The sequence below is a fragment of the Accipiter gentilis genome, chromosome 5 (assembly GCF_929443795.1).
Source record: "Accipiter gentilis chromosome 5, bAccGen1.1, whole genome shotgun sequence".
NCBI lineage: Eukaryota > Metazoa > Chordata > Aves > Accipitriformes > Accipitridae > Astur > Astur gentilis.
In genome coordinates this window covers 18,471,194-18,615,372 of record NC_064884.1, presented here as the reverse complement: position 1 = coordinate 18,615,372, position 144,179 = coordinate 18,471,194, and the positions used below count along the sequence as shown (strand labels likewise).

At 40.1% G+C, this 144,179-nt stretch overlaps 1 protein-coding gene across 6 annotated transcripts; it reads left to right on the top strand.

Annotated features, from left to right (window-relative positions):
* The first annotated feature begins 24,880 nt into the window (after positions 1–24,880).
* Positions 24,881–117,396, top strand: ETAA1 (ETAA1 activator of ATR kinase). 6 transcript variants are annotated; one of them, XR_007506016.1, is made up of 14 exons: positions 24,881–25,167; positions 26,146–26,283; positions 26,552–26,628; positions 28,191–28,309; positions 28,643–30,780; positions 32,690–32,830; positions 33,237–33,351; positions 35,225–35,312; positions 37,287–37,398; positions 57,370–57,436; positions 58,049–58,215; positions 69,524–69,654; positions 74,452–74,588; positions 79,111–79,891. XR_007506016.1 is itself a non-coding variant. In XM_049800293.1 (6 exons), the coding sequence occupies exons 1-6, from the start codon at positions 24,921–24,923 to the stop codon at positions 32,803–32,805; spliced, it is 2,835 nt and encodes a 944-aa protein (XP_049656250.1). In that variant the 5' UTR covers positions 24,881–24,920; the 3' UTR covers positions 32,806–33,898. The 6 variants fall into 6 exon arrangements, 1 of the variants encoding a protein (XP_049656250.1); XR_007506015.1 differs by lacking the exon at positions 79,111–79,891 and adding an exon at positions 88,783–88,831 and having other exon boundaries at positions 32,690–33,351; XR_007506014.1 differs by having other exon boundaries at positions 32,690–33,351.
* Positions 117,397–144,179: the final 26,783 nt, after the last annotated feature.

The following is a 144,179-nucleotide window of genomic DNA, read 5'->3' as shown; positions in this document are numbered from 1 at the left end:
GTGCTCAGCACATATACCTACAGGTATAACTCAGTTCCAGAGACTTTACTTACACATTATACAGCTTCCTTTCTAAGGTTAGCTCATCATATTTATTTCTGTTATTTTCTTTTTAGTCATTCTTTCTAACTGACCCATTTATGATAAAAATCCTGCATCATAACAGACTTAGGAATACTTTTAAGACTTCAAAGGAAAACACGTCTTTTATCTGATAGCCTTTCAGTACTATACTATTTTGGTATAATGACAATCTTTATCACGAAAATTTTATTGACAGTGATCATAGAAAAGTGAAGTTCTTCAAACAGGCCATTTTTCAAGGTATTGTAAGGTAATTTATGCATAGTTTTAGGCTAAAACTTGAATAGCTATCCACAAATCAGTATCACAATGATGTTTATTAACTGCTGCATCAAAAGCAAATCTTCTGAATTTGTGAACTTAAAAAGAACATGAATGAGAGAAAAACACTAGCACAGATGAAACAGTCTCAATTCCGTAATAGAGCTTTTCACTTCAGTTTCAATTTTGAGTGTTTTAACTTAAAGAAAGATCAGCACATCTCAAATGTTTATGTTTATGCACCTGCAGCTTAGAAAAGTTATGAATACAACAGGGATTCTCCTGTTACCATTTTACTTTCATCATTCACACATTTGCAGACACAGTCCTTTCAAAACTCCAATGGCAATGACAGTGCTTCCAGCTGCACAGGATCTACTGGTTTTCTGAAGGCCATCGGGACAGACAAAAAAGCGGCCAGGGGGTCTCTTTTAACAGCCACAGAAGTCCCTGACCTTAGGGCTCAGCTCTGCTTACTCTTAAGCTGCTGACTTAGGGCTCACAGAGTCAAGCCCTTAAGTGCTGTATCAACTAAGAATAAGCAGAGGCACCAGAACAGAGAATAGCAATTTGAAAGGCCCCTATACACAAATCCCTTACTTCTGGAGGTACACAAACTCCATCGGTGCACATCAGACAGCCTTTAAGCATGTGGCACTCACTGCTTAGTCTGCTCCGACAACTGTCTGCAGGTTAATGTGTAGAAAAGGGACCAGTCTCCAGTACATCTCTTCCCCCTCTGGCTTTTGGAGTCAGTACTGTGCTGTCTGCTCATGAACTTTGACATCTAGCAGCACAACTGCCCTGGAAGAAGCAGAAAGCACCCATATCTTTTCTTCCTTTCCTCATTTTTCTGATGAAGGAGCAAATGGTGCGATGGCAGGGTATTCTCCTGTGAGCTGGGAGATGCAAGTTTAATTCCTTTGACGTTGAATTACTACCCAGGCATCCCAGCCCCAGCTGGAGCACCCAACAACATTTTAAAGCAGTACCCTTTGTGCAGTTCATTCACAATGGGGCTATCAAGATCTGTCTCAAGCTGATGGAATCAACTTCTGAGTAAAGTCTACAAATTCTGGAAAGCACGTAAGACTTCTGAATGTATCTTATCCTCTTGCTAGCTCCTTTAATAGCATAATGCTTCTGAGACACTCTTCAGCTACTGTATAGCTCTCCAGCACAGGGCCCTGTTTGAGGAGGCAGGTGTGGCAGCACATCCTTTCATTGGATCTGCCTCTACCCTGGTCCCTGTTTCCACTGCCCTGATGAACACAAAATTCAGTTCAAGAACAAGGATAGCATAATTTTTTCCCTCTTTCTTTCCTCTCATACACACCCCTCTTCTAACTGAAATACAAAGAGTCAAGGCTGCCTACCATACATAGCATCCATCTGGTGTTTTAGAATAGCAAAGTACAGGACTGGTGCTCTATAATGAAAAGATAGTTTTCCATGTCCCAAGACACCATGTCACAGGACACACAGTGCCACAGCACAGAAGGAGACTTCCTTCAGAGTATTTCAAAGGTTGATGTGAAAAGAGAGTAGCTAAAGTAGATTCCATATTAACTAATGTCAGGCCTTTAGCATTATTTGAACATGGGATTTTTAATGCGTGGTTTTATACATCTCTACTTTGTAAAATGAGCACTTTTCAAAGAGAGCTCCAGAATCCTACAGAGCTGTCTTTAGGGGGGCTTTGATCTTTCCAGAGCACCTATCTTGTGTGTCTGTAATTGGTCTAGTTTAACAAGGCTCCATAGCACTTCAAGAAAGAAAAAAAAAAATCCTTTTATTAAGGCTGTAAACCTAAGTGACCGCAGAGACGGAATGTGCTGCTGTGGGTACCCTGTAAATCTCCCAGAAAAAAACAAAAGAAGAATCTCCACGATGAAATGAAATGAAATATTTATTAAACATGTTGCTGATGTCCCAGGTGGTATGAAGAAGCCTTGTGGTATGCTGAAAGGCTTGATCTTTCTAAGTATTATGAATGCCGATTTAAATGATTGGGTGAAAGCTGAGGAAGTTATGGCTGAAATTTTGGCTAAAGATGACAGCTCTGAGTTTCAAGTTGCACAAAGTAGTCTGAGGGATTAAGCCAACAAAACCCACTCAAAGATATCCAGTTTCAAAAAGGGTAATCTTCGAATTGGTGATTCACACTCAGACAATGGTGAGGATTCCTCATTACTCTGACTTTGCCATATTAATCTTACTTTACAAATACATGCAGTGATTTATATCATGTTTAATTAACTGATTGAAGGCTCCTGTGGTAAAATGGCATCACATTAAGCTCTGTCCTTATGGCAAATGCGAATCACATCTTTAGCCTTGCAAGAACAAAATATCATGGGATTCACTGATGACAGGATGTAGGAATCGAAATAAGGTCCCTCCTGTTGTTTGAGAATCCAGTGAGGGTGGTTGCCATATGCTCATCATTTCCAAGGGAAAAAAATGACAGGATAGAAGAAAGAACTGCTCTAGTTCTTCCAATATGTTCAAATCTCAGATGAAAATGATTGTACAGCAGTTCTGTACTGAGGCCAAGTTTTACATGAAAGTGCATAGCAAACTTTCAGAAAGCTTATAATGAGAGATCTTTTTAACATGATTTTTTTGTATTTAAATAAACAACTGCTGTGTGAAATGACTCCTTTTTTAAGAAAAAAAAAAAAACAGAAAAAAGAGATGAACTAAAAAAAAAGAGGTTTCTTTGCCAGCAACATAAGACAACATAAAATTAACTTAGCTTTTGCTATGAAGAGTTATTCCCCTCTAGCACTCACAACCTGTTTTTGAAGATAAAAACTACAACTGTTATCGTCTGATAAAATTAGATGGTGTATATAATTTGCTGCTACCATTACCAAGATTAAAAGCCTTGTTTATATTATTACAAAGTTTCTTAAAATTCAGGAAGCGTTTTATTTTTAAAAGCTGTCTTATTAAGAGACCGCATTTTTTTATACTTACAAAGAACCTTACATCCAGTAAATTCTTTAGCAATTGACAAACTGTGTTACATGAGTCACAGTTTGCTCCCAGGAATTCAGTGGATTTTTGCAATTTGTTTCTACGGCAAAGAGGATAGCGGTAGGATGGGAGAAGCAGGTTTCAAATTTTGCAAAGCTTTTATGAGATTTCAGAAATGTTGCCATTCCTCCCTGGGACCCAGATTTTTGAATTTCAAACACAAGAATGAGAGACGGACAGACAGTCTTTAAAAGCTGGGCAGGCAAAGCACTCAGTACTGCCTGCTTTGCTGCTCTCTCCCATTTTACACGCCTTAGGCATCAGGTCTCAGACTAGTCCAACACATCAGGGACACATCAGGTCTCAAGATCTCCTGCTAGCACAGCTCCACTTTGCATAAACAGTTAAATGCACAGCAAGCAAACAACTCAAAAGCTTAGTGTTCAGGGCACTGGCTTTGTAAATCTTTGTAAATTGCACGTTCAAGTCCCTAGGCCCAAACCTTGATTTTCCACATTCCAGGTGAGTGCCCTGACCGAGGCGCTACCTGATACTCCACTCTTGCCATCTCCTCCTGGTCTCGACTAGAAATTCCATCCGACGGCTGACAAATCTCTTCTGATGAAAGTTTCTTTGAAATTGATACCTGCCTGCAAAAAATGTTTGTTTCCTCAAACCAGCCTTTTCAATCAAAAAAGAGAAAATTCCCAACCCCTTCTAACCATTTCACTGATGGGTAAAAGTAAGCCACTTGTACAGCTGGGCAACGGTCAACTCGGCTGGCACATTTGACAGCACAGCCGAAATCAAGAGACAACAGTTTTGCCCACAAACACCTGGGCAAGCCATCATTCCTACAAAATGTGCTGAAGAGATGGCTTTGTAACGCCGCGCTCCTGTGCCCCCTCTTCATCTTTTATCAGAAGTCAATATGCTTCACTACTGCTAGAAACATTAGTATGGTTTTGTGATTAGCAAGGTTATATATGCTTTCCAGTCAGTCACTTCATCCTGCCCCTGTTCAGATCCCTTAAAACTGAGTAGAAACAGGGTAATTATTTGCCCTTTGCAACGTACATAAACTCTGACTCTCATCATAGATCTTTTTAAAAATTTCATCATGAAGCAAACCCCTCCTCCCTTCTCACTGCCCCCATTACAACATTTGATGTTTTAAAAAGTTTCAAATTGTTTTCCAAACGTGAAGCACTAACAGGATATCAAAACCAGCTTGGTTTGTACTTACTTAGGAGGATAACTGCTATCACAATAACTGCAAATAAATGTGTACCATATCATACCTTCTGTTAATAATTTTGAAACTTGCAGTGATTTTAACGCCTGTGCCATTATTCCACAATAATTTGTGATAATTTCTGAAGTACTGAAATGCATTTTTAAATTTAAAATGTCATTTTTAAGATATTTTTAAATCAAGGAATTCAACACAATTCATAACAACTTCCTTTTAGAGAAAAATCATATGTCTAAATATTCTAATAATTCTAACACAACACTAGGAGCAATTCAAAATTGATTGCACGTAGAAGAGCATTTTGACTCTGAACAAACAGATTTTAAGACACAGATATATCCATTTTAATATTCTGAGATTACTTTCACATTCTATATAAAATTAGCTACTTGTAAAAACTATTTTTAATTTTGCTGTTTTAAAAGGCATTTTAAAAGTTTAAGAAATATATATATGTGTAACATAAAATATCCTGAGCAATGTATGATTAACTATTTTTGGCTGTTTTTTCCTTAAAATTTACTATTAACTAAGATTAACTATTTTGGGGGCTAGACTGCATTTCCCTCCAAAAATAGTTTGCATTTTAATTTTTTAATATTTAGAGTAGAGCTTTCAGCTGTGTAAAGTACCTTAAAATATGTGAAGGTCAAAGTAAACCTTCATTTTAAATATTTCAAATTGTTATAGTTACTGCTTTGAGATAATATGACATTTACAGTAATTGCTGAAATTCCAATTACTTTCAGTAAAAGCTGCTTCTTTTGCAAGTTGTTAAAAAATATAAAGATGCATTGGATATTGCATTGCTGGAGACAGATTCTTCAAGTAAAGGCAATTAAATGTGAATTTGATGATACACAATGTACTGGACCAACATTAAAAAGACTTTTCCGTGTTTGACTGTTTACCAGTTTTGTCTTTAAATAAGTCTTCTTTTGGCATGTAATGTATATCTGCTTGCACTAAACATAATTTATGAATATTTTAACACATGTGTACTCAGTGGGGTGTATTATCATACTGATATAAATAGAATTAATGAGCAGTCAACCTGCCACATGTCATGACATATGACAGGGCAGCCAGAGCATGGGAACAATTCTTTCTGTTTCATATTAAAGCTTCTTTTCCCAGTCGAATTTTTGTTCCCAGATGCCAACAGACCTAATTTTCTAAGGACTATTTACAAAAATAGTAAGAAATGACAAACCTGGACTAATTTATTTTGGGTCACTTCAAGGAATGTTTACTTCTATGCTATTTCAAATGTATAAGTAAACACATTAAAGGAAGTGGCTTTTTTCAGTTAAATTTTAGGGATTTCACATCGAGGGGTTTGATATCTGCCTCAACTTTCATTCCGAGCAAGCAGGCATTTTATTTGTTGTTGATTTTAAATTTGTTTCAGTGTCATGTTATCTGTTTCTTCTGTTACGGGACTAGAATATATCAACCGTCTAAATACAAAGATGACATGTACCAGGTAAACAGTTATTCCAATGCAGAAAGAAATACAGATGCAGATAGGTAATATCCTTTTAACCAATTATTCATTCCAGTTTCAAAGGCTAGGTAGCAATCTGTTAACCATGACTAATAAGATTTTTTTTTATAAAGATATAGTGTAAGCTGATAGAACACACGGAATACAAGGCTAGGCCATATTCCCTGTTTGGCACTTTATTTTAAAAGATAAATATTGAACAGTAATATCAATTCTGTTTACAAAAGGCTGCTCAGTCAGTTAAAGGCCAAGGGTCATAATAAAATTAATTAACAAATTAATATCAGTCATATTGCCCAGCTAACATCTAACTAATGAACTTTGACTTGAAATGTTTTCTTTTCAGCAAATACTGCAAATGTTCTTTGATGCTGCAGTGTTGGGCTACTGAAAACAGGAAGGGAGATACATAACCTGCTTTTTCTCCTTTCTGGTTTGAAATTGGAGGGAGGTTATTATTTTACTGCTCATGAATCTTTGAAGTCATGACTCATTCTCTGTCATTAACAAGAAAGTCTCCCAAAGATGGATCTAGTTCAGGTTTTAAGACTTGAAAGAAGTAAGAGACCTTGGGCTCTTATATTAAGGGACAAGGAGACCCTACAAGTTTTTGTGCCTGATGATCTTCACGGCAGGGCAGTAGCACCTCTCTTGGGAAATCCAGCTCTGTCACACTCAAAGAAAAGGGGCACCATCTAGTGCTTTTTTGGAGGAAAAGCTGCTAATACTTGTAAGGGCGTAGCGGGGGGAGGAACACACAAGGGGGAGGAAGAAGAAATGACACTCTATTTTTTTCAAAAGACAAAGAAAACCTGTTGGCTTGTTTCATCTTCCATTTTGAGGCACTGCAGTATTTAGCTCCAGGCTGCAAGTAAAAATTGTCAGCTTTCACAAGGTGGAAGGAAGAAGTCCCAATAGCTAAAATAATATATACAATTTAAAATGGACGGGTGGCTGGTATACAGACATTTTTCTGCTTAATAGTTATTTCTTCTGCCTATTCATACACTTCAACATTTCCCTATCATCCCTTTTCATTATACATTCTCTCTTTTATTCAACTAAAAGAAACCCTTTTTAAGTCATTTTCATTTCACTGGAGACTACACTGTGCTGTTAATGTTCCTGGAAATGTTCTTACAAATAATCTGTCCAGAGATCACCCAACATAACAAAGAGATTCTATGAAAAATGATTTGTAGCACAAAATACTTTACAGTGCAATAAGATCAAGTTAACCACTGATGCTGCTAGGAAAAAGCTTGGGAAGTTTTATCTGATTGGCAAAATAGGTTCATATCTGAGTCCAGGGGAAGAGTGCCCTTTGATAAAATTTCACAGCACTAAAGTCTGATTATCTGAATGATTTTTGAAACCTCTTTGAAAACAACTTGGGAGGGAGAATATTCTTTTTGGCTGTAACTTGGGGAATAGATGATTTTCCAGGATTTGTGAAATAGTAGCTCAATATTGTTTAACTTACTGATACTATGAATTGACAGAAATTGTATTAGTCAAACTAATTAAGTGCTCAGTCAAAATAACCACTGGCTCAATGGTACATCTGCTCCTTGGGAGCCCCAGGTTGGGGATGTTTGTTCTGAACGCCAGGGACTGCTGCCTTTCAGACACCCAGAACAACCACAGCTCTACACAGTGTCAGAGCTCAGGATGTGCTTATGAAGTTGATCATGCCTGTAACGAAACTTTTCACAAAAAAAAAAAGGCAGGTGTAGAGTTAAGGTAAATTGGGAGCAAAAATCAGTAAAAATGTCAGATTCCCAAATCCTAAACTGGGCTAGAAACAACATGCAGGTCCTGGCAATCATTCAGGAGTGCTCTGGTCTAGTGGTCTGACCATACTTGGGAACCATACTTGGGACACACTTGTTCTGCAGCCCTCAGATTTCAGCATGTCAATTCATGGTCTGCCCCACAGATATGCTGAGTGTCCTTGTTTTCTAGTGAAATCGAGAGTTCAGGACTTCTGCTATTTGGACCATGGGTCAAATTGCTTCATTTTAGGCACCCATATTTTCAAATGTCACTATTTAACCCCTCTGTGCCTCAGTTTCCACAATTGTAAAACTCGATAGCTATGCTTACCTTGCATGGGTGTCAGGAAGATTATTTCAAGTCTCTAAAGAACTTAGAAAAGCAGAAGCAAAACGAACTGAATTTACGTATTATTTGTCATTTTTTATCCCATAAAATGGAAGTCAGATGCAGCCTGGACTGTAAACTATAACAAAATGTTCACCTAAGCCTTCCCTATGGCTCTGATGCCAAAGCAGCCAGTGAATTCAGAATGGCTTTGCAGGAAGAAGGCAGCTTCCCCACCTGCTGACCTGGCAACATGCAGGGTAAGTGCTAAGTTAACATCTTAAATAACCACAACCTTTACTAACTGATTATCTTATACATTTCCATTACATTATTTACCTGAACTATCAACGCAGTTCACCGTGTATTTCTGATGATTAAAAAATCCCTCTTTGACAGAAGAATCCCTGAGAGGGAGCTTACTCTACTGGGAAGAAAAAAAAGTTCCCAATAAAAACCTCTCTTTGGGGTTTTCCTTGGTGCAGAATGAACTTCATTAGATTTCAGGCAGACACAATCTTGCCTTGACAGGTTTCACACCTTCTAGAATTGATTAGATGAGCCCATTAGAAAAGTTTACACCAGTCTGTTTCTAAACTTCAAGAATAATGGGACGCTTTACCTATCATATCCCTTTTTAACAAAGCAGCCACTTGCCTCCCATGCTGGGTACCTTCACAAACTCTTAACGTATCTCCAAGTTTTTTGTCTGAAGCTTTCCTTCCCTTGCTCTAAGTGTGCCATTTTTCTCTGGTCTTTGCAGTCTCAGTCTCCTGAATGCTATAGTTCAGTGAAACCCTCTGGTAATGACAGCACTGGAGTGATAATGTACTTTCCTGATTTCCCGTTAATAGTAGCACTTGATCCAGCAATGGGTGCCAGCTCAGTGGCAGAAGGATGCTTTAATATTTTCTTGAGGTAAAAGGACCAGTTCAATTTACAGCCGTGGCTAACTCAGCAGTTTTGCTCCATCTTGGCACAGAAATGAATGTTTTAGTTAAAACAAAGAAAAAAAAATCCCCCTTAGTTTGCTCAGTTTCATGCCAAAGAAACAAAGTACAATTGTTATTTTCTCCCTGAGGAAATGTGTGAAAACTGCATAATGTAATGAAGGGGTTAAAATAATTGAGGGAAAATAGGGAAAACAGAAGGGAGTGAACAGCAGCATTAAAAAGGAAAGCAGTTTGTTTTTCTATTTTAATAAGAGACACATAATCACAGACCATCCAAAAATACGTGTATCCTTGCCGAAGAGCTGCTGATATTCTACATTAACCTTTGATAGCGAGAAGTGTATTACCCCTACTGTGTTCCACAATAAATTATGTTATATCTGGCATCCAAAGTGCTAGGAAGTGTTCAGCCAGCTGGAAGCACCAGATTGGCCTAACATCCCTAACGTTCAGATTATAAATAAAGGGTACCTCATACTGCTAGTATAACAAAAACAAGCAGTGCAGAGGAAGGGCAACTTCCCCCCTGCCCACAGAAGCAAAGGCCGTCAGTTGTGGAATGGCAATACAGGAATTCAAGAGGGCAGAGTTTCTGCAGCGAGATGCAGTCCTCAGCATGCCAAACCTCAGGCAAATGCAGGACTTCAGGCAGAGAAATGAGACTTCTCTGGTTACATCTTTACCGAGGATCTGCATGTAAAAAATGCCAAGGGGAAGTATATCTGGCTCTGCTCTTCCCAGATGGTATAACCACACAAACACACGCTCACACATACACATATCTTCCTACTCTTTAGGCAGCACTGCCTGTTCTCTTTCAGCCGTGAAAATAATTAGCTCAGCCACAACCTCAGTTTCACAGGATGTGGTCAAATGTGCCATGGTGCATGCTTCTCCCACGCTCTCTAATCAAAGGACATTATGGCCATAAATACATAACGGCATTATGATAAAGGTTGAGGAAAACCCTGCCTGTTATGATCTGGAAGGTGAAGATATCAAATAGGAAGAGAACAAAAGATAGTCCCAAGACTCAAAACCCAATGACTGAAAATGGCTGTAAATGGGATTTTTGAAAAGTTTGCAGCGGGTCCAACTGTTCTCAAGGAAAACACTTCATTGGCTTCAGTGGGAGCACAACTGAACCAGTGCTGAGAGGTGCTAAACCAACTCTACTGCTGGAAAAATTAACCTCATCTATTTATTTTAAGGGCTAGACTATGGTGGTCCCTGGTGAGGATGTAATGGGAAGTAGGATACAAGGAGCTGTTCTCCTCACCACTCCTTTTCGGTGGGGGCTGGCCACAGCTGCAGTCCCCGTGCTCTCCTGAGGGCAAGAATTAGCCCCAAATTGGTATATTCCATCTTCATTACTCCAGCTATTATATAAACATGGCTATATGCTTGCTTACTTAAGCTGAAAAATGGAAAAGAGGAACTAAAATGAAGGTTAATAGAGCCGGACAGAGTATTCCCCATTTACCTTGCCGCTGCTTCCCCCTTCTGCCTTCAGTAGATGCCTTCTCTCACAACAGCACTGTTTCTCTCTTTTCCTCTCTTTTCCTCTCTTCTCCTTTCCCTCCTATTTTTCTTTCCCTGGTGCGCTCTTCCCTCGCATTGTTACTGCTGTTGTGGCTGTTTAACTTTGTCTATTCAACATGTAGTTTGAGATTTCTGAAAGAAGACACTAAGACAGGAGCTCTCCTTCTCTGGTCTGTAACACCGTGGGTAAGAGCCCTGATGAACTGTACTAGCAATAAAATCTTTGAAATTTTCAGCGTCTTGTGATGGATGTCATGAGTGAAAGGAGATTGAAATTGGGCAAAGAAATAATGCATGGCCATCAAGATGTCTTTCAACATCTACCCTTCTATCTGTCTACAGTTGGTCTGTGCCACATCCTGAAAATTTTCATTTAATTCCCCTTTAGGCAACTGAGGTGCTGCCTGGAAAGCCTCTAACCTCTTGGGTTTTTGCAGGCCTGGAAGGGTTGGTGAGGTGAAACATATGCCACAGAATAAATCAGATGCCCTGATTTATTTCAGGTACATGTAAGTATTTGTGCTCCCCAGGGGGCTGGAGGGGAAGCTAGTCTGAATGCAAGAATCACATGTTTGCTACTGCCTGTACATCCCAGGTTTAGACCTCTCTTTCTTGTTGTAGGAGCTGATGCTCCCCATTCAAAAGGTGGTTTGTTCAGATCCAGTTGTTGGCCCCAAAAAGATTGTTTGGGGTTTTTTAAAGAAATGGTGCTCCATCCCAAAGAAATAGCACCGATTTACTGTTTTTCTCCAAGACTCATTACATCAGTATGAGATTTTTGGCAGGAAAGAAAGTCCCAGAGAGAAAGGCTTCAAGAAAAAAGAGGCAGATCTGCAGCACTGCTTCCATGCTTTCTTTTCACTGTCAGGGACAACATACGCAACATACTGCACAGCTTGTTTAAGGATTCTGGATAGTGTAGTCCCAGCAGACATTTCCTGTACTAAGATGTATTCTCATTAGAGTTACCAAAAGGGAGTATTCAAAACATTACTTATCTGCACATAATCACTATATCACGCCATGTATCCTTTATTTTAATTCCTATTTGCTTGCTAATTATCCACCACACTGAAGGTCTCACAACTGCTCTCCTTTCAGCAGCTTTGTTTGCAAAGTGTCTGGCAATAATCTCCCAGCAGTGTATTATCATGCCCTTTTCATCACACTATTTAATCAATAGGGTAATGACCTCATATAAGCTAGTTCCAGGACCTAGCCATGCCATGCTAACTAAGTGAAACAAACAAAACTGAGGGCTACATGCCTTCTGTTTTACAAATCTGGATGTGAATAATTTCTGCATTAAAACCTATTACAATATATAGAAATCGCAAATTCTTTACATGTCTTGCCAGAAAAAAAGATTCTACAGTACTATGGGGAAATGACTGGTTTCTTTAAACAGACATAATTGCAAAACATGTGCATTCTTGGTCAAGTGTTCACAGAAAGATTTATCCTGATAACACTGGAAACAACCCTTTCCCCCAGTACATCACGTCATCACTTAGAAGACTGAATGGTGACCATCACAGCTAATAGGATGAAATCACATGCAGCACACTTCCAAAACAGAGGCTGGAATGAACCTTCTTTTCAAAAGGATTTCTGTTGTAGTGAGCAGAAGGAAAGCAGCTTCTCTCCATTTCCTGAGCTGTAAACTTACAAAGTGTGGTTCGCTTTGATTTTGCATCCCATGGCTGGATTATACTCTGCCTAATAAAGTGCATGTGAGATGTGTTTGGTAATGTGTGAACTCTGGAGCATATGTAGCATCACTCTAGTGCAGCAATTCTCTCATCCAGAGGAATGGGGGTGATAAATTGGGTCTGTCTGCTCTTCTTAACCACCACTTTTCATAATACTAGTAGGAATTTAATTTCAGAAATACTTTTTTTCATCCAATTTTGTTGTAACTGGACAACAGAAAGAGAGGAACACAACTGACTAGCTGGCACACGGAGTGACTGTATATCCCTTGCATTCTTTGGGAAACCAGGGTAAAATATCCACAAGAGCACAAAAGTATTGCCCCACGCAACCTCTGACAATGGTTAGGACAGAAAATAAGCTGTGACACCAGCATGACACCAGCACAACACAGCTGGGAAAGGGTAGTTCAGGGACATCTGAAAAGAGGACGAGTATGCACTAGAAGGAGCGTAAACCACACAATTTTGTGTTACCATGGCAGTATCGCCATGCACTGCTTTCACATTAACAGAGATCCCCCCCAGAAACAATGTGAAAGAAAAAGAATAGATTTTAATCCTGTTTTATCCCAGATATTAACTGAAGCCAACCTATTTCTACTGATACACCTTGAGACAATTTTTTTCTGAAAATTTTTCACTGCATCAGTGCCACTTAGGTTCTTTTGGCACTTTCCTTTTAGGTGTGTTATGAAAATGACAATGTGCCAGTCATCCAAGCTGTCGGCACCAGCTAAAATCTGTTCTGAGGCAGAGTAATTTACACTTGGATGAACACCTCCCAAGAAGTAATCACATAAATACCTTCACATTGAGATGCAACTCATTGCTGGTTAGGTAACTCCTATAATGAGCATAAGTGTGATCTGTCCCAAAGATCTGAAATGGCTTCAGTGCAAATATTCTGTTAAGCTGATGTAGGAGATGTTGGAGTGGTAACTATGCACTGTGCCTGTGAATCACTTGCAGTGTTACAAGATACTAGTTCTGGACTATAAAACTGCATTTTGGAAAATACTCTCTCAAAATAACCCATATGACACTAGTCTAGCAAAGTAACTTAAAAAAAACCAACATTCCCAGTCCCTTAATTAACTGAAACTCCCCAGTTGGCCCATCTGGTGGTCTGGCCACTGCAAAACTATTGCCTTTACTTCTGATGCAGAGGCAGAAATAGCAAAGTATAGCAAAAAAATGAAGTGATAATACTAAGAAGAGAGAAGAAAGAAAATTCCAGACATCTCCAACTGAGGCAAACTAACCTCCAACAGTGGGTGGTCATACTAGACCTTAACTGCTGCCCTGATATTTATTAGCACACTCAGAATTAGTCAGTGTAAAATATCATTGTCAGGTAATACCATCTTGCCTTCCCAGCAAAATCTGTCCTTGGATTACCCAGGAAGAAGGACTTGTCATTGAATTATTTGTCTAATCTGTCTTTACAGAAAATAAATTATTCCTATAATTGGTGACATTGCAGTCCACCACTGGTTGGTGGTACAAGAAATCCTTATGCATCCTGTTAAAGGATCCACTCCTACAATGGCAACGCATCCCTCCAACACATGAACAGGGGCTGAGATATAGGGTTGAACAGGGAATGAGATATGAGACCTTCTGTCCTTTGGGGTGCTAGTCAAAATCTAGCAGAAGGGTCAAGCTGGACAGGACAGCAATGACTTGCCTCTACAGTTCACCACTTTGGTACCAGGTAGCTTAGTGTATTGGTACTTAAAATCCCACCCGTAGTTTTCAAGTTTAATGTTGACTTGAATGAACTCTCTTTCAAGAATATCTCATCTGTCAGGTAGAGAGTTTCAAGCTTTTGGGGAGTCTCCTTGTTCAGGAAAACACCATTGTGTATATTTTCTTCTATCGCTTTTATTCTGCAAGCATCCTTGTAAGTTGGAGGCAGAAATCCTTATTCCAGAGCGTTCTCCTCATGCAATAATATTACATGCAAAAAAAAAAAAAAAAAAAAAAAAAAGCTGGTTTTCATCTCTTACCACATAGGCAGTACAAGGTCATAGCTTTCCTTCAGCTCTGTATGCCTCTGCAGTCAGAGGGCAATGGGACACTATGGTCTCTCTGGTTACTTCTGGACATCTCTCTTTTACAGAGGAAAAGGAATGAGGAAGAACAACAACCAAAAATGCGGTAACTTCTCCTCAGATATTAAAAAAATCTTTTAGAACATGCAAGTTTGGAAAGCAAAACACACAATCTAATACATTTATGAAACTTTTCACTTTAAGTCCTAAAAAAAACCCCCCAAAACAACCCCACTACCTCACCCTCCACTGTGAAGATTGCAGGACTCAACCATATGCAAGGACAAGCTGCGCGGTAAAGACTTCTGAAGATCTTCTTATAAGAGATGGCTCTAAGTCATCCTGAGACCTACCACTGACTGATCAAGGAGTTCAAAGGTACCTCAGAGAAAAGTCTACCCGATATAGATGGGGTGGAAACAAACAAAAAAATCTCAGACATCAGAGTCTCAGATTTTTCACAATTTGGATGTGTGTCAATATTAAAGTGGAAAAAGTAGGAATTTGATAAAAAGATTCGATAGAAAAGCAAAAGAGGCATATAAGTGATAACTAACTTGATAAAGAACTAAAAGGGATAATCTAATTAAAGCTGATCCATATGTGTTTCTGGAAAACTGATCTTGTCAAGCTAACTTGATATCATTTTCTGATGTGATTACAAATGGGACTGCTAAAGGCAACCATCTTGATGGATGCCTGCAAGAGAACTGGCTTTGTACCACACCATAGTTTGATCAAAAAGCTAAAAAGCATAAGAGATGGGATTCATCCACAGTAATTATAGCTGTCTAAAAGTTTGGCATCTTGTCTTAATTTTTCTATGTTCCCATTATAGTCAATGAAAAGAAAAAAGGTACTGTCAAAATTTGATTTATGACTTTTCAGATAAGTCCACTACCTCCTTCTGTGAAGGTCTCCATCTCTCTTCATTGTCTAGTAAGAGCTTAGAAAACTACCAACCATTAGAAGCTAATTTTTGGATGGCTAGAATTAGATGTGATGAATTAGAATGGCATCTTAAACTACTTAAAAACCACATTGCAGATACATCTAAGCCTTCATTACATGAGTGAGGAACAAGGCACTGGTACTGGAATTGGTTATTGCCTCCTAGACTATCTTTCATTTTTGTTAAAAAAATACCATTTTCACAATATTGGAAGATGACTAGAAAATGGAAAATAATGAAGAAGACAGTTGGGTTACATGAGTGTAAGTAGACATTGTGTACTTCAGTACAGTCAACAGGAAGGCCATGGATTAAGGAGTATAATGAGACAGACTTAATGAGGGAGGACTCTACTCTGGGAAAAAAGAGATCCTAATGAGGAGGCAAGGATTTGGGAACTGAGGCCATGACAAGTAACCAGATTACTATGAATTTCTAGAGTAGTGCAGTAACAAAAAGCTACTATGCTCACCAGATGTACAAACAATAACAAATAGGAGTAGGGAGGTTATGTTATCTTATTTGGCATCAGTGAAACAACTATTAGTTTCAGTGGGTTCATGGTGTCGTTTTAAGAAAGACCATGAAAAATTCCATGGATTCTGAGGAAGCCAGGGGAACAATTACAGTATCAGGAAACATGTCTTACTGTAAGAGACTCATGGCACTCAATCAATTAACTTATCAAAGAGAAAGTTAAAGAATGATTTGATCACAGTCTACAAGTGCTTACCATAGGGAACAAAAATTTGCTAATAGAGGGCTCTTCAATCTAGCAGGCAAAGGCAGAACAAGATCCAAGGGCTAGAAGTTACAGCAAGACTAATTGAGTCTAAAAACAAGGTGCAAATTTTAAACACTCAGGGAATAACTTGAAATAACTTGCCAAGAACTGTGATTTATTTTCCACCACCAAAAAATAAGTTTTAATCAACACTTGTCCTTGCTAGAACTTTATAGTTCTATTTCTAAGCTTATTAATACATTCATTCTGAGCATCTCAGAACATTATTCTGGATAAAAAGAATAAATATTGTAAATTGGGAAGTGTTCATTGCAGTATTCACACACAGCCAGGAGATTTCGTTTCCATTTGATCAAGTCACAGACCCTCTACTGTGACACTTGCCTATCTGAAACACCTTCTTACTACTCCACACTATGCAAACCTTTTTGATTAATGAGCACTAACTCAAAGTAGATTGCACTAAAATTAGGAAGCAGGAAGAAATCATAATTTGCAATTATCCCTCGCAGAAATACCTCAATACAATACTTCAGAGTCATTTTAGGCATACCATTGTTTTCCAAATGTAAAGGTAAAACAAAAATTACAATATGGTAAAAATCTCTCAGTAGGCAATTAAAAATTAATCAGCTAATTAGATCAAATGAACAAGAAAATAAGGCTCAGGAAGACATCCATTCTAATTAACATAATATTAACTTATAAAAGACTTGTTCAGAAAAAAAAAAGATAATCTTTATTTCAAGTATCAAACCAATCAATAAAAGGAAACAAACAAAATTATTTCTTACCTTGTTATCCCCATGAGCAAAGCCAAAAGGAAATGACAGTAATAGTGACTCAACCACCTGTGCAACTGTATTCATTTCTTATTATTTCTAATCTTGTTAACTATTTGAATCTACAATTTAAATTAACTTGTACTGAATTTATGGGGATTCTACCTATATTGTGCCTACTCTATACTTGCTGTGTCTCTTAAGAATCTTCTAGTACTTAAAAATAAAACTAATGAGACCCAAAGTGTCACCTAGGTTTCTCCTCAGCTAGGTGATTCCTAACTAAAGCACAGGGCTTTACTGTGGAGACAGAGGATGTTAAAAAAAAGAAAAAAATGGAGGGATTCTTAAGTCTGTGTCAAGGATGATAACATATACTCTCAAGGAAGGAAATAACATTATAGGACACCTTATTGAATAAACCTGACTGGTTAAGCGGAAAGGCTCAGGCAATCAGACAAGGAACTGGGCATGGTTGAACCTAATTAGATAGATTGCATAGATTAGAAATATCTGTAATTGTAGGACAGTTCCTAAAATATTTTTTCAAATGTCAGATTACTCCAGTGATCACCAACCACCCCAACCTTCCGGTTGGAGTCACAGGACATTTGCCACAGACTTCCAAGTGCTCCAAGCAATTCAGCAGCTGGGAGATGACCGTGACTCCAAGCACTCCAGTGCAGCAACTATGTGGACAACCCACAAGTACTGCATTTTGCCGCCCCTCGCAGATCTCCTATGTGTTATCCAGACTCATATTATCCAGCGACCCCTTTGACAGGCCAACAGAGCTCTCTGCCTATCTCGTGACACAGGCCTGGCTTGGGAGCAATTCTTGAACTTCCTGAGAGCTGCATGGAACTCAGTACTACAGGCCAGGTTGGACACAACTGCATTATTTACTGTTGCAGGGAAAAAAAAGAAATCCAGAAAGAGTGTGTAATGCTTTAGAAGCAGGGTTTGCAAACCAATTCCACAATAAATGTATTTCACTTTGATCACCCCTTCTAGCCCGTAACAGAATTGAGGCAGTATTTTGTTTTGCAGAAATTAGTACCTTCAAGACCTGCAGTGGATTTATTATTTCTGCTAGGGCTTGCACTTCCTTTCTGATCCACTGCTGTAAAATCCAGAGGGACAGAACAGTGCAGAAAATTACTGCGAAGATGTAGTGTGACATAGGAAGAGTCAGACGCATTATGTGTGAACAACACGACAAAAGGAAAAGCCATCTGAAAATAAATGAAAAAATTAATAATCAAAAGGGTGTCTAATTCTTATCCGGGCACTTGTTTGCTCACTCTATGATAAATTAGGACCATCAGGCCATGGTGTATAAAGCTGGAAGCGACCCTGGGCCCAGAACTCAGTCCTGCTTGAGGAAGGTGCCAGAACCAACCATTCTGAGGAAAGAAACAGTGCCACCGGAAAACAAGTGAGGTGTTGGAAACGTAATTTTTCTCTCACTTCATTCCTGAAACTAGGGCTCCACAACCTGTTGCCAAACCTCCATATCTACTCTGAGCTTGGTCTTGTCACTGAAACAACCAATAATGGCAGTTAGGTTGCACAGAGCAGCAGTCCTGTAATGCGGTCATCAGGTACTGGTCAGAGGCTTCAAATCATTTTGCAGAGATGACAAAACTGCTGTTAGGAGAGAGTAACTTCCAATCACCCCAACATCAAAACTAGCAGCAGTATGTGCTGCATAATGAGTCACACACGCACATGGAATGGAGGGACTTCATTGTTATGCACTTCCATGTAAACTGTGGCTTATAGTTAATGGGATACAGGCTCAAAGGGTAATGTATAGAATTTATAAAACAAAAGTCTCAAAAAAAAGCACGCCGGTAACAGAAATTGTTTTTTCAACTGCAAGCTATGAACACTTGACATAAAAATAGTCTATTCAGAAATCACTGAGTATGTTGGAGAAAACAGAGAATGACTGGACTTGGAGAATTTCATACTAGTTTGATCACTGATTCTTCAGTAAGCTATTTAGGACCACAGGCTAAACATTCTCCTGGACCAGATGTATCAATCAAAAGCTAAGCCTAAGCTAAGCCTACTTTAAATAAATAAGCAGTGCCTATTTTCTTCTCCAGAATGCTTGATCAAAAAGTTGTCTTCTCTGGCCATCCAATGCTTTGTGTTCGGTAGCTGACAAAATACTTCCCTGATTTACACCGTAGCATGTGAGAGTTTTAGGAAGTTGAGGTCTCAAATACAGGTCAGTTTTTGTCACTGATGAAAGAAATCATTTACAGGATATATAGTAGATTAATATTTGTCAGGCTTTCCAAACAAGATGGAAACCTATTCTTTCCTGTTCTTTAAAGAACCCTCTAACTTGTTTTCCTATAAGGGACAAAAAAAAATCCAGAAACTAAGAGAGCAGAACAGAAAACCTATTTCCCAGTCCTTGATAGCCTGGGGCTGTAATACAGCAGAAAAAAAGCAAAGAGAGAGGAGAGAGGAGAGGGGAGAGAGAGGAGAGAGGAGAGCCTTGCTGCTGTAATTTCTATGAACAGTTTTTTATCCTTCCCTTACTTATATCTTCTCTTCATGTATAAACAATAAGATAGCAGAAGGTGCATCTCAGCTGAGAGGATCACCCAAGACACATGTCCTCCTTGGTACAGCAAACAATGATAGCATGGACATGAGTGCAAAACAGTGAAAAGCTGTGAAAGCTTCTTGGCAGCAAGGCCAGATGCAGCAAATAAGTGAGTGGATGGGGGATGAGTGCCTCAAGACTCCTCCTGGTCATTCCTCCATGCAAGCCTTTCCAGTGTGAGCCAGCACAACACAGAGATGCCCAGATTATTGTACCTCTTCCAGAAGAAGCTGTTGAGTCGCCTCCAGGCAGCAGTGCACTGAAGCTAACTGGCCCAGTTAAGATTTAAGGCCTAAGTTCTACAAACAGCGGTCTCCACAGTCTTACACAGCCATGATTCATCTCTTCAATGCAGTTCAACCTGAGCGCTGGAGAACTGCTGTGGAATTAAGCCTACATTATAATAAATACTTAATAGAAGGCCCTCCCAGTAGCTATCTCCAGCTTTCTGCAAGGGGCCTGAACCTCCAGGGCTCCCTACAGACCTCTGTGCCTTGTAGGCTCTTCGTTGTCTGACCTAATTCTTCTAAATGGCTCACCCATTTTGGCTGAAAATTTCCTCTAAATGCCCAGACACCAAGCAATGGAAAATTTCCTTTAAATGCCAGTTAATGAGCAATGGAAAATGTCATCATGATGAAGTTATGCAGGTACTTAAGTGCTCTGCTGGATCAGGCCTTTATGAGCTACATTATAGTCTCACATTTGATGAGATTTTCTGAGTGTGATAAATAAAGATGAACACCTATAAGAAAAAAAAAAGATATATATGTGAAATGTTTTTAAAGCTTCTATGGTTCTCAGATGGCATGGTGGAGAGAAAGAGGGAAAGAGAATGCAAAAGCATAAACTAGGCTACACTTGTGTAAATTACCCTGACATTTAATAACTCTCTACTAAAAATTTTCAAGCAAGGCTACTTCAGATATTTTTAAGGTCATGTATCATTTACTGTCTAGGTCAATTTATGCATCAGCAAAAAATGCTGCAAACCCTTCTGGACAGCACTTTAAAAATAAAGGTATATGTAACTGTTTTGGCCATATTTTCCTCACCTGTTTCTGCTCTGCGAACATTTCACCTTGGAAAATTAAAGTAACTTTCTATAATAAGTGAAGTCAGTATGATATTTCAAGGCAAGCCAAGGACAAGCTTTATAACCGTGCTATCAAAATGCTATTAATAAAAGCAAAAAAACATGCACAATGCCTGTGTTCCCCTATGGATAGAAAAAAATGTTGTCCATTAAGTTAACATTTCAGGCACCCTCTCAGTTTTTCCTAAGGTCCCAAAGAAGGCAACAAAACACGTATCTCTTGCTGTTAACTTGCATAAACTATCTGCTATCATGTAGTGCTCTATTTTAGTAAACACTCCAAGGCTTCTTAAAAGAATATATGGATGAGTAGGATTTCTGGGTTAAAAAAGGTGGAAAACTGTGGCTAGAATAGTCTACTTTCATAGCTAAGTTTTATACTGGTGTCTTCGTTTATTTTTGTTTGGGCCCACAGGGTTGTATTTATAAATGCATCTAACATTAAGCATCTAAATTCACTTCTGTGTTCCCCTCATTGCCATATCCAACAGCCTCGTGGTTATCCCCAGGACAACGCATGCTGCAGTAAGTACTATTACCTCTTTTTGACAGATGTGAAGCCAGACATACCAGGGTATGCCTACACAGCACAAGGCAGCACTGCAGTGAAACATCCAAGCCAGCTCTGAATGGGCAAAGCTGGCTAGAAGATATCAGGCACCTAAGTTACCTCACTCAGTGCCCCTCTGCACATCCCTGAGCATTGCTGAGCCACACTCTGCAGAAATACGCAAGGCTGAGGGCAGCCTGCATCATGCAAGGAAGTGTGGCCAGAGACTGTTGTTCTCGGGACCACTGAAATTTCCTGAGGACTTCTGCAAAACTGTAGACTGAATGCAGTAGTGCTATAACCTTAGATATATTTTGCTTTTGTTAACTTTTGCTTTTCTGTTTTGCTTCTGTACACAAACAAAGAAACAGGTTCTCGCAGGTTTAGAAAGCCTACGGCTTTTCTTGATACTTGCCTTGCCAGACATCTAACTGCAGAAGCAGAGAGACTGTGACCTGTTTATCATATTTCCTTAGGTACACACTACAGGTAGCTACCCAGCTACATACACTATTTAACTGTTCCTTCCCTAGGAAAAAACATGTTTATGTTTAAAGTACCATATAATTGTACTGAGTTGTAGAGTTTGCACCCACACCATTTTCAAAAACAAATTATCTAAGGAACATATGGCTTGGAGAATTTGTCTTTTCACCTGATCTCAGGTGATCAAAATGCACACACACGTTTTCATTGGAGACAAATTATGAGCGCATGTGTGTGTTTTGTCTACTTCTTTTTCAGTGCTTAAGAAGAAATCAATTTTAAAACGAAAATGTAGTTTGGGAACAAAAAAAGCCCAAGATAGCTCACTTTGAAAATATCACAGAGCATTTAAAGACACTCTGGAAGAAGGCAGTATTTGTCAAATTGATTTCATTATTTATAATAACTTCGGTCCTCTCACAAATCTTGATATTTTCATTGAAATCATGATTATTGATTTTCCCTTTTTTCCAGCCCTAACAAGAATGAAAGATGAACTACAACATAAAGTAACTTCTCTCTGTTAGTTACAATGATACAAAACGCTAGATATTTTGAAAAACCTCACTCATGATACATACTTCTTCCAAGATAAAAATGCTCACTTTAAAGCTCTGTGCTCAAAGGACTTAAAATAGGAGCATTTTTTCACTCTTATTTTCAAAGTCTCATTACACTGATGGGAAATTCTTAGGAAACTTCTCAGATCTTCCACGTTTATTTAATTTCATTTTAGATCCTTGTCTCATAAAATACAGTGAAAAGTTTTCGAGCAGTTTATAGTACTATTAAAAACTAAACTAACTTTATTATTCATTCAATCTCCTCCATTATTTATCCCTCTTGATTTGAAAGTAGGACTCACAACTGCAGCACTAGGAGTTTGCTGCAAGTCCCTGGAACGCAGCCTCACCACAATTAGCCATTGATCCAGCTGCTCGTACAATGACAAGGGAATGCAAACTCCCTCCTCCTTGAGGCTACAGCTCCACAGAGAAACCCTTCAACATCACAGACTTCTACCACTACATTTCTTAAGTTAATAAACAGCATCAGCTCAGAGCTAAGTTCTTAAGTGGCAATGAGATACACATACTTTTACACATTAGGAAGGGGGGGGGGGGCTGTTCCGCCATGAACCTGTTCAGCGTTTCTGTACATGCACTTTTTTTTTTTTTTTGTTAACTTTTGGTAACGCAACTTTACATACACATAAACTGATGTAATAAGAACTCTCATGCAGAACTAGATACATGTTAAATATCCTTTTTTTTTCAAAATGCTTTTACTGTGTGAGTAAAACCTCACTAATCTGTGAAAGACCTGTGGCAAATATGCACATTTTATGAATGAGGTTAGTGAACAATGAGCTCGGAGAAAGGAAGAAATCAAAGGCGGCACTGCAAAATTCAAAGCACTCAGTGAACATAACAGATGTCACTTAATTTTAATTATTGATGACAGTATTTCAGACTATGCTTGTTAACATAGAGAAGTATGAAAGCAGACAACTTTAGTACCCATCTGGTAAGAGGTCACTAGGAAGTGGTAGGAGACATCAAGATTTTAGTAGCACTTTCTAGTAAGTGTGTTGATTTCAATGTTTTGTTATCCCTCAAGTTGTGTCTACTACTACTGCAAAAAGACAGAATTTCTTCTCTGTATCCATTTTTAAAAGGAAACAATGACCAAGTAATCTACATTGCGCCTATGGCATAAAGAACCCAGGTAAGCCATTTCTGTACCTGCATGATGCATTACAGCTTTTAATTACTATATTGCAAACCAGCAGTCAAAAAATGTCATGCATACCTTCATCACACTTTGTAGTGATGCACAGATCTACCCATGTTAGTATGATTACAAGGCAGTAGCCATGTTCAGATGTCTATGATGGGTTTTGGACCCTAATTCTTGACCCATTTTTTCAGTCTTGTCTCCGATTTATATTTGATAAGTCTGACATAAACAAGTTGATTATTCAAATGTTGGAACTTTCTGTGATTAACTGTGATACTTTAACCATGTATATAACACAGTTTCTCTGTTTAATACATAGTACTTAATTTTTTCCTCATTAAAACGTCTTCTATTGGCTTTAATTACACTCATGAGAATGGAAAAGTGAAAAAACATACTGTTTGCCTGAGGCCTTGGGTGGAAAGAAAAGGTTTCACAGCTCAGGGAATCACTCTTTGGTAACTTTAAAACTTCTCATACTCCTGATCCTAGACTGAAATCCACTGCTCATGTCTCATAAATGAAGTGTGATCCTGAAGTACTCCAAATCAATTAAATGAAAGCCAGGCAGGCAACCAATATACAAGTAGTTCACTCCTTGACCTTATATGCGTGGCAGATACGTTTACACATTTACATTTAGAGGCTCAGGGAGGAAATATCCACCTTATGATGTAATACATACATGTGTTTGCATTTATATTGTTTTAAATAATGATGTAATATCACAGTCCCTCAGGAACCTCATGTTAATTTCTTACCTACCAAATTTGGCTTCTGTAAGTCTCTCTTTGCCAGCCCCAATTCCCATGCTGGGCTGAAACGGTTTACACCTGCCTGGGTTTGTTTTCTCTTTACGGACACTCACTGCATACCCCCTCCCTCTTCTGATCCCGAGGACCTCAGCAGAGACCTGGACGGCCACAGGCCTGGCGGGACAGCGGCAGCCAGCGTGGGTAGCTGGGTAGGAGCCACAGGCAGCAGGGCTGGAGCCATGGGCGAATCGAGGGCGCGAGGCCGCCTCAGAGGCACACGAGGCGCCTCAGGGACACGAGGCCACCTCAGGGCAGGCCGATGGCGGGGCCCGCCGGAGGGCACACCCAGCCCCTCTGGCGGCGGCGGCGGACTTCGCTCTTCTTTCACTCAACTACTGGACTAAAGGTTTTGAACGCGTAACTCCGAGGGCAGCCCGCGGAGCGAGAACCGGCCGGCGCAGCGCCAGAGCGGCTAGGCAGGCGAGAGAGGGAGGGCGCCCCGCCGCAGGGGCGGGAGGGGGCGGGGCCGATGGCGCGCGGCGCGAGCGGCGCGAGCTCCCAGCCAGCTGCAGTTCCCTGCCGCGTCCGCAGCCCCACCCCGCCGCGCGGGGCCAATGGCCGCTCGAGGCGGCGCGGCGGCGGCCAATCAGCGGCGGCGCGGCGGGCTCCCCGGCAAAATGGCGGCGGCGGCGGCGGCGGCGGGGAGGCTGTGGCGTCGCCGTAGCGCGCGCCATGCCCGGTAGCCGGCGGAAGGGACCCTGCCTCAGGCCCGCCGCCCTGAGGAGGCGGAGCGGCGGCGGCGGCGAGGAGCAGCTCACCCGGCGGCGGCCGGCGGAGCTCCCCCTGGAGGAGAAGGACAAGGAGGAGGAGGAGGAGGCGGCGGCGGCCGGCGGCGCGGGCCAGGGCCTGCCCGCGGGGGAGGCGCCGCGCGCGCCCCGGCCGTCGCAGTCGCGGGAGGCGGCGGTACGCGGCGCTGCAGGTACGGCGGGAGCGGTCCCTGGGGACCCCGCGCCGGCGGGGGCCGGGCCCGGCCCGGCCCTTCCCTGCCCTGCCCTGCCCTGTTCGCCAGCCCTGGAGCCGCGGGGGAGGCGCGGCCTGCCTGTGAAGGGGGGGCCGGTGCGGTGTAACCCCCTGCTCTCCCCCGTCCGTGTGCCTGGGAAAGGGGCTCTTCTTGTGAAGGAGTGATGAAGAGCATCTTCCCGCGGCAGATACTTCGAACTGGCTGAGGACGCTGATCCACTCGCGGAGAGGATAAAGCCTGGATGTGCTAAGCGCTTAAGTGGAGAGCATCTCCTAAGATGCTTCTCACGTAGTAACTGCATCTTTTAAAATTATTTCTGTAGGATTCCACATCTGCAACGTCATTTCTAAAGGGCAGGGGTGACTAGCTGAGCTTCACGTAGCATGCTCAGTTCACTTACTGATCTGAGATGGCTGCAAGCTGGTTTTGAACCTGCCCTAAAACAGTCCTAGCTGAAAAGGCCCTGTGGAGGAAGTATAGATAAAGGTAGCTCATGACCCAGAACAGCTTGGGGGCCCATTAAAGTTGTGACCAAAATCAGAGTCTGGGTGAAAGACAGAGAGCAAGCCAGAATACAAAATACTCTCCCATATAGCTATACAAAGTTTTTCTCTTAATGTAAGCTGAAGTCAATATTTCCTCAAGTAGGAGGATTGACAGTTATCATCCTTGCCATCAGATCCTGAGCATACAGCTGCCGGTATCATGTAATGCTCTGTGGTGATCTAACTGAGAAAGAGTCATACTCTGCGTTAAATGCGTATTTGTGAACAGTATTCCTGTTGTAAGTAAAAGCATGTTGATGAGCATAAACTTGATTTTTATTCTTAAAGGTCCTAAAGCATCTTCTTTGTGCCTTGTCCTGTTGTACATCCTAAGTTATTTTGGCCTTTTATTTGTTGTTTTTTAATAAGGATCATCTTTCTGTTCACACAGAGTCATGTTTACATAAAACACCAAAGAGATCGTTGAGTAGGAAATCCCGAATTCCTACTTTCAGCTCTCCTGTTAATGACACCGATATCCAGCAAGAAATCTTCTGGGATCCTCATTCACCAGTTGCACAAAGACTAGGTAATACAAATGAAATCCAGACTTCAGGGCACCTATTTGAGGCAGGCAGTGGGAGTGTACTAAAAGTTATAAAATTTCTTGAAAAAAGGTCCCTTTCTGTTGTCATGGTTAGGTTGTTTGGTTTTGCTTTTATTAAAAACCCATAAATTTTTCAATATAGTGCCGAATCAAGTTCTGATTTTAGCACATGTATTTTAATTGAGCTATACTGCACTTTATAAATCAAATTGTTTTGCAGTTTTTAAGGTTTTTTTGTTTGTTTTCATAGGCAGTGGAAAAACCAAACAGTCTACCAGTCGATGTGCAGTAGAAATTTCAGAAATTGTTAATCGTATTGCTCCTCAGGTAATTGTTACTTTCTATGCTCTGTGTATGCAGTAATCAAACAGAATAGTGCTACAGTATTCAGTTTTAGCAAAGGCTTAATTTTAGTTACAGTAGTCTCTTTAACATGGTAACAGTTGGGTGCGCAGAGAACTAGCAACATGTTCATAAAACTGGACTGAATTAAAATCATAAGCATAGCGTTTGACTGGTTGTTCTTACGAGTTCTTATGAGCTCTTAGCAGTTCCATTTTAGAAAGTTTTACTTTTGGAATGTAAGTTATTGCCCCTGGTTTTAGGAATACTGCTGCGTTTGTTTATCCTTAATCACTCATCTGTGAAAAAGTAAAGAGTTTCTTCACATGCTGGATTTACTTGGCAGTTGTTTTTAAGGATTTTGAATGATCTTGAATGACTGCTGAAGTACAAGAACAAGACTCAGATGAGAGAGAGAGACTCCACAATGATATAAACTTAGTAACGTTGTTTCCTTATTCTGAATAATTTGCCTTTTTACCCCAAGATCCATGTTCTTGCTGTGTCTCTCTTGTTGTAAACCTGATGTCCACAGCCTGGGAAGTTAAAATAAGATAGTGTTGGCTTATTGTTTGCCTTTTATTAAGTGCAAGAAGAGAACCTGTTATTCCTAAAACAGTTCTGTAGCGTTTAGCTTGCAAAATATGCTTGCTTATTTGACAGGGCCATGTAAAATGTATTCACTATTTGGCATATTTTGGAAAAATTATACTTAAGAATTAGAAAATCATTGATAAGGGATAGTACTTTCTACCTTTTAAATGATTACAGCCCTGTCATAAATGTAAATAACATCAGACTGGATTTGTAACTATCTGTTGCTTGTGGGTTTTTTTCCTAAAAAAAAAATTGAAAAAACCCCTACCCAGAACTACCCCGTTAGTGGAGTTCAAATTATTTTTGCTGGCTTACATGCAGGACTTTCTCACATCCAGTGTTTGGCTCTGGCCCTCTACACATTTTACCATTACAGTAATTGTATCTCTTAGATTTCACAATTCAAATCCAAGCCTAAACTTTGAAGCTCTGAAACAAGTTCATTTAGTTTCTAAACTTCACTTATTTCTGTTTAAAGGCTCCTTGTATAAATGAGTTATAATGGAAGAAGTCAGAATTTTTTCCTGGAAGCATACAGAATATGATTTCTTTCAAATTCTCTGATCTGTTAATGCTGCTTTAAGTAGATAAAGACAGTGCATCTCAACTAGTTCCTTACTAGCATACTAAAGTAAACTAGATCACAGCTTGTAATATGAATATTGCAGATTATGTGTAAACCTGAAGTAAACAGTATTATATTTGAGCACCAAAGTAAAATTAAGTTTTAATTGGAGTTCCTGTTTTAAATTGATATAATTAAAATTATACAACTATTAGTAGACAGTGTAGCAGTAATCTCACTTAGCTTATATTGGTTTAGCTCCTATCTGTGCCTTTCAACAGATTTGATGCAGTTTAATTGGTTTAGCAACTTTAATGCAAGGTGTGTGTCTAGTCCAATCTTTATCTGAAATCAAATTGTAAGCATTATAAATCTAATCCTTCAGGATGAAAAAGCAGCCTGTAATGAAGGCTCCCTTTTAGGGACGTGGATTGGTGAGGATGCTATTCCTTGTACACCTGGAGTAGTAAAAGCGCGAACTAGGACGAAGTTAAGTTGTACAAGGTAAATTACAGTTTTGTTTTGCCCATCACAGCTGGGCTTTCATGAAAAAGGGTATGTGGTGTTCCTTTATGTATAGTGAACCATGGAATTGTAGATTAGCATATAGAATGCTTTTAACTTTGGGCTTGTTATCTCTTTTTAATGGGGTATTTCTTGGGAACTCTCAAAAAGATTGCATGCTGACATCGCATTGAAAGTGGTGGGATTCAGTCATATTCTCTGTAGTTGTTAAACTAGAGAATGAACAGCTCATACAGTCATGTTATTGAGCTTGGCTAAACTTTCTCAGTAGGTGTGACTTTCTTTTCTGAATTATTTTTTTTTTTAATCTAGAGATCTTAAAATAAAAAATCCTGAAGAGGAACTCATGAAATTGGCTAAGGAATTTGATAAAAATCTAGTAGAGCTAGATGCTGTTCAGGAACCAGAGAAGCTTGGTCATCACTTCATCCAGACCGCCTCAGAGTCTTTAATTAATTCTAAAGACGGAGTAAATATGAAGAACCTGAAATCACTCCTTGGTGAATTTTCTGAAACAGATACTGCTTTGTCCCTGAAACCAGTCGGACAGAGCACTGGCATCCCTGCTGCAGAGCCCTGTCAATCTAGCAGTCAAAAGTCCGTAGATCTTGAGGCTGAAATAGCCCTTCATGCTCTTTTTGACTGCTCTACCCAGAAGTGTAGTGGACAGTTGAGCCAAGGATTATCAGGTATTTCTTTAAATAATAGTTTCCATGAAAATAAAAGCACCTTGGATGAGGAACACCTTCATGAGCAAATTGAAGACATGCAGCATGGTAATTCGGAGGCATATCGAAAAGATAGTCTGTGTGCACTAGGAAGCGCGAACCAGACTTTTCCAAAACCTGATACGCATGTGTTGACAAAAAAAAATACTTCTTCTTTGAAGACACAATTGGTGGTCTCCAGTAAACTTGCTGGAGTAGTTAATGACGACTTTGATGACTGGGATACAGATTTTTTGGCAGATGACTCTTTTGTGATGCAAATTACCCAAAATCCTGAATTGTTAAGTACTGAAGAAGCACCACCAGTTCCTACAAATCCATCTGTGCGTGGTTTCAGTGATGCTAGCAGAACAAAGGAAAGAAGTTCCAATTCAGTAACTTGTTTGGGGAGTGTACACAAATCTAACGGTTTGCAGTTTTCACCTTTGAAACACTGTAGTAAAAACACACGAAATGTAAAATCTCTTTCTTTACAAAAGCCATATAAGACACAAAACTCAAAGACAGAGACCATAGCCTTTCATGGCAAATGTGACATTAAGCCAGATAAAATAAATTCTATTGGGAAAAGTGCCCAAACCAGTGGTTTGAACTATATTCCTGTTTCAATGCAATCTGAAGTAAAGAATGGAAATGAAACTATTCAGCGTAAAAGTGACCCCCTTCCTCTGTTTCCTTCAAGATCTAATCCTCATAGACAATGGACTGAAAAACCTGGGAATAACACATACAGTATTTTCTGTCAATCATCCAGTGTTTCTACCAATACAAAACCTAATGATCTAACTAAAACGGTTAACCAAGCTAATACAGATAACTTAAATCAAGTTGAAGTACCAAAGAAATGTCCTGTGTCATGTGATGACTGGAATGAACCGAAATTTTCTGATGAGGTATTAGATATGTTTTGTGAATCCGATAGTCTTTGGGATGCAAACCGTGAGGATGATGAATTGTTGTATCAGGTGTGTGATGATATAGAAAAGCAGACTCAGAGCCAGGATGTTAAACAAGGAAATGAAAGAGCTAAAACTATACAAGGAGCCAGTATTAATTCCAGATCAAATGCTGATAACAACTTCCTAGCATCTAAACAAGGACTACCTGATCTCCTCTTGGCACAAAAACCAAATGCAAAACAGGACGCTTTCTCACTAAACAATTCCTATAGGAATTCATCAAAGGTTACACATGGGCTGGCCAGAACAGGTCACGTAGTGAACTGTAAAAACGTCTCAAGTCCTTTAACTGTGATCTCGGGTACTTCTATGGAGTGTAAATATACACTGTCTAAAAACTGTCATCAAGCTGCTTCTGAAGATACTACAAAGACTGTTTCGGGAAAATGGTATAGGTCAAATTCTGTGCCGACAGGAGAGCCTGGTTCTGAAGCAAGTCTTGTTAATGCAGTAAACGTTTTCAGTAGCAAAATACTAGACAGCCCAGATATTTTGTATAATACAGGAAAGATGCCAAATAACAGTTCTGCTAACAGAATATCACTTATACCTTCAAAGTTTAAGTTCCAAAAGACTAACAATTCTCAGGGTGCTCTTCACGTAGGGTCTGAAAAGCCGGGGAGTCATTCTGGCATTGGAATTACTCTACAGAGTTTGGAAGGAAGCAAGAATCAGGTGAATGTGACTTTGCACAGCAAGCTTGACAATAAGAAACCACCTTTCAAGAGGCACCTTTCAGAGTCTTTTGCACTGCCTACATCAGGTATTTGTGTTTATTGTATCACTATTAGACTAGGTTGGTTTGTTTATTTTCTTACTGTAATCAGATGTCAGAGAAATTTGTACTGCAACTTACAATAGGCTTCAATATTCATCCATTCAGTGTAGGTGTTAGGAAATATTCTAACAAGAATTTGGAGATTATTTGCTCCAAAATGAAATTGTCCTGATGCATCTCTTGAATTCCTGTAGTTAAGGACTTTTGTTTCCCATTTTCATTCCACTTCTCTGAATACTTCACACTCTTTCCATAGACGTTCAGAATCACTAGAATCAAGTACAGGCCGATGGCAGCACTCAGCATACCATATTCTTAAATTGTTACTTAAAAATACTCCTATTTTGATACATAGTAAATGTTGTGTGAATCTGTGCTTTAATTTACAGTTCATTTTGAAAAACATTAAAAATTACTTATCTCGGCCATGATTTGTAAAAACCCAGTTAACAGTGGGGCAGGGAAAGAAGGCAGCAGGTGATGTGGAATGCCAATTTCTTTTTACTATTGTGCACCTGAAAACCGGAACTTCAAATCATTTGATACTTCTGAAACCTCAGCCTGTATTGCTGTTTGCTCTGTGGCTAAAATTGCCAGTGAAATATTCTTGTGTTACCAGTCTAAACACTCACATTTCCTTTCATCTAGAGAGGAGGTCAGTCACTTTTCCATCATCAAGCAACAGTCTGTAATATTCCATGCACTGGTGTTACTTGCTAGGGGAAAGTAGAACGAGTCAAGTGCCAGTCAGTCTTGTTTTTACTTGATCTCATGGCTTAGTGAAGTTTTAACCAATATTAATTTTGATGAAACATGCCTTTAGAGTGTACTGTACCAACCTCAGTTTTCAGGAAGCATTGTTACAAAAACAACAAAAAAATTAATTCCTGCAAACTCTCAGCCAGCAGTATTTGAAGAATCAGTATTTTACCTGTGTTTCTTCCCCAGCAAAGCAGCAGATAAATGGAAAGTAGCAATTTTGGATGTTAAAGGAGAAGGGAGGGGAGACATAATTAGTCATTCTGTGAAATGTTCTAGAGAATAAAGGAATGAAAAAGAATAGCATAGATTTTCTTTACAGATAAATGGCAACTGTCCTCATCTTAAATTTTTGGTGGAAGGACATTGGTGTAACAAAAAGATGGACATTAAGTGATCCTTTCAAAAACATACGTAATTTTTCATGGATGGTTTCTTTTTTTAAGAAACAAAGAGACAAAGAGTTTGAAAGACTACTAATTAAAAATTACATTAATTGGAAGTTGGTGTATAAAACCGGTAAAATTCTTAACATGTGCAGGGAGTGTTCTGTTGGTTCCAGCGAGGTCAGGATTTTATTGTATGGGAATTTAGAGTTCTGTAACACAACATATAAAATATTACACTTAGCTATCATGTTCTTGTCTCCTTTGCCAATTTTTATTGCTACTTTTGACCTTTTTTCAACCTTTCTGGTTTTATTTGTGTGACACCTGTACTGTATCTGACCCTGTGTCTATACCATCTCCATGCCCATATCTCTGCCTAACTCACTAAATTGTAGAGCCCTTTTCACTCTGATAGCTTTAATTTTCTTAACCTACCACCATCTCCTATGTTGACTCCTGATGTCACAAGGTTCACCTGAAGGGCAGCCAAGTAAAATTTCCTTGAAGCAAATGTCTGCATCCCAGTATTTTCCTTGGGAGGTAATAATCAGTAGCCCTACAAAGGTCATGCATCTTATTCCCCTTCCTGCCTTGGGGACAGAATAGATGAGCCATTTTTAACTTGGGTGCCTGGTATGTCAGAATAGTGCGCTCTTGCCATAGATCTTCAAACATTGAAAACAGATAAGTTAAAATACATACTGAACAAACTTGAAGGCTCCTAATACATGGTTTTTTATTTACAGTGTCTGTGACAGAACAGAAAAATAGAAAATGTTCTCAAGAAGAGATTGAAAGAAAAAAACAAGCAGCTCTTGCACGAAGAAAATCCAGAATGCAGGCATTCTTTAAAGATGCTTGAATTTGGAGTTTATTTTGTCTATGGAGTAAGTTTTTGGGAGGGAAATATTGTAATACTGGAAAACAGTTTTTAAACTCTGTTCACAGCTACTGATGGCAAACTTCTTCTATTTCTCAATTTAAAAAGATCTTGACCTGAACCATAACTAATACTCTGGTGATATTTAGTCTTAATTAAAAACTACCAGTTGTAAATGTGTAGTCCCAAACTACCTTCAGCCCAATGAGGATTGTATTGAGTTCACATACTGTTATGCGTTGAAATTGTATAGTCTGAAAATCGTCAGACCATGAATGTGTTTGTATATACACGAAAGTAGAAGATAACAAAAACAAACTGTATGTGTTTTGGCTGTATTATTGCAAATATTTTAATCTATAAGAAGACTCTCAAGTACGCACAGACTAAGAAATACTAATGTTTGCTCTCAGGTAGAAGAAAGTTTTGGTTTAAAGAAAGTACAATCTAGAAAACATCTAACATCGGAAAACTAACGGAAATGAACAGGATTTGGAAAGCGCGTTCAGTTTGTCTCCGTTACCTTAGGTAAGAATTGTACCTAGTGAAGGAAGAATTTAATATAAAAGTTTCATAAGGTGAAAAAGCATCCTGGAAAGGACTTTTTTTTTTAATTCCCTTCATGAAGAGTTGGAAATAACCCTAGCTAACAAAGTTGGACCACTTTTTTCTAAACGTGTGTTACTGAGCTAATTAAAAGAGGTAGCCTATGTTATTTTACTAAACCATGAGCAATACAAAACAAACCAGGTGAAATCTCAACAACTATGAATCAGTTTAGCCTTATGGGTTGTACATATTTTTCAAACTGAAGGCTGTTAAAACATAAAAATGCAATGTCATGTCAGCTTAACAGGGGCTGATAGAATTTTTGATGTGATGGATGGTTGCAGAGCTTAAACTGCAAAAACTGCCTGTGGGTAAGCTGCAAGATATTTTTCAACTGAGAAATGCTTATATGTAAACATGTGGCACTATGAAAAGTGACTGTAATTTTTCTTTGTAAATAAATAGCTTTGAAATGTACCAAAGGTTAGAGGAAGCTTTTGGTTTCTGTAGTATGTGCCATTTTTGTAACTCCTAAAAATGTAAGTATTGTATATTTGTAAATCATCATTAAACTTTTTTACATTTTTCTAGTCTGTTGGGGAAAATACTGTACTACAGAAACTGGTAAAAGGGAGCAAAGTGGGAATTCGATATGGACTTTGCCTGAATGTTTTCTCTTGGTAATTTACCCAATTATTCCATGCCTCAATTTTTTTACTTAGAGTGGTGACAAAGTGCTTCCTTTGATCCATTTAAACTAGAAATCCTTGGTGAAGGAACTGGTTGTACACACAACGATCTGCAGTGGAGTCCTGAAATACTTTACTGGTTTTCAAACTAGTGAATTTGCTTTTGTATTAACTAGCATTCTTGGTGCTAGTTAGTTGATTATGAAATCAAATCCCCAAGTCCACCAAAGACGTTGCCTGTGCCCAATAAGCATTACTTACAGTCTGTGGCTGCAGCTCCCTGTCCTTCAGCCATTGTGCGGTATATGACGAGTTGGATCATCTTACTGATCTGACTGAAAATTAACCCAGAAAAAATGTTTTTAGCCTTTCAAAGAACTTCATCATAATAATACCCTTAACAGATAATATAACTTGAAATAGCAAGACTCTTTGTTGTGTTGTCAAGCCTCTGCTGGCAATGTTCAAACAGTTTATAAGACAGAAGATTTGCATGTCCATATGACAAGTAAATGTAAACCCCAAATAGTGGCTGTTGCTAAAATTTTATCCTGAGAATGTAGTTTGATCTGTGTATCTGAGGGATGTGTTTGTCTTTGTGGTGTTCTAGGAAAATCTAAACTATCGGGTAACTTGGCAGATGCACTACTAGCCAAGAAAGTGGAAATGAAGAAAGGCTTCTACTATCAGTATTAAATATGAGAGTTATAAAACTGGCTTTTAAGGTACTGATACACAAAAATGACAAATCTTATTGAGAAAGATAAAAGGCTTTTGCTAGGACAGTGTTCAGCTTATCAACCCTTCCCTCCCCAGGATACTTCTCTAGAAATAATTCTGTAAAGGAACCAGGATCGGTTTGGTTTTCAAGGATAATATGGTTAATTATACTTCTGATTTGAGAAGGTGAGCAAATTGGAAAGGAAGGACCTGTTGTGGCTGCTGGAGGGTATTTTATTAGGAAGGTTTCATTCTCTGATGTGAAAAGACTAATTTTTAGTCAGTTTTGAAATTGGGATAAATAGTAGATACATAACAGGAAATACAGGCTAAGCACATTATGGCTACCCAAGCTCAGCATGCGGAATGATACATCCTGAATGCTTGCCACTGTGTGTCTTTGAGCATACTCAAAGTTTAAAACCAGCTTACTGCCCTTCCAGGTGATGCTAATTTTCTCGACACCCAGGATAGAAGGGCCCTGGAGCTGCCCACCTGAAGTGCCACCACTGGTCTCCCTCTCAGAGCAGGGTAAGAATATACTGGCTCATGCTTTAACATGAGCGTCTAACCAACCACCTGGTCTCCTGAGCTGTAAAATAGGAGCTCAATGTATGTCAAGGGGAATTCTGTTGCCACAAGGGGTGTGGAAATGACCCTTTGCAAACTTTGCAATTGGAGGAAGACACAAACTACTTTTTGACCAATTACTGTCACTTACATACTTCCTTACCCATGTACTTCCTCTGTGCTGCTTAACCGTATTTAAAGAATCTGTTTGCTCATCAGGATGACACACGTTAATTTTGACAGTTTACAGAAAATGCATCCGTTGCCCTCCCCTATTAAACTAATCATAACAGAGGGGCTTTGTTTTTTATTTTACTTTTCATAAATACCTATTTTTAGCATAGATAGTACACTGCAAGGCCTGTAATTTGTTTTTTCTTAAACATTACTTTCCAAATAGAAATCACAAGTTCTTGGGCTCATGGTTTCTTAACTGATGTTGAGATAAACTACTAAGATTTTTTTGGTCACACCCTGACTATCATTGACTATCCCCAAATGCCCTACCGTACCATCTCTCAGTTAACAAATTGCATAGTTACTTCTTTTTGTGACTTGACACTATTAGAAACAGAAATAATTTCTTGCGTTAAAAATTAAACCACTCTTATACCATTTTTATTAGGCAAATTTGATAAAAGTGAGAAGTTTAGAGAAATACTTTAACCCCAGATAGTTTCATTGATGGAGTCAATGCAGACAGAAGATTCATTAGGGCTTACAAAGAAAAACCTCTACAATATTAAAAATAAAATTCCACAAGGTAGGAATTTTTGTCTTTTAAAATATATATATATTCATATTGGTTGGTCAGAAACATCCAAAAGATTTAGAAGAAATCTAGCAGAAAATAAACTGTCTAGCTATATATATGTATCTTCAAAGAGTACACACCACAGAGCTTGTTTCTTGTGAGTGCCTGTGCCCCAAGTACCAGTCTTGCCCTTTGCCTCTTCCTACTATGCTGGCATCAGCAAGATGCTGGACATGGACCCAGCCCAGCAGACAGGGCAGCATACTGACATTGGCAGAGGTGCAGACACAAGGAGTTTAACCTTTGCCTAGTTCTTGAACACCTGGATATTGAAGCCAGCAACGCAGCAGGGGTGTAGCTAGAGATGGCTTGGTGCCTCCTAACCTGAGGGGCATAGGGTAGGCTTACAGCCATTTCAGGTGCTCTTACGGCAGTCTGTGATGCAGAGAGGGCAATTCAGACATTAGGTGCCTGAACTACACTTCAGATGTGCTTAGCTCTATGTCAACAAAAGCAGCCGTCTGCCTAATGTATTTTAGGGATGCAGTACTGGGCCTACACAGCTGCTCTGTTGTGCGTGGGCAGCCAACAGCTTTGAAGAGCAGGTAAGTGCAAAAGCTGCAGCCCTACTCCATGCTCTCATGCTATGTTCCCTTTCGTCACCACTGAGGAAGGAAGCTGACCGGCAGCCTCACGACCCCACAGATTTTACAGGTTATGCTCAGCATCCCTCATGTTTCCTGGTAAATTCTTGGTGTCCCACTGATACTGCATGTGCCTCAATCATGCAGTCTTTTGTCTGACTGCTTGCAGTAGACAACAGATCTTCATTAGGAAAGTATTTACATCATTTTAATTAATTAATACACATGTACACATAAGAAGTTTGGTATTTCAATAGCTGATATTTCAGTAGCTGACATTTCACTGAAGCCACATCTTCCTCCAGGCAAAAAAGACCTATATAAATAGTAGCAACAATCTTAAATACATTCTAAATTAAATTATGACTGTCATGTTTCATTATAAATTAATTTATGACTGTTTGCTTAAGCACTCATTTTTGTTTCATTCAGAGCACAGTAATTTTTTACATGAGCAGAGCAATCAGTAAGCTTAAGTTTAAATGTAAATGGAATTCCTGTATGTCCCCATACCTGAGTATAATTTTTATTCCACAGATACTGACACATTTCATGATGAGTGATGTTACTCGCTAAAATCCAAGGATTATCTTTTTCAAGTAAACTTGTGGTGGGGTTTTTTCCATGTAGGAAAGGCAGACATGATCAGGTCAAGGATCCGATCATCATTATTCTCCTTCTCTGTATCTAAAATTATGTGTTGTGGGAGATACATGCATTCACACCCTTCTAGTTCATGCTGGTGAGGGATCATGTTAAAAGCATTTGAGAAATTTAGTAATATTGGGGTTTTATTGTGTTAGTTGTATCAGATTTTCAGAGGCCAGCATCCAGCATCTCTTCAAATTTTGGCCTATAAGGCACAATTAATCTTGGGGCTGCAGTTCAGGAATAGCAATGTAATCTTACACTATGTGTACCACTTATTACATCTAGACCTTTATACCCAGAGGAATAACATAGATGAATTCATTGATTTTATCTTTTTAAGCCTAAAAAGAGTTACAATTTGTCAGGAAGGAATAGCTGGAAGCAACAGATAGTGACCTAAATAGTAGAATTCCAAAGATAAAATAGAAGAAAATGAACACAAATGCTTCATTGTTTTGAGACCTGTATTGTCTGCAACACACTCCAGTGAATCCAGTATTTGTGGAAGAGGCCAAGGCAGATATAATATGTGGAGCTAAAAATGACAGCCTGAGTAAGTAGCCATCAGAGATGAAGCTAGGAAGACTCTGGCAATTCTGCTGTAAATCATAACTGCAATATTTGTTCAAAGCTTCAGTTACTACACATACTGGTGTTTTGTCAGAATAGTCAGAGATGTCCTGCCTCATAAAACACTTAAGGATATCTAATGTACTGTTCTTGTGGAGCTAAATATAAATTTCTGTGCCTATTGTCTGGGTGTAATGTCAGTATGGTAGCTGGCAAACCATTAAGGGCCTGATTCTACTCTTGTAGCAATTTCCTTAAAGCATTGGAGGTAATGGAGTGACTCAGGTGAATAAAGAATCAAGCCCATGCATTTTATTACTGTAAGTAGTTCTTGTTTTCAGCACATAAATCTATTAAAACAGCATTGCATTTATCAGAAATTGTTATTGTTTACACACATTTTCAAAGTTTTTTGTGGGAAAAGGTTGCATTTATGCATACCTTTTAACAGCTGCAGTTAACAGTTTTCACCTCAAACAATGTAGTTAACAGGTGAGGAGAGGACTACAGATTTATAGATTTCCCTTTTAATGAGGTTGTCTGCTCTTTGCAGCTTGTCCTCACTAAAGGAAAAACTTGAATCAAGTTTTAACCCTGGAAAATTAGGACCCATGTAGACATGGGAATGAAGCTTTGCATGCGCTGCCACACTCTCTGTGAACAGGAGATGTCCAAATATTATATTCTAACTGAGCATAGCAATTTAGGTTTGGGGTTGGTTTTTGGGTTTTGGTTGTGGGGTTTTTTTGGCTGAGCAGGTTAGGATTTCTTACATGCCTAAACCTGAGCATATGTTGGACATGTTTTGCAAAATCATGGCTGTAGGGCCAAATGTCTAAGGCTATTTAAGCACCTGGGGAAGTTACTCATGGGGAGTCACATTGGTGATTCACAGTGGTGTGAAAAAGAGCTTGAGGAATAGTTGGTTTTGAATATCCCATTGGATACTAAGCTGCACCTTTGGGTGTTAGAGACCTGCAGAAAGCTGAACTTCAATGACAAAAAAAATGGACATAATGAGAGAAAGAAAAATGTGTTCTCCAAGGCTTGCATAACAGTTTGGAAACATTTTAGTAGATGAAGTGTTAACAGTTCCTTCGCCAATAATGACTTGCAAAGGAATTTTTTATTTTTTTTTAAATTAGCTCTCATGTTCTACAGCAAAAACCTGAAATATATGCTTAGAAATATCACAAATCCTGTCTTCCTGGTTGCTTCTTACAATACCCGAATAGGGCTGGATGTTTTTGTAAACTCTAATGCTGTAAATGAAGATGATATTAACCTTAATAACTATTTTGTTACTGAACTGAATAGGTGTTAGCAATTAATAAATGAAACTGAATTTTACAGAATGACTACGTTTTCCATGTCACTTACTCAATTTTTAGAATGCTGACTTGTGCGACTTCAATGTAAGCTACTCATCAGAAGTGGCAGTCCAACCAGCAAAGACCTCAGTTTCCAACATAAAACATCAGAAGATCCCAGAAGATTTTCTGTTTGGTTTTAATGCCAGATATCCAACCAATAGTAAGAAAGGAAAAGAAAGCTATGCTTGTTTATGTGCTGGGGGCAAAGTCTCACAGACTCATTTTCTCTATAGTTTTCTCCCAGGTTATAAAGGCTGACCTAGGCCCTTTACAGAAGACTGCTGTCCAAATCTCATACGGGCTTTTTTAAAACTCCTCAGGGCTTTTTTCCTCTCCATCCCTTGTTAACTGTAATCCCTCAATGTCTGATGTGGTCATTAAGCGTGCTCTGTAGATCTAACTAGGAATCATGTCCTATTAAGGCTTCCACAACCATCAGACTCCTGCTCCTTTATGGGAGACTGGAGCTATCTACTAAGTTTCAAATTTACATTTACTTTTAGTTAGATCTTTAACTCAGATATTTTTCTAAGGCATAAGTCAGCCACTCTTGACATTTCAGGATCCCAAGTTTGATGTGTGAAAGCTGTACAATCTGTAATCTGTGGATATAGGGGGGAATACTTGGACTGCTTCTAAAGGATGCATGCAGGGTGAGTGAGAACAGCAAGTTCATTTGTGCTATACAGCAATCTATGTGAAATTTCTGAAAGGCTCCACATCACTGATGAGAAATTTCTAGAGATCAAAAAAGTTTGAATACACTGCATTAGAGTGTCAAATCTTGACAATGTAACACATTAAAAAGAGTCTGACCAAGTGACAGTTTTCTAATAGATAACCATAAAGATATGAAGAAAAGTTGGAGGACAGCCTGTAGAAAGAGTTATGGAGGTGAATGGAGAGAAGTTTGAAGATGGTTTAAGATAATGTCAATCGGTGTAGACCAGATAAAGACAGACCCTTTTTCATTTTCTTGAGAAAGTTTGAGGCACCAATGAAACTACGTAAAACACCTGTTACTTATAAAAATGTCAAATAAGCATACATTTGGGAAATGGAGAGATTCAAACACTCATGAAAGGGCATGAGAGATTCTTGGAAGACATGTCAGATATATTTGTCATCTCAGCAATTTGCCTGTTTGTGTTCCAGAAAAAACACAAGTTGTTTTGTGAGCACCAAAAGTAATCAAGCCTGATTTCCTACAGACTAATTAGTGGAGTTTCTAAAAGATGCAGGTTCCAACTGAAGCTTTTTTGGTTGAGTCCCATAGCATGAGAATCCAGCATGGATTCTTTAGGGACTAATATGCACACCTGAGCTCTTCTGCAGATACAGGGATTTTTTTTTGAGACTTTCTCCTCCATCATCCCACCCTGTTTCATCAAACTTCTGAAAAATATCATTATTTTTTAGACTCTCTGAAGCACTGACCCTTCTCTCCCCAAGTCTACTCAGTGAAATTTCCCCATCCTTTTCATTTAATGGTAGTGTTTTACCCATGATGGCTTGAGCACATATGAGAAAAGATTACTTCCACCATCCAAACCTGCCTAATTTTTGTTACTCACAGGAACTCTTGTGGTTCTCTACTTAATAAGTAATTTGATGTTATTTCTGACCTAGGAATAAGAGAAGATGGGAGGGGGCCTGGGACTTCCATTCCTTGACAAGCCTTGTGTGGGACCCTGTTATTTTCTCCATGTTGTTTTCTGTCAGCTACGTTGCTGCTGATAGAAGCCACTGCTAGTCTGCTTGCTCATAACAGCTGCAACCACCAGTCCTCCCCTGTTATATATATGTAGGAATATTTTAATTATTTTTCTATACAAGAATATTTATCAGCTAAAATCAAGAAGTAAATCTATTTTAAAATGAAGCTACCTTAAATATTTACTGCAACTTAGTGACAACTTTAGACAAGAATTTAATTACACAGAGTCAGCATACCATATATATTGTAGGGATGTACCATGGGACTTATTTTAAAGTGTAATTTAGAGTGTAACTTTTAGACTGCTCCTCAATATGAACTTAAATCAAAATATTTCCACTGATGGAGCACATTCTTCAAAACTGATTACAAAAGTAGCCACAGTACTAATGGAGGCTTACTGTAATTTTATGTGTTATGGTATAAATGACTTGCAAGAACACTCTTGGGAAGTTGTACTGTAATTTAATATCTTTAAAGCTAAAAACTGCTAGGGAAATATTTTTTCACAGGGACCTACTTTTTCCCCTTAGTGTTACCTAGAAATACATCTTTCTGTAGGACAGTTTGTATCCCTTGCAATTCACATACTACATCCAGAAAATACATTGAAATGTCGTGCTGTGCTTTGCAGAACCAGCCTCCCCTGAGGAGTGGACAACAGAGGAGGACTCAGGAGACCGAGCTTTTTCTTCCTCCTGCTCACTGCTGGCTTTGTGCACGCTGATCTCAAGGAGGTTTACAAAGACCAGTAATGGTTTCCTTGTTCACCCTTACCCTATTTTTTGCTGGCACCACTCATAGTGTTGTGGGGAGAGGGAGGTGTTCTGAAATGTCTGTATTTCAGGGCCTGGCCATGAAAATGCCACACAACCTTTGCAGCACAGCTGCACCCCACCACAGGGAGATGTGAGTTCCCTCTGTGAATACGCAGAAACTAGCTGTGTTTAACAGTCTAGCCATACAACTAAATTCTTATTTACACTGACCTTATTGCAATGAGTTAAGAACTGTTGCTCTGTGACAGTACCTTAGGCCTTGCCTACATAAGGCTGCTGTTGAACTGTTTGACAAACTTAGTTCAATAAAAGAGTGGCCGACACCTTTCCCTGACTAAACAATTTCTACAAGAGAAAGTAGGTAAGTCAGCACAACACTCTTGGGTAGATGAGGACCTAGGTTTATTCCAGGATGTAACTGCTTAAAGACGCAGACACGAATGAAATAGGCTATGCCAAAACACAACGGGATTTTTTCACTACCTAATTATCCTATGTGGCAACTTTTTAGTGGGCTTTATTTGTAGATCTTCATTTAGGTAAAAATAGCTATATTGCAGATCGCTATGGCACCATTCTATTGTAAGGTTATGCCAGGCATATGCTCAAGGATGTTTCTACTTTATAGATAGGCATGCTATCTCCTAACTGCTCCAAAGGCATCTAAAGAAAGATTTATACCCACACAGTGCTGTAACAGCTCCACAGGAACTCTAACTATCCATGAGTAAATAAGGCCCATAACCAAAAACGCTGAGCAGCACCTCAGCTGGTGTAAATTGTCACAGCTTCTCTGTGGAGCTGGGGACACTTTACACAACCTGAGGATTTGTGCCTCTGAATGCACAGAAGGTCGACCTCCAATACATAAAATGTCCTTGCACAGCAGCAACGCACGAACTTTCTTTTGAGCTCAGTAGGAAACTTGTGATTTCTCACTCCAGCCCCACAGGTGTGCTTCACCTTTTATTGGTCAAGATGGGTATTTGCAATGGTCCACTGGGTAACAGAGAGATGCCTTTTTAAGTTCCTTTCTAGGGTATATCCTGAATGTGTCTGGAAAAATTTACTTGCAGCTGGAATTGCACTGGGTAAGCCACACAGATTTTCAGTGCTTTTAGATAAATACAGTACTGCATGGCCATCCACTGCTGTGCTGAAGGGGTCCTAAGGCTGGATTAGCCCTGATGGGCTCAGAGGCCAGGAATTTGCAGTAATTAACTTGCACTTAAACAGAATCATACAAATGTACCCAAATCAATTCTGTGATGAATAAGGCAGGACTAGGTCCTGGCTGCCAAGTGACAACGAGCTGGGCCTGTTGCTGACACACAGACAGCTGTGGGAAAGGAGAAGACCAGACTTTGTGCCACAGAGCCACAGTGGGGGATGGTGCTCACCTTCAGATTTTCTAGACTGCAGAGAAGCCTTGAACTGAGTCAGAGGTCAAAGCTGGCTCAGAACTGTAGAGTTTCCAAAGAAAAACATTTTCTATCACACTCTGAGAAAAATGGATCAGCACAATACATGGGTTACAGGACAAAAAAAGTGAGACAGGGAGATCATGCAGTGACCCCAAGCATTTAATTTAATCTGGTTTCCTCTAGTGGGGGAGTTTTGGTCACCATAAAGGTTGTGGCATGTGGATACATGAGGTCTAGATCTGGATCCTTCCATTAATTTTTCTGTAACTCTCACCACTGAAAGCCTTCAGCTCTAGATCTTGTCCAAACCATATCATGGTCCTGACACAAAAAGAGAGTCATTTGCAGAACAGAGGAAATATTGGTCTGACCTGAAGTTCATAAAATCAAGGGCAGCCCTGTATGAACTGGAAAATGACTCCCTTGTCTGCAGCACATCCAGACTCTTGAGTCAAGGCCTACACAGACTCTAGATCATGATACTAAAGAATGAAACATTTCATAGCACTGTGTGACATTATATACTCTCCCTTTGTCAGAGGGAATATTTCTAATACTCTCACTTAATGGTCCACACACAGAAGTATTTTATTTCTGTCCTAGGGAGTTTAGTTGTCACACGCCTCCAGCACTCCTTTTAGGTTGGCTGGGGGAACTTTGCAGAATGAAATAAAAACCTATGCAAACAATTCACCCTGTTCTGTAAAACTCACTGAGATAACCTCATTCTAACTCCTACATAGCCTTAGTCATAAAAACTCACTCAATAAAACTTGAAGTTCTGTGTAGCAGTGCTTTCTGAGTAACAAGTGATTGTGTGTACCAAGAACTCCCTACCTAACTTGTAGTGGAAATCTTTCAAAACAGTAGCCAGTGTGTTTCAATGCAAAATAATAGGAGTTGTGCAGTTTGCAATTCCTGCTTTCAGCTTTGCTCCAGGCTTCAAGGTATTCACCATTTTCTTCATGTTTTTCCCTAAATGCAATTATTTCATTTCTCAGTATAGCGATTATTCTACATTCTTAACAACAATGTACTGTAGCACACTGAGCACCTTTCATGCATTACAAACACAAGTACCAATCACTGCTGTCTACCATCTCCACAGGCTCCAGGTAACACGGTGGACATTAACTGACTTAACTAGGGCTGTGCCTGGGCATGAGAGAAGAGGTTGTATTAATGGCGCTATGGCCAGTACCACAGTTTTTGTCTTCTAGTGCATTAAAGCCTCTGCTTGACTGAGAGAAAGGGAGAGCTGAAAGTTTAGAGGTGAGTTTTAACGGAAGATTTCAGGAAGCAAAAGAAAAAAATGCTCATGGATGACAATGAAAAAATGCTTCCTTATCTATGGAGCAGCACAGCAGAAAGTGCAAAGAGGAAAAAGGGGACAGAGGAAACCTGTAAAAGAGAAGAATGGAAGAAGTAGTCAGCTAAATAGAATGGAAGATTAATGGCAGCAGAACTTCAAGCAATAGATTTTATGGGGGTTTTTAATGGCTTGAATTTCTTATAGCAGGCAGTAGAAAATCAAGGAAGCTGCTGGCTGGTGGAGACACGGTGGCATTGGCAAGCCGCATTTTAAATGGAAGGGAGGAAGCAGGGAGATCTTGCCAACATCATCCATCAAGAACAGAGATGTTCATAACATTCTTAGCTTGTGTTGATGAAAAAAATCATGATAGCCACCATAATAGGGAAGACAATCAATGGCAGGAGGAGGGGCAGCAAGATGGGAGAAAAGGTGGTCTAGGAGACAGCAAGTGTAACAACTGATAGAGGAGATGAGCATCTAAAAATCAGGAAGAAGTGGTAAATAACTAACCTTAAGAAGTCAAGCTAATACTGAAGTGGCAGCTGGATGTGCAGAAGCAGATGGTTATGAAAATCCAGACAAGAGTATTACTGGCAGAGAAGGAGAGTGACTGGCAGAGAAGGGCAAGCGCACTGAGGATTCTCACATGGATACCTCTGCAAGGCAATGGGGAGACAAAATGGCAAAGGGAGGCACAAAAAAATAAAGGGGCTGTCAGGGAGGAGGCATCTCCAAAGCAAATCGGGAATGAGAAGAAGAGATGATTACAGAAGCCAAGTGTTGGCAGGGAGAGATAAGGAAAGAGAAGGGCAAAGACTGTCCTCAGATGAAGCCAAGTACAGGAGCTGGAGAAGCCTGTCCATTAAAAATCAGAGACAGAGAAGCTAATTAGAAGTGGGAACAAACAGCAGCTTCACAGAATGTGGAGACAAGAGGCATGAGGAAATCAGTGGGTTGTTAAAAAGGCAGACTGAATTAAAGGGATTTCATTTTTCAAGAGCAAGAGCATGCTTGAAGGCAGAGACTCCAGAAAACAGAGTGGTTAAAAATACACAAGAACAGAAGAAGAATCAAAAGATAACAGAAGACAGAGAACTTGCACTGGGCCTGGAAAGACATTATGATCAAGTATAAAGAGAAGGAAGGGAGCTGGGGCTTGGGGAAGACAGTACAAGAGGAAGCTGAAGGTCTTACCTGGGCTTATTCACTCTGTCCTGTAAAAAGAGGACTAGATCCTGGCAAGGGAAAGATGAAGGTTAGCAGAAAAACATTTTATTAGTCATAAGCAAACACAGAGGGTTTGAAGCTCCCAGCCCAATATGAACATCTGTATGAGAGACAATTCAGTCTCTGGAAGAAGTCCTGACCCTATTAAAGTCAATGACAAAACTCCTGTTGCCTTCAACAGAACCAAAATTTCACCTTGTGTCTATGGCCATTCCACTGAGACTTCCAACATGAATGCCAATTAGTGCCAGTTTCAAAGGTGACATTTGTGACACGGGTACGCGCTCCACTGGGAGATGAGCTAAGATTATCAAATTGAGTTTGCATAGACCAGTAAAGGTAAGTGTGATATTCCCTGTCCTAACAATCGACTGAGGCAAATAGATACACACACAGAGAAATAGCTGAGATTTTGAATACTTCCAAAGCACGCTAAAAATGGCATCATTATTGATTTAAAGAAAAATAAATAAATAAAAGGGATTAGTAACTCAGCCAGTGTGTGGCAGGTCTAAATGAATCAATTAGTATGTTAAGACATGCATAAAATAATGTTTAATTAAAAAAGGGGGGGGGGGTGACTTTAAAGGGTAAATTGTCTCATATTTTAAATTGAATGAATACCAAAAAAGAACCTGAGGATAGCAGATTACTGCTTAGAGGCTTTCAGATGCTAGACTTACACGACAGCCACTATTAGCACATTCAGATTAATAGTTCAACAGTAATTGGAATATCAAACAGAACATGTCATTTTGATTTTGTAAAATATGCATCTGAGTATTTTACTTAATACTGGGTTGATCTGAGATGTAAGCAGACTGGATACTGCAGTCCTCAAAACAGGTGTTTTTTTTTCAATTTGCATGTTAATGGTCCACATGCCTAGATCAAAACCCATGCAATCGCTGTACAATTTAATACACAATATCAATTCAATCTCCTGATAACAGTGAACCCCTCCCACTTTATAAGCCTCTGCAATACACCAATTTTAGAAGTAACTCTATGGTGAATGAGACCTGTGGTTTCCAATACTGCTGTCCCATTTATGAGTGTAAATCTGGGCTAATCCAGTGCAGATAGCATTGCTGTTGTGTTCTGCCTGAGTTTTATGTAGATCAGAATCTCTGCTAATGTGACTGATTCCAATTCTTCACTCTGCTCTATTATTTTCATATAAACATTTAATCTACACTGTTCAGACCAGTATAATAATGGCTTAAAGGAGTAAGAGAAAACCACAATAATATACAAACTACAATAATATATGCTGGGTAGCAGGTAAGCCACATTTAAGCCCCTAAGAGATTCCTGCTTCAAGGCAAATCTGTATCTCATTCTAAGCCAGGTTCTGAATAAATATATGATCATATCAGGAAGTTACAACATCGCTTATCATATGCGCATGTACAGACGCAGACATTGCCTCTGAGCAGCTGATGGTATGCTCAGAGACAGAGGCTGGCATAGCAGAAGGGTTGCAAATCCAGCCTAAAAGTGCACTGGCAGCTCTGCATGTGGAAGCTTGCACATCACCTGTTCACATTGTACCTAGCCCTAGGAAATGCACTAAATCTTTGCATGTTAGACATACCAAATTCATCAACAGCTTTAAAAGAGAGAAAGAAAGACATAGATCATTTTTTAACTGTTCCCATTATGTATGATAAAAGAAAAATTAGAATGAATAATACAGTGTAAACTCACTGGTCTTCTGCCACTGTGTGGAATAAGGCTTGCTCAACACCTCAGTACCTTTGAAGCATGAGCGTGTTAGATGAGCAATCCCAACTGAAACAAAATGAGCAATCAGGCTTTCTCAGATTGCATCACACTGCCCAGATTGGCTCTGCTTTTGCTCAGCGTGAGCTCTCCCCTGATTTCAACCACAGTCTTGTGCAAAGATTACAGGTACAATACAGTTGATTGGTTTGATATCATAGCCATGTCAAAGACAAAGGGCACAATCCCAACATGCTGAACGTGAGCTACCCCAATGCCTGAAGTCAGGCTCTGAATGACAGACCAACAGTGGAGGCAGAAAGCTGAGAAACTTATAAGCTCCGGACTAGACAGGTTTTTTTCTTATGCAGACACTGACTTGTCCATTTCAGAAGAGGGGTGGAGGAGGGGTGCTGTGTGTGTATGTGTCAAGTGAGGAGGAGATAGGTTTAATTAATCTTAAATGCCTTTGCAATTCAAGAATTGTAGCCCTGGATCAGTTCCTGTACTAACATGATTAGCAAATATTGACTTTTGAGTACAATAATAATGTGTCATCTGAAACCCTTGATAAGTAACTTAAGTACTTCCTTAGCTTGCATTTTATTAAATTAGATGAGGTACAGTTGAGACACATTACACAAAGCCATTGAAATGAGAAATCAGACCTAAAGATTTTAGCATTGATTAAGGAAAGTCAAGAGTTACAATAAAGATGAAACTCTGTGGCCCATATTCTGATCTCTATCCATCGCCGTGAATATGGATTGCCTCACTATAAGATTTATACTGATGCTAGTGAGCTATTCAAAATTTGTTTCAGTATTTACTAACATGGATGTGTTTTCTTCGGAGTTCTTTGGTGTGGGGTGAAGTCACTTTTTTCCATTTTTGCAATACCATAATTCTTATAGTTGTAACAAGGGTAAACATTTGCTATTTGTGATTTTTTGACATGCAGTCCATCATTTGATTATGTATGATGACCATATAATGTCAGTTTTATGGAAGGTTAACTGGCATAGGTTTTGAGCTTTTGAAGTTAATATAAGGGAGAAAAAGAAAGGCGTCACACTTGTGTGCTTGTGAATATGGTAAGTATAACATACTCAAGTCTGTTCATAAGGTTTAGTTTAAAAATGTGTACAGCAACTCAACCAAGAAAGGAGTTAAAAGATGTGATACTCCTCAGATGCAACCTGACAAATCTTACTTTATTGATTAGTTTTCAAAGGCAGTGCAGTGAGAGCACTACACTTACAATAGACTTGGAGGGGGGGGGAGGGGGGAGCTCCAAATGTCATCAAAGCAAATGGTCTGTGAATGTTGCTTCAAAGCTAGTCATTAGTTGCCAGGGTATTTTGCCACAAAGCTTGTAAAGAGGTTTTCCTGGAGGGGAAGGTATGACAAAATGCACTTCTTGGCAAGATGACTTCTGCTTAAATAGCAGGACACATTAATTCCTGCTTGATACATAAAATTAATTAGAGGATTAACATCCTTTATGAAATTTTGCCAGAGATTTTTTCCTTTTTACCAGGAATAGACCCCAGGCCTTTTCTGTACTCTAATGAAATTGCAAATTGACTTGTGTTCAAATGATGCTTGACTAAAATGAATAATTAAAAATGTATTGCTAACAATGAGATGGGTCAGCTGATCTTTTCTAGGATTAATTAGTTTCAAGAACCATCTTTCTTATGTAACACAGCAAAGGCCAATGCCAGCACACCTTTTTTTCATGCAGTAGTTCCCCTTGAAGTCAGTAGACCCATTCTACTCCCAATTATCCAAGGTTTTATTCCAGATTCAATCTGTTTAGAGTGGGTTTCCCTCTACGGCAGTTCAGAGAGGAGCTACGCCTGAAGAAGTTGAGCTGTTATTCTATCTGTAATTCAATGAGCCGAGTTCCTCTCTTTATTAGGGTCTGATCCAAAACCAAGCTGAACTGGCATGAGTCTCCTGTTTGTCTTCATTAGGCTTTGCATCAAGGCCAGAAAAGTGCATTACTGTAAAACCCAAATACTCCTACAGAGATGAACAATGGAACATCAGTGTAAGACCTCTGTGACTGCGAAAGGAATCAGGATTAAATTTTCCATAGGTCAACAAGTGGATAAATTGAGAAAAGCTAAGACTAAATGGAACAAGGAAGCCTGTGTGTGTATGTGTGCATGCTTCTCCATGAAACATGTTGGGATTTGCTACTCTCCAACATGAATAAGGAGGTTCAGGGTCTAGGAAAAATGACTCAACATAAATTTTTCAGAAGCAGGTCAGGAATCTAATTCTCAGATTTTTTAAAAGTTTAAAGTATTTAATTTCCAAAAGCACCTATGTGCAGTTACTTAGTTTCCATTTTCCCAGGCGGCTTGAAAAATCCCCCTGAACGCCTATCCATTTCTTTACATGTCTTTGAAAATTGGCTTCAAGTCCCCAAAAGTGACTTGCATACCGTGGCATCTAACTCTGGCTGAACGCCACACAAAGCAACATTTGGAGGTTAAGAGCAAAAAGCTGGAAAAACTGCCCTACTACTATGATTCTCTCCCTCTCAGTGTTGAGTTAGTTCATTTAGGGTTGATATGGGTATATTTGCAGAGTGCTGCCCTATGCTGTGTAGAAATTTTCTCAGATACTTTGAAAACTTAACCTTTAGCTTCACATAAGGTGAGATTTACGGAGGCATGAAGGTGCAAAGGGAGCTGGTGATTAGAATCGAGGACCCACCTGGTAACTTGCTGCTGAAAATCTCTTTCATTGATTTTTCACTTTTAAAATATGAAATGTCTGAGTTACTTCCCTAGTGTGTGCAAATAAACGTGTTTCACTTTTAAAATTCCTTAATCACCTCATGTGTTTGTAAAAGGTCCATTTCTGCAATGAGAATTTTAAAAAAGGAAACCTAACATGCAATTTCAGTGTTTTCTCAAAACACTTTCTAATTCTCAAAACGCTTATGTCTACTTGCATGTTTCTGAGTTCCTGTCTCCGATGGATTTTTCAGATGTGTTTTATGTTGTGTTATGATGTTTCTAATTTGGGTGATGAAAGGTTAAAAGATACACCTGTATGAAATTACCCAGTGGCTCTTGTGAACTAACATCATATCTTATTGAGTATGATCACTCTGTCATTTGCTTTGGCTACAGCAAAGCTTTTAGATACAGGAGGACTAAGTTGGGATCCCCAGAGCCTACTGTAGAACTTGAAGGGGGGCAAAAAGACATAGTTTCCTTTCCTAAGACTTGCTAGCCATGTGTAAAGAGACAATGCTCTGGAAAATCTTGTTTTTCTTTGGCTGCCCTTTAGTCAGATCTTCTCACTGCTGGCATTGTGCAGAGTCAGCTTAAAAGGTGTATTTAGCATTGAGGGATTTGGTAAATACTGCTTTATTGTGCTTTGTACTCCCTACAGGGCATTCTGAAGAGATGAATAATAAGTGTGAACAGGAAGAGCAAGTTTCCAGTCCTGTCAAATTAATTAGAGCACTGTAGAATGAAGTGAGGTTTGCTGTTAGGTAGGTTGAAAACAGGCAAAGGGAATCACTCAGGCATATACAAAAATGTTACCCCACTTCTATTATTATTGTTTTCTTTTGAATCAGATATAAAATGTAGCTATCTTTTGTTATCCACAACAAAACCTCTCCCAAATACTGGGCATATAAATAAAATAAGCTGGATATGGAGAGCTATTCCCCTGCTGTGGCAAAAGCAAAACTCGCCAAGTGATGACTCTGTCCTTATAGCTGCTGTTTGAGAAGTGTTTCCTTACAGTTTTAAGGGAATTGGCAACATCCAAGCTCAATGTCATTTAATTCCATGAAGACATTTTAGACCTTGACTCAGCTCCCAGATGTAAAACAGTCCCTCTGATTTGCCAGCCGCCTGCTTCGTAATTTTCTGAGACTTTCATTTTTCCTTGTAGCAGCCCAAAAAAAGCCATTCTTGGTGTCATACTTGGGCTCTACCTTGTGTCTTTTCCTAAGTCTTTTCAGACAGCCATCAACATAGGAGGTAAAAAAGGGTCTGATGAAATTCTGCTTGAGTCAGTGGAAAAGATTCCTGCTGAATGAAGTGAGGGCTGGATAAGATCAGTAGACCCTATTTTTTCATTCCCTGCCCAGACAGGAGTGATCTCTGTTGTGAATTTCCAAGCTCTGGTATGAAGTGACTCAAACTCTGAGGCTACTGCTTCTCCTGAAGACTACTCCCCAGACTAAACAGATCATCTGATAAGAAAATTATTCCCCCCTTTATCACAACCCACCTTCTTTATGTCATTCCCTTGGAAAACCTTGATTTTTATTCTCCCTCAGTTGTGTTTTCACATTTCAAGTGGTAAATAAACATGTAACATATTCCTCCTGCACTTTGCATTTGTACATATTTAGGTGCTTTCATACTTCCTTCTAACTAAGCCCTTCCAATTTTTTGAGCATTTTATTACTCTTCTGTGACTTCATTCCAATACATAAACCTTTCTCTCACTTGCCTACATATGGTGTCTAGAGATGTGAAGTGCTTTACCACAGTATACTACAGCATCTATTCCCACAGACCAGAATATTTGGGTGGCATTCATTTGATCCTTGGCATTAGTCCCCATAGAGTACCTTTCAGCTGATAGGGGGGGGAAAAAGACAGTTCCAGGGCCTACTTTACGTCATCCTAAAACAGAGGGTTAAAACAGGTCAGACTGTGTCCTAAAGTGCCTGTTTCTCTACTGGGAGACTTATAAGAGAGTCTAGAAGGACTGGTGTGGCTGTGAAGACATCTCCCATCACATGATGTGAGTCATGCCTTGGGAAACGCGCAACTGGAAACGTTGTTCAGAGTGGCTTTGAAAGGGAACAAATGTCATGTCTAACAAAATAAAGCTGTTCTGAAAAACTTATTCCACTAACTCCTTACCCAGGGAAGCTAACAAAAATTAAGCATTTTTATAACCTTGGAATCTCCCGCTTTGATGTTTTTAGAATGGAAAGTTGTGTTTGTTGCAGCTGTCTGTGTTGAAAAGCATTACAATGAAGATGCACCAGATTTCTAAAATTAATTAACAAAAAATTATGCTGAAACATGAATGAAATGTTTCAGTGTTCCCTGCATCCCATTTGCAGTTTAGCCTTAGGTTTCTGTTTCTGATTTTGGTTGATGGAGAATTTCAAACTTCTTATGCTTAGCCTGCTTCAAGACAAAATCACACTTTAAATTTGGGATTTCCAGCTAAATTGAGATAAGAGAGTTAGCTCCTGCTCCATTCTGTTCTTCATACACAGCCCTCCTCAATCTGTATTTTTGTTTCTCTCTTTTACTCTTAGCAGAATATGGGAATACTCACTTCCAATTTTGCTCCACTTATCCTCTTTTTCTGAAGCTGCAATTTAGATGTCACTGTTGGCCTCTGATAAGCACAGCTTGTTCTCCAGCTGTCCATGTACTGTACTTGACCGTGAGGGTGTCGGGAGGAACACAGGAGGTCAGGGAGAAAATCTCATCCTTGCACTTTTTGGTCCAAAATTCATCTCATGTGAATCAGCGCTGCTCAGCTGACTATTGCTGTGTGCCTCTGAAGAGCTCCATTCTCACCATGGTATGTGCCTGTGCCATATAAAGCCAAGGAGAAGGCATATCGCTGAATGCTCTCTCCTTCTTAGGGTGGGTGCAGTGGCATGGGAGTCAAAAATGTCAGCTCGTTGAAAGAAAACATGATGAAGAGTGCTTCAAAAACTGTGGCATTCCTGCAAGCAGGCTATTACCAATGATTTCCTTTCAGCTCCCTAACTTCATTTTTGACATCTGATTTAGAGCAGCCAATGAACTCCTACTCTAGGATCTACAGAGGGAAGATGGTCCACAAAGGGAATAGTTTCGGCACTGGGGACAATAAGAGGTCTGGGGCCTGAGACTTAGAGGCAGGCACTCCCTTCTCTTTTTGAGAGAATTTCAAAATGCTTTGGTTTTCATTCCAAATTGGAAAACCCCAGACATTTTACAATTGCAAAACCCTCCATAAAAACTGAATGATCTTTCTCCCCACAGCTCCATCTGAAACAGATGGAAATTTCTTTATTGAAGTGACCATTTAATTAAAAATATGTGGTACCAAATTAATACCATTTCAGCAGGTATTGGGAAGACAAGCAAAGATTGTCCAACCTTCTCCAGGTGTCTAAGACAAGTATCTATTGCTTTTTAAGGTGTCTGGCAGCTGGTAAGTAATTTAAACGATGATTGTCAGATCCCAAATAGAAAAAATTAATGAACACAAAAGAGCAAGATTTCAATTAAAGTTCATCATGTAAAACAGGCCTCATGCCTTCCCTGACCACAGAGATTAGGTTTTGTGTCTGGAATTGCATTTCATAAACCTCCTCCCTCGACATGGAACATCTGCTCCCTTTAGGACTATTGTTTTACACCCATAAATAAAACATAAAATTACATTTTTGTCACTCTTCAGGCCAGATCTTCAGCTGGCATAAATCAATGGCAAGCAGTCAACCTCAGCAGAGCTCTGCTACTTAAACCAAATGAGGATCTGGCCCTTGATGCTTTGGTGCTGAAGAAAATAATGGGTCTGGGCAGAGTGTGTTGGACATTGTTTATCAGAGAATTGTGTGAAACTATGTGGAGCAAGTAACCATAAAGCATGATTGATCTCTCCAGCATATTTTAACACTTTTTTTCAGTGTTTACTGAAACCTTTTAGGTAGTGCAGTCTTCTCAGATACCATTTTATGTTTGAAAAGCTTTCTAATTCATAATGAAAAGTTACGCGTCGCTCCAATGAACCTCTAGCTTCAATTACTTGCTGTGCAAATGGTTGGCCTGCATTTTGACCAATGTTTATGGTGCTTGGCAATTTTTCAGTAGCTACTTTACCCTGATATGATTAATTTCTTGCATAATATGAGGTTTTGCATGTGTGGAGCTGAAATAATCCTACTAGGCAGAAGAGAAATAAAAGAGCTTGTGTGTTTCAGCTTTAAAAACATTCGAAACATAACATCACAATTTTAAGCGTGCCAATGATAATACAAGTTAGCCATGGATGAAGACGACCACAAGAGTCATGAAGTTCCTGATGGGATTCAGCAGCATGAAAGTCATTACTTGGCTAGTAAGGTCAGCACACTAGATCATAGCTGGGCAGCCCCTGAAGCAGGGAAGCAAGAGTCAGGCTGGAGCTCACTGTATGTGACTGCAGCAGTAGAAGTAAGAACAGCTACCGGTACTTGTTTGCTTTCCTGAATGCCAAATCCTTCTCTACATGCTAGTCTCCCTTTGCACCAGAAGTGTTAACATGTATTAACTACCCTGAAGTAAATGGAGGTAAACCTTGAACAAACAAATCTCAATTTAAAAATATCTTTAGCTTTAAGCACCTGAGAAATCTCACTGGTGTCATGCTGGAAAGCTAGGTTTGTGCTTTAGCTTCTTTAGCTGGATCAGACTACAGTAGGTGACTAGATAAGCAACATTTGGATCTACGCAACCCCAAAAAGACAAATATTGCTATCAGCTTTTTTTTTGAAAGTATTTGAGGAGAATTAGGTACCTTACCCCTATTGCATTCTGAAGCAGAAAGACATTTCCATGGGTCCTGACACCCAGTTCTCTTTGGGCTGTGTAAAATGAGCAATATGGAGCATTATCACCCAAGCTGTCTGCCTGTTTCTGCCATATCAATAGATATATCTGCTCTGTTTCAGTTCATCATTTAGTGTCTTAATGCAAGCACACCCTCTTCAGTGATTTAAGCTAGAATATTGTTCTGTAAACTCAAGAGGCTCTTAGGTGGGCATGTGATCTCACATGCTGATTCATGGGGAAAGTTATCCTCAGCAGAAGTTGCGAAGCAGATCGCTGGAGGTGGTAACCTCTTAAACCACCTTCGAAAGAAGGCCTTTGGTGCCTTCAAAATCCCAACCTCCATATTTTTACTTAATACAATCACACACTTGTCCCCTTAATAGAAAGTACGTCTACATTGCAAATTCTAGTATAGCGAAGAGGTACTCAGACTAGCTATAAATGAGCTAGCCATAAATGAGCCTGCTTTCTGGCAGGATAAATTACCCCATATGGAGCTAACACTGCCAAAAAGCAGGGTAAATTAGTCCTCTTGGTGTTCTCTACTGTCTCATCTTGACTGCGTCCAGTACCCACAATGGTTCATTTACAGCTAGCTTGGGCATTTCTACATTGTCATGTGGACATACTCAGAGCAATATTGTTATTATTGCTGCAACATCTACAAGAGCACAGGAACTGAGCCTAATGGGGGTTAGTTACCTTTTACCTTTGCCTTTTAGCTCAGTGCAGAGGGGCCAAGTCAGAGGTGATAGCACTGCAGCATGACCTCACTGAATGCAGCAGTTATTTCTGCTTACATGAAGGTACACAAATTAGATGGTCATCTTGGGTGATAATGAATACTGAGTCATCTGGAACCCAAGAAACTACTTTATGGCCACAAACATATGCTACAGAGAAGCATTTGACGCTGAAACTTTTGTGAGATTTTTGCTTTTTAACTTTGTTAAGCCAGAATTTTGTAACACTTTTTGTTTAAAATAAAGTAAACAGGTGATATATGTGGGATTAGTTGACTACCCTGGGTAACTCAGCCAGTATGGTCCTTCAAGTTCTAAAGAGACCAAATCAGCAGCATTACTTAGATTTTAACATTCTTTTTTTAATATCTAGAGGCTACATTTTCATGCATCTCAAACACTTTGATTGGTTTTCAATGAAAAAATGCATTAAAAAAACTTAAGAAACATGTTAGAAAATTACCTGAATTAGCTGAATTCAGAAGGGTCCTGGGTATCTGAAGCAACATCTAGCCCTGAAATCTGAGGCAACATGGAACTTCACGAGGCACCTACATGGACAAAAGAAACGGAAAATTGAGCAAAGATTGATCTATACTTGAAACTTTCAGATACATTGATAGATAGGAAACAGCTCAGTATAGATACACGTCCACCGCCAGGGAAGTGCTTAAGGCAGGATGGCTTACTTCAGTTAGGTGAAGTAACATAAGCTATGCTAATAAAAGCTGCACTAGTATATCTGCATCTGACAAATAGCACTTACACCGGCACAACTATCTGGCAAAAAATCATATCTCATTTAATGCACACATGCCAGCAAGACCTCTAACACCAACTCCAAATATATCATGTTAACATAATTCTATAAGTTTCAGAAATTAATTTCATCCAATAGTGCATAATTTTAGAACCAGATAGTACGACACATGAAAACACACTTCAAATTGATGGCTGACTTATGTGATCTTCCTTGGTACCATGAAGAGTGAAGAAGACAACTTTAAAATGCCCCAGTGCTATCCAGTTTCCCACTTAGTGTTCTGTCTTGTCTAGACTTTGCAGCAAAATGGGGTAGAGCAATCAGCATGTGATGAAATCTCCTTGAAAATGTGAATGCAGCCCTTTCTTCTTCTGTGTTTACTATAGATCAGTATACCCCTGAAGAACTATAAGCAGCTGAGAGCAAAAAATAAAGGGACCTCTGAAAAGTTTTATGTCCTCCAAACTATAAATGTCAGGTGGCAATACTAGGCAGTTTATTTTTCTGTAGAAATATATAAATTTTTTTTCCATGAAAATATTTTCTCTGAAAAAAAAAAAAGCTAGCTCGTCACTGGCAATTTCATGAAATACATATATAAATTTGCAGCAGTACAGATGAATGCCTTTACTAAGTTGAGTTGACAATATTTTTTTTTCTCCTGCCCCAAAGAAAATAATGTGTATATTAAAAAGTGCTTATTTTTAGTTTTTGGTATTTTGGATTCTTTTTCAGATGGTGGAGGGGTAATGAAAAGGACCAGCCAGAAGTAATGCGCCTAGAGATCTGTATAAAAATCCAGGTAAGGCAAAATTTTGGTATAGCAGCAAAGAACCATTTGCCAGACCAAGCATTACATTTTTACTGAGCTAAGGGCCAGTTTGTGATGTGAAGCGATGGAGTTGAGCACGTGCGCATGGCTGGGGGGCAAGGGCACACACAACATTTTCTGAAGGTGGGATTCCTCACTACTGTGCTTTCCCTCCCCAATTAAGGGTTGAAACGAGCCACTGGAATCTACTGTATATCCTGGGGAAATGAATGCCCTGGCTGCCTTCCAACTCATATTTCTCTCTTTCTACAGCAAACAAACAATAGGCCAAGTAGGGAAAAAAAAAAAGTGAAGTATTGATAAACTGAGATTAATTTTTACAAAAATGTTTATATCAAGTGCATATGCTTTGCCTCTTGGCCATTATGGAAATGTCAGGGGTTTAATTGGCAGCTGTGAATAGCAGCACCTGCAAACAGCTCAGGGCTTGTTCCTGTGGTCTGGCAACATTCTTACTTTATGCTTTAAATAAAGGCTTACTCACTGAGACAGAAATAACTGACAGTAGATGATTGATGATTGCCCATCACGCAATGGCTGACATCTACCATTCACTGAATCCATTTACAATTTCACTTCCAGATTTCATTAACAGGGCCATGACATCTAGGAACAGGATTGATACAGATGGCAGCTCAGTTACAGAGTTCAGCTGATGCTGAGCGTATGTTAAGCATGGAAAACAGATTACTATGAGCTCCAATCTATCTCATGTGGTATGTTTTGGAAACCATATCTGTTTACTCCAGGTAACCTTTTATAGTTCTATTTATCCTGCCTAGTTTCAAACCAGATAGCAATTTTCCATAGTGGAGAATTTATAGTGCCATTTGCAATGTGTGTTTATAAAATACTTACTTCTGTGAAATATTAAGACAAGATTTTGGCATTCTAAAGGTTCCTTTTTGCTTAAGAAAGGAACAAAAAATGTGAGCATATAAACCCCGTGATTTCCCTCATCACAAATATCCTCTTCTGAGCATAAAAAATGGCTCACTCCCCACTGCACACCTGCATAGGTCTCAAACCCCAGTGGCCGAGGAGCTCAGAGGCAAAGAAAGAAGTTTCCAGCCAGAGGGGCCAGTCCCACTTTGCTCAGAACTCCTGCTGACCTCTGCCTGAGATGGGACACAGTGTCCTGCAAATCCTTGTTTCTATCTCGAGCTCATTGGGTTTGGCACAGGCTGTCCTTCAGGAAGGCTGAGGCTCAAAATGCAATTTTCCATTTTCATTAAGAAGCTGGGCCAGATATCAGATCTGATGTTAGTTTTCAAACCCCAGAAAGTCTGGAGCTACTCAGACACAGGATTTCAAGTCAGCTCGCTGTTGGTGAGGGACACATCTAAAATTCAGAGCCCCCTTCAGATCGAGGGCTTAGGCTTGGACACCCTTCCTTTGGTATTTGTGTGGACATCAGTACAGGAGCAGCAGAAAGTGGTGATATTCACCCTAAGCAGCTCTTGACTCTTTAAAGAGTACCAAGAAATCTGAAGGGCCACCCCTGAAATAAAATTATATTCTGTAAAAGTAAACAGTCACAGCCTAGAAGACAGTCATAACCACCTATTCTTTGCAAACAAACTGTCTTAACTTAGCCTTAAGGGAGAAGAGTAAGAAATAAGCAGGATAGAAACCAGGTATAACATCTCATCCAAGCAAGGAATAGTGTCACTTAATGGGTTGATGCAACTGTTCTGTACAGCTCAGCAGCTGAAGAAGTGCATGATGTGCAACAGCTCTTTTCCATTATCAGATCTTGCTTTTGTAGCTCAGTTTGTAAATTTTCAGTGCCTTCTCACAGAGCCCTCTCTAGGAATGCACCTCTCTTGGGCAGGTGCTGGAGCAAAGTCTGAAAACAGGTGGACAACCAGGGCTCTCAGGGCAGCTGCCAAAAGCTTCAAGGAGACACTCTTAATTTTCACATCAGACCAAGACCTTAATTTTTACATCAGCTCAGATTTCAAAACCCTGTGAACATACAGCAGATGCTTTTCAACTGCTCTACCCTTTTTTTCCTTCTTGAAGTTGGTGTAGCTTCACCCTCTCCTACTTTGCCATCAGAAGGGTCTTCTTTAAAGCCAAATCTGTGCAGTTTCAGCACCAGCCGAAATTTCAGCACGAGCCAAAAGCTCGTGCAGTGGAAACTGGTGTTAATGCAGCTCTTTAGCAGGTCCAGAGATAGCCAGTTTCCAGACTGACACTTGTAATGGCTTTCCAGAAACAGCTCTGTTCCATCTCAAACTTGCTGAGCCAAATCCATTCCTTCCATATTCGAACCAACTTTGTACATTTAAGCCACTACTTCAATCTCCGTACATAATTGCACACAGTCTTTCTTGTAAAAAATTCAGTGGTTCTTCCCTTTATTACGATCATTTAAGACAATTAAAGGGGATCACACACAAACTCTAGAATTAGCATTGTGCAAACATTTATACAGAAGCTAAAGCTAAGACTTTTCCCCCTTTCTAGGTGAAATTTGGAAGATTCATTCCAGAAAAAAAAAATACATGGTCCAGTTTAACTAAAGACAGCATGAAAAGTCTTCCTTTCTACCTCATTTAAAAAAACTGTGATGCCCTTTGTGAAGAAAACACCCTTCTTCTCTGCGTAGCTTCTTTTATGTGTGCCATCACTGATGGTAATAGATGACAGTACAGAGGTTTTCCAAGAAATTCTCCTAAAGTTGCAAAAAGTACCTTTCTTGTAATATGGTTAAATTCAATGATGCAAAAACGATTTTTAAAATTTGTCAAAGATACGTGAAAAATGCAGCAACTGTAACAGAAATAGCTATGCTCTGCTTTGGAAATGAGGACCCATATGCACGGGTTTAAACAGGGCTTTAAAGAGCTAACTTTAGGCACCCCTTTTTTATTCCTGCTTCTGTAATTCTGATTTGGCTGAATGGATCTGCACTGAATTTTTTGCTGTCTAGCATACAGCTGGAGATAGTGGAATATTTTTTGCTATTGTTTGTAAATATCCCGTAAAAAGCACACTAAGGAGCTACTTCAGCCTGGCATGCAGGTGGGTGGTCAATCCCACCTCCCCACAGCAAAGCCTGGAAGCAGCACTTTAAAGAAAAGCATGTGCCCTGGTGCTCTCTTGAGCAGGGGCCTGAAAATATGACAGATGCACCCCAAAGTCAGGAAGAATAGGAGTCTACTCCAATTTTAGATGTTTAAGTGCAGGCATCCAGCTCTAAGCTAGTCATCAGGGCTCTCTAGCAGGTAGACAGAAATAAGTGCTCCCAGGCTGTGAATCATCTCTTGCTATGGTAGGCATCTGAAACAGGTCAAATCAGTCATGACCTCCAAGTGCCCGTTTCCTACCACTGACTAGATGAAACTTTCAAATGACTGGCTTAGACATAGGCATCTACTTCACTGCCATCTAAAATGACACAAGACACATCCCATCCATAATAAAACAAAATCTCTAGTGAAACCTTACTCTTGCCCCAAAAGTGGAGAAGTTACAAGACTACAGATTATTTTTTTCTTCATTTTTAACTCTTGCATGATCCTCCTTCATCAGTTTTCAGGCAGGAAAGAGATGAAACAGGACAGTCAATACATTAAATAGTATTGGGAGGATCTCTGCTTCTGTCTTGTAGTTATGTGTAGCCTGGGGATGCTGCAGTGTGGCTTGTAAAGACAGCAAGGTATGTCCAGCAAGAAAAAGCTCAGCTTTTGGGTACAGTGAAGTACTGTCCCAGAGCTTTGCCATTCAACAGGACACAGGCTGCCTTCAATGTGGTTCAAAGCTTTGAGGCAGACCAGCAATGAAGGCAGTTAGAGCTAACCTGCTGGCTTGGCACCGAGGCAGAGCAGGGAGCACACACTGCCTCTCTGCTGCTGATGGAGCTCCTGAGTACAATAATCTCTAGGACATGAGTGATGAATAACAGCTTGGGATAGTAATATTTGCTACTAGCCTAGCTAGTTCCCTGAGAAAACATCTTAGTGGACTCTTAGGTATTTTGGTTCTTTGTGACTCTGGTGTATTCTTGTCCCCAAATGTCCCTTACAATCCTAGGATAACAGGGGAAGAGACAGATGCCTCCACCAGCACATGCCAAGGACTCCACTTATACCCTTAATTATCGCCTACTTTGACTTGCTCTGCAGAGCCATCAACTTTCCTGTACTGAATATATGCTAGCCAGAGGAGATGTCTGTGCTTAAAATTAAGTGCCTAAATCCATGCATGTGAATTTGGGACAAACATACTCCCAGGGCTACTTCTGAAGGTAAAACCTTCAATGATTTTGATACACTCAGTCCTGCAAAAATGGGCACCATGGGGAAGTCTATTAGAAAAAAAAAAAAGAAAAAAGCCAAAACTTATTTTACACCAAGATGAATGATATGTAATAAATTAAAGCTGTAGTCAATGACAAGCATGCAAAACAAACTGCTTTTTTGGCTACACATCATCCATCTGGTACTCTCCATTAGGCAGGGATTCTGTGTAAAAGTGGTACATGGTTAGGTAATAAAAGATCAAATCAAAATGTGTACATGGAAGGGAGAGGGGTAAAGGGGAGACCTGCCACACTCACTGTCACTTTTTGGTTTCTGAGCTCTTCGTTCTGCAGTCAGTACACTCCTGCAGCATAATGGGGAGTCTGGCACGAATGTGTATGCAATACGTTTCTTTATGATTACCTAGCAAAATATAAATTCTGTGTTCCCAGAGCCAAAGAGCACCTATAGTTTCCACTGAAGTCAATAGAAGCTTTGGATATTACTTTGAATCCCTGACAGTAGGCTTTTTAAAAATTTTCCATTTTAATTATTTCAAAACTTTAAGAGCTAACTGAAAACAGTCTAAAACGATGTAAAGTAAAAGGCACTGTAAGCTGTGAAAAAAAAGTATTCATCAATATTGGCTAAGGTGCTACTTTTCAGACAGTGTCTCCAGTTGCCTCAAGAGTTCTAACTGGCAATTACAATTGTTTTCAACTCTGTCCCTTATTTTCCTTTAAATAACGATGCATCCATATATAATATAACAAAACACGACATGATCCAAGGTAACCCTGCAGAAATAAAAATGTGCTTTGGATCAGATCCTTGTTATTATATGGATGGTGAACATTTGATCTGTATTTATTGCACTTGGACTGAATTGCGCAGACGAGTAAGTGTCCTCAGTTGGGCAGTTAGCAGATCTTTATTTATAATTTATAAATAAAGACTATGTTCCCATGAACAATGGCTCAGTGCAGCCTACTAACCATCACCCTTGTGTCACTCCAATCAAATAACCCTCTTTCCTTTTCTGCATGGCTGTGGTTGAATTCTTAACAGGGTTACCCTGTCTCATATCTCAAAGGCACATGGTGTGGCACTCAATTGTTATTTTGAAATGAAGGAGAAAATTGTTTTCACAGACACCAGAAAATATCAGAGATATATCAACTCTGTTTGGGATGTCCCAGGAAAAAACCCAGCTCCTCTAAGCAGGGGGGGCGGGGGAGGGAACAAAATCAGAAAAATTTGTATTTACACCACTCAGTCTTGTAAAATAAGGGGAATATTCCCCAATTCAGAAAATTTAACCCTAGTTTGCTTCTAGGATAACATTTTTCTTGAAAGGAAAGGAAGCCATTCTACCTCCTCACGTCCTGGCTTCTGTTTACACAGGCTTATTGTGCAACTCATCCATGCTGTTGATCCTCTTACGCTCTGAATCATGACATTTGCTTGGATCGTTACGATAAAACCTCATTCATTGCTGGCAGATAAAATCTCTGTTTTCCATGCATGAGGGCAGACAACACAGTAATGAAAACACAGGTCCAAGAGCAAAACACTCGTGAGTTCTTCAGGGCAACACATTGAAAAGGCGGAAAAGTGCGTCAGAAGTGAAAAAAGGGGCCACCAAATGGGTGTAAATAAAATTCTGCTGCAAGGCCGTTTTTCACTGCCAAGAAGGTGTAAAGAGGCCTCAGTATTAATGAGAATCAAGCCCTGAGGCAGAGAAGACAGATGCTGGCTCATAGCCCACAGATAAATTAATGGCAGATAGCAGAGTAAAGCCTACAATTTACCCCAACAGCGTAACTCAGCTGATTTTAAGACACCCATATGCTCCAAAAGTTGGATCCCAAAGGCAGGAGCCCTTTACATCGCACAAAGTGTGGATGGAGAACAAATCCCCAGGGGATGACAGTATCTGCTGCAATCCCCTGCCAGGTCAGCCTTGATAACCTACCAACCACTGAAGTTGAAAGCATCCTTGCAATAAGATCCCGATAGTTTTCTCTGGGTGTGAACAACATCTTGTGTTTTAGCTCCTCAGAAAAGTTTTGAGATGTCTTATCTATGCCTTTACTCAACTCTCTAAGAATGATCCTGCAGCATAAATTCATGCTGAGGAGAAATTAATAGCCCTTCAGGTGAACTGGAGGTAGCCTTGAATTCTGGAAAGATGGGTTGATCATGACTTTTTAAAAATTACAGAATCCATCCTGGTCATTTGTATATGGTCATATGCAAGAGTTTCATATTTTTACTTTTTTATTAAGAAAAAGACAGCTAAAACAGGTAAATAACAAATGTTACTGACAGAGGAAACACAATATTTATCACCTCTCCCACTGAAGGCATTTAGAGAACTTTCCCTGTGCAGAACATCAGCACGAGACCTCTCCTCACCATGCCTCTGCTTTAATTGTGAGTCTCAGCATCTGCACTGCAAACAACTATTTTTTTCCAGGGGTTCATAACTCAAATTTAACAGATTGCTCTAGGCTGACACATGGTTTCAACTTGGGAGCAAGCATTTCTTTTATAAATGGCTTTTTCTTTTCTTTTAAATGGTGATTTCTTTTTGGTTTTGCTTGTAATGTATGTAAAATGATTTGGGATGCTTTTTGCACTTGTGTACAGTAACTCAAAAGCAGCTTTCATTGGAACAGTGGTATTTGGCAAGTGAACAGTCAATATTGCCCTCTAATTGCTTTTAGCGTCTTTGCAAAAATAAAAACGTCATTTAAAATGGCTGAGATATTTCAATTTGAAAAGTGGCTACTGAACAGGCACAATAATGGCATGGATTTTTACTTTGCCTATGTAATGCACATATTCAGCATAATGTGATCCCTAAAATATACATCGCTAGATTAGGGCTGTACTAATCACTGATTTTTTAATTTTTTTTTTCACTTCAGTGGCTGAAATAGAAAAATAAAATCTGTTTGGGTTGATACAAAACATTTTTCCTTCCTCCTCTTCCTCCATGAAAAATCCAAAACATCTTCCTATAGGGGTAATAGAAGGTTCCTTCTGACCCAAAACATAATGTAACATCTCCATTTGGGGGTCAAAAAAAAAAAAAAAAAAAAAGCTAAGAGAAAAAAAACCACAACATTTTAAAAAAGCTACATTACACTCCCTGTACAAAAAAAGACAAGAACATGACTGTGTCCTTCCCCTTCCTGTCCACCTTGCATGTCACACTCTGGGAACATATACCCCACAGTTTAAGACCCTCTTCTTTTACCAACCTTAAATACATACTGACTTGGGAATGCCTTTAATACGAGGCTACCAGGTACCTTAGGAGGATGTGGTCCATTCACAGTCACTCTCATAGTTTTCTTATGGCCAGTAGGAGTCCATTAGCTAAAGTCTTTACTTAAAATGTGGACTTTTGAGTTTGCTCCCACAAAACCTTGCATCTCCACCAGCTTTGACAACGCAGCCTTGTACCTAAGAGTACATGCTTATCTGCCCTTGAGAGCTGTCATAGGACAGAAAGGAGATGGGAGCACAGATATCCCCAGGTAGAGGGAGGGGGATCTCTCACCTCCCAGGTAACTGCACTAACAGCGGGATAATAGGAAGGGGGAAGCAGCTTCTCTGCTGATGTTTTGGGTGGCATTGAACAAGCCCATGCTTTGCCAAGGAGTGGCAGAAGAATACCTGTTTTGTGAGACCTGCCAGATTGTGTGGACATCCGCAATCCTACATATTAACTGGAGCTTAAATACCCGCTGGTGGCTGGACCAGTACATACCTAGATACCACAAGCCTGCCTAGAGCATGGTATGGCTTTACTGTGCTTTGAACCTCTCAGATGACCACACCAGCCTCTTCTCTCCATCATGACACAAGTTTTAAGATTGTGGGGTTGTTATAAATACATTGTTTGTTTTCATTTGCCATGCATTGTTTTTAACAGGCAAATTGGCACTGCACTTTTGTCCTTTTCCTCTACACTCATGAAGATCAAAGCTTTTGTTTATGGTTGGTTGGGGGTTCTTTTGGTTTGGGTTTTGGGTTTTTTTTTCCACAAGAAGCTAGGGATGAGTCTATGTTCATGTGACTCCAGAGCCTGAGGCTTTAGAAATCATCACAGGAATCTCACTAAACATCATGTGTTGACAGCAGTGCAAATAGCGAACATTCACTTGTCTAGCAAAATTGTATATTAATTCAAGACCATCAAGAACCACGACCATATTTCTCTAAAAGGCAACAACAAGTCGGGGCGGACTAGTTGGGAGAGGGGGCTGAACAAACAAGCGTGTTCAGACCTTTTCATCTTATGGCCGGTGAGCTTCAGTGTGAGGAGTCCTCACTGTACCTCTCCCATCCAACCCCCTTGTCTGAACAGATCCGCCACAGTCACTAAGAGGTTTTTAAAACATGGCACTGAGTTACAATATGACATTCTAGGTCTTTTTTCTGACAGGCAATCCTCAGCTCCATCTATCCAGATGGAGATAATTTGGCTGAACTATGCTGACCTGGGTGAAGGATTTTCAAATATAAACGGTCAAATGCAACTTTCTCTGCCAACAAAGTCATCCTATGTTACAATTTCCACCATCTCTCCTCCAAACCTCCCTTATAAGGAGCGTGTTCCTTCTACTGGGATTCATTCTGTCATTAATCTATGTCTTCTTTCAACAATAAAAGAAATATGGAATGAGATTACCAGAATGGATGGCCTGGTGCAGACTAGAGAACACTTCTTTTTAATAGGGATTTAAATTTGACATCAGTTAAATGTCTTGTGCCATCATGTTTCAGCTCTGTTATGTGGATTCTGGACTACGCTACCTACTTGGATGTCAATGCACTGCACTGATTTAAGGCTTCTCCCCTGGATTTTCAGAGGAACTGAAATCCCATATCCCACTCCAAATCTCGCTCACTTGGCCAAGGGGCGGTGGCACAAGGTGGTGGAAACTCTTCCCGAGAGGGACAGGCAGCCACTCTTCACAGTTCAGCTATGCTGTCTGCCTGAGTCAACTGGGAAAGGAGGAAAAACAGGCAGGAAAGGAAAAGGGCTGCCTCCAGTACCTAGGCTAGCTTCTGTGCAGCAGACCCTTGGCCCGCCTAGACTTCTTGTCTCCTTGACACTCCCAGGAAACAGGAATATTTGCTTGAGTTTCCCTACTGTGAGAGGAAAATAGGGCCAATGGAGCAAATGTTTCTTAGCCCCAAAATGGCTGTTCTAGTTTTCCATTAGCTAGGTTTAATTAAAAGACTAATATTATGATTTATGCTATGAATCCAACTGCAAGAGAAATAGCCTTCATCCAGCAGCATTCACGCAAGACTGGAAGCTGTGAAGTGGAAAGCTCCTTCCCCTCCTTACACTAAAACTGATATGAATTGTTTTCTTTCAAAAACCTCAAACCTCTACTCTGAGGGAAGTTTTCTGGGTACTGGGACTCAGGTACTGCACACTACATTTTGGCTGCTGTGATTATCTCCAGAGAAATCACTCTGGGTTAGTGGGAAACTTAAATGGAGATTTAACAATAATAATCTCCTCCCTAGTGAGAAGTGTATGGGTTAATTTTCACTGCTAACTATCTGCCTAATATTGGTCAATTCTTTGATTAAAATAACATTAGCAGCTGAGCCTGTGTGACAGGGAAGGAACTGAGCGAGTTTGGTTCAGAATGTTATAATACTTCAGATTTCTTAAGTGCTTTGTGATAATACAGTACCCTGAAGAGCTAATGTTTGTTCAGTAAGGGCATGCAACATGATTCTTTTATTTCTTGCCTCTCTCTCTCACATGCAGTGATTGTTAGATACTAGGACATGTTTTTATTGTTTCTCAATAATATTGAGGCAGTACCTAGAGTCTTCACATATTCATTGTGTGCTTCATAAAAAAAGTAAGATTCTGCTCTTATTCAGAGGCAGTGATCACTGAATAGACAAAGGGAAAAAAACCATGGAGAAAAGGCTGGCAAGGAAATAAATACTGTAGTCCTTAAAAATGCTAAATCATCTTGCAGTTATTTACAATATGCATTGCAGTAATGTCTAGCAGCTATTACACTAGGTGCTGTGTATTCACAGAATAACAGATATTCTCTGTTCTAAAGAATTTATAGTACAAAAATCAGATGGGAGAGAAAACAGAAAGAGGAAATTACCTGCCCAGCTTGGTGGCAGGGCTGGGAATTCACCAGCTCACTTACGAGCTGATTCCCAAGCCAAGCTGCTGGGCCATACAGTGTAATTCACTGGCAACCACAATATCTTGGTGTTGGTTTTGACACATAAGAGGAAAAGGTGTCTGCACAGCAAATGTCCACAGCCGATATAGAGATGTAAGATGAATGAGCAAAGGGAAAGAGCATACAAAATTTTCTATCTCTGGTTATAAGATTCACTGAAGACTGCATGGTAAGAATAGAATTTGATGGGGGGCCTGAAAGGAAGGAGGGACAGGGCTTTGCTGACAAACTTGGAGAAGGTAAAGTAGGTATGAGAGATAATGGTGAAACATCTTATCCTTTGGCCTGTATTTTCTCTTAGAGAGAAAGGGCAGGAACTTCCACTGAGCCTTTCTTACTTGTACAATCCCTCACTCTTACCCTAAACTGGGAAGGAGTCTTCTTGCAACATGTTTTTTCAGCCTTTGTGATCCTCTCTCTTCTTTACTGGCTTTGATGAGAAGAGCTTTGTTCAAGTAAAGACCAAATAAAAGGATTCAAGGCCAGGTGTTACATAGTCAAAGACCAATGCAAAAACAATGTGAACATGCAAACCAGAGGCAGACAACTGAACTTTTCTGCCAGCCTTTTCAAGTTATTTATTCTGTCCTCCCCTCACATCCTTCTCTCAGGCCACATCCAGTTTAAGCTCACAGCCATAGGAAGCTACTGGAGCTGGATTTCCGCAAAATGCTTGGGCAGCTCTCAAACTAAAATCTCTCTAAAATGCCTCAGACTGGGCATCCAAGATTGAATGTCCCAGCTAATATGTACTGTTTGTGGTGACTTCCCCAGTTTTCCACCCCAGCTTCGCTCATTAGCATTGCTTTCTCTAGACAGAAGAGCATTTCTCAGTCCAAAGATGGCCAAGGGGAAAATTAGAGCCACACAAATACCATTGCAGAAAACTGACTGTGTTGGTCCAATGTCCCTCAGCAGCTGCTAATCTATTATCCTTACGCAAAGAAACTTCCACTTTTTAAAAATAAAGCTACCTTGGTACCAGGGAATGCTTTAGATGTCTAAATATAACACATTGCAAGTCTGGGTGGAGTCACATGAAAAGATAGGGCCATGCCTAATGCTATAAGAAGAAACTAGAAACTGGCTCAGCAAAAAAAAATAATATTACAACTCTGGCAAAAAAAGACAGAACAGCCTGAGGCTTTAACATGGCCCTGACTTGTATTAAATCTATAAAGTGATATTGTATACATACAGAATACATGTATAGAAATTCTTGCTGCTACTTTTCCAGTTCTGTAATTCAGTGTTGTATTTTGGGGACAATCCTGAGCTGCCGACATTTGAAGACCCCTAGAACTGAGCGATGCCAGGCCACCAACAGAGAAGAGATACAGACCCGATCTGTGTGCCTGTGGCAGTGGTCAACTGTCCAGACATCCTGCAGCCAGCCAGTGCAGTAGCTGTGTGGGCTGCCAGATACCTGAAAAGCCCAGGCATATAGACAAAAGGGACAATGAGATGACAGATAACTTGGAAAAGATATGCTTTATCACTAAAAATTATAGAATTTGCAGGTATGAGATAATAATCCTTGAGTTCCTTGCTTACAGGGGCAACAGATCTACGGAGGTAAAATCCACATGGTTTCAAAAAGACTATCTGAGGGAAAGCTGGAAAACTATCTCAAGCTCTTATAGTGTTCCCACGGACCTGGAAATTCTGATCCCAATGACATTAGCAGGTAAGGGACCTATCAGATACAGCAGCCATCACTGGGCAGTCCCCTAAACCCATATCCAATTCAGTGGCAGCTCTGAAAGATGAGATGGTAATTAGAGCTTGAAGACTGAACGCAGAACGATGTTCTTCGAAAATATCAGTGTACCTGCCTTCTCACTCACTTGCACTACTCACTATTATTTACACTGGTAGCTTAATTCCTTGAGCTCTTAGAGAGACTGGTTGTCTGCTGAAATTTAATGGCATTCAAGAGGCAACTAGATCTCAGAAAAGAGAACTGCATTCTGCAGGAAGGTTTCACCACCTGCTTTTGAAGCCCATGGTAATATTCCTATTATATGAAGTCTATGATTTTATTCTCCATATCAATGAGTAAAAATGTTCCTCTAAATCCAGACCTTTTTAATTGCTGAAGGCTGTAACACATGCAACATGCCATGGTCGAGTCATGCATTTATAGTGAGTGTCTACACCCTTGGCATTCAGAGGGATTTCTTCTTCAGATATAAATATATATATACACAGACACAGGCATTACACACACACACGTATGTAGTTATAAATACGTTTAGGCATAGGACTGTATTTATGATATAAAATGATTGCTTCCCTTTTAATACCCAGCTCATGAATAATTTGGGAAGACTGAGGTATTTTCTCCTGCATTACAAGACTTAATTGTTTGGCTTCCTCATTTATCTTTGGCTCTGATTTGTAATTTATGCCTTCGCGCAGCTTTCAGATATCTAACATTTCTTTTGTCCCCTGCCCATAACATTTAATTTCTCTCCCACTGATTATTTATCTCTGTAATTTAAAGCTATATTATTTAATGCTACAAGCTATAAAGTGTTTGGGGATGCCATTTGTATGAAAGATGCTGCACAAAATAGAACTGTATTGTCCTATGAGTCCAAGTTCTTCATATGTACAGTACATACCATTTCCACAATCATAGCACAACCATCTGTTCCATATCAATATATTGTTTATTTTTTCAGGATATCAAACTGTACATGCTTTGAAATATATAGAAACAGAAGTACTTTTTTTCTCCTGAAATGTTTGATCTTTAGTGTCTTAAATTAAAAGGAAGCAGAAAAAGCTTTTGCTCAAGTAGCAACAGTGACCTCTAGTGTGTTTTTAAAATTTCTTCCATTGAATTTACACCCATTGTTCCTTTAACCTTTAGGGCATTATTTAAGAACAATTTTCCGGATAGTATTTGGACTAATTTTCTTATTGACTCTAGTCTATACCAGAACGTGATTCTTGGGCGATCTTCTTTTATCCTCATAATCTATGGTAAAGTAAGTGTGTCTTCATTAATGACTGTAATTATCATATATAAAGTTGTCATTTAAATGAGCAATCATCTCTCTTTCTCACACACACATACTCACACACATAAATTGAGCTTTATTTGTAGCAGGAATTGAAATTTGGCTAAATATCCTACTTAGCTTCAAGCAGTAAACATCAGGAGCACAGATTGCGTTGGTTGACAGAGTTTGTCAGCCAAGACCACAGTTGGTTCCCCGCCCCCCCCATTTCTTTTTTTTTAACCATACTAGTCTATACCACGCACAGATTGTCTTTCAAATGAGGAATGTTGCAAGAACACTCCATAGTGCATACAACTGTTAAACTGGCACTGCTGTCGCTAAGCTTATGTCAGCACTTCCAATCTAAGCTGCTATTTTCAGGAGTTTAAAATTCAGTTACATGAGCCGTTATGTACTGGCACTTTATGCACGTGGCCCTTCAGGAGAGGTTATTCTGAACTGGAGAAGCATGTGTTGGTGTTATGGGTGGATTTTTGTGCATGCATGTGTGCGTGTGGGTGTCTGGGCCTTAGCATGTTTTGGAGGTACATTGCAAATTTTCAGGCCTGACCACTGAGTCCCATTAAAATTTTAGAAAGGCAAATAAAAGATCTACTTATGAAAGCTACTTTCCCCTCCTTCTACAGATGTTAAAGCCAGCCTTTCCTTTTAATAAAATGTTTCTGTAAGCTCTTTTGATTTTTAAAAAGAAAAGTGAATTGTTGATGAAGCAGGTTAAGTAAGGTAGTCATTAGATGAAACTCGTTGCAGGTTAAAGAGAAAAGAACTGGGGACACATTTTAAAAGCAAAGCATCTGCAGACTGCGTGTGTACTAGTGAATAAAACCACAGACACAAAGAATAGCTAAGTCCACTTAGGTACTAACAGAAACCTATGTTCTGCACCCTAAATTATGTTCGTCACATGGGCACCAATATTTTAAAGCATGACCCTGATTTTATTCATCCTTTCATGTTCTCATGGAACCACCTCCCCCGTAATGCTTCGTCTGAGCCCCAGTTTAGTCAGCATTCATGCTTAATCTTACACAAGTGATCTCAGTGCAACTACTTACATGCCTAATGGAGGATGCATCCTCAACTACCTTGTTGTGGCTCCTATTTTACATCACCAGTGAAAGACCATCTCCCATTTCTTTGTTTCAGAGGCAGGGATCCTTGTGATCTATCAAATCACTAAGATTTTTTTTTAAGAAGAGAAGATGACAAACCAGGACTCCATCTTTCAGTCATGGTGCTGAACTTTCAATTTTCCTTCCTACAAATGTGTGAATTGGGGACAGTGATGGGCTTAATTTTATTCCTCTGGCTTTTCTCAAGTAGTGACAGCACCCCAATGCCATTTTTTATTTTAATTTAAGGGTGTCTGAAGCCATTCAAGGCAAGGGAGGAAAAGCTTTGCTCATACATTTAGATGAATAAATTAGTTTAAGAAATTCAGGAAAAGGATGCAGAGGGATTATAATGTGTAGATCTTCAATGTGCTGATTGCACTGCTGTGGAGAGGAAAGTCAGGTTTCTGCTTGGCTAATGGAAAGGAAAAAGAGCAATAAGGAAAAAAATGAAGTTGCAGAGGTCTTAGACAGGTCTCATGAAGGGCTTGGACCTACATTCCTTGCACACCTTGACTCCCACTGACAAAAATCAGGGCTTGGTATTGAAAAATGAAAATCAGGGATTACAGCAGCACAGAGCAGATGATAAGAGTGGTACTGTACCTGCAGCCTCACAGCAGGGTAAGAGCAAAATGTTACCCTGCTACCAGGTGCTGGCAGGCAAACACCTGACATAGACGAACCATTTTCTGACCTCTGGGAAATACAAATAGGACATCACAGCTCTAGCGTATTTGGAGAAAGGGGGGCATTTTGTGCCTGGCCAACCTCAGATTGGTCCAAGGAAAGAGATGGGAAGAAGGCAGACAAAGCTAAGAACACAAGCCTTTCCCACAATTTGGGGTGAAACCGGCATCTCCAGGAGGCCTGTGCACAGTCTCGTCCTCACATTGGGTCTTGTTCAGTGCATATTCCCCAAACCTGGCATTGTTACTGCTCCTGCCTCCTGTTTGTTTCCTGAGAACTCACTTTGCTGAACTGGGCCTCAACAGAGAACATCCTGCTCTCAGGCTGGTCCTTCCTCTCCAGCTAAACAAAATCCCCTATCAGGCTGAACAACATTGTCTGACAAAAGCTGGTTTCTCCTAATAGCAAAGCACAGCTCCTAGAATTTTCAGAGCTTTTCTTCTTTTCCCCTTTCCCAGTCTGTAAACAGCATAAATTAGTAATCCAAAAGATACAGCCCTCTGAATCTTTTATGAGGGTGTGAGCCAGAGAGAAATTTGCAGACCAAAGGATCTAATACACACATATTTGTAAAGGTCTTCTTTGTTTAAGGAGAAGAGTGAAAAGGCTGGAGGCTTGTCCCTCCCCTCACCTGCTCTTTGTGAGTTAATTACAATCTGAATGAGTCGCCTGTCTCAAGTCTTTCTTCAGGGCACTTTCTTGCACAATACCACAGATCTACATCAATTATCTCCGAAATCCCTTTTATTACTTGGTTTTAAAATACCCACTTGTAAAAAAGTTATGCCACAGCCCCAAATAACTTGAAATGCTGCTGGAGCTCACATTGAATGCATGATTCTTGATTCCTCTTTATTTTTGCTTATGTCAGCATATATACATGCATGTGTACATGCATGTGTACATACCGTGTACATTTATGGGGTACGTATATTGGATATATTTGTATATTGGAGTAGGCAGACCTATACAAGGCCTCTTGCAGCAACAGAGTGGAGGGAGCCCACTCTGCGCATTAATAACCACATGTCTGGCCTTTATTCCCCCAGTAAAAGAAGTTTGGAGCAACCTCTGAGACTTTGCTAAGAGCAAATGCCCTCTCCAGACATATGCCAAACCCTGAAATATGACCTCCTGTTTTGTCCTCTGTGCAGAGGGCAACCTCCCTCGCAGAGCAGAGACCTACGGGTTTCAGCTGGCCTGAATCAAGCTCATAGTAGTTTCAGGCCGTTTCCAGCAAAGGGCCTCTCTGCTTCAGCCTGAGGTTCCTCGGCCTAGTCGCTGCCTCTGGCGTGCCTCAGTAGTAGAAAACCAGGGAAAAAATGGGGCCAGGGAAGCACGATCCTTTTCTGGTTACAGTGTCCTGCTTCCTAGAAGCAATGGCTCCAGGATTTCCTGACCTGGAGGTTCCATCTACTTCATTAATAACCTCCAATGGACCTCTTCTAATAAAGTTGCCTGATCCCATTATTTTCTTTATTTTGAATCAATTCATTCTTCGTGTCTCCTCAGCATCCTGTGTTTATGAGTAGCACAATTTCATTATGTGCTGTGTGAAAAAGCACTTCCTTTTGGTCTTTTTTTTTTTTTTAACTCCCTGCTTTGACCATTTCTGGGTGCCTTCTCGGTCTTGTATTTATTTCTTTCTAGGCTGAATGTGCCACGGGGCTCTATGGGGTCAGCAAAAGCCCACAAGCAGCAATCAGAAAGGAGAAACCTCAGGTCTTCCCCAACACAGACTACAGAAGGTGTTGGTGTGAGAGAGATGTTCTAACCACTAAGCACAGGTACTGCAATCCCTGCCAGCTTCCACAATTACAACAGCACCCTGACTTGTAAAAACTTCCACCATAATCCCTGTGCTCAAGACCCTCGCAGCAGATAAAGAGGGCAATAGTGCTAACCTACCACAGCCCCAGTTACACAAACCACAAGTGTTGTGGAAGGGGAATGAATCAGAGAAGTAAAATAAAAATAACCTAATTTGCACGGATGTTTGAGCCCTGGTTCACAAAGAGTTGAAGAGGTGCTTCCCTAGCTTTGAAGAAATGGAAGCTACCCTTCCTGGGGTCAGGTCCACAAGGACAAACACTAGCTTTATGTCAAAATACTGGCAAATGGGGATGCGCATTACTGGTTTGGCGTTAAGTAACAGTGCTCATGGCAGTGCTGAACAAAGCCATTCTCTCAGATATACACGTGCAGAGAAGAGAAGCATCCTCCCTGCTAAGAACATGTATGTCAGCTGCAAAGGGAGTGATGCTTTTCCCAAGAATCTCTAAGAGAAGGTCTGGCAATGATGTCATCTGACCTGGGAGAGCTTCCCCTGTCAGTCGTCTTACACTTTTTAAAGGTGGGATGAAGTTTACATCCTTCAGTTTGTCTTTTTAAAAGTACTGTCTTAGGAATTTTTTTTTTTTTTAATTGGATTCTTTCTCCAAGAAGGAGGAATGAGTTAGGGATGGGGTGGTGGAGGTTCAGTATTTCAATGGAAAGGTAATAATGGCAGAACTGGAAGTCTTCCTGATTATAAACTAAACACTGATGTATTGAAAACTGTATTATTTTTCCTTGGGGTTCCCCCCCACCCCCCAATAGATCATTTGCTCCCATCCATCTGATTGCATTGCTTTGCCCAAGTTAAGTATGATTTTTCAGAAAACCAGACTTTAGTCACTTTCCACGTAACAAGAAATTGTACTGGCTGCAAAGGTATCAATATTTCATCAGGTCTTTGTTCAGCACTGGTTTTAGCTTTTCTTAATGGTACACTTTACCAGGCAGCTTTTTCATACATCATTAAACAGCAGCTATAGCACTTGTGCCCTGTTTCTGATTTACCGTAGATAGTAATGTTTAAGATCACATTAAACACCACACATGCTCTCAGCTATTTGAGCAACATCGGAGTAATGAACAGTCAATAGTCTTACTAAATTAGTACCCTTTGGAGCTCTTGTTACTGAATCAAATAAGTTTCCTTGGTCCTCTGGTGAAGGCAATTCTAATGTGAAATAATGAATTTAGTGTCTAATCAAAACTTAGGGGTTCCTTTTCCCTTCTGACTTTGAAGAATAAATTATATAAATTATGTACAATAGATCTAATACTTCCAGCACCCAAGTCCTGCAAGACACTGATGAATAATTACCATGAGTGATTGGGACGCCAAGGTCCAGCTGTACGCTAATAAAATCTGTGAGGGAGACGAAGGTAGAAGAACTGTTCTGGGGTTACAGACATCCAAACAAGAAAATAGGGTCTGTGTTCAGTTTCCAGGTCTGTCAGAGGCTCCAGACAAAACACCACGTAACCTTTTTGTACCTCTGCCTCCTCTCTGCAATGTGAGAATATCACCACTTCCTAATGCTAACTTGCTTTTTATGGTATCTGCGTAGTAACATGGGAAAAGTTTTTTAGAGTACGGGCCCAGCACCACTAAATCCCCATCACCTATGTCTAAAAATGTTGCTGTGATTAACTGCAAGAGTTCTCTTAACTAGAAAGAAATATGAGGCAAGAGTCAAGATAAAATACAACTAATCAGTAAATAACTTGCAGACCCTGGCCAAGATTTTCTAAACACAGGAGCCTGGCACTCACCTCCTTGAATCTAAACATAGAGCACATTTTCACAGTTGCTGGTCCACCAGCAGATTCCAATTTACCGGTAGCTAAGTATGTACATAGATGCCCAACTTCACATTCCTTTTTTATTTTTTAAGTCATAATCCCTGTATAGATGTGAAGAGCTAAACATTTGCACTGATCTCCATAGAAACAATACAGTGCTCTGAAAGAACAAACCATACTATATAATCTAGGAAGCAGATGCTTTAGGAAATCTGTGCCATTGGCCTATGGGACAATAACAGAGGTAATAGAATTTATGCTGAATTTAGAGGAAATTATGTTTTCTCTTCCTTGTCTTCCTTTTGCAAAATGTATCACCTACCAATAATGTCATTAGCCTTCTAAAGCGCTCTACAATCCCTTGCAAAGAAAACACTGTATTTTTTTAATGCAAATTTATGTTCCAGGAGAGCAGCTCCGTGATGCTGCCTCAACATTCTTTACAAGTCACTGTTCTTATTCTTCATACTATCACTCTCTTAATCAGGATGGCCCAGTCTTACATAAATGACAACATGGCATGAGGGTTGTATTTAAAGGCTAACCATGCCTGAGAGGCATTTGAATTTATCACAAAATATTTTTTAAAGTTTTGTAGGAAGTTCTTTCAGTTCTAGAGAAAGAATTAAAAACCTCTGAGTTAGGTTCTCTACCTCTTTTGAAAATCCCCTTATTTGCTTTCTACCTGGTCCCAGCAGATGACAAGCAGAATGGGACTACAACTGGGGCCTCTGTGCTTAAAGCCAATCTCTCAGATATTGGACCCCAAAATAGCATGAAGCATGAAACACCTTGTTCATGCTTTGGGGGTTCCCTACAAAGCTTTAGGGCAAAGCTCATAATGTATCCTTCCATCAAAGGCACTGGCTGCTGAAGTTTTCCTTTTGTGTAATACTTCAATGTATCACAGCTACCTTTAATTGTGCAGTGTCAGTAGGGCCACAGATACAGCCCTGCTTTGACCCTTATTATCACCCACCTTCCCCATAGTTTTCAAAGGGAATTCTAATTGAGGCTGGGCACCTAGCAAACCTGGACCTCACTAGAAATCCCAGCCCAGTTATTTGATATTAAAGACACAAGTTGACTATCTACATTGTAAGAGCCTAAACATCCCAGTTTTGTATTTCACCTAAACATTTAGGAGCAAGTACAAAATTTTGATTGTTAGAAGCTTTGACAAATGCTTTATTCTCTGCATAGGTATAATGTTTGTCCCACCAGTTTTTGCTCCCTAAAAGTCATGTGTTTTCTCCAAGCCTATCCAGCGACTTAAAAGAGATTTGTTGCACATGTACATACATAAAATCAGTTGGATGAACCACTGTGTAGAGTTGCCTGCCTCCCCTTCCAATAATTAGAGATACAGCAAAATACAGCAAGGAAATGCAGTTGAAATTTTTTCCCCAAAAGGTTTACATTTCCTTTTGCAAAATGCTTCTATTTTTATTCACATTTTAACCTTTCTGTCCCCTTTTAAAAGTCTTTTTTTCTGCAGTAATTTAAAACTACAGCATTTCCGTATGAAACTGAAAAATAAGTATCTACCAAAACCAAACACATTTTTCCTTGCCTTTTCCACGGTAGGGTCAAAACGTTGTCATGACCAAATTGAATGTGTTTGTGCATGGTGGAGTGGTGATGGGGAGCTTTTTAAAAGAAAAGAGAGAAAGCAAATAATTTCCCAAACAGCTTGGCTAGGCTGTTTAGCCAAAACCACACCGTAATGCAGATGAGCTCATGTCTTTACAGTAACTCCCCCTTAAGTTGTAGCTTATTAAGAGGCCAGTGGTATTGATGCTTCCCAAGATGCCCCTCACTTTACGTTTTCCCTTTGAACCTGAAGCAGCACAGAGGGGAATGGCATGAGAAGGTGTTTCTGCAGAATGGCGCAGCTTTGGCAGCACACTGTGACCATGTGGCTATGCCGGTTGCAGACCTGGGCTAGGATTATTGCAGGACACTGTGCACAGCATGAGATCCAGGACTGCTGTACCACAGCCCAGTGTATAGTACAGCTGTGCTCAGAGACTTACCATTGAAAACAACCATGTGCAGCAACAGGCTTTCACCCAAAGTGCTTTGAAGTCAAGGGGAAAATAGTATCGATTACAGTGGGCTTTGGATGAAGCCAATGCAAAGGAAACAGAACTGATACTTATCATAAACAAGGAGGTTGTTTTTCTTTCCTGCCTTTGATTGATTTTGTCATTCACTTGTGAATCCTTACTACTTTCTCCTGTACAAGGCTTAGCTAGAGAGCCTCAAAGATACCAACTGATCAAGAATCGTGTTTGAATGAAGAGAATCAGTTTTATGTTTTCCACCAGCCCTTGTTTTGTTTGGGCTCTTAAAACAACCATGATTCCAAACCCCTTCTCATGCCCAAATCCTGCAAAGACATGTACCATTAACTTTGCAGGCAGTTGTTTGTCAGTTTGTTTGTCTGGATTCAATAGGCACACAGAATAGCTGTACAAGTCTTTGCATGTTTGGGACCTTGAGTGCTCACAGTTCTATTAACAGCAATAATTAGCACAGACTAATCCACAAGGAGAAATCAAGCTAGGGAATTGGTTTAATTTCCTTTAACTGTAAAAACAAACACACCCCCCTCAAAAAAAAAAAAATCCCTAAAAATACTCTTTATTACCTAAAGGTCTCATTCTTTTTCAGGGATCTCCCAGAACCACATTTGTTCTCTGAAGGCTATGGCTCCTGGCATGCAGAACATTGCTTTTTAATCCCCTTGGCTTATGCGGGCATGCAATTCACTGGAGAAAACGTAGAAGTTTTCCTAACCTTCATTGGTAGGAAGGTTCCTGTTTCCTTCATCCTAACACATAAATCCACATTTGCTCTTCATCTGACAAGCCTGTGAAGGGCTTATATATCCTTACAGGACTATCCAAGGTTCTACATATCTCTCATCCTGCTTAGCAATCTCAACTGTACACAATGCTTAAAGTTTCAGATCCATCAAGCTGTCATTCCTGCTATCTGCATGTAGAGAGGTTTTGGCTCAAGTTTGAAGTTTATGAGCAAGATTAAATCAGTGCTAACATCGGCTTCACATTTAATCCTTTAGAACAGCCATGTTCTTACAAGATTTTGACCTCAGCAAGACAAGAACTCTGGGAGATGAGCTTCTCTCATGAGGTTTCTGAGGTCTGTAATGGTGGAAATCTCCTAAGACACATCCTGATGATTTATCCCATATAAATACATGACAGAGCACAGAGGATTCTGTTTGTCTCACTTAAAGCTGTAGGAACACACATCTACAAACCTAAAACTCCTACTCTATAGAATAGAGGGAAGTACTGGATTGGAGGGGTCAGGCCCATTGCCAGTTCTAAGGTACCAACACTTTCCTGGAGAGCATGATATATTAGTAGGATACAGCACACTTTTTTCTTTATTAGCTATGACACATTGTATGAGATTTAATATTCCTTTTTATTATTGGTTGTAAAATGTTTTTTAAAAACTTAATAAAAAGCAAAATCTAAATAAAAGAAAAGGTACTTCTGAGCCAAATTCATCCAAAGTCCAGGAGACACATCTGGGAGGTTACTGCAAATACCTTACAGCAATATTCATTCATTCATTCATTCATTCATTTTTTAGTTTTAAAGGAATTGGATTCAATTATGTTTTCACCTTTTCGGTGCTTTCTTCCTGTCAGTGTTATAGTGAACAAGTTTGCTGACAACAGTGTTTTCAGAGGGAGTGACCCCTAATGAAGTCCTGAAGACCTGCCTTAGAAAGTGTTTAAAGTACATTTGCTATGAATATTAAAACTAGACACCTGCTCCTAAATGCTACATTTATCCAGTCAAAGAGAAGTGACACTTCGTAGCCTGTTTGGCCAATCAAAACTAAACAACAGACCTTGAACACGTGCCGCACCCAGGGAACAAGGAACAGATCGCTCATTACTCAGGGAGCGGGCATGCTTGGAAGAACCACAGGGGCAACTTTTTCCTGCTCCTGCCATGCCACGCTGACGCAAATGGGAATATCATTGCTGACCTCTGTGGAAATGGATCATACGTTCAGGAGCAAGAAACAAAGAGGCAGAATAAATAAATGGTTTAAGCCTAATATTTAGCAAAAGCCAAGCTGAGGCATGTGTGGCAAAATCTACAGGAGGCTGAGCCTCCTTGCAGACTTGCGCTGAATCCTGATGCCACTGAAAATCAAGAGCCTGCTCATTCAGGCTGAGCAGCCAAAGGCAGCTGGATGTGCAAGCAAGAAACACTCCCATATACATCTTTGCCTACAGAATATGGCCCACTAGCCCAGATTATAGCTAGCCTGGGGATTCCTATGCTGTGGTGGGTGTTTATGTTCTTATTTTAAAGGTGCATTCACTGACAGAAAGCCCTGCCCCTTCTTTACTTGACTCCAAGGAGGAGTCAGGCTCACCTAGCTGTGACACACACAGCTGAGTGAGTATCCATGCAAACTTTATAGCCACATCTGTAACCTTTCAGGGCGCTACAGTTTCTTGCCAGATTGCGAAGATAGAGGAAATAACATACTGCACGTGCTCAGGTCACAAGAGTTGAATGTACACACGCAGGGGATGTTGGTACTAAGGGCCAGATTCTCCAGCTGTTGTGTATCAGCCCAACTCTGTAAGGGGGTTCCCTAATTTTCAATTTGGCTCACGAGTGCTTACAAACAAGGTTCAGAATCATTTCCTCAGCTCAGACTATTTATCTTCCTGATGGGAACAGGGGGTTTGTTGAATTACTCAAAGGAAAAGAAGATTTAAATGTTGTTCAGTTAATGATATACACCTCTATCTTGCAGGTTAATGTACCTCAAAAGGCATTTTTGGATACTGCTGTCCAAACCAGTATTTTCACTTTGTGTGGTCTGGGCTAGTATATCTGCTTTGAAGAAGCTATCATAAATGCCCAAGAAAATGTCTAGGAAAAAGTTGTTCTGGTGGGATCCAGCCACTCCCTAGCACAGATTAGATCAACCTGAGAAGTCAGCTAGACTATGCTGGCTACAAGGAGGCTCCCTGGAAATCCTCTTATAAACGAAGACAGAAACCTCTCCATTCCCTAAATACTCCTGCATGAGGACTATTTAGGGATGAATGATTTTAGAGAGGGATGGGTAAGAAGGAAAGACACAGGTATTATGACAGCTGTGTGCTACTTTAAGAATCTTTTAAATGGAGAGAGTATGCGCTGCTACCACATCCATCACATCTATGCTTCCAAAGCACCTACACTAGCCTGCCACTCTGATTAGCCCTTTGGGCAAGCCTTCCTCTTTCTGCCCTTTGACTGTACAGACCCTCTTTTGCACCAAAAGATGGATAAAAGCTGGCTAACAGTCTGGAAAATACAGTGTCGGCTTAGTTAGTGCTGTATCTCTTCCATGAGCTGGACAGATCAAACAGATATTGCTGGACAACTGATTCCTGTTAGCAAGGATAGTTTTATGCAGGTTTGCATCCTTCCTCCTTTATCCGTAGATAAATGGCATGACAGAAGGCAAAATTGCTTCCTGTCCTCCAAGAAAACCTAATGGGAGGGGAAAAAAATTGAATATGTTCATAACATTGCCAATAGCTGTATTAACTTCAGTTGCAGCAATATGTTCTGGATGAAAGGGACAAGAGATAAAAGCAAGTGGAGATATTACCCCTCCATCTCATGCCAGATGGGCAGATTCTTTTCTCAACACATTCTGCTGAAAGTAGTGGGCACGTCTGTGGCCCAGTAGCACAACCTCAGCGAAGAGTGGGCATTTGATTCACCTTGCCAAGTCTGGGTGCCTACAGCATAGATATTAACCTCTGAGCTAGCTGAAAAGACTCGCTGTATATTGACAGGACACCTCATCCTAAAGCAGACATCTCTATCAGGTTGGATCGACCCCAGAAGTTCCTGTATTGCTTCCTTGGCTATTCAAGAAGTCTAGACACGGCATCCCTACATAGACTTCTACAACAAATGTGCCCAAGCTATTACAGGTATTATTTAGGTATGGAGTTAATGCTCAAAGATTAACCTGCGCATTTTGAGTACTGTCATTTGTCACAATTACATTGAAAGATCTAACACCTAAAAAGTATCCCACATTTTTTATTCCTATAATAGAAATAAAAAAGAAAGTCTTTACAGACTTTGCTTTACTAGTTTTGCTTCTGTTCCCTCTTACTTCTGGCTAGGCCAGAAATAACCTCTTTTTTCTTGTGATGCCTAATTAACCTATCTTATGATATCACTGCTTTTGATTATATCAACCAGTGAATGAATATGGCTCCTAATATTATGACATTCCATGTTAGACCCATAGGTAGCCAAGAAACACAAACAGATACAAAAAGAGTTTAAAAGCAGTTTTCTAGCTCATGGCTGAAATGGGCTGATACCATACAGCACTATTTTCCAGAATGGAAAACCAGGGGAAAATAGTAGCAACATGAGCTGCTAGATTCCCCACCCACCCTACCGTTTAAATTTTAAATGTTCCTATCTTGCATTTCTCAAGTCCATTTTCACCACATCAGCCAACCCCCTTGCAGACAGCTGATTTCACTTTTTTGTTCTTACAAGAAAAACAACTGCCAATTCCGCCCCAATTTCATTTCCTCCGAAACTGGAGAATTAACCCCAGGGGTGATTTGTGTCTGGTGACTTCCTGCTAAAAATGCAAAGTGTTTTGCAAGCTTGGACAACAACTGCTAAAAGCAATGGGCCAGATTCACCTTGGCATTGCTCTATTTCTGTGCTGCCATAATAGCACTTTAATCAACAAGCAGAACTGGCATAAAGCACTGATGCATCAGGCCCATCATATAGAGTACACCCACTTAATCAGGTAATCAACTTAATCAGGACACTTCCCAAGGAACCAAATTAAGCCTAATGACACCAAGTGGCAAGGACTGCTGCTTAATTGGGATAGTAATTCTGCTTATGGTAATTGGGATGCCTGCAGGTGATTAAATGGTACTGAGCTAAGAAGAGACAGTCTCTGTGATGCTCAGAGACTGTCAGTGATTTATCTCTCCTCAAAAGCCTCTGTCAACAGTGGATCAGCAAAACAAAACTTTTATAACCCTCTCATTTAGGCACTGTTTGAATAGAGCATTTCAAGATGGAAACAGGAATATAGAAGCAAAAGGGAAAAAAACCTATAGATTCCTTAGGTTAGTCTGAATCTGATACTAGGGCTAGTACCAAAAAACCCACGAAACAACAAAAAAAGAATCAAAACAAAACCAATAAATACTGAGAGATCTTTGTTGGGGGGAGATGTAACTTTCAGTCATTAAAAGCTACTTTCTGTCTGCCTTTTCAAAGATGCCTGTAGCTGATGTTTCACAGCACAGCAAGAGTTCAGTGAAATGGAAGCGCTCAGACTCAAGAGAAGTGAGGACTTCTTACAGATAAGACGACACATGTGAGGAGCAAAAGAGGGGTCACAGAACTGCTTCCCATGATTTCCCATCCTATTTTAGAGCACAGAAGCAAACTATTTGCAAAGTACAAAGAAAGAGATGGCTGAAACCCACAATTTAAAAATATTTCTTGTAAAAATTACTTTTCTTAACATCTCTAATTGCTATCCAGAGTAGGCGTGAGATGTTCTAAAGTTAAGACCTGTCCTTCCTTTGAAACAGCTGTGAGAAATTGTAAAGTTCTTCTGGAATGAGGTTGCTGGTAAAACAGCAGCCTCCAAAATCATCACACAAAGCTGGAGGAGCAGGGTTTTCAGAGTCCAGACTTAAATGACTGTTTTAACGTGCTTTTCACTTTCCAGTGACCACTTTGGATCATGCAATTAGTCAAAAAGCAGGGTCTTGCAGAGCACTCACTTCAAGAAAACATGGGGATGAAGTGCAGTTTCTTTTATGCAGCTTGTTTGTTTGCAAAAATGGAGAATATCTTGGTTTGTTTCACCTTTCCTCATTTTCTCTTGTAATGTTTGCCTAGCCACCAAAACCTGCACAGATTTACAGCATGTCTGTGACTCCTTTCTTCACAGTTTTACATTGAGATACACCCCTGCTACTTCTCCTGCTCACCACCCAAAGCAGTAGACACTATTGCTCCTCGGCACCACGTGCTTGGAGAGCACTGCTGCATCAAGACCTGCGTGTCCCCGTAGCCATTGTGAGCAAAGGACAGTCCTTAAGCCCTCTGCCCTCAGATTTACCCAAGTGAAGAACAATGTATCTTGGGGTTTTTTTCACTTCAGAGGAAAGAAAGGCCAATTCAAACTAAGATTTGCACCTGTCTCCCCAAAATATGTGTGTGAAAAGGGCGAGTTTAGGGTATGAGGTTTTGGAGCTAGATTTTGCCTAAATTCTAGCTCCAGATCACCATTGCGATCTCATTCACCCATGCACGTCTAGAAGCAACAGAGAGGGAACTAGGAGCTGTAGGCAGCAGCACTCAGAAGCCAGGGACCCTGCACTACTTTTGCTTTTGACAGCTGCGATCACCTACTCGTAACCAGAGTTCACCACAGTGTTGGAACCAAGGAACCACATAAAGGATGCTTTTTGGTTGCTTCTAACGTAAGCCCACGTGAATTTGCATGTGTGCATTACCTGGTTTTCATGGCAACCCCCACTGCTGCACCTACCCGGGGAAATCCTCGTGCTGTATTAATCATACTCAACAATCGTCTTGTTATGGCTTGCTGGTGTCCATCATATGCAATACTCCACTTTTCTTTCAGAAAGGCAGATTTGTATCCAGCTATTTGGCTACTTTTTCCCTGGGCTTTGCTATGCCCTTCTTTCTTCACATACTTCGTGATTCAACGTGTTCAATATATACCTGTATGTTTTCAGGTAGGCTGTTCTTTACGTGACACTTAGTACTGAATATTATAAAGGATAACTCAGTCTAACCTCCATAAGCATTTAATCTACTTGTTCCTGATTTATTCCCTTGTCATGTTATTAGCTTCATTAGAGGAATGAAATGAGTATTTGTGAGAGTAGAGGGGAAATTCAGATTCCTGTTTGCCTTTATCCAGTTGCAGAAATTCCCCCAAAAGGACTGTCAATGGAAAAGCTAAGAGAATGAAGCTGTAAAAGGTGAATTCTTAAGTCTCTAAACACCTCCAAATGGACAGACCTCTGCCCATTTGTGCTCTTCAGATTCCCTCTGCCCACACGAGTGTCCGCAGAGGACTGCCAACAGGGAACAGCTCTGACATGCTTCCAAAGCTATGGCATTTGTGTTTCCTGCCTCCTACCGAGCACTCCAGAAGGAAATTCCCCTTCATTCCCTGCCAGTTCTACCAGGCTCCAGGAAGCAGCCAGGCAACTGCAAAGGTTAATTGCTCTTAACTAAAATCTTCCAATATAGTCAGAGAGGCTAAGAGAGCACCATTGCAGTTGTGTTTGCTGGGAGATGCAATTTGCCACGTGAACTCATCAACTCAGTGCTCCCTCTCCCTCCCTCTCTCCACTTTTGCCTGTTGTGCATCACATCCAATGAAGCCAAACTTGCGGAGCAGTTGCTGGTGAGCCCAGCAAGATGATCCCCTCCCCCATTAGCACTTACAAAATACAATAAATAAATTCTAATAAATATATCTTCAAATCAAACCCATTTTGAGTTGCTTAACTGAGAGCATATCTAGTCCTTTGTACACATATTTGTACAAAGTGTTGCCTGTAATTTTAAAGATGCTTGCCTCAGGGAGGTTTCGTTTTTCCATTGAAGTCCCCTTGATTTACTGTATGCAATATGTTACAGCTTCCTTATTTGCTCCTTTGGGACAGTTACTGACAGTAAATCTCTATTAAAATATTCTTCCATATGGTTGCATGAAAATTTTATTGCAGTGAGCCTGAGGCTGAAGGTCACAGCTGAGTAGCTGCAGTTAAGTATTGCAGTCTATGGACTCTGAGGTACATCTGTTCTGGGAGCTGGAGCAAAATTAGAATTTTACTGTCAATAGCAGTTCTCCAAAACTAGTTCCATTTGTTTACTGTCGCAGGCCTGTAGCAAGGCAGTACCCGCCATATACACGTTTCAGGCCTTTGTGGCTACATGATTTAGGTCTTTAGCTCTGATCCAAAAATTACAGAATCTGGAGGTCACTGGAGAGAGTCCCTAATGTATATTTCATTTATGAGACATGAAAATTTAATTTTCTGTCACATGATTTGACTCTGTGGCCTGCTTACACACTCTTTGGTGTGGGCTTCTCTGTTCATTGAAAGCTTTTCTGGGCTGTATGTCACACAAACTTTATAAATGATACAAAAATATGATTTTTAGTTGACTACTTGCAAGCAAACGGCCAGCTACAGGAACACCTTGCCATTGCCCGCACAACGAGGTCAAGATAAACCCCCATAACATCAGCTGGCTGTGTGGTTTGGATGCTGTTGATCTGCTGGTCAGTAGGTTATGTTCCTGTTGTAGAAATGCCCACAATTTCTACAACTTGGAAAGCTGTTTGAAAACAACGTTCCTCTGTGGAGGACCACAGAGTATCAGAGTGTTAGATTGCTCTAAACATTACATTTAGCAATTGCTGCCAGGGTCAGCCAAATGTTAATCTACTGCTTGTATTTGTTTGAAATAAAAAAGGAAACATCTAGGCATATTTCTAAGCCCATCTTGTTTAGCAATATGACATCTATCAGAATGGCTCCGAGCCAAACCAGGCCTTTCCAATATGCAGCATAATTTGGAATTTCTAAAAGAGAAATCAAACCTAAAATGCATCTGCGATTTTAACCTACGTTAACAACATTTTTTAAAAGGTTACAGCATCCAGTTTGATGGCATTGTGGAAAACTGCCAGAAAAGAGGTCTGAGAAGGTCAGGAACGGAGTGAATTTTTGAGACACTAAAGCCTGTTAGAGAAATGCAGTAATTTGGAGAACAATCAGCAGAGCTCCAGTTCCCCAGGGACCCGGACTAGAGATGCCATAGAAGGGGATCTCACCACTGGTAGCACTTGTCCTAACCTTCTGGGACAGAGGTAATATTCTGAATGCAGCCACTAGACAGAAGAGCTGGCAGAGGAGGAGGTGGAGAAAGTGTGATTTATATGGTCTATTCACAAACAGTAATCTCCAGTGAAACTTGGATCACTGTTGCAAAGTAGTTTCTTGAACGAGGAGATGTGATGACTGTTTAGTATCACCTTGGTATGTGCTGAACTAGCCATTTTCTGAATCAAAACATGAACAACACGGCATGCACCATGTCAGCCCAAATTCATAATGTTACAGTATATCTGGATGCAAGGATACCTTGGAGCCCTACAGGATTATTTTTTTAACAACAGCTATTTCTAGATTGGTGTCCATGCAAGAATGTACTTCCACTACAAGTGCAGCATCTAAAACTGGGCACGGCATATACAGCAAATGTTAAATAGCTAGAATTTCAATTTCCAACTGTGCTATTAATTGCTAGCCTAAAATCTTGTACGAGCTAACCAACTGTGAGCTCTCCACCGAAACTGCAATACATTTCCACATCTAGAATATACATAGGGCACACAGGGAAGGCCAAGCTATAAGGCATGAAGAGTGGTTTGGCTTGATGCCTCGTCAAACTGCCAATGAAGATACACTTGGAACTGGTGATCACCTCTCTGATAGTATGTGATTGGTCTTGTTGTACTGACAATAACATGCTTCAATCAAAAGCAAGTGACTGTTTTGAGCTGGGAAGGTGCTGTCTTTAAGCAACTGCCTGGCTACCAGTTATTGGTTCATTATGCATTTTAAACAATACAGAAATGTACCTTGCAGTGAAGACACATATCACAGTTTTACAGGTAAGAGTTAATACTAATTAGATGTTTTGGTACTCACAGGCTTAATTAGTTTACTTGAATCTTATTTTTCAAAGTAGGACAGACATAAACTTGCCATAATATTTTACCAAAATAGACATGTACTATAAGGAAGTGAAACGAATTCCCCACCGCTCTCTCCCACGCCCTGACAAGCCGATAAAAATGATATTAGGTGATTAAATGTAGAAATAAAAAAAAGGAGGCAGACATAATGATAAACTGTAATGAAGTTAAACAGCTGGCAGACTCCTTGGTGAATTTGCCACCTGATGACTTGTACTAAGATGCAGGCAATGCCCCCAGCTCACCATTCAGATGGCAGCCCCTGGTATACACACTGAACATCGCCTCCCATTCATTAATTGGCTTGATGGAAACTATCTCTCTTGCTATAAGGCCAGAAAAAAATGATTTCAAATGTGTGCATCTGGGGAGAAGAAAAAAAAAAAGGGAACAACTTACAGTCCTCTAAAAAACCCACAGTAATGCAAGATTAATGCTCTTGAATGAATTCTGGCTAATTTGCAGATTGGGACTGGACCTGCAAACACCAGCCTCATCTAAAAGACATAAATGCTTTGCTTCTCTTTAGCTTGAGAGGAAAGCATTTCAAGTTTTGATTTTGAAACACAGGAATTGGTATCGGAAAAGGTCCCTTCTCACTGAGTCCAGCATAAGGTAAGGAAAAAGAAGCTTCTAAATTGTATTTAGAAATTGTAAATTGTATAAGGGAAGGAGGAGAACTGACAAGAGAGCCAATGTTATGACCACCTGATCTCCCACTGACAACGAAAATTCCATTTCCATTTATTGTTTGTAATAAATATCGGCAAGTCTAAAGCCAGACCCATCCTTGCTCTGGTCACTGGCTGTATTTCCATGACTTAACGTCACATCAGCACCACATGCAGAACATGAACAGTGGTTTTGACTCTGCAAAGCCGTCCGCACATATGCTGTGCATAAGCACCTATCTTGTCCCCAGGACTTCTCAAAGCAAAGCACATACTTAGACATTTAGAGGCTCAGATGTGGCTGATGTCTGTACCCCTGTGCTGCCTCCATCCCTGCACAGTACAGGCTGCAGTAGTGTGCAGGCCTCTGTGCAAGCATTCTTCGTAAAGTAACTGCAACATGACAGGATCCTTAATGGCTATTAACACAGCATTACAAAGCAGAATCACATCATCTTACAACTACCTCCCCCATCTGCCAGATACGGCTTTCTACTAACTTGGAATATCACATTTGGCATGAACTATGAGTAAATACTGCTCTTTGCAGGATTTTTAAAGCTAGCTCAGTACAAAGGTCTGTTACCTAGAGCGTATGCATATTGACCCACGTTTTTCTCACTTCATCTGTGCATCTTCTTACACATAATGATGGCATAGGGTGCTAGCCTCAGGGAGGGGGAAAACCCCATCCTTTTTTAAAATTATCCGCTTCATTAGGAATTGTCTTTTGGTATTTAAAGTGTGTTTTGATGAAGAGGGATGGTTTCTCCTTTAGTATTTGTATTTGCCATGTTAGTGATGACAACTTCTCACAGACCAGTGGAGCAAGGAGCTTTGTTGAGCGGCAGCAAAAAACAACTACCAACTTTGTACCTTTCATTCCCTCTGCAAGTTCCCACCCTCAGAATTCTCAGAAAACACACTTTTGCCTCTCTACAGATTTTTTTTCTTAAGACTACACCTGCACTTCTCCTTCTTGGGACCTGCAGCTGGATGAAGAAGAGTTTAGCTCCAGCCAGCTTGTGCAGCAGAACTGGAGTCTGCCCCAACAAGTGGGACACCCCCACACGTGAAACAGTTTTGGTTTTCATCTCTAAATCAGTTTCTTTTTTCCCTGCTCTAAACTCTTTGCAAATCCTCTCCTTTTACCTTACATTCCTTCTCATCTGCTTGCCTGTTGCCTAAATATTTTTTTTGTTTGCTTATGTTTTATCTACATCAGTATTTATTTTTCATAAAAGTACCCTTCCCCCCACATTCCATTTCAAAATTTCTCCTCCGCTCGTTATCAGGCCTCATCGCCTCTAACACCTTGTTCCTGACCCTTGCCCCAGCTCAGCTGTCTTCTCCTTTCCCATTCCTCACTTTCCTTCTCCACTTGCTCCCTTTTGCCCCCCATTTCCCCTTGACTGCCCAGGTCACCCTCTCCTCCCCCAAATGGGGCACACAGCAGGCACACAGCAGGGCTGGCCTCCTTCCCCCTCAACCAGACGTCTTCACATGAGCACGAAATACATACAGCAGCAGAGGGGCCTTATACATGTGTATCAAAAGCTTGATGCACATAAATAAAAGCAAGTTGGTGACTAATTTATTTTCTCAGTATCTATTAAACACAGACTAAACTGCCCTGGACATATTTAGGCTGGAAATTAGAAGAAGGTTTACAACCACGAGAAGAAAGACAGCCTCTCAGTAGGAGTAGTGAGGGCAAGAAACCTAAATGGTTTCAAGATGGAACTAGATAAGTGTTTGAAAGACATCATATGATGTGGTTGCCTTCAACAGCAGGGGACAGGACTTGATGACTTAGGAAGTTCCTTTCAGTCTTAATTCTTATCTTCCTGTGTGGGCCAAATGTCACCCACAGCAATCTGCGGACAAGCCCTATAGAGACGAGGCACCGGAAAGGCAGCCCCAGGCCTCTGCCGGCTGCAGTCGCCTTCCCAGTATCTACCATGTAGTCGCTTTGCCAACTGGGGTGAAAAGGGAATCAGTAAGACTTGAGTACCATCATGAAGCGCTCTGAAGTATGTTTAAAAAGGATGACAAAGTGCCCAGGCTGCTCAGATGTGAACGTAATGCGCTGCAATGCCCTCTCTGCTTTTCCTCCACACAGAAGAGGGTAGCAGCTAGGATCTTTTTTCCCATTTCTGAAAAGCTGCCTGCCTTTGGTTGGGGAAACTCAGGCTCTGCAGCAGTCAAGGTATATTTGCTCTACATATAAGGTCTCAGAGGAATTGACACACTGAACAATAAAGTAGAATTAAGCTAAAAAGCAAAATTCAACATCATCTGCTGGTTCAATTACATGCTGCTTACTTGTACAACAGGTGCAGAATTAGTGCTCACAGTCGACAGCCTGGGCACAAGCTCACAATTAACTGCAACTATGCCAGAAAAGCTTGAGGAGGTACCTCCTCTCAGCTGAGCTGTCCCTGCCAGCAGTCCCCACCGCGAGCTCAAAATGTTGGCTTAAATCTTCATCAGAATGTTGATTTTCGCATCTTCGGCAGAAGAAATACAAGCTGATACACTTTGCCTTGCAATGGAGATGGGCTACCAGTGCTCACAGCAGCTCAGCTGAAGGGAGGTAACTTGTTAAGCTGTTTTGGCTTACCTGCCCAAAATTGCTGCAGGTGTTAGCAGCTGGGGATGACATGGCCAGCAGTGATGCTTGGAGGGCAGGTTGACATCTGTGAGTCTTCTAAGACCTCCATAACACAACCCGCAAAGCCCTGTCAGACCAGCTTTGCCTGTCATTTATTATTTGCTCCTTTGCCTGCAGCTCCTTTTGAAGCTTTAAAAGCTTTTGGTTTTGATAGTAAAAGGATATTTGTGCCTTGCCTGTGGAAACGTCAGGCCCTGTATTGTTCAGTCCACAATAAAATACGTGTTTCAGTTTGATTTATTACTCTCAGTTTACTTTGCCTTAAGTTGGCAGCATTTCCTGGTTTGGATTTTGCTGATGGCCTTTCAGTTCCTTTTCCTGTGTTAGGGCAGCCAGTTTTATGTTTGTTATTCCAACTCCAGGACTATATTCAAAACGACTAGGAGTTGTAGTGTTTGAAATCTGATTATTTACAGCAATGCCTCTACTTGTGAAGGCATTTCCAGTAGAAATTGTCTGAAAGGGGACACATGGACTCAATTGAAGACATGTTTTTAAAGTTACTTGTCAGAGGAATGAATCCTTCTGGCCACTTTGGAGCTTTTAAGGGTTTGCTTTTTTATGGTCAAATTATATTTAGCCAACCTCCCCCAAAAAACGCAATTCTGAGCAGGTTTCAAAACGCAAGTCTTCCATGTGAGCTGCCAGCAGGACAGCCAGGCCAAGGCCTCCCTCCCCAGGGTGGGAGGGCTGGTCAGGCAGACCTGTCACCCACACCACCCAGATCTGTCACCCACACCACCCAGTGCCCTCTCCTGCCAGCTGAGCTGCATAAACAGGTCGATGAGCTCCCCATGGCCACGCCTGGCAGATGTTAGAGGCAAACCTCACCAGCCCACATTCACTTCTCCCCTGCTGATGTCTCTCAAAGTGTCTATCAGGTGTTTGCAAGCCTCCCCACAGCCCCCACAGCACTAGGCTGGATGGGTGAGAGTGTGTCCCACTTCCCAGGCAAAATGTTTTGCCCTGTGCAGTCCAGTTTCCTACCTGCAATGCAGGAATAAAGACGCTGGGCTGCATGCAAGTGCCTTGAGATCTGCAGCCTGTCACTGATGTGTCCAAAAGAGATAAAGCACCCTGAAATTCCACCTCAAGGCTCTCAAGTCTGTCGCTGTATTACCAGTACCTTGATAAATACAAAAGCCTAGATAAAATCTAATGAAACACAGCCAACAAGGTCCTCAGAAGAAACTAAGAAAATAGAACAGCTGGCTGGATATAAGCTCAATAAAAAAGAGGCATATGCAAAGTTTCCAGGCCAGCACAGGAAGATTTTCCTACCAAGACAATATGCAGGATTACACCTTTCTGAAAATGTGACCTAAAGTTCATTGAAGGAAGATTATTTGTTGTTTGTCTTTATGGGCTTTCAATTGTTTGTTAAAGCTGTGTCTTCAAAGTACTTCCCTCTAACTCCTGCTAGAGTCAGTGGGAATCAACAAGGCTGGAGGTAGGGCCCCTGTAGTGGAAACCAAATTTTGAAAGAGATTTTCATTAAAATAATCTTCATGCTGGCTGGCAAATTCCTGAAGTCATGAGACACACAGCCAGGAAAAGGCATAAATCCTTGGACACATAGATAGAGTGGCCGAAATTCAAATGGATACCAGAGTTGTCAAAACACTCCCAGCAGACTCGGGACAGAGCCAAACCAGATCTCCAGCCTTTTTCACTCCCAGAGCGAGTGGATGGCGCAAGTCCTCACAATAAAAGTTCCCAACCTCCCAAACTCTCAGAGCGCTCATCTCCCAGCAAAAACAAACACCAGACCTACACAGAACAAGATTCCCTTCAAGTATGGTTATTCTTTAACAACTGCATCTTTCTTTCCTGAACCAGCACGCTTTTCAGTGGACCAAATAAAAAAGGAGAAGCATGGTAGCAGGTGTTCCTGCTTCGTTTTCCATCCCCTTTTCTTGGCTGGCAGATTATGAACTACATGTCTTAACATTTGCTTTTGCTTTCTCAGTGACACAATAAAGAGAAAAAGGATAAAAGTATTTGAGCGATTCCCAAATACATTTCATGTCCACTTAAAAATATGAGAACATATTGCTTCAAGTCACTGAAAGCTGTTTTAACCATGTTGGTGACAAAACCTGCCATATCTAGATTGGCTTTAGAGCAATAGGTCTAGCTGTTTTCCTGGGGTTCTTTGAGTATAAATTTGATCAACAGGCCATAGCAACTCCTTTGAGTTATTTTATATACCACGCACAGTAAATCACTCAGACCCAACATATCAATGATACAATTGACCATGATAGCTCCTCTGGAACACTTACAATTTATCACACCAATGGGGCTGTCACACACACTTGCAAAGCCTATGAGATAAACACCTGTGTTTTAAAAATCCTTTACTGCACAAGCTCGTGGCTATTTTGGAAATGCTGTAACTTTCTTTATCCTCATTAATTACCTTCCCATTAAGCATCTGCTTGACGAACTTCTAGCTGCACCATTCTGCCTGAGAAACAAAGATGGGATTACCTTTCCTTTTAACAGAGAATACTATATTTAGAGGGATAAGGAAGTGTTTTCCATTGTCAGGATTTATTATTTATTCTGTGATCACATCTTGGGGTCATGAACGAAAGACTTCCTTCACTTGCAGTTGAAATCCTATCCTGAAGCATTAAAATGCTGTTTTTTCACATTCCATGCTTACTGCTTAATTTGATTTCAAATGGTGTATGTTACTACGGTTCCACTGAAGTGAATGGAAAGAGTCCAATTTACACCATGTAAGAAGCTGGCTCCCTGCCACTGAAAAACAGGCAAAATTAAACTTCTCAGAAAAATGTTATCAACACACTCTAAGCCCTTGAAGATAACGTATCTAGTGACAAAACCGTAACTGTGTTATTAGGAACAGAGTGACACATTGTGTGAAATCCAGAAAACAGCATTTCAAAAAAGAACATGGGTCAACATTTTTGGTGTGTAAAATTTGATACAAGATTGTCTCCCAGATTTCCTTCAGGGAGTAGCTTAATAGGCACCGCTCGTGAGCGCTTGCAAATCCTGCCCTGCAAATTTCCACCGGCCCTACCTGTTATCTTTCCATATCAGGCCATTTCAATCTATCATCTTAAATGCAGATTTCAATGTCTAACTCTGGGTGCCCACTTTGAAGAAGCTAGATATAATCTCAAACTCCATGGTCTAAAGCTTGAAACAAACGACTGACAAATGTAAACATGCCATAAATACCACAGTCTATAATCTTGCTTTCCACTTTTATAAGGACTGAAGACAAAAAAAGACGACCCCACTATACTCAATACTAAATTGATATTCATTTATATTAGCATAGCAGGAAGCTGGAACTCCAGGTCAAGTTGTTGTCTGTCTTAAGTAAAAGCATCGCATCAGCAATTCTGTTTACTCAATCCAAGGCTGCTTTCATTTCTTGCTTGTTTTGCTATATATATCTATTGAGGGAACACTTTCTCAGCAGCTTTTAGTCACTTCTTAAATGCATTTTATGAGGAGACAAAGTCAAATCACTATTACTTAATTAACACAATTGTGAAGACTTCACTCCAGCTACACAATAGCTCTCCTAATCTTGCAGAAGGATGCATGACTTCATTATTGAGTATATTGTTTCCTATAAACATATAAACCCCCTACAATAACAATCCCATCAGCTGAAATGAAGTTATCTGAGAACAGAATTAAACTCTAAATGACCCTTTGCTCCACTCCATAGACCCCTATTAATAATTCTAATCTAATCAGTGTGGATAAATGTACTGTTGCAGCCTATGCCAGGCACTCTGCCAGGAGGTCCTACTGCAGTCCATCTGATTCATTCCAGCCCAGAGCTTCTCTGGAGAAGATGCATCTTGCACAGAGAGGCCACTGGCTGACTTCCTCTTTTGTTATCTTTTAGTGGCAAAGTCATGTCCTTGTAACTGATAGACACTTTTCTTTGTAAATAACCCTGGAGTGACTGATAGAGTTTTTGCCAGACAAAGCCTGTAAATAGCTAGGCATTATTCATGCCAGGCCTGAGAACACTGTGTCACAGCTGACAAATTTATGCTAGATATGAGCTCACCTCTTCCACAAATATATAATTTCCCAGCAAATTCATCACATGTTTTAATGGCCCCATACTGAATTTGTCAGCTGTCTGTCCCTGCACATTGTTTCCTTTGGATTCCTGTCAAGGATTGTTTGTTAAAATCATCTCCTCCTTCCATCCTTCAGCTGCTAGCCCCAGGAAAGATCAATGATGACACATCTATTGATAATATTTTATATTCAACTATTCGGGCCATAAATCATTTTAACAATGCTGATATGTTTATTGAGTGTCTGCTGGCATTGCAATTATATAGAAAGTGATGTCACCCTAAATCTTGGCTTTGTTGGATTGCTTTTTTTTTTTTCCTTCCCACTCCCATCCCACTTCATAATTAAAATATGTCACTTTTTATTTTTGCGTTCCCACTTTAGAAGCAGTGAGAACTTTGCCATTTTAGAGAAGGTGTGGAGTCCCAGGGCCTCTGTTTGCCATTAAAACCAAATACGCAAAAGCATTTCCCAGCAGTATGTGAAGACACTGCTTCAAGTCTGCACAGATCCCTGCTGGAAAGCAGGATGGAAGGAGGGAATGGGAGAAGGACACCACTTCTGCTCTCTACCCTGACTTGGCAAATGGAGCAGAGGACCCTTCTCCAAGCCCTGCACAGCTGGCTCTGTCACCAAAGTCAAAGGGGCACCTCGCATGGGAGAGAGGGTACTGAAACTCAGCAGTGATCAATCCTGCAAGAAGACTTGGACAGGTTGAAAATCTTGCCCCAAGCCCTGTCCTGCACGCATACTCAGCAAGATCTTCTCCATTTCATGCAAACCGCTCCACCTGCAGATCTTTATTTCAGATGATTACCGGGAATAATCTGGAAGACTAAAAAAGTCGCTGTTACCCCTGGTTTTGCAGTTTCCCTCCTTGCACAGCTGCAGCTCCAAGGACTCCCAACTGTTGCCCTCACTGCACAGAGGGAGCTGACTCTACGGTTCAGTTTCAAACATTATTTTGCCTTTTAATTCATGACCACATTGTTATGCAGTTACAACATTTCTGAAAAAAGATCTAGGGCTTTGCAATTTGTTTAAGACTGTTTTCCTCCTTACTGAGCTTCTGTTATGTGTACCCAAGGAGAAGAAAGAGAAAGCAAGCAAGACAGTGTTGGCCAGCAGGAAAGTCACATTTGTTCCTTGAATGCAAAATGTCATCATTCATTAGAGAAGAGTCAAAAGTAGAGTTACTCCCAAAAGCAGACAGCAGGCAAGATTTACACTATTTCATCAAGCTGCTAATTTTAGTGGCTGCCTTTTTTCTTTCTTTTTTTTTTTTTTTTTTTTTTTTAAAATCCTGTAAACATATAGGAGGAATGATCTTGGTATGTGTGAAAGATTTTTATAAATACATAAACATGAAGGTGAAAAAAGCCTAAAGCGGTTTTCATTGGGATGCATATTTTCCCTTATGTATCAAGATACATAGAGCTGATTTTGTCATTACCAATGATGGGACACACCTCTTAAAATATGTTTCAAATATGCAGCCAACTACTTCTGAGGTGTCTCACTAATTTGAAACTTTTATGATCTGCCTTCACAAGCCTATGAAACTGGACAAGAACTTTGATGAGAATTTCAGGCTGTATAGAAATATATTGAGAATAACAGTTTTTCATGTGGTATACTGGCACATCAACATGTAGATTTAACCTTTCTCACGGTTTTCCAGAATGTGGTGCTTCTAAGGCCAGATTCAAATTTCATTTATCCCAGTATAATTTCACTGTGTCAAAAGATATTACTTTACATCTACAAAGACTGAAGCAAGAACACAGCCTGGTCCTTGATTTCAGCTAGTAATGGGCCCAGAAAAGAAAAGCAGGTCTGCCAAAAGGGGAAATATTTAGAGCTGTAGTGAAATCTGGATTGTGATCTGGCTTCTGGGTTTGCGAGGTATGCAGATACACTTACTATTTGGATTTCAGAACATATCTGAAAGTCTTAGGAGAACAAGTACCACAGACAAGCAAAAATTCATGGTGGATAATTGCACTTTTGCTTTTGCAAGTTGCCTTGTTCACCCTGTAAATGTTTGAATGTATCTTGGCTGAGTCTCAATTTTTTTAACAAAACCCCCAGACCAGACTGCTTTCATATGCTCTCTGGCTTTTAGCAAACATTTTATGGTTTCATAACTCTAAAAGGTATTTTCCTGTTTCCAGTGCTTCCATTTTCCTTAGCACTGAAGGCTGAGCTACCTTGTATCCTCTTCATCTTTATCTTAATGGAAATTCTGGTAAGGAAGAGGGAAGTCAAGTCAAGCCTTTTCCATTGGGAATGCAGAAAAAACACACTACTTACAGGGGGCTTAGCCTAAATTTGACTGAAGTAAAAAAGAAACTCTCTGACTTTTCTGGCCTCCAAACCACTGTACATTCCATTATAATGACCTCAGACATAAATCGTCCCTAAGTTATGCCTGTCAGATAACCCGCTAGATATCTACTTAACCCCATTTGCGTTCAACAGCCTAATTTATGTACACACTCTTCAGTACCTTGTGTATATAGATGACAAAACTTGATACATAAAATTATAATGATCGTGGTTTTCACTCTAGACTGCATCTCCCGCTGTTGTATACAAGCAGAGGCCAAACATTCCTATCTAAGTTAGGCTCTCAGATCTGATTGAGTTGCTAGGCACTGTGAAGATATGGTGAGAACCAGACAGATCAGGGGTTCGAAATGCCTCAGAAAAAGGTCACTGCCTAACTTTGGGCAGTTAACTGCAGCGCCCACTTCAGAAGCCTAAATCATCTTAAACTGCCTTCACGATCAATGAAGAATCACATCTTTTTCTCCGACAGTGATTTATTCTAGTGGACACTCCCTTTCTATTCCCATTATAGAGGCACCTGTGATTTAGGCACACCTTGTAACTGCAAAAAGTGAGATGGCATGAGTCTACACATATGCAATTGTCAAATGTAATTTATTGGGATATTGATGCCTAAATATGTGTAAGGATTTGACACACCTGTTGCTTCATCTGGTCTCCATTAGAAATGTAGCCCTAAATATGTTCAAATCTGTTTGTACGCAGGGTCTTGTTCTGCTGAGAAAGAGGGTGCTTCTTTTCCAAAGGGTCTTTAAAAAAAAAAAAAAAAAAGAATCACATGGATGCTAAAGTTTTGTTCTAACTCACTTCTAGGTACTGCCTTGGCTCCATTCTCACTTACAAAGATGATAATCAGGAGCCGGTATACTTGTGCCCATTTAAAATCTGGCCAAGATCAGGAACAGGCCCAGTACAAATATCTAACAAAATAAATTGAAAAGCATAAAGAAAAATGTTAACAATCATGATACATCCTTGCAAGTATATTTGATACATTATTTGGCTGTCTTTATTACCAGGGGAACACAAATGTCTTGCTCACCACAGATCCCAGAATATTTCAAGCATGAATGGGGTACTGTGTTTGTTTTTTATATTTTTGGGCAGTATCCTGTGTGTAGTCATAGCATACCCAATTCTCAAAAAGACTGAGAAATTTAATTTCTCCAGCAATTGTTTATATCCATTTTAGCTTATTCTGCTAAACTTTTCTGCACCAATTGGGGTTTAGATATTGCTAATGCTTCTGCACTTTAAAACATAGCAGTGATTGGGAGGAGGGGATTAATTCCCACATTCACTTAGCAATAAACTTAAGCATATGCACTTGTATGATACTTTTGCCAATTCCTTTATTTTATATACAAAATGTCATTATGTTCCAAAGTATTATCATTTCCTTTTTTCCCAGACAATGACTGTCTGTAACATGCTGTTTTGGAAGGGCTCCCTCCCAGATTCTGGATATTCCTTCACTTACAGAGCTCTTTCTCACCACAAAAACAAAGAAGAAAAAAAAAAAAAGGCAGAGTGTTGGAAATCCAGGCATATAAGATCCAAGGGCATTGGTCACCTATTAGCTTTAGCTTAATTACTGATCTTCACTTGTACATTTCCACAGGAACAACACTTTTGAGGAACTGGCTATCTTTACACACTGGGTTATCTTATGGATCTCAAACAACTGCTTATGAATGGACTTTTCCAACAGGACGCAAGCTGTGTTTGATTTAACTCAATGTATATTTATGTGACAGAATCTAACCAAGTTGGACTTTGTGCCATAACCATAATGTTTGCACAGTTACACCTGGGGAGAAAAGCCCTCCCGCTAGAGTACTGACAGGATGCCAGTGGCAAGGAAGTTTACATAATAAAATCATGGTTTAAAGGATTTATACATCTGTCAGTAGAACAGTGAAGACATTCCTCATTTACAAGCATGGTACACAGCTTCAGCTGTGAGTAAAAGATTAAGGATAATGCCAAATAAAAGGCCCTGTAGACAGATAACAACAGGTTTTATTCCATGCCCCACTCCCTCCTCCAGCAAGGATCCTGAAGGGCACTCTGCTGGGAACCTGTCTTCTACATGGCCTTCCGGATGTAGACAATGAGTGTGCTCTTGTCATTCAGCATGGCCAGATGTGAGCTAGTTCACACAGAAACAGCAACTGCAGAGCAGTGTTTACTATGGTGCTGGGCCTGTAAGCACCCCAAAACACTCCTTAGTGCAGTCAGTGGCTTCAATACAGACTTTGGCATTCTCCTTCCCCCCTTCACTCTCTCCCTCCCTTGATGGCCAAGATTCACAGCCCTGGGGAGCAAGAGAAAGGCAACGGAGCCACAGGAAGGCACAACTTATCTCTACCTTGGCACCACCATCAAGGAGGCTTGATTTTCGAAAAAGCATAGAGCAAGAACAGCCCACACTGACTCCAGTGCCTGAACACAGACCCAGAGCAATGCTGAAGGCTCCTGGTTTTGAAACTCTTGGATAGAGCCAATGCCCCTTCCTTCATCAAGCTGCTGCTATCAGACCCCTAAGGCCAGTGCAGGCGTTGGCGCACAGAGTGTCAGGAATACGCTGGTGTTCTTCTCGCCCAGCTGCCAAAGAGAGTGCCAGACACAAAGCTACTTGGAGGGGCAGAGGATGGAGAGCAAGAGATACAGACAGAGAGAAGTCAAGGAAAGGTGTCGTGGTTTAACCCCAGCCAGCAACTAAACACCACGCAGCTGTTCACTCACTCCCCGCCACCCAGTGGGGTGGGGGAGAAAATCGGGAAAAGAAGCAAAACTCCTGGGTTGAGATAAGAATGGTTTAATAGAACAGAAAAGAAGAAACTAATAATGATAATGATAACACTAATAAAATGACAACAGCAATAATGAAAGGATCGGAATGTACAAATGATGCGCAGGGCAATAGCTCACCACCCGCCGACCGACACCCAGCCAGTCCCCGAGCAGCGATTCCCCGCCCCCACTTCCCAGTTCCTATACTAGACGGGACGTCCCATGGTATGGAATACACCGTTGGCCAGTTTGGGTCAGCTGCCCTGGCTCTGTCCTGTGCCAACTTCTTGTGCCCCTCCAGCTTTCTCGCTGGCTGGGCATGAGAAGCTGAAAAATCCTTGACTATAGTCTAAACACTACTGAGCAACAACTGAAAACATCAGTGTTATCTACATTCTTCACATACTGAACTCAAAACATAGCACTGTACCAGCTACTAGGAAGACAATTAACTCTATCCCAGCTGAAACCAGGACAAAAGGTTATTCAGTTTTCTTACCTAAAGAAAGTGTGAGGCAATAAAAGAGGGATGTAAGAAAGCACTGTGACTCACTTGACTGGCCAAGCTCTTCTGAATCACCATCTTGGGGAGGTGAAAACTAGCACTGTAGGAGCTCAGGGAAAACCCACCTTGCAACACAGCTCACTTTTTAAATGGTAAAGTAAAAGTGTCTGCTGCTTCCAAACGCCGGTAGCCAAAGGAGGATGAGGATGTGAGAGAGACTCCAGGAACCTGGAGTAACAGAGCACAGCGATGACGAGGGGGAGAGTGCTGAAATTACACTGCAGACTTTCTTTCTTTAATGGATCCCTTCCTCACTCACCCCAAGCAAGGCAGCTGGCACGTGGTATCAGGGAGTGCAGATGGATCAGCAATGTCAGACGTGCAGCTGTGCATATTTAACACACAGGGATCTTGTTATCTCTTTGGCTAGCCAGCAGCAGGCTGATTTTGGAGGCGATTGCTCACAGTTGTAGAGAGAAAAATAGAGAGTAGTTCACAGTCATTAATCTTACACAAGAGGCTGTGCAGTGTTAGAGCCAGAACTGCTACTCTCCTGCATCTGTCCCTCCCACTAGCCCTAAATCACTGCTTCTCAACTCCTCTCCATTACCAGGAAGAAAATTGTCTGGATTGGAATTAAGATACCACAACAGCACAAGCAGCCCTGCTGCGTGAAAATGGCTGCTACAAATTTTTACTGTTTTCAGGTCTCTAACAAGCCTTTGGTCTTACCCTTGACCAGCCAGTGGGGAAAAAGGAGAAAAATTGAGAGTTTTGATGCTGGTCATTGCAATTTTCAGGTTGTGAATCAATTTCAGGCTCACAATAAGGCCCTTTTCTGTGGAGCTCTTTTCCAGTACAACCTGTTTGGCACCAGAGGCAGAGGTATGCTGCACATACAATCATTCACCCCTCACTAAGCAAAGTCATAAGGTTTTAGGTCTTCATTTAGCAAAGCCCCTAAAACACACATCTGATTTGATGCATGGGAAACTGTCCTACTTCTAGTTCATTTTAAAGTTCAGCCCATCTTTATAAAGCTTTGCTGAACCACAGCCTAAGTGCTTGTGCAAGCTTGAGCCTGGGATCACACTCCAGTTTTTCCTTTCCCCTTATGTTGGAGGCAAAACGGGATATATCTCAAAATAAGCAACTAGCAGCAATGTTCTCAAGGAGGGGATACTCAACAAAGAGGCTGAAGTCTTTCTGTGTGTGTAATCCACAGGGTAAGATCTGCAGAGATCTTTATAGGAATAACAGCCAGTGGAAATAAACTCATGAATAGTAAGTTCTGCCTCCCAATATCAAATAGCAAAATCAACTTTCTTGCCGTAAGTTCAGCTAATTTCCAGCCAATCAAGCTGGTATGCTTTGGGAAGTGTGTTTTAGAAGACACAGCTTCTACATGACCTGCTTTCTGAGAAGACCATGTTTGTCTGAATGGTAACAAGCCACATCAGGGTTGCAGTAAACACCTCCACATGCTCAGATGGCACATTTTAAAATAAAGATTGCTGAATTGTAAGATATTTAAATAAACTGTGTTAAGTGAAAGAGGTTTTCTTTTCCTAACATGCAACTGGATATAGAAAAAAACATCTCTACCAGGGAACAGCAGCAGGGACGGAGAGACAAGCAGGTATTGTAAAATGATCACAGTCCTGGAAACATTCAGGATGTTCTCCAGTATCACTGAAAAGTAGAAACCAGCCATAATTGGAGGAACCACCTGCCCCACAATTGAGGTGGGGGAGAAATCAAGAACTTTGCAGCTAGAAATGAGATGCTTTCAGTGAAAACAGACCACTTTGAAGAAAAAGAGCAATTTAGAAATTAAAAATATGTGTAATAGTAAGTAATGCTTGGGACCACTTGCAGCTATTTGAACCTTCTCAGTTTTTTAACTGCAAACTTGTTCTATTACAGGCAATGTAAAAGCAAAAGCCTAATCTCCAAGCAAGCGCTTACAATCCTAACTCTAAAATAAAAATCATTACATGGAGAATTGCAGCAAGAGACTTCATGCCTGTGAAGAGAGGAGGCCTTAAGCCATGTTCATCCATGGAACAACAGAACTTTTGTGATTTCCCTCAACTGCCTGCAAAAAATTGGCCTGCCAGGAAAAGCTGGCCTCATTGAAAAGGATGTGATTAAATAACTCAGACTGTAATGAAGGAGATTATGTTTCACTAGAAGGGAGCAAAGTCTCTGAAAGACTCCTCATCAGCCTATACTGCACAATGAAAAAGAGGTCAGATTCAAGTGGTACATTAGTCAAATAATACCATCTGAACATTTACTTTCAGCTCACTCTTTTTGATGCAAGGCCATGGCCAATAATTACTAATGGATAAGAGAGGTTTATTTGATGGGGACCTGACATTCATTACAGCAGACCCTGGCAGGGTTAATTGTTCAGAAGGGTAGTAAGTGAAAGAGTTCCACTAAAAATAATGCCATGCTATTGGTCAGTATCATTTCATAATTTGGTCATTTAGGGAGCCTTTTGGGTCACTGATTGGAACAGCAGCAGCCAAAACCACCAAATATGCCTGCTGTGACAGATGCCCGAGTTACTGTTGTGCACAAGCACTACAGGTGCTTGGGAAGAAACAAACCTTACAGCCTATAAATATTTTAGCCATGGCAGATGAATAATAAATTGGTGAGAACAACACAGTGACATGAACTCATGTGAAACTATACCACACACTGTGAACAATATGGCCAACTGCATTAAAGCAGGACATTTTAAAAAACTTCCTTAAGAGCTGGTCATCAGTCTTCTTGATCCTGTTTCACAGCTACCTAATCTCTGGCCTAGATACAGACAATGAAACCAGTAAAATCAGAAATGCTGGCTCTCTGCATGAAGTAAAACTAGAAGAATCTGTTTCCATACTATTGTTCATCAGCTGCTAAACTTGCAGGGAGTGAATATGGCAGCCCTGTGCACCAGAGTTCATACAGGTAAAGGAATAACAGTGATGGAAGATGTATACCGGCAAGAGTAACAACATTCAAATATGAAGCAGAAAATAAAAAGTCACTATCATACACATCTTTTCGATTTCTTCCAAAGAAATAAGCTCACAAATGTTAATTTTTACTAAAAATCAACCAAATTTTTCAATGCCCAAGAACTTTCACCCTCAGACTTGGAGCATGCAGATAACATGAAACTTACACCTGAACCAACCTAATCTATTTTTATGTCATGAAACCAAATTACTACTAAGGAAGCCCTGGCAAAAAAAAAAAAAAAAATCATTCCTGATTTTCCTGTTAAAGAAAGGAATTTCAGAGCCCCAGGACCAGGGTAAAATAGATCTGAAATCCGTATCGGTCTTCTCATCTCGACGTCTTTCAAAACCAGACCTGAACGTCCATATTCTTACAATAGCCACCGATAATGCCATTAGAAATAAGGAACATGCTGACTCTGAAATGATAATGAGAATTAACCACACACTCTGGGTAAAAAATAATCTTCCTCCCCAATTGGAAAAAAAAATCCATTCTGCCAAATTCATCACCAATCAATTTTTTGCTGTGCCAAAAAGCATGCTGAAATTAGTCAGAGCCTTTCCACTGCCTCTGCCTGGATTTGTATCAAGCTTGTCCTCACCAAAACCAAATTCACAGAAATGAGCCACAGGTAGATGACAGAGATGTCAAGCAGAGGAACATAATTATAGGGACTTTTCAGAAATCAATAGTTAGGCCAAATGCCTTTTTCCCCCGGTTCTCAGATTATAACTCACTGATTTACATTAGAATATTATTTAATTAGATCAGCACCAAATGACTCATTGTATTTTGCCATTTTAATGATTCTTTATACTTCTCCAGTTTGATGGGTTAATCATTGCCTATCACAGTTTATGGCCTCTATCTTCTTTATTGTGTTTTGCCTCCCATCAGCTATCCAAGGTGATGTGAACTTTGTGCTATTGACTTTTCTCACTCCTCTGGGGAGGTTGTCATGGAGAATTAAGCTATTGACAAATCAACAGCCAACACTCTGAACTCCTTCCTGCACATCATCATTAGGAATGTGGGAACCAGCCAACTTTCGGGTTGTGCAGAACCAAGATGTTCCACCACATAAAAAATCCCGAAAACCTATGTATCAGAGTTTGCTCTCATTTAAAGCTCCACAAATCTGGAGTAAAAGAAGGATTTCATCCTGTAGTTTAACAAAATCTTTTTAGAAAAAAGTTCAGGCAGCAGAATTAAATGAATGAATTTTGGACTTCCTCCGATAATTTTAATCTTCTCAATAGACATAGTTTTTGTTTCCAGAAGCTGCTGTCTTCATTAGGTGTAACTAAGCAAATGAACTAGGCAGAGATAATTAATACTCTGCTAACTGCAAGAACTGATGAATAACAATTATTTTTCAAACACACTTAATAAATGTAAATTTGCTCCTTTTTTCTTATTATTATTCCAAAGTGTGGGAACTACTCTTATCATCTAGATAATTAGTCCATCAGAAATATCTAACCTGTGAGTCAGTACCGTGTCACTCCTTAATACAGAACCTCCTATTATTACATAAAAGATACAAATTGATATAAAAGACTTCTACATGACCAGAAGGTAAAAAACAATGACTTATTTACTTCAATGTGATAAGCTGAAATGGAGATTTATTCTGGTTCGTATTTCAAAGGCTGCCCTCCTCTCATTGTTGGCCTGATTTGCTAACAACTTTCATGGATATGGAATTCAATTGCAGGTTCAGTTTTAGTTTGTTGCATTGTGGATTTGTCCAGGGGCAAATGTTATTCCCAAGCACGCCTCTGCTCAACTGAAAATAGATCTCTTAATGTACCATTAAATATACCTCCTCGTGCTCTCCCTTGAATGTTTTCTCAAATTTTAATGAAAATGTAATTTCAGAAATGTTTTCTTCCCAAAGCTGTTCCACTGCTAAGTAGTAAAAATAAGTCCAGCTTCTTGTTGTTGCTGTGCTTGTTGTCAGAGCAGATGATGAGCCAGGGAACTTGCACTATATGTTCTATTTCCATTCCCCAATGGAGAGATTTAGATAAGGTCCTCCAACCAGGAGACAGTGCCAGAAAATGTTGTGGGAGCTGGAGGGAGAGCTGGACAATCTAGAAAAGCAAAGGAAAAAGCTCCAAATTCAAAACTGAAGCTTTTCAGATCCAAGTCAAGTCCCTGTTTTTTCAATGGCATAATCTACTGCTTAACTTCAGGCTTGCATTATGAAAGTATTCAGTTCTCTATTCGATTCTGTGTAATGCTGGTTATGCCAGAACTCACCCTTTTTCATGATTTAAGGTAGCTGCAATCTTGCACGGTCTCTTGTTTCATGTCAACTGATAAATCAGTCAAATGACCAGATCACTTTTTTTTTAATGAACCAAATTTACTTTTTGACAGCTGTGCTCCATCCCCTCCTCCTCTTTTGTAGATTGCAAATACACTTAAATTATTACTGTTACAATAATGCAAATCCAGTAGGAGTGAGAGCCCTGAGACCTTGCATCAGCAAACTCTATTAATTAAGCTATATGGTGCCATGTAGTGAAAGCTTAAAGCTTGTCATGATTGTGATCTCTACAAAAAGAATACGACTTTTAGAGTATGTTTGACTTTAGACACTAAAAATTAGCTGTCTAAAAATAAGGCAAGTCGAGCTGGTAATCTGCACTCCCAGAACAGTCTATGCAGACAGCAAATGTCCTTCCACAGAAAAACTTATGTGTCTAGGATAAGAGGATGACCCACCAGGTCTGGTATATCTCCAAGGGGATTATTGTTATTATTACTATTATTGGTTTGGGGTTGTTTTTTTTAACTAAGTAGTTCCTCCAGAAGTGTCGCTACACCGAGTGGTCAGCACTATCTGGGAAGTCAGCGTCAGGCACAGAAGCAATCCAGGTACAAGTGCATAGGCAGTATAAACTTGGTGATACCAACCTGTAATTTTCCTTTTTTCAAAAAAGAAAATAGAGTCTTTTTTTAATAAGCAGCTCTCCAACTTCCCCTAGTCTTGCTCTCTCTCCGGTTTGTATTTATTTCTTTCCCAATTCCCTTTCTATATCCCTCCACCTTCTTCCCTCCTCTACTCACCTTATCCATTCTTCCTTTGCCAATAATTATCTCCTGCGAAAATATCACCTCTGAATTTATTTTGTCAAATCTGAAACAATCCAGATGCTCTGAAAAATGTTTGAAGAAGTTCTTACATTACTAAAGTAAATTAATAAACAAAGAGTCTGAGTAGAAAAAGAAAATAAAACTAATAAGCTGCATGACAAACATTGCCCTTACCCCTCTGAGTACATACCTTTGCCCAGACTGATCTATAAGAAGACCCATGGAATTACCAGGGGAACGTTTTCATGGGACTTTCTGTACCAGTCCCTCACTCTGCCTCCATTTCTGCTTTATCATACTCTCAAGTTTCCAAGGCAGTGCCTATGTGCTTCTCAGCTTGCCCAAAACTGACAGCAAAACTGAATTTATGGAAGGCCTTTCAGAGAAAAGATTGCTGAAATCCCCATGAGAAAGTCTGATATTTTGACATTGGCTTTTCTCCTGAACCAGGGTGAAAAAAACAGAGTATCTTCTTGGAGAAAACTCAGATTTTATTATGTGAATGGGAGTCTCAAGACTCTCTGTGGAAATACATCTGCAAAGAGAGACCCTCCACAGAAGCCAAGGGAGTGCAATGCAGGAAGAAGAAACATGAATAACCAAAAGCAACAACTGCCGGGAAGTCAAAACAACCAACAACCCCTTTTGACTCCGAAATCTCTCAGGATGTGCAAGGGTTCAAGAAGAGCCACAAGCTAGCGCTAATCTGTCCTGAAAAGAAATGTATCACTGGACATATACAAAATTAAAATAAAATCAGTTTTCCTTCAGATTCTTCACTGAAACTTTTAAAACAGAAAACACTGTTTTCTGATACATCAGCCCACTAGATAAAGAAATATCACATTTCACAAAATCCCACAATGTGAAGTCACATCTCTAGTTTATGTACAATTTATAAACAGCATCCCCAAATCAGGTATCCCTGAGGGGCATGCTGCTGTACAGATCTATGCAGGATCCAGGGGAAGGGGAATGGAAAGACTCTCCCATCCACTTTGGATGACAAGTTGTGGAAGTTTCCAAGTTTATTAAAAGCTCTCCTTCAAAGGAACATGTGAGCCCTATCTCACATCCAAGTGACAGGCTCCGACTGACTTCTCTGGGAGTTGGTCAGCCCCAGATTTGTGCTTATTTAAATGAACGTACACACAAAGAAAGTATTCAACTGTTTTCTTTCATGTATGAAATATGAAATAATATGCAGTAAAAGACCACCATTACCAAACAGATTCATCTGTCCCTTTCACTTACTAGTCAGTGAAAATCTAAAGCCTTCATCTTTACCCCTTTGACCTACCCTGTGGGTTTGCCTTTGTCTTACTATTTGGAAAAGAAGGGACCCCTGATTAAGAAGTATGTTGCGACATCAGTCAACAGAGAGCCAAGGGTCTCATTTCCTCCTGCGTTAATATCTCACCAGTGTTAATTGCAGTTATGGGTGAATAGGCAATATTGGAGAACAGAGGATGTGAGTGCTTTTGCCATTACTGATTACCTCATATCACACATTCAAAACGAATTTGCTTGTCCCTGCAGTCCTTGGGTCAGAGAAAAAAAGACTAGGGGGAAAAAAGCCTGTTGTTACTGACAGCTGCTCTTCAAAGGTCAAGGATTACAATAGTTGGAGCACTGTGGGTCATGGCTGATGTGAACTGCACAGAGAAACTCTTCTTGCTCTCCCTGCAGCTTAGCTGTAACAAATGTTATCTGTCCCTCTCTCTTTATAAGCTTCAAATTCACATAAAAATTTTAAAAAAAGGAAAAATAAAGCAAATAAAAATCTTTTACAATGTAATCTCTTCCCTGCACACACCTCTTCCAATCAGGCAGCTATGAAAGCTGTCCTCCTGGCAAGATAAACTATCATTTTTTAACAAGGGAGATGGATGCCTTCATACATTTTTAAGCTTGGGACAGGATATATTTTGTGGTTTATTTATAATGACATCAATTACACTTGCTCCTCGGTAATAATTCACTCCTTTATAATTATTTATGAGGTGATTTTTACTTTTTTGAAAGTTTTATGTTTATTGATGTGTTTGGTTAACGAACACTTAAATGACATGGTCAGTTGCTTTGCAGGATGCTGGAGAACAGCAAAATCAATACGTTCTGCACCTGAGAACAATCTTCTTAGTTTTGTAGTAATGATTCCATGAGCAAGGTCCCAGGAGCCTGAGAGATAATTGCAATTCCACATAGTCAACCGTCTGCTCAGATCTATATAATCACTGTCTTTAGCTGCTTCATTTTGTTTGGTTTTGTTGCGTGTGATCTTTGCCATTAACATCTCTTTCTCTGTGATCTCAGCTGACTGGTTTTTGCCTCCAAACCCCTCTTTTAGCTTTCATTTTAGGGCCTCACCTCTGTTGAATTCAGATCCCTGCACCGAGTAGAGATAGCGGTTAGTTAAGTAGCTGCTTTCTGCCACTCAATTTATCTTTGCTGATTGCTACCTTTGGAGAATGAAAGTTCATAGCGCTCTGGATAAACATTAAAAAAAAGACATAATAAGGCTTAGCATCCCCAGCTGAAGATAATTGATCTCCTCAGTTGCTTTAATATGCAGAATACAGAACACAGACAAGTGTTAATGGAATAATATATTCTATGGCCCCTCTGTGCTGGGAGGCCAACAGCACTCTGCACGGTGAGAGATGGTAAGCAGGGTTAGCTCCTCCAGTAGAGAAGCTGGCAAAGAAATTTGTCTTCAGGTTGCAAGGCCTTTATAGATGCAAAGGAGAATATGTGATGGTAATTCAATCTCCAAAGTGGCTTGTGCTCCAGCTGTGGCACGAAGTGTTTTCTGGAAGAACAGGATCAATGGTGTAGGGCCTTTTTAAAGTGGTAATTGTAGCTTTAGCATATTTGTGAAATGCCTTGCCCAGCAAATGCACTGAGGTAATTAATCAGGTATATTTGTAAATTAGGTTTGAATGCAGAGCACATAAACCAAGACAGAGCTTATAAGTGTAAACCAGTCAGGAAAGCATAACAGACTTAATCCGTGATCTCTTACAGTGTGGTCCTGGACCACTTGTGGTCTACAAGGCCACCTTCAATACTCTGCAGCAGGTCTATAAAGACATATCAGACAATGAAATGTACCCTGTTTTCACGTAAATGAGACTGTGTGTCATTCCGCAAGATCTTTGAGGATCCAACACTGATCTAAAGTGGTTGGGAATCACCGTCTTCCTGGATCACCACAAACACGAGAAAAATAAAAAAAAAAACAGTGCCACAACTTTCAGAATGAGGTTTCCTCTCCATGACATTCAGGTATGGTTTGTTCATCAGTTCATGCAGACAGTCGTGCCACACTGCTAGCATCAAGTAGTTTTGAAACGCAACCTGATCCAGTCTATTACCATCCACATCAGCTAAAGGATTGCTTCCAATATCCCAGCTACAGTAAGCACCCTGTTGTGGGGTGTCCAGCAGAGCTTTCAAGAGCAGATGCTTTCAGAGCAAAGAGAATGTCTGAGAACAGAAAGGATTGGTAGAAAGGATAACTAATGATCAGACTATTTCAATTTGGAGCTCCAGCAGAGACACCTGAAAGAGGGTAGATTTTAATATACTGGGCACCTGAGAGCTGAAAACTGGATGTCTCAGCTGGACACCTAAACTATCAGGTATTCTCAGCAGTCACTTTAGAAAACACAGCTCTGAGTCCTTCAGTTAACACAAAACAGGCCAAACATCTTCCAAATAGTCCAGTGAAACCCTCCAAACATACTATTTGGAAAGTTATTACCTGGTAGCTGACAAAACCAATTCTCCCCCTTCGTTTACAAAAATGAAAATTGGCATCATTCTTCTGAGTTTCAAAATAGACCAGTAGTAATGTTAACATGAATAAATCAACTGGGAAGATGTTTGTAAATCTTGATCAGCCAAAGAGATATAGTTACCTGCTATAAAGGAAGATAGCTGACTTTTCTACTTCCATTAACTGTTGCCAAATCTCATAAATGTAAACAGAGAATAAATCCTTTCAGTCACTGAATATGAATATTCTCCTGGGAAAATCCAGCTGGCATCCAACTTGATTTATGTGCTTTAAAAAAAGCATTTGTTTTATAAGCCTAGGGTGAACCTTAAAATATAAGTTCATGTGTAAAAAATATGGCTCAGGACCTATTTCAGCAAAAAAATTACATCCTCTTCTCAGCTGCCAACCATTCCCAATGATGAGAGCAAAGGCACGTGAACTCAGGGTCATGGCATCTGCTTGGAGGAATCTGTTAAACTTGGGTATTGAAGCAATGACCTCTAGCATCACAGCCCCTTTCCAGACAGCTACTATGGCTCCTAATCTTTGCACTGAAACTAGAAGTCTGGAGCATCAATATTGATTGGATCTGAGCCTATTGTGACTCTTTCACAGCCAGAAAAAAAGAATCTAAAGCCTTCCCGCACAACCCCATCTTCGCTGCTTCTCATCTGCATCACTTCAAGTGAAATGCCACTATCCCCAGCCCATACTTCATAGATGTTCCTAACATCCATCTTCTAACCCTACTCTAACATGTACTACCTTACCCAAATATTCCACACCTGTCCTTAATGAGTAAACTTCAATTCTTAATAAACATTAGCATTACTGGCAAATTTAGGCCAATTATGAAATACACTGCTCTCCTAGCCATAGGGTATTTCCTAAGTGTGAGAGGAAAAATATATCTTACAGCCACTCATTATTCTTCAGTGTCTTTCTGCAATTTAGATGCCCTAACCAAATCACTAAAGAAATGCACATCTTTTTTTCATAGCAAGGCCATATTATTAAGCAAAACGTGATTACAAAGTTAGAAACAGGCCTGTTCTTTGGCTGGGGAGGCTGGAGATCTGCAAGCTCTGGGTGGTGGAAGGGAGTGAGGTCATGCTAAGATTTGAAGGAAACAGTGGATATTAAACTGATTATTTCTCTGTGTTTTGTGTCTATGCCTGATTACCTACTCCCAAACTTGAAGATTTTTCTGTATACATGCATACAAACACACATGAAATACACACTTGTTCACTATATATGAACGTCCCGTGCCATTTTATTTTCAGTCTTGACCAAATTGAGAGAACATTGCCAAGCGTGTTCTCAGGTCTACTCTGTAGAGGCCTGAACTAAAATTACGACTGAAAAGCAAATGCTGTGACCTTTAAAGGAATTGAGGAGAAGCTATTTCCAGTACATTACTAAATGCTATATTTTAAAGGTTCTAACCTTATTTGCTACAAGTGTATAATATCAGGAAAACCTTGTGAGTGAAGGTTCTGCATTCATCACATAGCCCAAGTCACTTACAGAAGAGATGGGGAAAGTTATTACTTTCCCCCTTGCAGACATTAAAGTTCAACCCCCATTCCTGTAGTGTTTTGCAGCATTAAGTAAGGTTCAGGGATCACCTTAAGAATTACAGTCTTCTCAACTTAACAAAAATACAGTTTCCTGCAAGCAGCCATAGATGCATCATCAGACAGGGAGAGCAATTTATGAGATATGCATGTCCTACGGGACTCAAACAAGCTAAGGGGAACCAGGTACTATTATCTGATATTGCCATAGCATAAACTTTATTGAACAGAATAATCTTTTATGAGAATTACAATAGAAATTTATTTACAAGATACAGTTTAAAAGTTAAAGGTAGGACAACAAAAGACATGTCATAAACTCTTGAGAGGCCACCCTTAAGCCTGGAGTTTAGTTGCACCAAGTAACAAGAGGTGTGTGATGGTGTGTTTGTGTAGTGCTTCATTAAACATCTGACAGTCAACAGAGACTTTGTGTTTTGATGTTTAGAAAATCATAAAGTGAAATGTTAACTTCGCTTTATTTATTATTATTACTGATTGATTTATATTGTACCTTTCGCATGTATAACGGTACTCTACACCAAATAAATCAGGGAGCATAAAGCCTTCATCACAGCAAAAAAAAAGAATGAAAGCAGGCAGAAACAGAAATGTCAATAAAATGCAAAAGTGGTTAGTAAACAAGTGTGGGCTTTATCTGATTTTTATAAATTTGTCTGGAATTAGCTGTGTGGGATACTGTGGTGTCAAGTATTTCACCAGGTAAGTTCCTAATAAGAAAATACAACATATCAGGTAACAGACAATAGAAGAGGTGGAAAATGTAAATGCTACAAACCAGAGATACTACGCAGCTTGCACTACAGAATATGAATTGAGTCAGGAAACAACACTAAGAAAATATACAAGATCTGAAATTCTTTAAAAAGCAATGTAACATTTATAATCAAGGAATATCCAATACAAAGACAATCTGCTACCATTCAGTTCTCATCCCTGCTATCCGAGTCCCTGGCCCCATAAACTATAATATGGGTTTAGCCATGAGCTTACAATTAAGCACATAATTTATAGAATCACTGCTACATATTACACGTGAAAATGAGAAAAAGTTGAAGAAAAGCTCCAAAAATACTGCACAAATTATTCTTTTCTGCATTTCATCAAAAAATACCTCCATTCGTTTCAGTATAACAGGATTGTGCCCTTAAAGAGCTTAAAGAGTTACAGGCCCTGGATGTGCTTTAAAGCAGTACAGGAAATCACAGGCACAGATATGGTACTTGACCTTTAGTGGTGCAATGAAACCACTAAAATGTATGTTAGGCTGCAAAATGCTGAGATCTTCTACTGTGAAACAAAACAGATATTGATTTTTCCTATATACCTTTTACTACGACAGTAAGTCAAACATAGTTGGTGCCAGATGATTCTGGTTGGTTGAGGTATTATGCAACATGTTCAGTAAAAGTTAGTATTTTGCAGCTTGGTTTTCTGAATTAAATTGACCAAAACTGTGGGTTAAATGAATGTGCCAGCAATGTCTCCCTATACCTTAGATGAAGTGAAGTTCTGTAGAAACCTACGCGTGGTCCCCGACACTGCCAGGTTCTATAGGCGAGAGGATGAAATTTTGCTGCATGAATGCAAGATGTTTGGAGAACATGGTTGGATTTCTGAGTTAACCATTAGGCACGAAACCAAACAAAGACTTCCAAAGATCCCAATGTAATGGAGGAGTCCATGCCTTATCAAAAAATAATTGCAAATTTCACCTCACGTGAGTCTAGAACAACTTGAGTATTTGACCATTAATAGTTTTTAAAGTTATTTAAATTAGCTAACCCTGAAATGGAAGTACAGCAACATATTTTTGACTCTTAAAGAACAAACGCTTCTCAAAAAGCCTTTATAAGCTAAGTAACACCTAACAGTAACAAATTCTAATGAGAAAGAATTTCATACATCAAATATATTTCTACATTTCTGCAACTCAGAACACAGTGTTGATTTTTACAGATACATGAGCAAGGATGGATTAATCTTTGTGAGTTTGGATATGAGTCTGCAAAGCTGCTTCTCCCACCCCACCACAGGTCCAAGAGGCTGAAGGCACACAGTACTCTCTCGTATAACCTTCACTCTCTCCTGCTATATGATTCTACTTTAAATACAAAGATCTCTTGACTTTACTACTGGTTGCTGTGGAAATGCTTGTGAGATCACAGGTCTCAATGAAAACAGGAGGAGCTGTCAGATTAAAAGTGGTTTTCAATCTATCCACAGAGCTCTATATGTTTTAAATTTGTGACTAAAATCCACAGACAACAGGTCTCCTCTTCTTAGTGACCTTTCATAGGTCACTATATCGTCTAAGGTTACCTATGGACTCTGTGCAGAAGTCCAGGGCCAGGAATTGTTTGCTATGCACATGTTTTAGTACTAGTAAGAGAGGTGATGTGTTCTACAAAGGCATAGTGATCCAACCCCAAACCAAGCTATTCACACTGCCTACTTCGAGTACCTAAGCACCAGGCAGAGGGAAGGTCCTTAACTGAGATACTCCAGGCTCTTTTGTAAGGGCATCAGGGTCCTTGAGTTGTTGCTTCTTTTCCACTCCAAGTTGGAGCTTTTCAAGACTACCAGTCTGGGTTATCAGGCAGGTGGGGGGCTCCTGTTCTCACAATGAAAGGAGCAACATCAGCATTAATGACACAACCTTGCCACCGTTGTATACTCAAAATCTAGTCCTATAGCTATACCAATGGTATGTGACAGTATCAATCCGAGCAGCAAGGCCAGAACTGCTTGCTAGCAAGAATGCAGGTCTTCAGCTGACTCCAACAGGAGTTCATGCACAGCAAGCATGGGGATTCAGCACCACTGAACATTATTAGTAACTGCAGCTGGGTTCCTCCCAGCTAAATCTGCCTCCTCCACAAATGACAACCAGAACATGAAAAAACAGATAACTTGCCATACCTTAAGTGAAAAAATATGATTGAATAAATCCAGAGCATAAGACTTTGTGCCTAATTAGTTAAATCCCCTTAAGACATAAGAAACAAAAAATTGTTAAAAGGGCTCTCAGTAATTTGTAATAAGATGCTTAGATAATGTGCTCACTATCAGGGGAAGTTTCCAGTTTCACTGTACTCCATTTTTTAACATCTTGGCAAAGACTTTTTTTTTCCCTCTCATGCTAAAGACCTCCCATTGACACTGTAATGTTAGCCTGGGAGCAGCTGGTGACTATTTCTGATGAATGGCAGGTGAGAGAGTACTTCACGCCAAACCAACACACACACAAAATGGAATTCTCCATCCTTGTTTCCTTTGTTTAGCAGTTTTAAAGAAGCCCAAGGCATGGCTGCTCGGGACAGTTAAGCGTTCACCTTCCATAAGCAGGCTGGGTGCAGGGGGGCAAAAGCAAAGGGGGGAAAAGCTCTGAGAAAGAGTTGCCTGTCCTTCAGCTTGGCATCAATACACTCCTACCAGGGGCTCTAGCAGGGCACCAGTGGCCAACACAAGCCAGATGGGTATCTGAGCATGATAGTCCACAAACAGATGAAAAGCTATCTCTTTTGGAGCTGACCCAGAATGAAATGAGTTTTCTCCATACAATAAAAAAGCAAAATCAGTTGAAAGGGATAATTAAAACATTAACATTTCTCTCCATGTCCAACTTTCAGGGGGATTTTCTTGTTTTGATTCTATTTTTGCCTTTTGATTATTTAACATACTTAATTCAGATTAATTTGGACCTGAAACTTTATTTAGAACAAGAAATTTAAAAGAATTTGGCTTTTTCAGTCATTTTTTGTAGAAGTGGTTTTAGTTGTTTTGAAATTGCATTTTTTCATCCCTGCAAACAAACTGATTGACAACTGTTGCCCGCTCCCTATCTACCAATATGAAACACATGAGAAAACTCCGTGTCAAACCTTCCATCAACAGATTTAAACCAAGTTTAAAGCGGAGCTGGATAATAATGTAAAGATGCCAACCAAAAATGCCTATGCTGACAGTGGTGGTCCTGGCCTTCTAGCGCACTGATTAGAATCTGCTCAGGAGACTGGACTATTTTGATGGGCTGGACAAGGACTGATTGCTCCGTCTATCATTTCAGGTGTGCTGATGCTCATCTTGATTTCTGCACATGAAGAGTGCAAACACCAAAAATGCTGAGCAGCCTCAACTGACTCAGTTTTTATAGAAATCAAGGGCATTCAGAAACAACCAGAACTGCCTCCCCCCCTTTTTTATAAAGTTCATCAAAACACCTTTTTACATTGCTTCAGCTTTTCTTTTTGTGCCAAGTTCCAGCAATAAACCTGCTTTATTAAACTGACATTTTGCAAGTAGTTAGTCCTGAAAATTGACTAAGCCCTTTTGGTATTAGAAAAATCATTCTGGAGGCAGCTGAAATATTAAATGAAACAAAAAAAAAAGCTAATGGAATGGCAGGAAATCTGATTAATTTCTTTTTTTTCGCAGAGCAATGCTGATGAAGCAAGATAGCCATTTTGTTCAGCAATGAGGTAATTTGTTTGGCAAAAATAGAAACTACCTGAATCTGGGCTGAAAATCTAAACCGTACTTTAGCTGAAGTTCAGAAATATTATTTAAGTTCACTTGAATTGTGTTTTTGTATTCCCACTCTAATTATGACAGATTGGCACCCATATCAAATTAGGAGCGGCCAAGAGATGGATGGGAAACTTGAAGAACAGCAACGTTCTGCCTGAAGCAAAGTGGGTCATTCATTTGGAAGGAGGTTTTCTGAGGAAACAACATTCCAACTTAGTTACCTGGCAGTTTGGGGCAATTAGGTTGGATATTTGAAACTGCAGCTGAGTTACCAGTTCCGTTAATTAATTTTATTATTCTCTCTTTAGTTAACTAAGCTCACCCTGAGAATCAAGGTTTCTAAGTGAGTTTGGAAGTGAGATTTAAAGAAAGCTTTTCAAAGCAAATATTAAATATGTATAGTATATGGATATACCACCTTATAATATCTGTAGGAGGCTGGGAACATAATGCATGTAAATTCACATAAACATTGTGAAGATTTTTCTTCCCTATCCTTTCTGCAATTTTATGAAAAATTAAAAGTGTGTAGTTGTAGACACAAAGCAGACAGTCAGGTACTCCACATACCCTGCACATACTACGTGCTCTTTTTTCAGCTAAACACACCAGGCTGAACTGTGTACACTTCACTGAAGTGCCTCAATCAGATAGGCAATTCCAAAGAATGATTCAATGCATCCAAAACCCAAGCTGCCCTCCCTCTGTTTATCTCTACCAAGCCCAGAGGGAATCTACAGTAATGAAAATCCTATTTAAAACCTTATTTAAGTGTTTGTATTTTCGAGGGATGAAAGCAGGCTTTATGTGCATATTATTTTTTGGATTCAAATGCAGCTCTGTTTTTGTGGAAACTCTTTCTTATTGCCATGAGTTTTGGTGATTCCAAGGTTAAAGAAGACAATTTCAGAATATTAGTTTATCTGATAATGTGTAAACTCTTGCCAGTTACTATAAGGCTTTGGTTTAGTTTCTGTAGCAAAACAGGTAAATTTTTCATTATGTTTCTTTCCAACCGGCTTGGAGGAAAAGTGACAACCATTATTGCTGCCTAATAAAGCTAAGCCCCTGTGTTACACTGCTCTGAGCAGAAATACATCAGGCAAGGACTAGCTTGCATTTCATACTCAGGACAGAAAGAACATGATGGTTGTGAACGGAAAATGAGATTATACCAAATGGAACAAATACTAGAAGTGGGAGCAAACCCAACCAATTCAGAGCATTGCTGCAAGCTTACTATTACTATGGATGACTGTTTCACCTTATAAACCAGGTTTTCATTATGTTTCTGATAAAGCTACATTTGGAGAAAGACTGTTTTCTTGCCCTGCTTTGAGAGGATTTTGCTTACCATTGGGCTGTGCAGCACCATTACGTGAATTTCACTAATGAGTAGATCTAATAAAGAAAGCTGCAGAACAATATACTGAAGTTACATACGTGCCTTCTGCTCTTTAAATCACAGTAGTTAAACCAACAACAACAAAAACTCCAAACCCAACCCTCTCAGCTCTGCAGGCTGATACAGCCCCAAATCATTAATCTCTCCAAGTGGCTAGCTTAGTCTAGTTTCTACAATGTCATCATACATTGCAGTCCACGTCCACGTCCAAGAATATACACTGATCTGGGAACCCTTGATTTAATACATGTTGCCACACTGCCCTTGACCTCAGAAGGACTTTGAAGTTTTCTGGCTGGAGATGAAAGTTAGAGTATGTGTGGCAGAGCCAGGATGTAGAGTAAGAAAGAATTGCTAACTCAACAACTTGTTAAAACACATATTTCCAGAACTTCTTTTTATTATTTATTTTTTTTAAACTAATAAACACACTATTTCCAGAATTTCAGTCATCTTGTTCAGATTGATTAGATGAGAGATGAATTCGAACAGACAGATAGATTAAATCAAGAGTTATGGGTAAATTATTTCCAGTCCTCCAAATCTGGCCTGATGGTATCCATTTCCTAGTCCTCCTTAAGGATTTATGCTGGAGTGTGGCCTATAAAGCTTCAATCCCTGTGTGCATCATCAGGTTATGAGTGGCAATTAGATGCAAACTGAGGATATCTTCCCAGAGAGGGCTTTAATTCTTTGGAAGTCATAAGAGGAGACCAGATTCAGAAGCTACTTGTTGGCAATGTTACTTTCCAAAAGAATAAAGAGCTTACACAGGCTTTTGATATAGTGTGACCAAATCTGTGTGAAAAACAAGAGAGATGAAACTCCTCGAGATTATTGTTTGCTTCCCTATTGTATGTTCATGTTGTTCGGACGTAAAGCAGACATCTGTTGGACAGCTTAGTCATGTTGTAAAAAGGCCAGATGTAATTAAAGTGTGTACTCGTTTCTTGCCAATCAAAAGGAACTGAAAAAAGAACACAATACCAGAACATGAGATCACAGTTTTCTCTTTCTCATAAAGGATCACATTTTCTTAAGCAGGAGACCCATGCTTCAATCTGCTGGGCAGAGATTCACCCATAGACAGGTAGGCTTTTAGCAGCAAAAAAAGCCTTGTCAGACCTCTCTTTGGACCTCTTGAAACATACTGCATTTTCTTACCAGCAAAAAGCAGAATCAGCTCTTGGTATTGCTCTGTGCCTGGAGAACACTAAATTTCCACAGACAAATAAGGAGATAGGAACAGTCTTTCATTTCATGAGAGCCAAGGATGAACAAGGTTTGATGCCCTTGACTCTGAGTATCTAATATTGAATTACTCTGACTTTGGACAAAGAGAAGTCAAGCAGTCACAAGCAAAAAGGAGACTTAAGACCACCTTGTGAATCAAAGAGGTTTCAGGAAAAAAAAAAAAAAAATCATCATCTGTATTTTATGTCCAGATTTGATAAACCAGAATTTATAGGCATAAGCCACTGAGGAGTTCAGGTTGGTCACTAGCAACAAGTCTCTGATCCTCAGAGTGCAGAATTGAATTAGATTGCTTGTGAGGAACAGCACATGATTAAGTCTTCAGCACTGGGGATTTGTATGAACAAGTTCAACAAACATCTATCCAGAAAGTTAAAATCAGTCCTGCTCTGGGCAGAGGACTGGATTAGATGATCTAGTCATTTGGGTGACTTTCATCCTCAAGATCCTAAACTCCATGTTGAATCAAAGCACTTGCTTTGCCTGCATCTCCTGGTAATTGGTTCTGTGACAACGGTTAACCCTTTTCCAAGTAATCAGTATCTTTTAGGTTCACAGCAAGAGGCGTTCGGCATTACCAGAAGATTTTAAGCAACACCTCAAGCAACAAAACACTGCAAAATTGCCAAGCAAGAGAAACAGAATGTCGTCGTCCTGGTTTCAGCTGGGATAGAGTTAATTGACTTCCTAGTAGCTGGTACAGTGCTGTGTTTTGAGTTCAATATGAGAAGAATGTTGATAACACTGATATTTTCAGTTGTTGCTAAGTAATGTTTAGTCTAAAGTCAAGGATTTCTCAGCTTCTCATGCCCAGCCAGCGAGAAAGCTGGAGGGGCACAAGAAGTTGGCACAGGACAGAGCCAGGGCAGCTGACCCAAACTGGCCAACGGTGTATTCCATACCATGTGACGTCACATCTAGTATGTAAACTGGGGGGACTGGGGGGGATCGCTACTCTGGGACTAACTGGGCGTCGACCAGCCAGTGGTGAGCAATTGCACTGTGCATCATTTGTATATTCAAATCCTTTTATCATTTCTGCTGTCACTTTATTAGTGTTTTCATTATCATTATTAGTTTCTTCTTTTTATATTCTATGAAACCGTTCTTACCTCAACCCATGAGTTTTACTACTTTTCCTGATTTTCTCCCCCATCCCACTGAGGGGGGGCGGGGGCGGGGAGTGAGCGGCTGCATGGTGCTTAATTGCTGGCTGGGGTTAAATCACGACAGTAATCTTAAGGAGTACCCCACCAAACAGAAAAGCTTAGCAAACTTCAAGTTAAGCAAAATCACTTGGCCATCTTGCTAAAATGTGTTGTGAGTTATGGTATTTATGCACAGGAAACACCAGGGAAAGAAGCAGTACACAATCTTTTTTTTTTCCCCCTATACCAGTCAGTGAATTGGTTTGTAAACTACAGTTATTTACTGCAATGATGTCCTGGAAGTACTTCATCAAAATACCTCCACACCATCACAGGTTTACAAACCATTTGCAAAACAGATTTACGGTAACTGATGTACTGGCAGACATATGGGCTATTTGTTTGATTCTCCGCACCATGACGCTGGTATCTCTCCTTTGAATCAAGTATCAGGACTAAACCCATCCTTCAGTGGGATCCAAGAGTGTACTGACTGCAGGATAGCAACTCCAGTATCTTTTCTTTTTTTCCCAATTTATTTCTGAAACACTATTCTCAACCTGTTCTGGTCAGAACTGTTCCTTATTGCTGCAAATCTCTTCTAATTCACTATTTTACCTAGTGTTTCATATTAATTAGCTCTAGGCAGCTCCCTGCTCAGTACCTTACATAGACCTGTGTTGGTTTTCAAGGCTAGCTAGCTCTCTGCACTGACCAGGTAAAAGGGACACAGCTGGAATTTAGGCCACCTGCATATGCCTGCTTTCTGCTGGGTTACTCACATTCGTATAATTAAGGAGGAAAAAACCCTTTCAGAGACATGCATGCATTCAATGACTATTTAGAGAAGTCCTACCAGCGTAAGTGGATTGAATGATATGCTTAAAACTACAAGCAGGACCAACTACTGATGGCTTCCTTTTACTGTTCCTGCTAAAGGGCTCTGTTCACCGTACAGGTGCTGACAGATTGTTTGATGAGAGTTTCAAGTTCAAGAGATGAACAAAAGCAAATCTTAAAAGCAAAGAGAAGGAACTATTTTCATCCTGTTCTTTCACACTTCAAAAAGTGGTACTTCAATTTCCCTCCTCCCACTTGCTCTATCTCAGTTAATATGTCTTAGGTCATTTAGAGGTGGTTAAACAACCTTGAAGTGCTCCTGAACTGATCCAAAAAGTAATTTTTCACACCTAATTAATACAAACTTTTAAGAAGTTTTTTTTACTTTTTATTATTAAAAGCAGATGTCTTGAATCAGAGATGGACTTACAGAGTCACTGAGGGAGGACACAATGCATCCACATTAGCCCTCATAAACTTATGTATGTAAGTCTAGGCTACTCATCAAAGCTGCCTATGGCCAGCAGAGAGGGGGATAACTATCTTCAGGGTATGATTCAGCCTGTCCTAAAACAACTGGCAAGGACAATACAGATTAATCATTCCATGGAAGTGATCATTTCTCTCCCACCAGCTATAGACAGAGCCTATATCATTACATTAAAGACAATGAATTCCTAGGTGCTTGATTTATGTTAGATGAGAAAAATCTCCCAGAAACTCAAAAGTCAACCCCAAATTGAAACCAATCTTTTGAATTGGATCTTCTCTTTTTTTCTTTTGGGGACTTTTAGCTGCCAGACTAATCTTGCATTAATATTTCTTCTGCTAGACCTTCTTATGTTATGGGTCCAGAAACTAAACACCCCACCAAAACATTCTTGCAATTTTTTTCAGCTGTTCCAAAAAAGTTGCAGGACTTTCCTGACAAATTGTCATCTTGATTGTTTCCTACTTTGAGGAAGAGGGAGATGAGCCACACAGGTATGCACAAATTTATCTCAGCTACACTCCCTAATTATTTTAGGTTTGGCAATCAATTTAGCTGTGGGAAAGTTTGCAAACTATATGGCTGATTAAGCTTTAGCACCACTCCCAAGTCATACTGTGACACTAAACATTCTTTTGTCTATTTACGCATCCTGGCTCTCACACATGATAAAGTGACTTTTTTGTTTTGTTTAAAAGGTACTATTTAACTGCTTAGGTTTGGAGTTTTTATCCCCAACCTGTCATGTTTGGTCATATAATATATTCAGTATGATGTTTTGCCATCATCAGATTTCTCACTGTCCAGACTTACTATGTTTGTGCTTTCTAGTCACATATGCACTTTCCATCGGTGCATTTCTATGACCTGGTTTAGGCTAAGGACCGTCATCTAAATGGTATCTCTCTGAATTTACAATTCCCCATAAACTGCGGAAAGAGACAATAGATCTAATGGGGTAGTTATGGTTAAAATGGCAAATTTCATACTTTGTCATAGACTAATGGAAGATGAAAACAAACACAAACAAAGTCATCCTGTTTGCTCTAAGTGGCCTTTTTGCTGCCACCTAACAAATGGTAACAGTGCAGCACAAGGCATTTCACTAAGAGCTGCAATTTCGATCTTTAAAACTCAGAAACCATTGTGACATTTTCGAGTTTTGGGCTTTGAAAACTGATTTTCACATTTTATTTGCCTGGATGCATGGTGATGAAAGATCTGATAATATCTCCATGACCTGAGTCTACCACATTTCACAGCAAAATGCATCAACACTGCATTTTCATGGTAGACAAAGAACCAAATGTTTATTATGGCTCTGTGACACCATGATAGAAGTGTAGATTTGAGTATATGATTTAAGATTTTATATAGCTTAGTTGAGCCACATAAAATATTCCTTTAGAAGACTAAAATTTTTAGTCAATCTTCATATTCTCTTTAGACCTAGTTTCATCTGAGCCCTTTTCATTCAGTCCCTTCTCAGTTATGACTGCATCTTTTGGAAATGATGGTAAACTATACTGAATACAACACAGTATGGGGTCTTAATAAAAGAATTAAGCAATCCAACACCATCTCCTTAAGCTTATATTCTGCATTCAGGCTCTTAATCCTGGCATTCCTGTGGCTTCTCTAAATGCTTCTCCAAAATGTCGGAACATTTCCAAGCAAAAGTCTCCATCCTTCCCCCACCCTGGCACATTCCTTTCTACTGTACATAGGACAATCTGGTAAGTTCATTTCTAAATCAGTTATATCAGTCATAAAATATGCCAGTTTCTCATATACAAACTGGATACAAATTGCTTTACTGATATGCATTATATAGACAACTATTCCAAATCAGATCTCAAAGGCTCAACTACTTGTCTTATGAAAACAAATCTTGTCATTCCCATTTCTGAAATGCAGTCCAACCCAAAATAGCATAGTGATTAATAATCCTCCCTGAATTCAGTTACAGAAGACCATCATGACTTACACATTAACATTATTAGTTATGCTGAAGGAAAATTAAAATATAGACAAGCAATTAGCACTCAGAAAAACAACATCTGAGCAAGGAAAAGACCTTAGCCTCATTTAGTCCATAGTCTAATCTTTAACTAATTGGCTGCACTCCCTCAGTTAAATCTCATACAAAGCCTTAAATGTTGAGACAGACGATCCTATTTTAATAGGTAGCAAAATCTTCTGAACTTTGTAGTTAATTTATTGCCATCTTACAACATCTTTGGATTTGCATACCTCCAAAATCTACGGTCACTTGGTTCCCCTATAACCATATGAAAGTCAGAATTAGGGCTAATCTCATCCTCTATACTCCTTCCATAATGGAAAGAGAGAGTTTTCTCAGGATGGTTCACCCCATCCTACAATAGGTGTTTGAGATGAAATGCACCTTCTAGCAGTTCTTGTTCTTCTCCATTAGCTGAGTGAACAGGCACTTCCACAGAGCAGACTTGGACACACAGTTTTAAAAGGCTTAAGTCCAGTAAAACAAGCCTGTGCAAATCAAGAAGAATCAGCCTACATTCTCAAGAAAGGGTATCACTCACCAAGGTAAATATAAATCCTCCGCGTAATTCTACAGAGAAAAAAAATCTTCATTATATCAGATTTTAGGGTCACATTTCAAGGACATTGAGGAATTTCTGGAAATGTTTGGGAAAGGAACTCTTGCTCTGTGTGTGTGACTTAGTGACTTAAATTTGCTTCCACTTTGAAAAATGCCTCATCTATCTTCTCACCTGTCATATTAAAAACACCTTACTCCACAAACCTTGAAACAGGTAGGTTTCTTAGGCTTGCTCCTATTATTGTCTAGGGTAGGAAGGAGAAAAGATTATTTGATTCCATACTGATAAATATAATGAAAGAAAAGATGACAGCAGAGAATTTCATTGTTGGCTTCCCAAATAGACTCTGCTACTTTACAAAAGGAAAAAAAGAAAGACTTATACGTGTGGTAAGCCATTCTTTATTTCACAACCACTATGCAGAGTATCTGTGGTAAGATACATATCTGATGAACAAGAAGTTTAAGTTACCTTCTACAGGTTAGGTACTGCAGAAGGCTTGTAGCAGAGCTAAGTGTTAAGCCTGGCCTTAGGAGTAGCCCCAGTTACATTTTATCCACCAAAAAATCACCTCTTACAAATAGGTTTTGGTTATCAACACTTAGTTGTGCCAGTTATAAAATCTGGTCTCCATCTTTGGAGAGTGCCTTGAAAGCCACAGTAAGGCATGGTTAGCAGTTGTGTCTCATCTTCAGTTGGACCAGAGACATGGAGTGAGCTGGTTTCTGGCCTATTAAAAGTAGCTTCACATCGGATTTAAAGCCATGAGGAACACGAATCTCAGTATAAATCTGTGCATACCTACATCTGTTCCTGGCACGTGACAAATACACATCACAGTAAGAAAATCTTAACATAAAAGTTTTTGCACTGCTCTAAAAGAAGTACTAATCTTTGACTAGCTATGTAAAAAAAAAAATAAACTACTGCATCAGTAATTTATATTGATCAATTTCAAATATATGCTTACATGCAAGACCTATAATCTCCCATACGTAGAGAAATAGGACCTAAATAGACAGTATGATTTACCTATCACATGGAGTACAAAAGAAACTCACTTCTTTAAAGTGAAAAAATACTCTGATAACAGAGAATGTTTCTCACCATACGGCCTCCTTTAAAATGAAGTGCCATATGGAAAAAATACATTAAAATAACCCATCCAGGGGTCAGATCAGTTTTTCTTCAGTAATGAAGTATGTAGTCAGTAGGGCTCCCTGAGATTAATGGATTTACTTTATATTATGTACACAGTCCACAGAGAATTAGGCAGTCTTAACTATCCTTTCTCCAGCTCTTAGGCACTTGTGGTCCATGAAAACTTTTCTAGGTCAGATGATTCCAATCACGCAACAATCTCAAATTTTATTTATTTATTTATACACTTTTTTGGAAATCTCCCTTTTTCCTCTTATTCCCAAAGAACTACCTCAGCGGTGACCCTCTGATTTCTACAGTGGGGTTGTGTCTTTCCTAGCCCCTGCGATATCTTTACCCTGTGTGCTCAGAGATTCCTTCACAGGAACATCACGAAGAGAACAGCCCAGAACAAAACATTTCATATCCATACAGTAGATATCATCTGTACCTAGCAACCTCCCCTCTGCCTTCTGCTTTCTTCCACCTGCATAGGCTACTCTTGCCCATGAATTCTGACCACACACACACTGCTGACCTGTTCTGCAGCCACCTCTGCCTGCTCCACTGCCTTTGCAGGACACACCATGTTACAGGATTTAGCCCAAACATCGACTAGATTGGGTCAGAGGCACAAAGGCAAAAACAACCATTTCTTTTTTTTCCTTAAACTTGCATTTACTTCTGTCTTCTGTGCCTACCACAGAGGAGCAGCTACGCAATCCCAGGGATATGCAGTACAAGAATACAATGCAGCCTAGACCCACCAGTTCAGCTCTGTGCTCCTGCCCACGTGCAGCCATGGAGTAGGAGGAAAATCTTTGAGCCTTTATCCAACAACCAGTCCTGGCTGTGCTGAATTTGACAGCAAAGTTTCCCCTGCCTTCACCAGGGTCAGGATTCATGCTGTGACACTGCAGTTACTAGCACTGTTATTGCCAGTGTTACATTATACACGTGTGTGTATGCACGCATAAAACACAAGCGCTCTGCAAAGCGTAAAACATTTTGCTATAAACCACTAGAGGATTTCCATCCATTTCCACATCTAACAACCATGCTCTGCCCATACGAGCCACAGGTCGCTGCTGGGTTTTTCACTGAATTAACTCCAAGCATTTAAAAGAAAGAACATTTCAATATGTTTTTCTGACAGGTAAGAAATTAACTGCATACCAGGAGCTATTGAATTCAGCTTTAATAGTATCAATAAACATTTCTGATTAAATTATGAAATTGATTTTATAATTTTGACCATTATGTTTTTACATCAATATCATCATATGACAGCAAATGTAGTTACCGCTTCCTTATTGATCTTAGACATGGCAATCCAAAGTACTTGTTTGACTATATTACAAAATCAAACTTGATTTTCTGTAGTACTGTAGTAACTTTTGGTCATGACTTGATATGAAGAACCAATAACAAATGGATTATCAAGTTATTAAAAGGTATGCTTTGTTCTCAGATGCCCAGGCACAGTTCTGCTGTGTACTTTTAGCAGTTTCAGGGCAAGTTTCAGGACTTAGGGATGTTGTTATTCTTTTATGTCAAATAATAATCCCTTCTCTTTCTCTTGATGAGCCATCTATGAGGTTTCCTGTGAGCAATCTAAACACTATTTATTAACGAGAAGGAACAAAGTGCTATTTATAATGCTCATTCAAGCAATCCAACAAAAACTCAGAGTTTCTGTAGCTTAGGAGCATTACTCTTGGTCTCACCCTCCCCTCTGTCAGGATAATAGTTATGTGTTGGGCTACTCCATCTCCCCATAAGGTTTAATGTTCTGTTAAGAGAATGCATAATTCAAAAGGACCACTGTTGCTCCAATACATTCATAATAGTAAATCAAAGGTGTAATGTGCTGGATATTTATGTCTCAGGGTTAAGAACAAGTCTGATCAGATTAAAGAAATTTCAGTACTGGGCTTTTTGGCTGCTGTAAATTTTTCCACAGGCCCTCCCATGTCTGAACCTTTCTAGGCTGAAGGACTATGAGGCATCTTCATAGATACAAACTGCCGTCATGAAAGAGGAGCAGCGAGTTGAGACCTTAAGCTGTTTTGTCAGATTGCACTTTTGTAATGGATCTGTGGGTCCGCTGATATGTTACCCAAAGGTGTCTTTTCCAAACAGTCATGTTTCTTCCTCCCTAATTATAGGGGCATCTGTTTCAAAACGTAACTAATCCCCCCAGGTCTGTGGCTGAGGAAAGGGGCAGGAGGGGTCAGCTGGAACTTGCGCTCTTATCTCTCTTGCAAGATTATTCCCTAATATTCACAAAAGTATTTAGACCATTGACAAGTATTTGCCTTGACAAGCCTGTAGAAAACTCAATACACTCTTGTCTGTCTGAGATAAACTGTTCCCTGAAACAAGACATCAGCAGAGCATGGGAAGTTGTTTCACCTGCTTTGATTAAAGAAAAAAAAAATACAATTGTAAGCTGCTTAAAAAAATATTGGCCATTTAATGCCTCTGGGAATGAGTGATTCATATAGTGTTGGTTAAATCAGTCACAGCACAGATAGGCACCACCTAGACTCTGTGCAGTGATTATGGGCCCTGTAACTGCTGCTATACCAAAGCTAGAACATACTATAAAGTACTCTATAGTACGGTCTGGTGGTGGTGTGGTGGTATCAGTATTTTGTTCATTCAGTTTATGTTGATGCTCCTTTTATTTCCTATCCTACCCTGTACAAGGTCTCATGATGTATTTAAGCAGAAAATGCCTCAGTAGGTCACCCATCAGAATTGGGGTATGGCAAACCAGGGATTTTGGTGCACTGGGGTTTGCTGCCTTGCATGAGAGATTTGCGAGTGGCCTTTCAGCTCTGAGCCCTTTCGCCAGAACAGCTTCCCCTAATCTTTAAAACACACAGCCCAAGTCTCTCACTTGTCTGACATTATCTCAGAAATCCTTTTTTGGCTTTCCATCACTGACCACTTTTCCAAAACTACACCTTTACCTTGCAAAAGCTTCAATACTTCACTCAGGATTCTGCCTAGAAGTGTAAAAATACCATATATCCACTAGACACTTCGGGCTGGAATCAAGACAACAGCTCTGCTGGAGTCAATAAAGTTTGCTGATTTATCACCAGCTCAAGATGTAGCCTCAGTTGCAGGTCCATGTTTCTTCACTGAGCCACCTGCATCTGGCACTGGAGCTCTTAGGTCAACAGCCTGACACCTAAATCTCCTTGAGGACTCCTGATCTTATAAGGCAGTAAGCACCCTAAATATATCACACGGCAAAAAGAGGTAAGGATGCTCAAGGTACAAGCAACAATTCCACACCAAGCTCTCATTGCAAGTGAAGGAAAGCTTTACTCTACGCAGGTGAAAAAAAAAAATCCCTGAAGGTTCTGTGGTGGCTTTTCAGCCTTCTTGGGGAAATATGAAAAACCAAGTGAGTGCTTCCTACTAACTCCTGAAACACTTGGCCTATTATAGGTTAAGGTAACAGCATGCTCTTAGAAAGCTGTTGCTTTTAAAAGTTAACATTTATTCTTACAAGTACCTACACTGATGAAACAAGGAAGGATGAGTATCCTTACTCTACAGAAGCAATCAACTGGGGTGCCATGAGTAAAGATGTGAGTCATCTCACCTCATCTTAGTTAACTAAAAGATGAGCATCTCATCTCAGGTAGTTATATGTGCTCCTTTGCAACTGTTGGAGAGAAATGTCTTCAGAAGGTAAATCATCCCATACTCAAGCAACTGCATTAGCAGGATGAATCACTGAAGAGGGAATTTCAGTGACTGACCTAATCTAAAAACTAAACTAAATTATAGACAGCTAAAATTAGGTTAATTGCACCCTAAATAATTTGCCTAATCTCACAAAAAATAAAAAGTTTGAAGCAAAATAGGAGACAAGAATCTCTTTTTTCCAGTCTCACACTGATGCTTGGAACCATCAAGACCTTTCTTCCTTGCTGTTGAGCCAACCTGCCTTGGCGTCTATTCGGCATTTATTATCAAGAGAATGATTCCAAGAGCTCAGTGGGCAAAATGATAAAATTGGCAATTTCAACTCAGATCTGGGTTCTGAGGTCTGATCATTACTCATCACCTACTTTCCATTTTCAAACCAGTTTCTCCTCAAGAAGTGCCAAAAGGCCTTGCTGCCTCCACAAGTTGGGGCATTTGGTACCTCACAGTCCTCTGTTCTTGGGCCAGGAGATGCTCGTACTGCCACTAGCCACAATTTATCAAATCACAGATGAAATATTTTGATCTTCAGCCTCCACTTCCCTCACTTCAGCAGTCTTCCCAAGCACAAAACTAAGTTAACTAAGCACATAGCTAACGAACATAAAATTGATTTTGGGACAGACTGGGCACAAGCTCTGAATACTTCCATTTCCAGGACCTATGAACAGAAGTTTCATTATTGTGTGTTCACCAGTACACCTCTAATGCAGAATTAAAAAAAAAAAAAAAAAAGTCTAAAGTTCTCTTCCTGGGTTAGCTGAGGTTAAACAGGTGTTTTTGGTAAGGATTGCAGTTACATTTTGATTACACTAGCCCACATTCTTACATCACATAATGCAATATGATATACCCAAATGGATCCTTCAGTGCCAAACTGGGGCCCCCAGCTTGATGTTGTTCTAATTGTGTTTTTCATTAATCCCTGTGACCTCTGCAAAGCATCACCAACCAAATACAGGCTCTCAGAGCTGAGTGTTGGGTTTTCTTTTGGGGGTATTTTTTGTAACTCCTTCTTACTTCTTGATGGAGCAAAGTAAATCAAAAAGGAGTTTTCAAATTGAGCTGTAAGCATTAAGTCTGAGATTTATCTGAACAAAAATACATGTAAAGAACCAGTTTATTGCAGTTGGATAGTGTGTCTTCTCTGGCAACCTGATCTAGCCTCCAAAAGGAAAACTCTTAACTTCTTTAGAGGGCTTTGGACCTAGCCTCTGCTCCAGGAATGCAAGCATGAGGCAATGTATGCTGCTTCATAAAGAACTAAGGAGGCTGGGGGGAGAGGCCAATTCTTGATCTCATCCTGGAGTCACTCCACACACTTCAAATATGGCCAAAAACAGTCTCCAGCCACACCCTGGCAACCTCCTTTCCTTTATTAGGGTTGCAGTGGTCTATCTGGGGGGGAGAATTTGACCCAGGGGACCTCATTCTTTCCTGGCAGGAGCCCATTACCTCAGGAACTGGGGCCCTCCAGGGCCTTGGACTCAGGAGGAGTCAGAGGTTTCTGTGGAATTGCATCAGGGACACTGGCTGTCACTGGAGTCTCTTTATGTTTTGTGCAAAGGAATAATGTATTTCACTAGAAAACACAGGTCTGAAGTAGAATATGAACAGAGGAGATTTCAACTTGGAGAAGCTTCACTGGCAACACAGGGAGCAGAACAGCTACTACACAGCTCACTTGCTTTGTAGCTCTGTAGGTGTATTTTCACACACTCTAGAAAGCGTTTGACAGATGTGCATTATTATGCACAGCAATAACTGGTGTATATTAAAATGAGCTGCTCAAGAGGGGAGGAGTGAAACGATGCACCTGTTTATGCACCTTCCCATCTACCGCTGTTTCTTTGCTGAAAAACAACCATTAATTTATGCTCATCTGCATAAGAGGAAAAGACTTTGAAGAAGATTTTTCTACGGCAGGAAGGGAAGCTGGTGTCCATTTTGGGCTCTCAGCATATCTCCCAGGTACATGCTTTTAAATTCACCTCCGAACTATTCTGCAACCGGTTGGAGGTACTGCACCAATGCTGAGGCACACAGGATGTGTTTTCTGCAGCCTGCTCACTCCTGTCCTATCGCTTGCTAAGTCCTAGCACAGCTTTTCTAGTATCTCCTTCATAATGTCCTATGTTCCCCTGACAAAGAGCTATTACACGTAGTAGTCTTTTCCTTCCTCAGTCTTTTTCAGATTCCCAACTGCTCTCATTTGTTTCAGAGAAGGTCTTTGCTTCTGCACTTGTTCAGACAAGGACTGCTTCCATCACCCATGTGATCACTCTAAGTCTTTCTCATTTCAGAATGTAATGCATGAGGTGAAACCCAAGCCCCTGAGAAAGCAGTGGGAATTTACCATTAATTTCCATGCTCTCAAAACTTCTCCTTTGCCATCTATATTTTTTAAGAGGTAGCAAGAGGAAAACGTTCTGTCCCAACTCCAGCATCAATGATAGAAGATAATGAGTTACTTCTGGGAGAAAAGCTAGGCTCCTGTGCAGTCCCTTTTGTGCAGCACAAATGCATTGCAGGAGTACACACAGACCCCATCAAAATGTCTGGGGAAAGGAGTAGCAGCTGCACTGCTGTCTCTTGAACCCTGGGAGCTGCTCTAAGCAAGGCCATGGCAGAAAACCACGCTGTTGCTGGATGATGGTTTTCAACTTCCCTGCCTTCCACCCACAAAACTGGTGGACCAGCCTTTGCCAGGATATTCCTCAGGGCTCAGAAAGGTGACTAGTCCCATGGAAAAATCAACAGAGAAACCAGGTGATGCAGCAGATCATCACGATGGAAAACTAGGCAGCAGTCTCAGCCAAACTGACTATTTAAGGTCTATTTAAGAGCTAAGAGCAGCTTCAGCAAACGGCTTTGCTGTGGCAAAGGCAAAGCACAGAATCAGCTCCTCCTCCTACCCCTACAGCAACAGGAGACCGTGCATCGCACAGCCATCACACACACTGTCCTGTGCCCTGCTATCTGGACAAACCACTGTCTGACAGATTAGCATGTATGCTGGTGATGTAGATGGACAGACAGAATTCAAAACCTAATCCATCAGTATGCTACACAACCTTGAAACACAGTATAAATATGGTATGTATATAGGCTTTTCACATTTCCCTATTCTTCCTTTTCTCTGCTGTATGAACCAGGGACAAGCAAGGAAGGAAATCCCATATCGGCAGCTTGAACACAAACCTCTAATAGCAGCAGGACTAGTTAAGGAGTAAGTCTCAGGAAGGGTGTCAGAATTAAGACTCAATCTAGACTTATTATTTCATACCATTTCCAGATACTTTTGTATTTCATCCACAACAGATTATTCCTGACACTTTTAGAGGGCCCCTGGCCCATTTGCTTATTGGTCTGATCTTTACTAGCAATGAAAACAGAAGTCTTTGCTTACTCGACTTCTGGAGAGTTAAGAGGATACCCTTTTATATTATTCACTGAAATTGCTTCTTGGCTAAAATATTCTCCTGTCAGTGTTTTTCATATGTTCAGCAACATCTGCAGGATGTGGAAAGAGCAGAAACAAACCAGATGTTGCAAAAGGTAGTAACACTGAGAAACATAATTATTACAATATCTTGTTCTTTTTTTTTTTTTTTGTCCATCTTATGCCTTCATACATCAGTAACTTTTACTGCTGAAACAGACTGACTCACCTAAGTTCTCTCTAAACAGATTTACAATCATTTGTAAAAATTGACATGTACCCCCCATTAAAGCCAAATTTCCTTTAGTAATTTCAGAGGAAAATAGATTAAGGGAATGTGGATATTTATCTCAGCCATCAACATTTATTCATTTAGGTAATTATCACTTCATTATGCTGTCAAAGAGAGCACGCAAGGAAATTCACCACTGATGAACCAAACGCCACAGAAGTCTTCCACCTCTCGTGTGAGATTGGGGTGTCAGCTCATGCCCTCGCCAAGCATTTGTCACAGTGATGTGACAAGGGCTGCGGGTCTAAAACGGTACAAGCGGAGTCTCCTGTGCCGTGCGGGTGAACAACCGCAGCCTGATCCAACAGCGCCCCCAAAAGCAAACCCACGGACAGCCAGACACCCTGCAACCCTCCCACCACCATGGCCCACAGCCCCAGCCCGCATCTGCTCCACGAACTGGCTCTTTTATTTTAAAAGCTGTTAGAAGAAGGGGAAAAAGAAAACGCATTACAGCCTTCGGAACGCCTGCTACAGTGCAAAAATCAGGAGAGCCTCTGTTGGATGGGGAAAATTTTCCAGTTATTTTAACTCAGACTTCAGGAATTTCGTAGGGGGATCAGAAGACCTGCAAGCTCTGCCAAATTCTGAGGAACAAAGTATAACGAGATTAATATATAAATCTTATTAACTAAAATGTAGCTGAATATAGCCATTTGTTATCAAAGTCTTTCAATTGTTTAACAAATTGCAACATTTTGGTCTCACGGGCTCCCTGCCAAGTTGAGGCCTAATTAAGGTGGTTGGAAATGAATAGTGTTCTAATTAGTTTAATTACAATATGATGAATTATCAAACTAATTTTTAAAAACAATGTGCAATTAGCCTTTTGGCATTCAACTCCCATTTTCCAAAACAGGAAATGAAGTGTAACATACTTGTTTTTATCAGGAGGCTGAAGACTGAACCACCCCAAACCAGGAGCACCTGAGGATGCAGTGAGACACGATGCTCCCCTCCTCCTTTCACCCCACTTCATGCTTTGGGCATTGACCCCAAAGCCTTTGGCGATGTCTGTGGAAAGCATGTTGTTCAGTCCAAGACTGGGCCAAAGTCCCTTTTCAGATTCTCAACCCAGAGTTTTCCCTATTGCTTCCCTTAATCCTTCCCTTAATTGGGGTTGCATAGAAAACCCCAAAGCATTACATGCGTGGCCATACTGGCTTGGTGAGGTTTTTTTTTTATTCTTACCTTTTGAGGCAGTGAATGAGCAAACTCATTTGCCCATGAACCATAAAGGTACACAAGCTCCTACCTACAGCACATAGAGAAGTATTATGGCTGTAACCATCTAGTCTATGCTCCATAATCCCAATTACACAAACTCCATTTTCTGAATATGTTTCTTTTACATTTGTCCCCCAAAGGCTATTTTCTGCTTCTGGCTACCAATCCCACTGCTTCACTCCCCCAGGCAGCAAACCTTTCCAGAAATATACTTGCACCTGCATAACCTCAGTAATGTTGCACCCTTGGAAGTGAAAGCACCATCTGGTCCTACTGTAGAGAGGTTCATTACTGGAGGAGTGGCCAAAGGTCACCACCTTTCATTAGCACTGCCAGGTATATAAGTAGCGTTTGGCTCAATTACAGCATAGCTCATTGCTGAGCAATAGAAGAGGACGTATTAAAAATATAGGCACCCATTGAATGGAAGGAAGGAGCAAAGAAGTTCACTTTAATGACATGAATCCTTTAACAAATAATCAGGTTAAAAATGATCCACTTGGTATTTTGATGAGAATGGATTTTCTCATCCTGTGAACCAGAAAGAAAATGTGGCAGTAAAATAGCTTTTGGCATGACTTAATTATCCCGAGAAAGACTTAGGAGCCTGCTCCAGCAAAGCACTTAAATGCATGCCGAACTTTAAGCACATGGGCATTCTCAAGGGACTATTCATATATCTAGAGATAAGCATATGCTTAAGTGCTCCAGCAAGACACAGATCAAATTGAAGTCTCTCATCAGGGCCTGGAGTCACAGCTAACGCATCTGGCAAGCGCGACAGGGTTTGAGATGTCCTGTCCACCTGGGTGCTTATAAAGTCCCTGTCACCCAGACTATCTGAGTGTTTCCCAATAAATGAAAATAATCAATCACAGTTTCCTGACTGTGAGTGAATGGCGTGTAGAAAGAGGTTTTGAATAGGTGCACGTATCTGTAGATTAAATCAGTTTACTGGAGGGAACCAAAACAAGGAGATGAAGTTGCCATATGTTTCTGCTTGTGCTGAAGCTAGTGGTCATGCTTGTTTTTCCTGGAAATTTGTTCCACAAGCTTAGTCTGGCTATTGCCAGAGCCTTCATTTATTTGTCAACAGTGGCAAGGATCCAGCAGATGAGGCTCTTTTAAGAAAAAAGGACTGCAGAGAGTGCTGACCTCTCCAGTAACTACGGTCAAACCTACCAAAGGCTCAAACACACAGGGGAGGTGTTCGGCTAAAACCTGCATGCTGAGGAGCCACTCCAGGCTGTATAAGGGCGTATTGCTACAAGAACTTGGTGATGCTTTTTGGCAGAACGCGTGACTAAGGTCCTAGACTTAAAGACTAGGCACTGCTTCTCACACAGCAGGCTGCTGTGGTCTTGCTGCTGTCCCCTAGGACTAACTGTCTCTTTGCCAGTCACAGCTATGGGCATCCAGCATCACGAGGGTGCCCAGAAGAGCTGGAGATTGCTGATCTGTCCAAAGGCCCATGCTTTCAATGCAGACGATACAGTATAAACAGTTTTCTGAACAATTCCTCTCCTCTTTTATCTGATTCTTAAGGGAAATGGAAAGCTGGCTTTGTACCTTCCTACCAGCTTTCCCAGTTCATTTCTGCAGTTGTAGGGAGGACTGCTTCTTAAGGGACCCTAAAAGCAACCCTCTGGCTTGAGGAGGACCGGGAGGCTGCAAGCCAGGCTGGGTCTGTCTGTTCACTACCAGTGATGCATTCAGTGAGACAAGTGTTTGAAACAGGTACATTGCCAGCCACGCAAGCTTATGAGAACTGAAGAAAACACTAACAACAAAAAAAAAAAATTTCTGGCAATAAAAAGGTTAACACAAAACAGTAGGTATAAAGATAACTTGAACCCATCATTAAAGAAATTCAGTTATTTAGTCAATTCTACTTATTTACAGGCTAGAAGATTAATGAGCTCAAATACAAACTGAGACAGTAATTAGGTTTCAAAAACATACTATAACACAATCAATCATTGCTTGGGAGTATAATGACATTAGGGTAGAGCCCTCTTTCAGCTGAAGTTATTAGCATGTGATTGGTGAAGACTGGACTTGAAGAGAGAGTCTACCCCAGGGTCCTGTAATAAAATGAAAGAGGAATCTTAAATAAGAAGAAACTATGTCTTTGACCCTTTGTCCTTTGCCTGTAGATGTAGAGATACTGTATTCGGGATTTAGGGCTCTGTAACAGGACTTTGGGGAATGATGGCATTTCAAAAGACAGTTGGTATTTTACTTTAAACAAGACTTTACTTGAGACCTAATACGACACAGACGGTATGTATATGTCCTCTAATCTGGTCTTTGAGGCTATTGGCAGTTCCTTCCAAGGCATTTCAGATCTCTTCTCAAAGTCTTTGCAAATACATCATCTTAGAGAAGGAATTCAAAGTGTTACAGAACACAAAGTGGGAGAAAGGATGAAAAATTAATGTAAAGAAAGGAAAACCAAAAACTATATAAAAGCAAAGTTCTCAATTATTTTTGCTGGGGAACTGCATAAATGGCTTTTATATATTCCCATTGCAAGGAATCTGGGTAAATGTTCCTTAAATCCAGTGTCATTTGGGTTCACAAAGAAAGAGAGGATATGGCTTTTAAGATTTAAGTCAAATTTCAAAGTCAGGTTTTTATTCAGGTATCACCTTAATCCAGCTCCCACAGAAATCAGTGGTAATTCTCCCACTGATTTGAGTAACAGAAAAGATACAACAGTGTGTATAATTTTTCAAATTCCACCTAAGCAGCTAAAACCAGACACTTCAAGCAAAGTTTTTCAAAAGAGGCTATGGCACTGTCTCACATTGTCTAAAATGTCTTTGAAAATCACATTGCAAAACAATGTTTGGGCAGCTAAATACAAGTGGCCTGATTTTCAGAAATACTGAGTATTCCCAGACTTCAATAATTTCAGTATTCATCAGCTCTTAAAACGAGACTACTTCCTTTGATGTACCTATATATAGGGTTAAGTACTTAATTCTAAGTGCCCAAGTTTGAAAAACATCAGCCTTAAACCCAACGCACACTTCTCATGCATATCCAAGTAAATACACACTTCCATAAATAACTTATGCATCACCACCACATCTAAAATGAAATCTTCGTAATTTCCTTCACCTCAAGGGCTCAATGGCACAGCCCCTGCATTTTGCTACCAGCGTCATTCTCTACAGGCATCTAGTTGCTATTATTTATTCACTGTGGTATTCTCAACTATCCCAATTCCCTAATGAACAATTGAAATGGATTGCAGTAAGGACGTGACACACAGGAATAAGAAGATGAAATGTATTTCCCAGCTTCAACCTCCTAACCTGAGGGAAGGTTATGATGGTTGACATGGCTGGGGTCAACGGCAATCGGTTCTAGTGGTTACTGTCACGTAGATACTATGAATACTTTTGATGGCATTTCAGAGCAATCCTAGTGGTTGATAAATCAAACGCAGAAGAACCTTAACTCAAAATGTATTGTAAATAATCTCAAAATGGAGGAGAAAAAAAGAAACCACAAAAGCAAAACTATATTTCAAAGCAAGAGTGTGAAAACATAACAACATGCAACTCCAGTCAATACAATCAATCCTGATAACAAGAGCAGTCAATGCAATTACATTTTATAAAATCAATGCGTCCTCCTCCTATGAAAACCAGGCAAGGAAGGAAATGAACCAACATCCTCCTCTCTATCAGCATGTGACAATTACAGTTTTACCAAACATAGCTAAACCAGGAGCAGAGCACAAGTGTAAGATCCTGAAACCTTGGCAAAGGAGACAGCACCATGTAAAATCTTTGGTTCAAAGGACAAGATTTTGTCTGACTGCTCTTCTGACCCTCTACACGTAAATTCATTTTCACTCACCAATACGAAAATGTAACTCTTCCAGCAACATTCTTCTTAACCTAAGCTGTTGAACCTCCTTTTTTCTTCTGCTCATGACAGAACTACAAATGTGACATATGACATTAAATCAAGCTGTATGATTATGACTGCCTAGGTAATGTAACTTGTGAGCTATCTTTTACCTTTCCATATCAATTTGCAGCACAAAAAAGCCTGAATGGAAAAACTGACTGTGTCATTTGCCTATCTGAAAATTCTTTTCAGTTGACCAAAAGTGAATTTTAGGGGTTTGGAAAAATCCATTAATACCTTCAGTTGTTTTATATTAAGAATCTTTAACATGTTCAACCTCCCATCTTGTCCCCTTCCCCAGGAGAAACCACACCAGAGGTCAGCACATGCCCTGCCTATGGAAAGTCTGAAGGATGAGGCTCTCAGTACAGTAAATTCCCAGGCTCCCAGGTGGGAATTTTAGATTTTACATTGATTAGGCTCCCTGCCCTGAGTGAAATGGTATTTTTCTTATCAAAACACTACTGCTAACCTCAGCCCTGTGAAAGAGACTGAATGAAGAGAGACAGAGCTGAGAGCAGGCAAAGGCATCTTTCTGAATCCTCCTTAATTAAGAAGCTAGCTTTAGGTTGGAGAGTGATGATCTTGTGATAAATGTTTGAAACTGAACTGCAACAAGGAAGGTGTAGTGGTCATAGAGGGTCACAGAGAGATTTGCACCACCTAACCATCAGTATCTAACTGTGGGGTGTTAAGCCCTTAACCTATCTCCATGGGAGCCTTATTTCTCCAGAAACAATACAAGAACTTTGGCTGCTAGACAGGGTACCTGAGGTACCTGCCCATGGTCAGCACTCATGACTCACCCTCCAAGGATATATTGCAATGTGTGTGCGTGTCTGATTGAAGGAGAAAACCTTTTTTTAGCAGGTCATGTGTAGTATTCCCTGCCATCAGGCTTTGCACACACTTACCCCTATCACCTTCTCCCCAGCATCTGTTTGGACATCTGTCCAAAACAGAGATGTCATTAATTTCATGCAGGGCTGCAAATTGGTTTTAGCCATCCCTATGCAAGAGGTGGTTGATCATCATTGTCTGTAAATGATGAAATAGAACGACAGTCTTACAAAACTAATGCAGAAATTACTACTTTGGTTTGTATTGTCCTAAGCAACAACACTGCAAACATACTTCCAGCAAATAATCTATTTTCCATTTAATTAGTACACCAGAATTGTGGATACAAACAATTATTGCTGTTACATTACTCACTTGCATGTGGGAGAGAGAGAGCACATAGTTTTGCTGCATTTTTCTTTTCCTCTTATGAAACACATCCAGTCTTAACACCCTTTTCTCTTGGAAGAAAAAGCTGCAGTTATTATTTCCTGATATTTCCAGCTTAGCAACTACCCATCTGTAGTTTTTTCATCACTAGTGTTTTACATGTGTATGATCAGCCTCAAGCAGTCACACAATGACAAAAATATTTGTGGATCCCTGGTTTGCTACCTGCACGCCTTTCTTATAGTGTTTTCTCACCAGTTTTAAAGTGTCTCAGGAAATCCCCATGGGATTCCATGTATCAGATAACATGAAAGAGTCTGTAGACCTGACAGATGTTGAATTGTGGACTACTAACACAAAACAGTAATCCCTAGGCATCTTCTGGATCATCCATAAAGCTGCATACTCCATCTTGAAGAGAGTTATGGCATGATCTAACAATTTATTGAGAAAGAAATTAAAGAAAGCAATTATAAAAATTAGAGAGAAGGAAACCAAGTTGGAGTACACCTTGCCATCCCATTATTTAATATTTACCAAAACTATACTGAGAATTTAGTAAAGAAAATTCTTTAGAATTTTAGTTCTTAGAAAGGAGCTATATTCAACTTCAGCACACTTTAATGGCTTTCAAAATGAGGAGTACTGCTCACCAACTAAGAACAAAAGAGAATTGCTAAATAAGAACATGTAAGTTCTTCTGCTTGGCAAGTGACACTTGGGTAGCCTTTCAGGGAAGCTGATGAGAAAGCTGAGCACCAATGCGTGATCTCACAAGATGGGAAACCAGCTAAAATGCTGAACAGCTCTAGCGCGCCACCATCACTAGTATGGGGTAGACACAGTGTTTCATCCCTGTTACTGCCATGAGGGACTCTGACCCTGAAGAGAACTGGAATCAGTATGGATCTTCTGAACTCAGGGGGTCCTGGAAAAACACTAATACGTGCATTCAATTAGAGACACAATTCCTCTTGAGCATCGCAGATGCCTACTTAACATTAAATGAACTATTACTTACTAAAGAACCATCTGACTAGACTACAAGTGAATTCAGCTACACCAAAGGAAGCTGAAGGTACTCATCTCCAAGCAGGTAATACTCACGCTGATGTAAGATTTGGGCCATGGTCTACATCACAGCCATAGCCTGCCTCTGAACTTGCCTGGCTTTACAAAAACAGATCATAAACCAAATGGTCACAGGCACAGACCAGGTAGCCAGGTCTTCCAAGACCAACTCATATGAGCAGAAGTCCCAGTAACTTTTGGCAATTCAAATCTATCATGATTGCTACAGCTGGGTTCAGCTTCGTGGTCTCAGCAAAACCTTCAAGAATAATGAGGGTTTGAGATTGAGCCAAGCTTCTTGTCAGCACTTCATACTTCAAGGCATTTGTATTTACAATTCCTGTTACCTAACACAACAGATCCTAGCATGACAAATCCTAGAAAACTGTTGTGCTGGGGTCTTCATTTTCAGGATTTGCACCAGAGCTTAACTAAATTAGAAAGTATTTGTATGGCATCTCTGTTTGAGCTGCTGGTTGATGTTTTATGTTTTAACGTTTTAAGTAAAGTTTATTATGACAAGTCAGTGAAAGTGTTTTTAGTAGGTCAATAAATCATGGACCTATCATATCACTGGGTGACAGCTATGCAAAGCATAGAAGGAAATCTGATATTATTCCAACAAAATAGCAACTACAGCTACTTCCAGCTTAGCTGCAAGGCCACATCAGCCTGTTGATTGTGAACTGAAGAGGTAAATAATTATATTTTGGGGAAGGAAAGCAAGGTCTTTGTAGATTTTTATCTGTCTGGTATTTCTAAAACTCTTTTGGGGGGGAAAAAAAAGAAATTATTTATTTAATCTAAAATGGTCCTCTGGATGCCCACCATGGAGTCTGTTCTATAATTACCTAATATGGAGGAGTGGGGAAGGGCCTGGGGAGAAACACAAAGCAGAATAAAAAAAGAGGATAAAAAAAGATTTCTGAGAGATTGAATTCGGTTTTGGCATCTCTCCAACCATATGGAAATTGAAGGGATGTTAAAAAAATGCTAACACAGGATGCACAGGACAAGGGTGGGAAGTTTCCCTCATTATTACTGTCAGGATTAAAAAAAAAAAAAAAAAAAAAAAAAAAAAAAAGGAAAGTTTTTATATACAAGACAGCAGCACACCTGTCAGATCAGGGTGTGTGCCTAAACTTCAGTAAGAAAGCAACAATGACCCAGTTGCACTTTGAAATTGTTTACACCTGATCAGACACATTTGAGAAGTCTCTTTTAGACATGAGCCAGAGTTTGAAGAAAAATTTGCAGGGAAAAACCATTCTTACCCTCTTCTGTTCCACAGCACTTTCAACTGCCTGGTATAGCTTTTGACAGCAATAGCAGCTGTTTATTGCCCGGTGTAGCCATCACTCTATGTCTAGCTTGGGGTCTGGACTCCACGGCTGCAGCGTAACAGATATTACATCACAGAAGGACTCACGTCTGGAAGACATCAGGGGAGACCCATGTTGAAACCAAGTGTCTAGCTAAAATTAGACTAGAGAGTCTACTGTCATGTTTTCTTCAAATGTAAAGGGCAAAAACATGTGTGTTCATTCTGGATGCCATTTCTTTTCTGACTGTGAATTAAGGGATTTAACATATATAAATCTCTTTGCGAGAGAACTGTTACACTTAAAAGCTGATAAAATATCCAAGGATTCCCCTGCCATCAGGGCTAACTACTGGATCAACCAATGCACCACAATGGTATTTCACATAAGATTTGTAAAATGTGAGAAAACTTGGGAAAAGCATTTTAATCCACTTTTGCCTTACCTCAGGATCTGAGCCTCTCAATCATTTGCAGCTTGTGTCCTTTTCTAAGGAAGAGAAATATACCCCAGTTTTAAAAATGAATCAGAGAGTAGAAAGTACAATGAGTCTGTGAAGAAAGGCAAAAGATAACTACATAACAAATCTAGGTCTTTAAAGACACCCATACTTTATTACTGCAACCTTCTCAGTCTGTGAACATGAGCCATTTGAAGTCATAGAAGCTAGCATGTGAACAGGTTCACCTGCTGCAGCAAGACCTTCAGGGGCAATGCTCAAAATCAAAACAACATCTGCAAATGTATGTCACAAGGATTTCACATAGGATAACCCAATACTCTTCCCATAAAGGCTCAGCAGGCAGGTGACGTCGGCTTTAGAGAATATTACATGTGGGGCATATGCAAACACAAACCGTCTAGGTACACCTGTGAAAGATAGCCAGTGATGCTTGCTTAGCATACAGGGAGAAATGGCAAGCTTAACTGAGGGGAGAATTGGAAAACTGGCTGCAGAAGGTGCTCCTTTACTGCCTCGGTCAAAAGACTGGGTCATTGAACTGGTACTCCACAGACTTACATTATAGTGCCAAATCTGAGCAACCTTGGGCAGATTACTTTTTTCCTGTCTCCCTCTGCTCCCTTGGATAACCCTACCCTTTTGAAGTATAAGATCATAAGTGTGAATTATCACATGCACTTGATGTTAAAGCTATTCACTTTCTTATGTGGAAGATAAGACTATAGTACAGTATCCCTGATAACTCTTTGCATTCCAGTTGTTCTTCAGTCTTTCCTGCAGGGTCAGAGTCCTACTCTTCCAGGTACTGTATAAAGAAAAAAAGGGACACTTCTAATCTTAAAAAGACTCTCTCAGTATCTGAGGCACATAAGATAATCTATTATCACACACCCTCCTTTGTACATTAAAGCACTGTTCAGATGACTTGCAGATTCAGGTCTGAACAGAAGGCCACTAAATAACATTATCTGTAATGTAATGTAGTGAGATTTACAATTAATGACTAAGCAGAAAAACTAAGCCTGCAAACTTCTAAGAAAATAATAGATGGATGATCTTAACTTCTATTAATCTCAAGTAAGTACAGTAGTACTGAAAAAGGTGCTTACAGTGAATCATGTGATTCAACGGGATTAATTATAATTGAGAAAAGAACATAATTCTGT

What these genes read in the sequence shown, in the direction of transcription:
- ETAA1 (XM_049800293.1), top strand. Translation starts at nt 24,921, where the DNA reads ATGCCCGGTAGCCGGCGGAAGGGACCCTGCCTCAGGCCCGCCGCCCTG. An exon ending in GGCGGTACGCGGCGCTGCAG is followed by an intron (nt 25,168 to 26,145) that starts GTACGGCGGGAG and finishes CTGTTCACACAG; the next exon opens with AGTCATGTTTACATAAAACA. An exon ending in ACCAGTTGCACAAAGACTAG is followed by an intron (nt 26,284 to 26,551) that starts GTAATACAAATG and finishes TTGTTTTCATAG; the next exon opens with GCAGTGGAAAAACCAAACAG.